The sequence below is a fragment of the Peromyscus leucopus genome, chromosome 17 (genome assembly GCF_004664715.2).
Source record: "Peromyscus leucopus breed LL Stock chromosome 17, UCI_PerLeu_2.1, whole genome shotgun sequence".
NCBI lineage: Eukaryota > Metazoa > Chordata > Mammalia > Rodentia > Cricetidae > Peromyscus > Peromyscus leucopus.
The window spans coordinates 40,082,042-40,226,220 of NC_051077.1; the positions used below are offsets into that span (position 1 = coordinate 40,082,042).

The 144,179-nt window shown below is 38.8% G+C and overlaps 2 protein-coding genes and 1 long non-coding RNA gene across 9 annotated transcripts; 2 read left to right on the top strand and 1 right to left on the bottom strand.

Moving 5' to 3' along the window:
* Positions 1–8,290: 8,290 nt before the first annotated feature.
* Positions 8,291–10,147, top strand: LOC119089198. Its single transcript, XR_005093061.1, has 2 exons — positions 8,291–8,444; positions 8,981–10,147. It is a non-coding gene; the product is annotated as an uncharacterized LOC119089198 (long non-coding RNA).
* Positions 10,148–44,599: 34,452 nt separating this feature from the next.
* Positions 44,600–60,166, bottom strand: Cep44 (centrosomal protein 44). Of its 3 annotated transcripts, none has more exons than XM_028860911.1 (11): positions 59,811–60,166; positions 56,690–56,830; positions 55,040–55,187; positions 53,376–53,522; positions 52,051–52,173; positions 49,821–49,988; positions 48,652–48,858; positions 47,480–47,552; positions 45,959–46,083; positions 45,667–45,704; positions 44,600–44,808 (listed from the first exon to the last, which is right to left on the bottom strand). In XM_028860911.1, the coding sequence occupies exons 2-11, from the start codon at positions 56,776–56,778 to the stop codon at positions 44,766–44,768; spliced, it is 1,161 nt and encodes a 386-aa protein (XP_028716744.1). In that variant the 5' UTR covers positions 56,779–56,830; positions 59,811–60,166; the 3' UTR covers positions 44,600–44,765. The 3 variants fall into 3 exon arrangements, with proteins under 3 accessions (XP_028716744.1, XP_028716745.1, XP_028716748.1); XM_028860912.2 differs by having other exon boundaries at positions 59,876–59,964; XM_028860915.1 differs by lacking the exon at positions 45,667–45,704.
* A 297-nt stretch (positions 60,167–60,463) lies between these two features.
* Fbxo8 (F-box protein 8) lies at positions 60,464–103,794 on the top strand. Of its 5 annotated transcripts, XM_028860918.2 has the most exons (7): positions 60,464–60,691; positions 64,624–64,677; positions 76,739–77,075; positions 80,466–80,592; positions 98,824–98,942; positions 101,089–101,285; positions 102,785–103,791. In XM_028860918.2, exons 3-7 carry the CDS (start codon positions 76,747–76,749, stop codon positions 102,970–102,972), a joined length of 960 nt encoding a protein of 319 aa, XP_028716751.1. In that variant the 5' UTR covers positions 60,464–60,691; positions 64,624–64,677; positions 76,739–76,746; the 3' UTR covers positions 102,973–103,791. The 5 variants fall into 5 exon arrangements, with proteins under 5 accessions (XP_028716751.1, XP_028716750.1, XP_028716749.1 ...); XM_028860917.2 differs by lacking the exon at positions 64,624–64,677 and having other exon boundaries at positions 60,465–60,691; XM_028860916.2 differs by lacking the exons at positions 60,464–60,691; positions 64,624–64,677 and adding an exon at positions 61,001–61,024 and having other exon boundaries at positions 102,785–103,794.
* The last annotated feature ends 40,385 nt before the right edge of the window (positions 103,795–144,179 follow it).

A 144,179-nucleotide genomic window follows, 5' to 3' on the forward strand; every position in this document is an offset into this window, starting at 1 on the left:
ACGTGCATTACCTTCCATGTCTTCTCTTTAGGATTTGTCTGTCTTCTGGCCATTCCTTTTTATAACTGTTTCCTTTTGAGAGCTCTTTAGATATTCTAGATGCAATTCCTTCCTCCAGCGTGGAGATTTAAAACGCCCTACTGGCGTGCAGCTTAACAGGACATTTCACAGAGCAAAGACTCTCATTTTGCTCTAATTCATCAAAAACTTACGTATGATACTTTTTCGTGTCTTTGTTTGAAGGTTGTGTCGTGTTTTGTTTTTTAGGTGTGATCACAAAAATTCCCAACTGGCCTTGGACTCCTGATCCTCTTGCCTTCACCTTCAAAATGAGGCTCTGGACACCACGCCCAGTTTGTCCAGCTCTGGGAATCCCATTCAGGACTTCACGGCACTCCATCCTCAGCCCTGGCTGGCGTCATCCTTAATCACCCTCGGCCAGGCCCAAAGTCCTTCCGGTCTTCTCTCTTGCTATTTTTCTTACCTTTAAGTCCATCTGAGGCTCATTCTTTCAGGCTGTTCAGTTGCCCCCGTGCTCTTTGTGGAAAAAGTGTCCCCTTCATCCAGTCCTTCCTGAGTCTCTCTTAAAGCCCCCTGAGCATCTTGAATAAATATCTGGCAGGGTTTATTTCATCTTTTAGTCAAGCATGTTACAAGTTAAATCCTCACGAAAAACTTTTGACAAAATAAATATAAATATATCGATGAGCTAAATTTTAGAAGATAAATGAAGTTCGGCAATGTTAAATAACTTCAACTAGAAAAAAATTCACGGGGGGGTGAGATGGGTGGGTGAGTGGGGGACAACTTGCCATGCTGGGCCAAACCTTTGTCTTAAGTGAGGATTTGAGCAGCTAATCAGTAGAAGCAGAGAAAGTCCTTTTGGAGAGGCTTCCGTAGTTAAATCTTGGCTGGGCCTTTGATGAGCTGTCTATTGGATCTTAGGCATTGCTATGAAGCCTTTGATACAATGCTCCACCTTTGCACTGTTGGGAAGGTAAGCTAACAAATGTGGAACACTTGGAAAAAACTCTTGACATATTAGGAAGCAAATCAATGTAATTTTATACCATTAAAAAGATCTGATCTAAAAGTCTGATAATTCTGATGATGACTCAAATTAAATTTAGCTTTTGGGATAAACATTTTTATCCTGAATCTTGAACGAATTTCCTATTCTAAGTCCATTTCTGCGAAACAGTATTGTAAGGAGTGCATGAGCTGAGGTATCTGGGGAATTGAGTACAGCAAACACTCTTTATTAAACATTTCCCTTCTAAAAAAAGTCTAAAGGAGTGTGCCATTGTCCATAATTTTATGATTTGGAGTGGGAGAAGGGGAGAGAAGGAGGAGGTAGAGGAAGAGGAGGAGGGGGAAGAAAAGAAGAGAGAAAGGAGGGAGGGGAAGAGACAGTTTTAGCCACTAACGTTCAAAAGCAATTACATTTAGAAGCAAAATTGGGACAGGCGAATCTGAAAGGGAGGAAAGCTATGCCCTCTGGGGCACAGGAGACTAAGTAACTTTAGTGTCCACAGCACTTAGCAGTGGCTGAGCAATCTGACTCTCCATCCATACACTCACAGCGGCCTGAGCAACTCCAATCTCTACAACACTCTCAGTGGCCCAAGTGTTGGAAAAGCTTATCACCAACCACTCTACTGACCCAGTTTTAAAAGGCGGAGAAACATATTTAGTAAGTGCAGAAAAACTAAGTTTCTCTGATACTCTAAGAGAAAGCAACAGACATTAAGCTGATCTTCTACCAAGGGAGAGCATTAGAATTTGATCAGCTTAGCATACATAAGAATCAATTATTAACAAAAACATGTCCATAGGGTCCATTAAAACATTGTTGCTATTTACATCTTATGCATTTAGTGCTAAAATTCACAGCACTGCAGTGTGTGTGGTTTGAAGAGTCGAGCTGCCTGCAAAACCAGCATCTGCTAGCAATCCTGCCGCGGGCTGAATCATTGGCTCCCCGCCACTGCCACCTGCTGACAGATCATCAACTTGCAGCTTAGACAGTCCCACCTCGAGTCAACGAACTGACCTCTTATCTAGCCAGACAAGCAATCCGACCCAGACAAGTCCATTGAACTCTGGACAAACTAAATAAATCGTCACTGGGCCAGACTCAGAGTGGCTTAGTAATTTGCATCATTCTTTTGAAAGTTGTTTCTGCAGTTCGTGAACAAAGCAAGCTTGAAACACAAAATCCGTGTGATATCACTTCCTAGTCTATTGACTATGAAAAACTGCTAATACTTCACTGCCTCATTTCTCCTGAATTACTTTGTCATATATTTAATATTTTTAAGACAACTCTTGGAGTTCCATAACACACACACATACATATTTCTTCTCAGATTTGTGTCCCTCTCTTTTTCCAAGTTCTGATAAGATAGCCAGAGCTTAAATGGCTCCCCAAAGCTAAATCATTTCTGGCAGGGGAGCAACGAAAATCCTAGAAAGAAAGAAAGAAAGAAAGAAAGAAAGAAAGAAAGAAAGAAAGAAAGAAAGAAAGAAAGAAGAAAGAAAGGAAGGAAGGAAGGAAGGAAGGAAGGAAGGAAGGAAGAAAGAAAGAAAGAAAGAAAGAAAGAAAGAAAGAAAGAAAGGAAGAAAGAAAGAAAGAAAGAAATAAATTCCCAAGGACTGACTGACTGAACCAACACTCCTCACCTCCCACCTCCAACCCCCCACTCCCTGCTTCTCTGTGCATCCTCTGCCAAGTCACAGGCATTTTTACCTTTTCCTTCATCCCTCCATAGTCTGAGACTATGATCATTATGACCAATTGCATGGGAGAAAGAATGCAGGTAACTCAAGCACCTGTGTTGCCTTATGCTAATGAAGTAGTAGTTTTATGTGGGGCATCTTGAAAACAGCTAATAAAGCAAAGCTGTCTGAACAACAACTTATAATGGAAGTGTACCTGCTATTTAACTGCCACAACATAATATGAGTAGCAAAACTACACATTTACTAGTGCAATAAAATTATAAGTCCACAATTAACGTGAGGTCCACATGAAGATCCTGTCCCAGTATATGTATATAAATATTCAGAGAGAGAGAGAGATTTTGAAGTTTGGGGGCTAATTCTGTAGGAAGTTCTGAAAAAAAAAAAAAGTTTGAACAAAATAGCCATTCTCTTAAGCTAAACAAAAGATGATTTTACAGGGTATAAACACCTCCGAAGTGTCAGGGAACACTAACTCTGCGTAGCATTTTTTTGTAATGACACCACATGACCATCCACAGTTAAAAGTTGGCTGTGTTGCCTAGACTAATACCATTTCAGTTGGCTCTGCCTGATTAGTTCTGACTGGGAGCCTCCCTCACCTCCAATTTCAACTTCAGACACTCTCTGAGAAGGAAATCAGAGACCTCAGATTGGTTACTTTCCTGTTGCTGGGATAAAATACAACGACCAAAAGCAGTTTGTGAAGCAGTTTATTCCAGCTGATGGCACCAGAGTCCGTCATGTCAGGAGGGAGGGGCAAGAGCAGAAGACTGAGAGGTCGAATCTTGAATTGTAAACGCAAAACAAAGAAAAACTGGGAAGAGCTACAGTCTCTGAAAGCCTGCCTCCCTGAGACATACTTCCTCCAGCAAAGTCTGCACCACTTCCCCAAATGTTCAAACACTTGGTCCTGCAGTATGTGGAGGGGCCATTTCTCATCCAAACCACTTCCGAGCTGCAGCGTGTCTCAGCAGAGATCTCCAGTAAGGAAGGGAAAAAAATGGCCAATGTCAAACACAAAGTAAGTAGATGCAGAAAGAAATTTTTTTTTCCCAAATAGAATTTTAAAAATTAAAACACAATCCTGTAGCTCGAGTTCCAAAGAACAGAACTCCAAAGTATACCTTCAAAGTTACATACATACAATAGTAACAAAATAAAAAAAAAAATTCAGTTTATAAAAAAGATTACTGCAAGGTGCTGTGCAGGCTTTGAAGGGAGAAAAGAAATCACTAATCCTACCCATCTGCGATGCACGCAAAACACAATGATGACTGACATAAGATATCCTCAAGGGTGCAAAGTAGCACTCACGTCTTGGGAGTAACCAACAGCTGTCTTATTGGACTTAAGACCCAATCACTGGGAGAGAGTTCATGACGGGTACTGTAAACCTGGCCGACTCCCTGAGGCTGGGACAACGATGGAATCGAGAGATACACCTATGACTGCCACTTTCAGTAAAATTCTTTTTTTTTATTTCAATTTTTTTAATTTAATTTTTTTATTTTATAATTTAATTTAATTTTACATATCAGCCACAGATTCCCCTGTCCTCCGCCCCCCCTTCCCCCCAGCCCACCCCCCATTCCCATCTCCTCCAGGGCAAAGACTCCCCTGGGGATTGAGTTCAACCTGGTAGATTCAGTCCAGGCAGTTTCAGTCCCCTCCTCCCAAGCTGAGCCAAGAGTCCCTGTATAAGTCCCAGGTTCCAAACAGCCAGCTCATGCACTGAGGACAGGATCCAGTCCCACTACAGTTCAAGCAAATCAATTGTCTCACTTATCCAGAAGGCCTGATCCCGTTGGGGGCTCCTCAGCTATACATGAACTATGAATCAGTAAAGTTCTTAACTGCTTCTAACCACTAATACTTACACTCAGCTGTCACCTCTCCTTAACAAAAGTTTCTTTTGGCAGCATATAGAGACCATGATAGCAAGGCACAGTTGGTCAGAAATGCAGAGGAAAACTGCATGCCGGGGGTGGGGGAGGGGGGCTATCTACAGCATATCTCCTACACATGAGGCTCCTGGAACATCTCTCATGAGGGGATGAGAAAATGCTAAGAACCAGAAGACCAGGATGCCTGCTATGAGGGTGTTACTTCTATATAGAACAGGGGAACTGCAATCATGAAATCTCAACAATGTGGCAGCCTAAACAAGATCTGGACAATGCCAGCACCAGTTGACATGTCAGCATGGGATCACAGGAAGCCCTCACCCCTAGATGAGAGCTATAGGTAATTAGTGACTTCTGAGAGAGGGAGAATCAGTCTCCACCAGGGATGAACTGCCTAATTGGTTATCCTATACCAAGGTGTCAACCCCAAACACATGTGTATATGAACAACACAAAGTGAATTCAACAAGGTGTGTGTGTGTGTTTAAACGTGCACGCGTTTAAAGAAGAAAAGAAAAAAGTAGAGATAATATATGAAAATAGAAGGAAGGCTCAAAGCTAGAGGAAAGAGAACAGTGGGTGGGAAGGGAGTGAAATATGATAATAGGGGGTTGAAGATGATCAAATATATTATACACATGCATGAGATGTCATAATAAGCCCACCAGACTGTATCATTGATAATACTAGTAAAAATGAAAAAAGATAAACCATAACAATAAAAAATTATTGTAGAGTGATAGTAATAAAATACCATACATCTATTGGAGAAACTGTTCAAATCGTTCAGAGAACAAGTCTCTTCAAAGGGACAATAAATGAGTCCCAAGTTTTCGTCAAGCCTTCGACCGTGAAGGAAAGAATGAATTCACATGGGTAGAGCCTCCAGCAGCCCAGGCCAGTTCTGAGTGAACACTCCCAGGGGTAAAGTCACAATGAGATGTATCTCAAAGGGCAATCTCAAAGCAGGTATAGTCCCCAAAGGTCTGTTATCCAAGCAACCCCAGTCCACACCCCAGATGTCAATTTTGGAGGTGGAAAATGTGGATAGCACATAAGTTCCTTGTTATTGCTAGCAAATCCTGCTACTTCATCCAACCTTCTTTCTCACAACTATTTATTCTTGATCACACCTAAGCACAAGAATACAAAGTTTTCTCTGGTCCTTGGTTGTGTCTTTGTGTCACAGAAAACTTTGGTTAAATAACTGTTTATTATTTTCTTTTTTTAATCTATCTTTTTAATTCCTGTTATTTTTTGTGGTTGTGTTGTGTTGTTGTCCTTCTGTGGTGTATGTTGGTGTAGGATTATCTATTGCTTGATTTTTCATGGATGTGTTTAGCTTCTTTGGGTTGAATTTTCCCTTCTAGTGCTTTCTGTAGGGCTGGGTTTGTGGACAGGTATTGATTAAATCTGGTTTTATCCTGGAATATTTTGTTTACTCTGCCTATGGTGATTGAGAGCTTTGCTGGGTATAATAGTCTGGGTTGGCATCCGTGGTCTCTTAGTGTCTGCATGAGATTTGTCCATGATCTTCTAGCTTTCATAGTCTCTATTGAGTAGTCTGGTGTTATTCTGATGGGTTTGCCTTTATATGTTACTTGGTCTTTTTCCTTTGCGGCTCTTAATATTTTTTCTTTGTTCTGTGTGTTTAGTGTTTTGATTATTATGTGGCGAGGGGACTTTTTTTTTTTTTTTTTGATCCAGCCTATTCGTGTTCTGTAAGCTTCTTGTATCTTCATAGGTATTTCTTTCTTTAGGTTAGGGAAGTTTTCTTCTATGATTTTGTTGAATATATTTTCTGTGCCTTTGAGTTGGTATTCTTCTCCTTCTTCTATCCCTATTATTCTTAGGTTTGGTCTTTTCATGGTGTCCCAAATTTCCTGGACGTTTTGTGTTACGACTTTTTTTGTCTTTAGTGTTTTCTTTGACTGACGAATCTATTTTCTCTATCATGTCTTCAGTGTCAGAGATTCTCTGTTCCATCTCTTGCAATCGGTTGGTTATGCTTGTTTCTGTAGTTCCTGTTCGTTTAGTCAGGATTTCTATTTCCAGCATTCCCTCAGCATGTGTTTTCTTTATTGTCTCAAATTCATTTTTCAGATCTTGGAATGTTTCTTTCATCTGTTTAATTGCTTTTTCTTGGCTTGATTTGATTTCTTCCCATTTTTTGTTCATTTTTTTTCTTCCATTTCTTTAAGGGAGTTTTTTATTTCCTCTTTAATGGAGTTTTTCATTTCCTCTTTAAGGGAAGTTTTTATTTCCTCTTTAAGGTAGTTTTTTCATTTCCTCTTTAAGGAAGTTTTTATTTCCTCTTTAAGGTAGTTTTTCATTTCCTCTTTAAGGAAAGTTTTTATTTCCTCTTTGAGGGAATGTTTTATTTTTTCTTTAAGGGCCTCTATCACATCTTCTTAAAGTCATTTTTAGGGTTGATTTCTTCTGTTTCTTCTGTCATGGTATGTTTAGGTCTTGCAGGTATAGAATCACTAGGTTCTGATGTTGCCATATAGGTCTTTATGTTGTTGCCTGTATTTTTGCACTGGCGTCTACTCATCTCTTCCTCTGTGCGGTGCAGGTGGTGTCTGTGTCTGAGAGTGCCTCTCTTGTTCTAATTTTTAGTCTTGGTTTAGTAGGGGTTCTTGGTTAAATTGGTGCTATTGGGCTATTTCTTCAGGGGCAGCTGATTTCAGTCGGTGAATTATATACTTATGATTCTGGTGATCTGGTTTGGTGCTGGGTAGCACTCTCTTCTGTGTTCCCAGGTCACGTTTTGTTCATTTGTCAACTCCTCAGCTCATCTTGTTTCTTCAGACTTCAAACTGTAGGCATCTGAATCCTCTCCCAGATAGGTTTCAGCTGAGCAGGGTAGTCTCACCAACACCTCCAAGTTGTTGGGTTTCACAGGATCAGCAGCTGGGCCCTGGGTTGTCCTCAGACGGAGTGTTCAGGCTCTCGTTCTGGTTTCCGACCCCATGGAGATAGCTTTCTTCCCCAGGTGTGTTGGCGCGTTAGGGGCGTCCCTGTTCCAAGCTGCATCTGCTTGTCTCCATCCCTGGGCCCGTCTACCTCCGTGGACCGCCGCCGCAGGCCTACCTGCGTCTGCTTGTCTCCTAATCTATCTTTTTAAATGGAGATGTCAGTTATGAACCTCATGGTGGGTGAAAAAAAATGTCCTTTATCTTCTGCACATCTATTAAAATGCTTCAGTTTAATTTCTTAAGCTTAATTTGGTTAACATCTTAGTTCTTCCTTGTGTGATCTGACTCAGACTTGACTTTCCCCAAATTACACACACACGCACTTATATAGTATTCTCCCTTGCACAGTCTTTAAAATAGAAAAGTTCTTTAGTAAAGAGCATGATGATACAACATCCTATAAGTAGATGTGTCATTTATAACATTTTGTTCCATCCTTTTCTGGCATTTATTTATGCCATGGCCCACACATTGGAGGGCAACTTCGTGGAGTCAGTGTTCTCCTAGCACTGGTTTTGTTTGGGAGGTCAAACTCAGGTTTTCAAGTGTGCACAGGAATGATTCTACGCATTGAGCAGCCTCACCGGTCTGGCCCGTGTAATGATTAATCTTGACGATCAACTTGAATAGGTTCAAAGGTGCCTGTGAGGTCAGTGAATCACACATGTCTGTGAGGACATTGGCAGAATTGAACCAGCATGTGGGCCAACAATGGGGGGATATGAAGGATTGAGGATCCACCCTGAGTGTGAGCAACACCAACCAGTAGGCTGAGTTACCACAGAGACCAAAAACTGGAAAGTGAAAAGCCAGCAGGGTAAGCAAGCTCCACTCTTTCTAAATAAGCGTGTCTGTTCTTGCCATCATTGACTGTGTAGGCTCCAGTTTCTTCTGCCTTTTGGTGTGGACATAACCATTCTCCATGGTGTTCCCAAATTTCCAGCTTCACAGTGGGCAGCATGATCAGCCTCTCTTGATCTTAGGCTTCTGGCTTCTTGGACTGAGCAGTTACTGAGCCCTGTAGGTCTCCAGTGTGCAGATAGCCATTGTGGGGCTATTCATTTCTTTTTTTTTTTTCTTTGATATTTATTTATTTTATTTCCCTCCTCTCCTCTCAACCACACTCTCTCTGCCATCTGTTAAGACGGAACCTCAATTGAGACAATTCCTTTATTAAGTTGGTCAATAGGAAAAGCTCTTAAGTATGAGTTAATGTGATTGTCAAATAAATCAGTTGGTTGTCAAAGGCTGGAACCCATAAAGGGATTTATGGTCTTGCTAAAACGATGAGCGTTCCCCTTAACTTTCTCTCTCTTTCATTCACATTCTTTCTCTTCTACCATGGAATAACAGCAAGAAAGGCCTGCCAGATGCTAGTGACATCCTCGCAGAAGCCATGCTGTCACCCCTGAGAACGGTGTATAAATGGAGCTCCTTAAGGCCAGGCCCTTTGCAGAATCCCATCTACCTGGAAGGACCTGTGGAAGCGATGCTGTAGACCCCTGCGCTGATCCTGCGGAGCTCATGGGCTTCAGGCCTCCTTAATGTTCACTGTGCTAATTCTTAGAGTAATTCTTAATTTCAGCTGTGATTGTGGCTGAGTTTACTTGCAACAAAAGCTGATAATTTTTCTAAGAGTCTCTACAAAGAAATTAAGCCTCTCCACAGTCATTCACAGAAACCAGTTTCTCTGCTCACCCCTGGCTGCCTTTGCAGTCATCTTGAGTAATCAGGAAGAACTCACTAAGGTTAATCTCACTAAGGTTAATGATTCTTGCTTACATAACTATCCTTAAAAAAAAAAAAAAAGACTTAAGAACTTGGGAGACTGTTTCTTAAAAAGATGACATTAAAAACTTATAGGAACTTATATGGAAAAGATAAAGGACATGAAAGGTCAGACATCTCTCTGGCGCCAGGGCATGAATGGTTAGATAGTTTTTCAGTTAAAACTCCCAGTTCCCTGGGAAGTAAAATTACACGTAGAAACTGCCAGAAGAATTGAAATTTGGTCCCAACAGTTAAAGAGTTAGGTAATCATTACCATTTTGAGAATTTATAAAGAATAGGACTACAACTGTTGTCAATGTAGTAGTGATACACAGATTATTTAGAAATTGATTTATACCTGAAAGTGATATCCTAGGTATGGCATCATACACTCAGCTGATTACAAAAATACAAAAGTATCACATTGTTAAGGATTAATCATAGGACTGGAATCTGTTTTGTTTTGTAACTACATGTTTGCTTGCTGCCATCTAGGACACAGTATGAATAAGATGTGCCTGACTAGATATAATCATTTGGCTTGCAATATAAAAATTAACGATCCAGGGTAAAGGTCAATGATGTCAAGGGAGTGGGGAATCAGAAAAAGGAACTAAAATGGGTGAATATTAATGATTCCTGGAAAATGCTTAGGAAGAAATGTATTGCACCTGCTCATGCTTGAATGCATTAGAACTTGAATAAATATAAATGGCTTGAGTTATTCGACACCATCTGTTTGAAAGACAACCAATGGTCAGACTCTTCAGTTTTCACCAACTTCACACCTCCATCCTGTGGCTCAGGACCCTGCTGGAGCTGGACTCTGCAACATCCCAACCAGAGCCCAAAGCTAAATGTATTATGTTGTTTCAAAGTTAGTCTCTTCTATGGTAGTCTGCAATAGCAACATAAAATTAACACAGTTAATTGGTCACTTATAATTTATTAAATAATTTATTAATAATTATCAATTTTAATATAATGAAATTTTTGTCAGGTAATCAAATAATTAGTTGAATAAACAAGGATGGCTTGATTTTAAACCATAGCCATTAGCATCTCACTTCAAATGTAGGGTTCTGACAATTTGTGTTCATGTTTCATTAAGTATTAGCAATTTATTTTTGTGTTCCATGAGCCCTCATTATTTAGTAATAACTCTCCTCTGATATTTTGATATATGTTTGACCCTATTGCCACAAAGCTAGTCTACTTGTGTTGATTAGATTCAAGTAATTTTAATTATATTTACTTGCATGTATGAGTGTGTATGTGTTTTTGTGTGTTTTCTGTACAGTCACTTATACACTCCTGAAATAAGAGGACAATTCTCCTGTCACCTTGTGGGATCTGAGGACTGTGCTCAAGTCATCAAGCCTACACACCAACAGCCGTACCTAGTGAGGCATCTTCAAGCCCAGATTCAAGCAACTCATTTTAAAATTGGTCCCTTAATATTTTATCCAAAAGTAAAATGGGCTACCTATATCATCACGTTGTGAGCATCAAAACTGCTCAAGTTTCCTTAAAAAATGATCTCCTGTGTTATCCTTAGTGTCTGGAATGAATTGGCTAGAGCCACAAGTGACTGAAGTTAGTAAACGCACTGATAACCATTCACTAAAGCCATCAGCTTATGAGCTGGAAATAGTGGCATGCTAGTTGAAATCCATCAGAATCAACTTCCAAATTTTTTACCAACTGACCAGGAAAGGGATTAATACTTTTTCAAACAACTTCCTTTCCTAAACTTAAACATATCACAGAAACTTGTCTATCAAGGTCTTATATTTCTAGTGGCTTTCATGAATTTTTAACATTTAATTGCATTCCAGTTCTTTAAAAAAATTTTTTTTGAGAGGGGAAGTGATAGGGCAGGGTTTTGAGGTAGGGTCTCAAGTAACCCAGGATTGGGCTCAAACTTACTGTGTAGCAGAGGGTGACCTTGAACTACTAGTCCTCCTGCCTGCACTTTCCAAGCATTCCAGATGTGTAGCATCACAACTGGTTTTCAGTTTCTGAGTTTTAACTCCATGCACATCCGTCACTGAATACTGCCCACTAAGTGTTCCTCATGGGGGAAGATTGTGCTGAGTCCCTTTTATAAAAGGACCTAAGCTTCCCTGCTTCACTCTACAAGGCGCACTCCAGCAGCTTGGCCATTCAAGTGCATCCAGACATGGCTGCATCGAGGGTTACAAGGATATTTCTTAATTTTTTTCCTTCTTTTCTAGTATAAATTAAAGGGATGTCAGGATGGCAACATAGAAAAACTAGAAATGGCTGAAAAGCAAGCCTAGAATAATGGCAATATCAATGAACAGGTTAACATGAAAGGGGGATGTTTCTTGGGGTCCCACATCCTACACAAAGAATTACAACTAATGACTGCTGGGTGAAGAATAATTACCCTTTACCAAGGATGGTAATTACTGGTTGTCTAATGTAGAGTGGTAGGTCTTGAAACCACATACACACAAATAAAAACAGAGGAGAGGAGCTGAGAGGAGCTAAAAGGAAGGGGAAGTGATTTAATTCTATCTCAATTAAAATTATATTTGAAAAGAGAGAAAGACCAGGGGGCAGGAGGTCAGCAAAAACCAAATGTATCTATACGAAAATGTCATTAGGAAACCTCTATTCAGTAAGCTGATTTTTTTTTAAGTTTATGAAGAAAAACCAAAGACTGTCAGTTATCATATTCAGATACACCTTCTCACAGAACACTGGGCAAAATGTGCCCCTTGATCTTCCTCACTGCATTGCTACACAGCTGCAGCCAAGCAGCCTTCTCCAGGGCACTGAGAGAAAACACAGTAGTAGGCAAGCAGGAAAAAGTAAGCCATAGTGGGGTTCTCCCGGGCGGGTTTACAAGTTTGTTTATTTTGTCATCGAGTTCGAATATCTGTCTTCCATGGTAGAAAGTCATCATTCAAAAATAAATTGTCTTCTCGGGCAAATGACTGCACCAGGTGCTTCCCACACAGACAATTTTATAGTCAGCCTAAGCCCTACCTCCACTTTGTAGGAGATGTGATGGGCTGCCTTGCACAATCTCAAGAGCTAGACCATCCCAAAAGCAGAATGAAGGCAAGCATTTAGATATGCGAGAGAAAAGAAAAGGTAAATTTAGGGTTACTAACAGCCTTTGAGCTACCGTCAAAAGCTAGAGCCTTCAAGTCCGGAGCTCTGCTACAAGATGGCACAGAAAGAAGTATTATTAGCCTGTAGGCAAAAGTGGCTCCTTACAGAGACTTAAGGTGTTTGGTCATCTCAGCTGCTCAAGTAGCTGGTTTCTGAATGGCATCACGCTTTTATAAGTGCCATGAGTTGAAGAACTCTAGTTTCATGGACTTGAAAAATACATTCACTGTTGGCTTTTGTCTTCACATCTCTGGAATTTGAAGTGCTGGAGCACTTCTGCTTCTTTGGTGGAAGAAACTGTTAGGGATTGATCCTTGGGAGTCCCAGAGGACATTTAACTGCAGAAGCTCTTTGCATATGAACTGGTGGCTCACATTAACTGTTACATGGCGTTGGAATTATTTCTGCTTGAAAATAAACTTCCCTGACAGCTTGGAGATAACACCGAGATTTATCAAAAGTTTGTTGCTTTCAATGATGATGAAAAAGGTTACTGTTTTTGTCCTTGCCAAAAGACATAAGAGAATATCATATTAATATTCTAATATCAAGGAAATCTGTGGAAGTAAACAAGGAATACTGAACACTGGTGCTGAAATTAGCAAAGCCATTTTAAAAATCCTTAGCTGAATTTGTTTTGTTAGGTATTAATCCAAATAACTTCAAGTCTGCTTATGGGTAATTAAAATCATTTGCTTTCCCTTAACTTCTTGATTTCATTTCTTGAATAAATGTAAAGTTAGCAGCTACATCATCATTGAGATTTTAAGCTAATGAATTAGATTGGATGCAAGTTTGTGCCATTTATTAAGCAGTTTCTCATCAAACTGTGGGAACAAAAGATGCATGCAACAAGTTTATAGCAACAGGAAAGCTGTCCCCAAATGATTTGCAAGTACCAATGTTCATTCTTCTAAAGCTATTTTCATAGCTGGAGTAAAGTTTTATCTTTTTCCATCATAATAAATTAAATACCTGAAGGGGAAAAGGCTAAATTTCAGTGTAAGAGACCATCAGAGTTCCAACCCAAGCTGGTGATTGTAAATAGATTCCCTGGCTCAGTTCCATCTCTGACCATACAGGATTCCCTCACTAAAGAATGGCAGAAAGACTTTAAAAAGAAAAAAAAAAGAAAGGAAAGGAAAGGAAGAAAAAAATGGCTGCTCTGGAAGCAATAAAACACAGGATTTTTGAATGGTAGGGGGAAATCACCTGGGAGGTATTATTTCCTTTGGTCAGAATCTTGGGTCCACATGGGGAGTTGTAAAACGAGTCTATTGGGACACATGGATAGAGAATCGAAAAAACATATGGTAAATGCATCAGAATCAGCCTGTCACTCAGATAATTACTGTCATTTTATGCATTCAGGTAGATGGAAGATCAATTAGAAACTGATTACTCTGGTAGGAAAATGGTTTTTGAAAGTTTGCAATAGTCTAGTTATGTAATAGTTTATATAAAGCATATAATAGCTTACAGATCAGTACTGTGGAGAGCGAGGGGGATCAACAAGCTAGCCAACTAGTGGTACCAAGGTCAGTGAGGCCAGTCTGTATCCTTGAGAGCTTTCAGAATTCTCACAGCATTGGAAATGAAGAAATAATACCTACTGACCAAGAAAAAAAGAAAGGAAGAAAAAAAAGAAAAAGGTAGATGTCATATACCAGTCAGGGAGAGAAGTTGAAAGCCTGGTGGTGTTGGTCCTTTGAGAGAAAAAGAGCACATAAATCATGTGACCAATACAGATTCAGGACAGGCTGAAAAAATCAGGGAGCATCCAGAACACAGTGTTGTGGCCAGCTGAGGAAATGGTACCCCAACCTTTAGTGTGAATCACATCACACAGATGATTTTTTTTTTTTCATGTCACAGATCAGTGGGTAGAAGCATTTGCATTAGTAGGCTTTGATGGGGCCTGAGGTTTGGCTTTAGTAACAAGTTATTTACAAACGTGGATTTTCCTTTTTGGGGGTTCACTCTGTGAGAATATTGAGTCAAGGAGTTAAAAGCAATAAAAGTACATCAGAGAGCTACACCGGAGAGCTCTGTGTGTCCTTGACTAGGGGGTCAGTGTGTGCGATGTAGTGTGGCTTGAATATGGTAGGCTACTAACAGAAAAAGCGGTTTGGGGTTGTTGAATTTTTTCCTATGTGATTCATTGGTTTGAACAGTGGTTTGGTTTAAATTTTTATTTGTTAATGTGTGTGTGTGTAAGAGAGATAGACAGAGACAGAGAGAGGGACACACACGCACAGTAAGGGTAGTGTACAGTGTGTAGGTGACACAGTGAGCATGTGGAGGTGTAAGGACAGCTTTAAGTCAATTCTCTCATTCCACCGATTTTTCCAGAGATCCAACCCAAGGTCATCAGGCTTGAGGGACACACTCTTGTACAAACGGAGCCATCTAACTGGCCCTGGCTTTATTGTCATCCTTTCAGACAGACTCTTTATGAACCCGAGTCTGGTCTCTGCTTTGCTGTAATAGACAGGCTTGGTCTTGAACTCCCAATCTGTTTGCCGCTGCTCTCAGTTGTTAGGATTACAGATTACAGACCTGTGCCATTGTGCCTGCCTCAAAACAGTGGATAGTCTAACAATAAGATGAGAGTTTCATACTGTAGTGGAAGTTGGGAGAAGAAGCGTGGCTAAGAAAATCTATTCAGATAGACACAGCGTTTGGCCTCTTCTTGGATTTGAGAGTTGAGAAGAAAAATAACAACAAAAATGGTACAGCAGATTTGAACCTGGAAGCCGCAGAACACAGAAACCAAGTGTTGTGTACGATGTAAAGCAGTGGCTGGTCAGCCTGATGTCTCGGCGGTAAAAGCCTTTGCTGCCCATGCCTGACAACTTGAGTTCAGATCCCTACAGCTCATGGAAAGGCCGATGCAGCGGTGATTGTCTGTAACCCCAGAACTCCTACAGAGAGATGAGACCTCACAGGTCAGGCTGCCTAAAGCATGAAGCACACTGGTATGTCAAAAGAGAACTCTTGACCTCAGACAAAGCTTAACGTGAGGGCCTGCCTCTGAGGTTGTCCTCTGACCTCCTCATGCTCACCCTGACACAGGAGCAAATTCATTATCCACACATAAATTAATAAAGTTAACTGTAGTGGGTAGCCATTCCAGCTTGGTTCTGGAAGTTCCAACCCCCATTGAGGGAAGAAAAGACTATAAAATTCTATAGAAATGGACAATGGTGTCAGAAGCCAGCTATGTCAGAAACATGGTCTTTCCATGATGTCAGCAATTACTGAAGAACAATAAACCCACAAGCTACATCATTGCTTGTATAAACAAGCCATTTGTCAGTCTAGACTTAACAATTTGTTCTGGATAGACAATGGTTACTTATGCAGATGTGGAGTCACTTTGCCTCCTCATTTCCACTCAAAATGGAACAAAATGCACTTTTTGTAACATGGAATCACTCAGACAAGGCCTTGTCTATAGGCTACAATTCTATACAATAAGCAGAATACTAGAGCCGTAACACCAGGTTTCAAAATTGGTAAAGTGCCATCAATTTCCAGCATCATCTCCTCATACAGCATTTGAAAAAATATCCTTGCACTAAGCTGAATTTAGAAACCAAAGCTTTTTTACCCAGCAGTAGCATCCAGTGTCCAATTCTACTCAGAGTTTAAATAGAGAAAGGATTTCTTTTAAAATGAATTTGACCTATAACAGAAGGTTGTCTTCGAAGGGGACACCCACACAGTAGAGGCTACCTGAAAAGTTTCTTCACCCCACAAGCATCTCCACTGACACAATCCAAATCAGACCAAATCAAAGCAAATTAGAAAAAGGCCCAGTTTAATGGGTAAAGCGCTCCTAGAAGATTTTCTGATCCCCCAGAGAGGAAACAGGGAACAGAGACTGAAAAACCACTTGTCTATGATGACAGTTAGGGTATTCAGCCATCTGATCACCAGAGTAGGTCAGCTCAGGTACCCTCTCAACCATTGCCAGTAGTCTACAGTGGTGTCATCTTTGTGGATTCCTGGGAACCTCCGTAGCACTCTGCTTCTCCCTATTCCCATGGTGCCTTCATTTATCATGATATCTTTTCTTGTTCTCCCATTCTGTTCCCATTCCAGCTTGAACCTCCTGCTCCCCTAAGCTCTCATTCCCCCATACCTTGCCCTCCATCACCCACTTCACCCCCAGTTTGCTCATGTAGATCTCATCCATTTCTCCATCACTAGGTGATCCATGCATCCTTCCTAGGGTCCTCCTTATTAGATAGCCTCCCTGGAGCTGTGGGTTGTAGTCTGGCTATCCTATGCCTTACATCTAGTATCCACTTATGAGTGAGTACATGCCAGGTTTGTCCTTCTGAGTCTGGGTTACCTCACTCAGGATGATAATTTCTAGTTCCATCCATTTGCCTGCAAACCTCATGATGTCATTGTTTTTCTCTGCTGAGTAGTACTCCATTGTGTATATGTACCACATTTTCTTGATCCATTCTTCAATTGAGGGGCATCTAGGTTGTTTCCAGGTTCTGGCTATTACAAATAGTGCTGCTATGAACAGAGTTGAGCAAGTGTCCTTGTGGTAAGAGTGAGCATTCCTTGGGTATATGCCCAAGAGTGGTGTAGCTGGGTCTTGAGGAAGTGGGGAAAAAAAGGTAAAGTGGCTGCTTACTGACTCGGGCAGATAAACAGCTGCAAATGACCTTGCAGGTGTCATGCTTAGAAAAAGAGAAGTCTGTGTTAGAATGGGCTAAGATGAGGTTGTAAAGGAGATGTGATGAGGGAGAAGGGGAAGGGGCAGGAATATTTGTCCCAGAAAACAAAGGACTGCCTCTGGATAGAGAGGAGACAGACATGGCACATAGGCAAATGGTGGTTTATAAGGCAAAGAGGGAATGTTAGGATGAGGTGTTTAATTTTAATTGGGCATGTTAATTAGGTGAGTGTGGTGATATTTTGTTCCCCAAAAATTGTGTACCTTAATAAACTTATCTGGGGGTCAGAGAACAGAAAAGCCACTAGTTAGGCAGTGATAGCACACGCCTTTAATCCTAGCATTCCAGAGATAGAAATCCCTCTGGATCTCTGTGAGTTCAAGGCCACATTGGAAAAAGCCACGCATGGTGACACACGCCTTTAATCCTAGAGAGTGGTGGTAGAAAGCAGAAAGATATATAAGGCATGGGGACCAGAAACTATCAGCATTTGGCTGGTTAAGCATGTGGCTGGTTAAGCTTCAGGCTTTCGAGCAGCACAGTTCAGCTGAGATTCATTCTGGATTGAGGGACACAGAAACTTCCAGTCTGAGGAGAAAAGACCAGCTGAGGATCCGGCAAGGTGAGATAGCTGTGGCTTGTTCTGTCTCTCTGATCTACCAGCATTGACCCCAATAACTGGCCTCGGGTTTGTTTTTATTAATAAGAACTTTTAAGATTCCTGCTACAGGTGAGCCAAAGGGGGCTTCTGATTGCTGGACCTTGGTAGTCAGCCTCAGAAGGAAGAAGTACCCAAATATGGGAATAGAAATTGATGGGTAGCTTTAGGAATGCAATCAAATGGTTTTTAGTGAGCCAGAGAGAGTGGGCTGTTCAAGTGGGCTAGTTTCCCTTCAGTCTTCATGGTACAAAAGCCTCCTTCAATCTCAAGAAAGCAAGTCAAAATATAAACAGCTGGAGAGGGCAGCAGGGGAGCCAAGGAATTGGACACAATACGTCTAACCTTAAGATTCTGATGGGAAAAGGACGTGGAGAAGAATTTGATAGAATGAGTGAAACAAGAGGAAGATGTAGGGATTTGAGTATAAGAGGTAATTAAAGCAGGCTTGGAGTCAAATGTCAGTATAAAGGAGTCCAAAGTCTTAAATTAGGTATAACTGATGAAGAAAGACCTGTAAGGGGACTTGGAGGAGAGGGGGGAGGGGAAACTGCAGTTGGTATGTAAAATAAATGAAAAAATGTTTTTTAAATAAAATAATTTTAAAAATAATGACATGAAGACTTCTTATTAATTATAAAAGCTTAACCTTAGCTTAGACTTGTTCCCAACTAGCTCTTAAAGCTTAAAATAACCTATTTATATTCATCTACATTCTGCCACATGGCTTGTTACCTCTCCTCAGTAAAGTCCCACCTCTTAGATTCTCCTCTGCCCCCAGTTCCTCTCTCTCCCTGGAAGTCCTGCTTGTTCTCTCCTGCCTAGCTATTGGCCATGCAGCTCTTTATTAAACCAATCAGAAGGTGCTTTGGCAAAGACACATCTTCGCAGTGTACAAAAAGATTATCCCACAACAAACCTTGTCTTCCTCGTGTCTAAGGCTGATTTCTTGAACTCTATTTTCAGGGAGAGACAGCCCATGTACATGAATAAAAAAAACTTGCTTTAATTAATTGCTTGCTTTAATGAAGTTGGTCATGATGATTTGGGTCAGTGATCTTTCTCCTCAAATCTTTGAGATTAATCTTCACATTCATGGGCTCACACGTGCCTACATCATATGTACACATACTCCCATACACAAATCCGTTAAAATAATCATTATACAAATTTCTGCCTAATGATGGCATTTCTGATGATATAATAATATAGGTCTTTACCCAGACTGAATGAGACAATAAGATGACTTAATAAGATGTTGTCTTTCACTTAAATGAAGACTTTAAAGACAAGAGATTAGCTTTGCTTTCTGGAGAAATAAATTTAAACGGAATTTTTTTTCTTTTCATGACAGTGTTTTACTACAAAATCCATTGAATTTACAATTATTCCCTTGCCCCTTCCTAAGTGCGAGGATTATAGGTCTGTCACATCATCATCAAAACAGGCGCAAAAATGAGCTTTGGTACAGATACACTATTGTTTGACTTTTGAAATCACCTCCTTAATTTTAGGCTTTTGGTGGTTAAATCTCTCTTAATACACTGCTTGAAAAATAACTAACAGTAAATATTAATTCATGTTTTCACTTATAAACAGAGTTGGGCAGCAGTGGCTTGGGTCCATGGGGAGCTCAGGACAGCAGATCCTGAGGGGTGGGGAACAAGCTGATGTAGGAGAAAAGGGTCCCTGAACACATACTGCCCAGTAGTGTGGAATTTACCTGCAGAAGCCAGCACACACTCCTCTTTGTCTCTAGTTCTGGGGTCTCCCTGAACTCGACTATTGATTGATAGTGTACTAGCATACAATCTGATACTTAACCCAGGGAAAGGCAGGAAAAGAGCAATTAGACAGAATATCGTCATGACCTTTGGGGAAAGAAGTTTAAAGTATGTTTTATTCTTTTCAGCCAATGGTTCCAGCTTGACATCCACATGCAAACAAAAGCAACAACAAGAAACTTACACAACAAACCTTACTAGTTTTACAAAAGTTAACTCAATGTGGATCATAGGCCTTGTGGTGGTTTGAATGAGATTGCCCCCCATAGGCTCATATATTTTCATACTTAGTCCTCAGTTGATGAACTGTTTAGGAAGAATTAGGAGATGCAGCCTTGTTGGAGGAAGTGTGTCACTGAGAGTGGGTTTTGAGGTCTGAAAAGTCCATACCAGACCCAGAGTCTCTCTCTCTCTCTCTCTCTCTCTCTCTCTCTCTCTCTCTCTCTCTCTCTCTCTCTCTCTCTCTCTCTCTCTGTCTACCTGTCTGTCTATCTCTCCTGCCTTTATGGATCAGGATGTAGCTCTCAGCTACTCCTCCAGAAGTATATCTGTCTGCTCCACACCATGTTGATAACGGAAACCTCTGAAAACTGTAAGCAAGTCCCCAGTTAAACAGTTGCCTTGGTCATGGTATCTCTTCTCATCAATAGAACATTAACTAAGACAGGCATAAATGCATAAATGTAGAACATGAAATTGTAGAACTCCTAGAAGACAATGTAAAAGAAGCAGTGCCAGCATTGGGATTAACAATGGTTTTAGGCATGAAAAGAATCCATATAAGAAGGAAGAGACAGGATGGACTCATTAAACTCAGGGGAGGAACTAGAGAGATAGCTCATCATTTAAGAGGGCAGCTACATTATATCATAATCTCAGAAAATTAAAAACAATGATAATAATTTTCAAAAAAGAACACTAACTACTCTTCCAGAGGACACAGGTTCTATTCCCAGCATCCACATGGTGGCTTACAACCATCTCTATCTCCAGTTCCAAGAGATATAACACCTTCTGGCTTCTATGGGCATAGCAGACTAAACACCAATACACATAAGAAAAAAATAAATACATATTTTTAAAAAATTAAGTTAATGGAGTTAGTTTTTAATCAATTAATTACCTTGTGAAGTATACCATGGCAAGTATGAAAAGACAAGTCACTGAGGAAAATGTTCACAAAAGACATGTCTAATGCATGCGTCTTACTCAAATGATCCAAAGAATTTGCAAAATTCAATCATATGAAAGCAAATAACCCAATTGAAAAAATGAGATAATAACTTTTGTAGATACCACACCAAGAAGACACGCAGAGATGAATGTGAATTTGTAAAAAAAAGAAAAACGCATATTATGTGTCAGCTTTTCCAAGAGAAATGCAATTAACACAATAGTGAGATATTCTTTTTAAAAATTTCTTTTCCGTATATTTATGTGTGTATGTATTAGCATGGGCACACCCTCAGTGGACTGCATGTTGGGTCAGGATATGACCTGGGAGAGTTGGTTCTTTCTTTACACCATTTTGGCTGTAGGAATTGAACTCAGTCATCAGGCTTGTTGGCAGCAAGTACCTTTACCCATTGTCTTAATCACTGTTCTCTTGCAGCGAAGAGACACCATGACCGAGGCAACTGTTATAAGAGAAAGCATTTAATTTGAGAGCTTAATTTCAGAGGTTTAATCCATTATCATCTGCTGACTTTCCCCAACCTATGCAGATCTGTCTTTGAGAACTGGGATTTGAGGACCTTAAAAAAATGGGCTGACTATAGTCTAATGCTGTAGATAACTTTATTTTTGCTTCAGTGTACTTTTAAATATGAATGAAACCAAGAAAGCAATGAATGATCCAAAGGAGGTTATTTGAGTTCAGAAGAACAAGTAAAAACAGTAGGCACACACTAAATATTAACAGAGCAGTCCTTCGCTATGGGATGTCTTTCTGTGTCTTGTAAGTATGTGTGGCTCCCTTTGGATGATAATTAAAGCTGTTTTGGCCTAGAAACAAGAAATCTTACAGCCAGGTGGGAAATCTAAGCAGTGATACAGAGAGGAAAGAGTCAAGAGAGACACCATCCTGCCGCCAAAGGAACAACAAGATGCCAGCAGACCGGTAACACCATGGCCATGTGGCAACATATAGATATAGGAATGGGTTAACTTAAAATTAACCCATTTAAATTTAATTTAAATCTTAAAGAGCTAGCTAGCAAGAAGCTTAAGTCATAGGCCATACAGTTTGCAATTAATATAAGCCTCAGTGTAATTATTTTATAAGCGGCTATGGGACCGCGGGTGGGAGAGATTCGTTTCCACCACAGGGCCAGGCAGGACACAGAGAAACTTCCCACTATGGCCCTTTTTCAGAATTTTCTCAGGACAGACCAATTTAAACACAACTGTCTGACTCCTGCTGTAGATTACATGTGAGAAAGTACAAACACAAGGCAGAAGACTGCCCGCCTGCAGGGCTACAACGGGTACTCAACCACCCTAAGGAGGGAATGCAGGGACAGCAGACACAAAGGAAAACACACCAAGTCTGGATTCTGATCAAGGTGCCACTTTATTTCTCTTCCACAAAGGTTTATATAGTTCCGCAGGGTGGGGGGAGCAAGAAGCTGTCATCTGCATAAGGTGGGGCAAGCTAACAGGATGTTTGTATAGGATGTTTACAGGGTGAGAGGGTCAAGGGCTCTGACTCAATGTCCTGTTGCTAGGCAACCTGACTGTAAGATGATCTAGTTCCCTGTCTTATGGGGGGGGGGGGGGTCCTGTATTTTTCCACTAACTAGAGATTCTGTCCTTGTCCCTGACAGAAGACCATACCCAGATTCAGGGTACACTGAGGACAGCACTCTGCAAACCCTTTCACCAGACTGGGTTCTGTAACTATGTTATGACATCCAACAAGAATAAATATATCTTATAAATTGAATGCAAGTGTTTGTTACAGGAGGCACAAAAATCACATTCAAGAACAATCCAGGAAACAAAATGCACCTGAGATAAAAAGGCCCTCTGCCTTTTCCCCTGGAGCCTCTCACAATTACCTAAGGCCTTGTTCACCATTGGTCATTCTTTTGACCGTGTCCCAACCATCACCATGGTGGAGAACATGGCAACACGCAAGGCAGGTGCAGAGCAGACGCTGAGAGCTGCATGCTGATCCATAGACAGAGAGTGAGAGAAAGAGACTGGGCTTGGCCTGGGCTTTTGAAACCTCCAAGCCTACCCCCAGTGACAAACTTGCTTCAATAAGGCCACACTTCTAAATCCTTCTAAACCTTTCAAATAGTGCCACCCCTTGGTGACTAAGTATTCAAATTTATGAGCCTGAAGGACCGTTCTTATCCAAACCACCACATTCCACTTCCTGGTTCTCATAGCTTTGTAGCCACATCATAATGCAAAAACGCATTCAGTTCAACTTCAAAAGTCTCAGTACTGTTTAATAAGTTCAAAGTCTCTTCTGAGACTCAAGACAATCTTTTAACTGTAACCCTCTGTAAATTCAAAACCAATAAGCAGATCACATACTTCCAACATACATTGGCACACAATATGAGCCATTTTTATGGCTCAGAGCACTGAGATATGTCTAAACACACACTAGAATGGCTAAAATAAGGAACAATGACAACAGAAAGTGCTGGATGAAATGTGGATCAACAGAAACTCTTACTCATTATTAGTGGGAATGCAGAATGATACAGCTGCTTTAGAAAACCGCTTGGCAGTAGCTCCCCAGACAAAATATTCTCCTTTGAAACAATCTAACGATCATGCTCTTTGGGCATTGATCTAATAGAGTTGAAAACTCCTATCTACACAACAATATTCATGGGGCTATTTTTAAAATTTTTATTCAAATCATCGCAATATGAAAGCCATCAATATGTTCTTTAGTGGGTTAGTGGTTAAATAGATCACAATATATCCAGATAATGAAATGCTATTCAGTGCTAAACAGAAATTAACACTAATACTGGTATCAAAAATGCAGTCAAGATGAGTGTGCGTGTGCATGTGCATGTGTGTGTGACCAGATATTTAAACTCAGATGTTGTAAGTAATTAAATCAATATCAGATATGTACAAAAACAATGTAGGAATTTTTTATGCCTTCTAGAATTTCTCTGTGGATAAAAGGCCAGTAATATATTTTGCTGTTAGCTGCTGTATGTATTTGTTTGATGCCTAACATGATATTGCTTTTCTTTTATAAAGAGAGTCTCACTGTCTGACCTAGGCTGGCCTTGAACTCATTCCTAGTCCTCCTCATGCTTCTCCTCTCCCAAACACTGATATTGTTCACACTTTCAAGAAATTTTTTCATACATTAAATGTAAGCATCTCAAGAGAAACTATCATTTTATAAGAACTGTACTATCTGTACTGAATTATAGCAATTCATTTATCATGTTGGTATGCAGACATATACAGAAATAGTGAATTTATAATTGGTCAAACTGACAAATGCATATCAGGTCTCAAAATCTTAATACTTAACACAAGTATGTCCCAAATCCTGCTTGCCCTGCAGTTCTGGGTCATTAAGTGACTTCAGATTCTCACATTTAAAAACAGAAAACTTTGGAAGATTTTGCAACCACGGAGCAGGATTTATTTTATTTATTTATTTTGGTTTTAGAGACAGTTTCTTTGTGTAACAACCCTACCTGTTCTGGAACTAGCTCTGTTGAACCAGGCTGGCTTCAAACACACAGAGATCCACCTGTCTCTGCCTCCTGAGTGCTGGGATTAAAAGGATGAGCCACCAACACCCAGCCTATATTTTTTTTATATTCTTATAGTAGTAAACCAATTCAACTTTGAATGGTTTGTAGTAGACCAAGGTGATAAATGAACAGAAAAGGGATTGGAAGTTGGTTAAGGAAATGCAGTGTCCCATCAGTTCAAAGAGGGAATGTTAGCCCTCTTTGCTTGCAGAATCACGGCTCTTTAAGGTCAAGCCACTGATTTCCAGCACAGGATCTGCAGTGCAACAGGGCTTGTTTTTATGATGGCTGGTTAGTTCCTTTGTTGCAAAGTAGCACAGATTTAGACTGGAACAGATGTTGAAATCAAGATAAAGAAATTTATCAATGATGTGTTGCAAAGACTGTCTTGAATAAGATACTGTATTATAAACTGTCTTGTTTAACAGGCTTACAGAGTAACCATGGTTTCCATAGTAACAAAACTAAATTCTTCCTTTAACACAATCCCAGAGGTCTCAGTAGACCTGTGAAATATGCCATGAACTGTCAAAATACTGCTTCTGCTGACATACAGAAGGCAGTGTTTGTTGCTCTATGAAGTTGTCCTAGTGTGCTACAATGCTCTGGAAATTTCCATTAAGATTCTGATTTTTACAGGGAAAATGTGGCTTCCTTGATTCTAATTCAGATCTTTACTGCAGGGTTCTGCAGATCATCAACCCAGAGTTAAAGCCATCTCTCTTATATGCACTCTGTGGACCACTTTTAATAGGGGAGGTTTTCACATGTATAGCTCACCTCCATGGTCTCTTCACACCTGACTTAACATTTCAGAGCAATGATATGACACCTCATGCTGTACCCAAGGTCATTTGATGCAGTTTTCTTATGCTGAAAAGAGGCAGAAAACTTCTTGGAATTTTAACTGTACCACTGCCAGAAAGTTCTTGGGTTCATCATTGTAAATCAAGATAAGGATAATGAATGACCCTTGTTACTGTGAAGATATATAAAAAAAAACACAGAGCAGAACTTTCAGCTCTAGACCCCATCTGGCTCAGAGCCATGTAGGGCCTTTGCATATGTGTCTCAGTCTGTTGATTTAGAGGGCCTTGTTTTCGGGGTTTCCTCCATTCCTTCTGTCTCTTCCACTCTTCCACCTCCTCTACTGAAGTTCCCTCAGCCCTGGGGTTAGGTATTTGACGTAGACATCCATTTTAGGGCAGAGTATCCCAAGGTCTCCCACTTTCTGCATAATGTCCAGAGAGAGGAGGGGGAGGTGAGGATCTGCAATTAGCCTACATGTTTCCCTTTCCACGGTAGCCTGTGGATTCCCAGGGAATGTCTGCTGGATTTGTAGGCTGGGATAAAGCTAGGAGTTTGGGGGATAGAAAGTTGGAGGGGAGGTCTTTGTGATCTAATGGAGATGGGGGGCAGGGAGGGAGTAGAGGCAGCAGCAGGTATTCTGCTCTGGAGCTGAGGATTTGGAGGGGATGGGGTGAAGATTTTCAGTTAACCCACCTCCTCCCTGGCTGGAGGCATGGAGAAAGATTTATGCTAGTGGTGTCCTAGAATGCATCTATGTACTGTGGAAGGAGTTTCCACAGCTCTACAATGGGTGCCAACTTCTTTGGAAGAACCGCCTAGGTAAGAGGGCTTTTCAGTCATCTGTCTTGGACCTTGTGAGACCACAATTATAACTTCATAGAGAATATTTGGGAGAAGTCAATACATTCTGGCAATGTGCTGCGGGCCTACGAGCTTGTTAGAGAAATTATGTAGTGACTGTGTAGGGTTGATGACAGTCCTGGATCTTCTTCTTTCAGGCCATCTGCTTTCATTTATGTTAAGTTGTTCAGCTGGTCTTCATTCAGGGAGGCTTATTGGAAGCCTACATATATCCAAGCAATTGAATTGGTAAATATTCATACAATTAACAATACATTTGATGGTCAGAAAGCAATAAACAGAATCCATTGTATGTACACATACATGCATGTATTTTTGTATACATGAAACTACTACAGCAATTCCTCTTTTCTCTTTAAATTGTGGCTTTCCCCATTTTGTTTGCACTGAACTCGTTTTTTGACTAAAAAATGCTGTGATTTCTGAAGCAACCAAACACATTTTTTTATGATCATCAACCTAGGGATTTTATGTTCTGAAGGTGTATAGACCTAGACTATGTAATAAAGATGATCTTTATCCTGGACTATGAGATAAATTCACTCACATGTAAATCATTATTGTTATTTTAAAGCAAACAACGTTACTGTATTAAGAAGAATGCAAAATTCACATGAGATTTTAAAACAAAGCATTTGGTCCACTTCTGGCTTCACCTTTAGACTTGTGGGGACATGTTTTAACTTTTTGCAAACATTTTCATCCATTGGTTCATTGTAAAGCACAACAATAAAGACAGAAGACAATAAAGGAAGCAATGGAAATTGAACTTCATTAAGATGAAACGCTTTTGATCTTTTTTTTTTTAATGCCATTAAAGATAATGAAAAGGGACCAGCGATGTAGCTCCATAGTAGAATACTTGACTTACCATATGCAAGGTTTGAATTTGATTCAAGGAAAGAGAGAGAGACAGAGACAGAGAAGGAGAGGAAGGAGGGAGAAGGGAAGGAAGGAAGAAAGGAAAGAAAGAAAGAAAGAAAGAAAGAAAGAAAGAAAGAAAGAAAGAAAGAAAAGAAGGAAGGGAAGAAAGAAAGAAAGAAAGAAAAGAAGGAAGGAAGGAAGGAAGGAAGGAAGGAAGGAAGGAAGGAAGGAAGGAAGGAAAGGAGAAAGAAAACCAGAAACCAGAGAAATATTCACAGTAAAAATGCCAGATGATAGATTTCTCTTAAGAACCCATGAGGACAGTGTGTAAAGCATTGGTTGTGAAGCACGAGGACCCGAGTTTAACCCTCATAGCCTAATTGGTGCGATCCAAGCCAGTCAGTCCTGAGAAACCACATTAATGACCTCTGGCATCCACATTAATGTGCACACATGGCCTCACATATATGCAAAAATGTAAGCATGCATACACACACAAATAGTATGGCAAATCAATTTTAAATTGTATTTTTATTTATTGTTTGGGTGGGGGAAGGCAAGCTTGTGCCTCAGTGTACCTACAGAGGTCAGAGGAGTCAGTTCCTTCCTTCTACTCTTCAGATTCCAAGGATTGAACTCAGGTCATCAGGCTTGGTAACAGACACCTTTACCCGCTGGCTTCTTTAGCCAACAAAAACAAGTCAGTTTTAAAATGAGCCAAAGATCTGGCACACACTTCAAAAAAGAAAATAAATACACTGATAACAAAGGAGAATGGATTTGCAGACAAGACCATGCTCATAACCAGGAGTCACCAGAGAAATATAAATTAGTGTCACATGAAATATCACTGTGATAGCAGTAATTAGCTAAAACTAAAGACATCCCTCATGTCAAATATTGGTGAATGTTATAGATTGAGGACATCTCCCCAATAGTCATTTGCTGGCTCTTTACACTTCATTACCAATGTAATAACACTGAAAGGGGGAGCCTTTAGGAACGGATTAGGTGAGTGGGATTAATGACCTCTCATTGCGTCATTAATAGGTGATGCTTAATGGAGCAGCCACATCCCTTTAGCCATTCTGCCAAGTGACAATACTGCAAGAAGGGCCGTCTGGAAAACAGAGAGGGAAACCTGACTAGACACTGAAACTGCTGGAGCCTCTAGAACTACAAGAAATGAACTATTATTGAATAGTTAGTGTGCTACCGTGTGATAGCATCCCAGACAGACTAAAGAGAATTCTTTACCCAGAAGAAGGATGATTAGATAGTAAAAAATCCCTAACTGTGGACCTGGCTTTAAAATTGGGTGATGTGTAGAGACTGAGTTTGGAGGTACATGTTTTGGAAAAGCTAGAGTGATGTCAACAGAACTTCAATGGTGATTCTGGTGAGGGCTCAAAAAAGAGCTAAAGAGAGTCCCGAATCTTCTTGGATATCATCTAGTGGAACTGTTTCTTGACCTTGAACTAAGATCAAATGGAGATTGTCTAAGTGGGTATGAACAGGATGTTATCATAATGAAGCAATTTCTTTTTAGTATTTTCTTTTATTTTTGTATGAAACTGGTCAGAGTTGAGACAAAGTCCCGTGTAGCCCAGGCTGCTGTCAAACTTACTGAGTATCTGAGATGACCTCAGGTTCTTGTACCTCTCACTTCCACTTCCCAAGTGCTAGGATTACAGGTATGAGCTACTATGCTCAGCATCCAACATTTAGCAGCTGTAATGAGCCATTACAGAAATGAACCGAAACAGGTACTGGAAACAGGAAAGAAAGCCATCCTTACTACAAAGCAGCAAAGAACTTGGCAGAGTGGAGACAAGCTGGCTTAGTAAAGGTAAAATACCTGCTGGACTGGAGCAGCCAAGTGCAGTCCTTGGACCTCAAAGTTGAGAAGTGACTCCTGAAGGTGGTTCTCTCATTGCCACTCAGTGCCATGGCAACCATTTGCCCCACACCTACCCCACTAACTAACTAAGTAAATAATGTGAACAGAAAAAGTACTTGGCAGACTTGAATCTTTGAGCCAATGTTGATGGCAGAGTTTAAGAGCGGTGCACTCAGTTGTTTGCTGGAGGAATCTTAAGGCAGTGTGGAACCTGTGGAATAACTTCTCCCATTATTTGCTGCAAAACTATAAAAAGAGAGACAGTAATTAAAAGACTTCACTTATAATCAAAAGAGAAGAGAAAGGTAAAGTTTTGAGTTAGGCCTGAACTGAATCTGTCAGTAAATGACCCAGGGAAAACAGTCATCTGGAATTCAAAATTAAATCGGTGATCACAAAGGAATTTTTGATGATTGAAGAGCCATAGGTACTAGTGAATCAAACTGCTCTTGTATCAAATTGACTCAAGCTTGCTCAAAATGGTAGATGTGGAATTGAAGGTAGGACATTTTATTTTGTATCTGGTCCTGCTTATTTGCTTTACAGTAAGTTGTCCAGGAGTATAGTCTCACATATCCAAAGCTTTTCTCACCCATCACACCTTTGGTGTCCTACTCAGAGACATTCCTGAAAAGGTAAAAAATCTTCTGTCAGTTACAGAACCATGAGCTCCCGCCTCAGATGTGACGCCCTTCCTTTGGGGTTCTTGTAAGACTCATGGAGTGTGTGCTGCATTCTGTTTCCACATCCAGTCAATTTTGCAGGGATTGTTTAACAGCTTCCAGTTTGCACATTGAAAGCTACTGTATCATTTTTTCAAAAGAAATTGCTAGGGGCCCTTTGCATTAAAGCCAGTATGAGTCTCCGAGTTAACCTTGACATTGAGAATACTATGCCGCACAGACTGTATGCACACTGTACACTTTACAGTGTAATGGCTTTGAATGTCTAGATTTAAATGGAATTCCTTTACCGCTTAACCGTGTGATAGTTAGCAAATCCTGACATCTCTTTTAGGCTTAGAACAATGCAGATGTATTCACAGTGAAGTACTTCCCAAGAAGCTGAGTATATTCCCTTATCCTCTGGACCTGAAATGCCTTCTTGGTTTTCCATCAGAAAGCTCTAAAGATTAACCTAGGCTAGTTTCAAATCTTTTCCCCAAACAGTCCTGAAGTTTTTATTCCAGAGAATTTGGAACTCAGAGACTACCACATGGTTGAGCCTGGTAGCTCATTTACTTACTGAAAGTATTAAAAAAAAAAAAAAAGTGAGGAGAGAGGGAGGGTGAATGAGCTAAAGGCCATCTCAGAGTGGGGGACATGAGAAGCAGACAGACAGACAGACAGACACAGAGCCAGAACTGGCAAGAAGAGAGGCAAAAGACAAGAGACAAGAAAGGCAAGAAACAGAACTGTGGTTGGTGGCCTCTTCGAAGGGGTGTGCATGGTGCTGACTTAACTGCTTTGGCGGCAGAGACAGGCTGCTGCCCTGGAGAGAACTCACACTTACCATTCTATTCCTGTGAAGAGACACTGGGACCGAGGCGACTCTTATGAACTAAAGCACTTAATCGGGGGCTTGTTCAAAGGTTTAGTTCATTATCATCATGGTGGGGAGCACAGTGGGGACATGGTAGGCACCAGAGCTAAAGAAGTAGTTGAATACAGCAGGCAGAGAGAGACAGAGAGAGAGAGAGAGAGAGAGAGAGAGAGAGAGAGAGAGAGAGAGAGAGAGACTGTGTCTGTCACAGGCTTTTGAAACCTCAAAGCCCACACCCAAGTACCACTTCCTTGTACAAGACTACACCTCCTAATTCTATCAGAGTTCTACTCCCCGATGACCAAGCTTTCAAGTATATGACCTTGGGGGGGGGTCACTCATATTCAAACCACCACACCTGGCTTGCTAGACTGAAGAATGAAAAGTTCTATGAAGACAAGAATACTGGTGTGAGGTCTTTATAGACCAGTCACCTCACTGAATAACCAGATGATCCCAAGTACATACAGGAAGCTCTCTGAAACCTGCTAGATCAAGAACTAAGGCAACTAAGTCCCTTCCAAATTCACATTTATGAATTAGATAGATTGATACTTTAAGCAACTAGTTTTGGAATTAGTATATTAATTGAAAGGATAATTGATACCTTTCAATTACCTCATACCTCCTCAGGAAATGAGGGAACAAAAGTATCTGACTGACAGGATTATAGGATTTACAAGCAGATAATGCCTGTATATCTTGATCCTGGCCAGAGTAATTGCCACATATGGTAATGGTGACTATTATCATCATGCATAAAAATTATCTTACACAAGGGCTTTTCAGAAGTGTGCAATGTCACATAGCCAATGGCGCATTTGGAAGATTTATCAAATTCCCGTTCTGAGAAATTGTCTGTGTTGTAATTACTCTGCTGCCTCCCACCTCACAGTCTGCAATCCACCAGAAGATTGCCAATAGATTGCTAGTGGACAGAGGAGCAGTCCATGGCTTCCCTACAAAACCACCAATTTACAGTGTTCTATCAGATTGAGAACTTTATCCCGTATGCCAACAATTTGTATCAAACAGCTCTAAGAGGGGAAGGGAAGAGATCATGTAAATGAAAGCATTAAGAAGACAGATATACCAAGAGGAACACATAAAGCAAGTGTGAAAAACTCTCATTGGTAAGTTTCTTTTGTCTTTCAATTTTTTTCATTTTTTTTAATTGAAAATAGATTTTTTTCATATATTATGTTCTGATTATGGTTTTCCCTTCCCCATCTACCCCCAGTTCTTCCCCACTTCTCTTCCCACACAAATCCACACCCTTCCTTTTTTCTTTCTCTCATTAAAATATAAGCAAACATTTTAAAATGTAATAATAATAATAAGATAAAATAAAAACAAACCAGAATAGGACAAAACGAACAGAAAAAACAGTCTAAGAAAAAGCACAGGAACACATAAACACATACAGACACTGAAACACATTTGCACACATAGAAAACCTCATAAAAACAAATTAAAAACCGCAATACATGAGCGAAAATTCTGTCAGGAAAACAAATGCCCAGACAAAGCAGTATGAGACAACAGAAAACAATAACAAACCCTCCAAAGCACCACTGAGATTGTTTTGTGTTGGCCATCTAATGCTGGGCCTGCCCTTCAGTGTGGTTTGTATATCTAAGTCAGACTCTGCTGGAGAAAATGATTTTTTCCCTGGAAGACAGTTATCAATTGGAGCCAGCTTCTGGGTTAGGGATGGAGCATGTGTCTACCTTTCCTATCAGAACCAGGACCCCAAATGGCTTAGACGTGTGCAGGCTCTGTACTTTCTTTTACAGTGTTTGTGAATTCATATGTGCGTCAGTCATGTCATGTCTAGAAGGTACATATTGGTGTCTTTGCTGTCTTTTATTCCCATTGGCTTTTAGAATCTTTTTGCATTCTCTTCCCTGAGCTCTGAGGGGAGGGTTATGAAGGAGACATCCCATTTAGGACTGAGTGTTCCAAGGTCTCTTACTTTCTATACATTGTCCAGTTGTGGGTCTCTGTATTTGTTCCCATCTACTGCAGAAGGAAGGTTCTCTGTTGGTGATTGAGTAAGATACTGATCTATGAGTATAGCAGAATGCTGTTAGGAGTCATTGTATCACTGTATTCCTTTAACAGAACATTAATACTTGGGTTTTCCCCAGGTCGATGGCCTATTTATTCTCTGGTTCTTGGCCACCAGCACAGTGTTGGACATGGGTTCCATCCCATAGAGTAGGCCTTAATTTCAATCAGATAGTAGTTGTTTATTTCTATAGCTTTTGTTAGTTTGGGCACTAACTAGAACCTTCAGCTATATTTTCTACCACACACTACTGCAAAAGCACGTGCAAGCCTGTAATCCCAACACTTGGGAAGCGGCAGCAGGAGGATGTGGACTTCAAAGTCATTCCCCACCATGTGAGGGGTTCAAAGCCATCCTGTGCTACATGAGAACCTGGCTCAAAACAGTGACGCTTATTTACATGTAAGATTTAAAATGGATTCCAGTGAACTTTTTGCTTTATGTTCCCAAACTTTAAAATATAAAGTATATTTCCAAAAATAAACTCTAAACGATATACTTCTAAACCTATAAATCCTGATGAGATGCTGACCCTTTTAATGCTCTTTTCATTTCTTTTGTGTAATTTTCAAAATTTTTACAAGTCTGTCTCAGTACTGCAGTTATCTGTTATTTTGACAAGTGTTAATGTAGTTTCCATCTTTCCCCAAAAGGACTATAAAAAGCAAGGCTGTTGGATTTAAGGCATAGATATAAATATTAAGCCCAGGTGTTTTTAAATTACCTCCACAATCCCCAATGATGCTGTCTGTATTGAACAGTTCTGGCCAAATGTCATAAACTGTAGTATATGCTTGTAGCAAGTTAAGTTACATCTAGAATAAATACATAAAATAAAACCAAGCTTGCTGACATATTTATTTCCAGGATAGTTCTGTCATGTGAACTTTATAATCATATTTGAAAATCCATCTGTGGAAAGGTATGCACACTAGATAAATAACTCCTGGGCATCTGCCAGACCACAAATCAGACTGTATACAGTAATGAAAAAAAAAATCTAAAATGGTGTTTGAGCAATTCATCCTTTTAAGTTAAAATTTCCAATTAACCATACACACCATTTGTCACCATCAATAAATACAACAATTCTTTTTATGCCTGAGAGAGTAAAAGATTATAACATTTTTCGGAAAATATTCCCTAAAAGTGATTTCTGGCTTCTATAAGTGTTCTCTTATCTAAAATGGTTCTGTAAATATAAATGTCCCTTCTGTCCCGTGTAGTCAGTTTTCTATTTTTAGTTAATTCTAAAGAAGAGCTCTGTCCTGTGCAAAAACTGTTGGCTCAACACCCTGGTGGATTGTTTCTGTCTTAGGGTTTCCATTGCTGTGAAGAGACACCATGACAATGGGATCTCTTATAAAGGCAAACATTTAACTGGACCTGGCTTACAGTTTCATAAGTTTAGTCCGTTATTATCATGGAGGGACTTGGCAGTGTGCAGGCAGACATGGTGCTGGAGAAGGAGCTGAGAGTTCTACATCTTAATCTGGAGGCAATAGGAGACTGTGTGCTACACTGGGAATAGCATGAGCATAGGAGACCTCAAAGCCTGCCCCTACACTGACACACTTCCTCCAACACAAGCCATGCAGATTCCAACAAGGACACACTTCCTAATTGCTGTGGGATGTCTTTCTCTATGCTGTGAATGTGTGTTTCTCTGATTGGTTAATAAATAAAATGCTGATTGGCCAGTAGCCAGGCAGGAAGTATAGGTGGGAGAAGCAGACTAGGAGAATTCTGGGAAGAGGAAGAGCAGAGTCAGTTTTAATAACCACACAATCCATACAAATACAGATAGACACACTAAAATATTAGCAAGCTCATTTCTGGATAAAATGTGCCAACTGTATAGTAAGAAGTATTCTTATCTAAAATATTCAGATTTGTAGAGGATTTAGTGATTCATCCAAACTCAGTGTTGAAAATTTAACAGGGCAGTTCAGGAGTCTATTTTTACCATAAATCTATTTTTAACAACACTGGTGGTAGCCTAAAGGTTGACATATGTTCATTAGCATTTTTTCACTAAAGAGTTTTTATCCTTTTTCTAAAGAAGAAAGGAGTCGGGGAGACATAGATGGCCTCTTGAACTTTCTCCTTTGGCTTGTGAAAAACACATCACTTGCAGTTCCCATGAGTCAAGTACAATGTATAAAGTGTGAAGAAGACATTACGCTGGAAGCAAATGTCATGGCTGAACCACCAAAGGCACTTCAACACAGACCTAGGATTGTTGCTGTGAAGACGTGCCAGCCCAGTTGAAAAGCATGTGTCTCCTATAGCTTTTTACAACCTACAGTCTGCAAAGCCACAGCAGAAGCAGAGGGACTAACACTTTCCTGGCAATTCTTAGGAGGAACTCTTGTTACATGTGCAATGCTCTTGTGCTTGAGCAAACTCTTACCTGGGATTTTTCTGTACTTACCCTCATTCACCATCATAATAAAATGGAAACTTATTACTGCCACAACTGTGTATTTCCTAAATATAAATACTAATGCATTGCCATGAAGCTTTCTATTTAATTGTATACTAAGCTATTTAAATTCATATTGTTAAAGAGTGTCAGGACCTTAAATATTAAGAACAATTGATATCTTTCTATTTTTTTTTAGATAGGTTTTCATTATATAACCTATATAAGCCCCTAAGTCAACATCTTCTCATCTTAGCTTCTAGGGCACTGGAATTACAGGTGTGAATCTCCATGGCCTGCTAGCAGTCGATAATTTTTATGTAAATGCAATTAGTTTGACTTGTATAATATCTCTTGTATGTGTCAAGTATTATGTTTAGAAAGTCATACTTACCCAATAGTATTTCCTTGCTATTGGAAAAAGAGAAATGTGTTTGAATGTTTCACAAAAAATCACACAGAATTTTCTATGTACATCACACCTATTGACAGTCCTCACAACAGCGGCAGTATATTTAGTTACACACTTTAAAAGTTCACAGTAATGCCTAGATTTGGTCAGGCTTCATCCAGCACTTCAAACACATGTTTTATCATTACTTCCATGTGGTAGATTTTCCCTCAGGTACAAATTATTATCAAATCCAGACTTGCATCCTTACATCCTTACATTACACTGTACAGAGAAAGAGTCTCTTCTGGCAGCTGCTATGGAAAGGAAAAAAAAAATACCTCCCTCTCTCCTAGAAGGCCAGCAATCATTTCTTCCCTACAGCTATTTTTTTCATCTGTCAATCAGTACTTCTGAATAAGAAGAAAGAGCTGTAATGAGAATAAGTATATACCTGAGTTAGTTCATTGCCCAAAAGGAAACTGAGCAAAATGTCCCAGAGAAAGGAGGTATGAGCTGGTTAGCAAACGATTTTCTACTTTTCCCATCACAGTTATATAAGTTAGTCTATATTAATATTAATTTTACTTCTTCACTTGTCCGAGAAAACAACCAAAAATTTAAAATCTATTTTTTACATCTTTAGTTCCATGGCCTGGATGAGCAGTGTGGGGGGAATGTTTGGATGTGGAAACCAGCCCCAGATTAGACAAAGGAGAAAATGGGACTGAGTCTATGAGAGACCCCAGATGGATAGCTCCTAGTGTTAAGAAGATAACTATATTTGATTCCTTTGGGGAAACTCCGAAACACTACCAGAAAACTATGACTTAATCTATGCAGAAATGAGGATGAAAATGTATTAAATTCCTATCGATCACATAAAAAGAAGCCTAGCCAAATAAACTTATTTAATTTCCTAGAGTTATACATTGGAAATGCCTTGTCTTGGTGGATCCACTAGAAGACTGGTCTCTTCAAAGATGGCTTTCCACCAGACACTATCAACATTGCTGGTGTCTGTCATTTAGGCAGGATGGCCAAAGCCTTCTCTTCTTTTCCTGATTAAGCCAGCCAATAGTCCTGTGATTCCAGCTCCTTAGGATTTCTCTTCTTACTCCCATCTCCACTACAATTGTTTTTCCTTTTTTCCCCCTTGTTTTCAGACAGGATCTTTGAAGTACAGGCTGGCCTTGAACTCAGTATTTGGTGGAAGATACTCTTGAATTCCTCATACTCATGTTCTATCACCTTCCAAGTGCTGTGATTTCAGGTGTGCATGACCATGTCCATTACACTGTAATTTATTTAACTTAAGTCTCCTGTGGAGCCAAGCTCAGCTTCTATCCTGTTCTCCTTTCTCTTCTAAAATGATGAATTCTTACTCAGCGACTCTCTGGACTTGAAGTCTTTCCTTGTCTCACAGGGTAAACTCCTTAAATGAACTTGCCAGAGTCAACCTGTCCAGTCTCATTTCTCCACAACAGTCAGTGTGTATTTTTGGCAGTTTCATGTAATGTTGCATGGATACAATAAATAGTACTTCATTTTTAAGGGTCAGTGGGAGAATTCACAGGATAAGCCACAGTGTGGCACTGTTGGTTATCAGTATATTTAGCTTCATCTTTGCTAGACTTTGCAATAGTTTGCAGAGTTCGCACTGGCTAAACTTGAGCCAGAAGAGAAAGTATATTATCAACAATAACCCTAACAATAATGCTTTGGATTTTATAAATCTAAAGAGCATGTCATCAGAGTGCGTTTTCATTTGTACTTGTCATTCAGCATTCTTTTTCTGCAGTTCTCTTGGCACTACTAAACTCCACTTTCCTATTTATAGACAGTCTTTGTATATTATGATGACCTTTTGTTGGCGAGTTACACTTTCCAAGGTCTTCATCTTTGCATAATTATCTCCATATTCCCTAAGGTTTTCTCAAACTGTGCTTCAGTGGTTGGAATGTCATGGGAAAAGTAAGATTTACATATATAAAATGAGTTATCAGTGGGGATTACTGAGGCCGAGTGACTCACTGCAGGTCCTGCCTCCACCTTCATAAGGCAAACCTGGGGAATATTCTGGAGCGGTAGGAGAGGATGAAGGCGACTTCAGCCTAATCCTCCCCTCTGACAAGGCCACTGCAGACGTCTTACTTCACAAATATCTCCTCCCAGTGTCATTTTGTGTCTTGGTGCCTAGATGCCAGGCAATCCCTGTGTCATTGACTACTACAGACATGTGACATGAAGCACTGGGATGATTTATCCATGTGTTTTATAGGAGTGGTGGAGTGGCAGAGCAGGCAGGTGTAGACATGACACTTTGGAAAGCAGGGATCAGGATGATTGGGCCATCCACCATGACGGGCAGTTTGATCTTTTCTCAATTGTAGCTGAAAAGGCTTCTTAAGGTGGAAAAGACCATCTCTTTTGATGGTCTTTTTTAAGGATGCCTGAACAGCTTCCTGGAAGCAGAGGCAGGGCCATAACTGCCAGCAATGACTCATGGCTCCTGAGGGAGCTGTGCTTTGTGCATATGCACATATAAATTACCTGAAACACACGGGGGTTAGATTTGGGAGCTGTTAAGTCCAACTTTGACAACATGTTTTCAGACAGGTCCAGGCAATTGTCCCTGAGCAAACACACTCAGACTTTGTGGACATTTGTTAAACAGTATGACAGGATGTCACCAGGGCCACATCTCCTTCACTAATATTGTGGCTGCCCATACAGGCCTGCAACCTATACCCAACTCTCACACCTGCTTAGGTTGAAACCCAAAATGGACACAACTTAATTGTCTTGTCGCCCTATAGAAATACTTGACATTGACATGTTATTTTCTCCCTAGCACATTTGCTCAATAAGCTACAAAAAAAAAAAAAAGTATACGAAATTCTAAGCAGTCTTATTAAATAAGAAACACAGAGCCAAATACAGAGTTAAAAGCCCAAGAGATCAGAGCACTAGCAAAGAGCCAAGACCACCTTATCCTACCACTCTCTGCCATCCTTCCCCTGAGAGACCTTCTTCCTGTGTGATTTGTCTTTTTAATTGCCTTTCTGTTCTGTCTTCTCATTGGCTGTAAATCCAATGACTTTGTCACTGCCTGTCTATACAGACCTCCAGGTCTCTATGGTTGGTACTAAGATTAAAGGTTCGGGTCACCACCATGCTTGGCTGTGTCCTTGACCACACAGAGACTCTGCCTGCCGAGTGATCGGATTAAGGGTGTGTGCTACCACTACCAGACTTCTACTTAATGGCTCACTTTTACCTCTGGTCTCCAGGCAACTTTATTTATTAACATACAAATAAAATCACATTTCAGCACAAATAAAATATCACCATAAAAATAATAATAATCCTTTTCACATTTAAGCCAGTTTAAGCTAAGTTTTTGAAACTTAGCTAAGCTTTTTGAAACTTATGAAACAGAGGCAAGATGTTGGGGGATGATCGCTAGATAACCATCAGCTTACATTTGCAGGGCCACCCTCTGTGTGAACAACCAATTCTCCTAGAAATCATGAGTCAGGAATTAGAGTAGCTTTTTAAAATATCAAATTCATTTTTCTTTTGCATTTTGTTTTAAAATGGTTCCTTACTATCATGAACAGGGCAAGGTTATCCTCTCTCCACTCCTGGTTGATCTAGTGCTCAAGGTGATAGCAAGAGCTATATGATAAGAGAAGATAAATGGACTACAAATCAGAGAGAAAGAAGCCCAAGTATCCCTACTTGTAGACAGTATGATTCTATACATAAAGGAGTACAAGGACTTCACCAGAAAACTCCTACACCTGGTAAAGATTCATAAAAATAGTAGGACACAAAATGAACATACAAAAATCAGTAGCCTTCCTATATAGCAATAACAAACATATCGAGTATCTTAGTTAGGGTTTGTATTGTTTTGATAAAACACCATGACCAAAAACAACTTTGGGAGAAAAGGGTTTATTTATTTTTATAACTTGTAGTCCATCTTCCAGAGAAGTCAGGGCAGGAACTCAAGGCAGGACCTAGAGGCAGGGACTTATTCAGAGGTCATGGAGGTGTACTTCTTATTGGCTTGCTTCCTTGGCTTCCTCAGCCTGTATTCTGATAGTACCTAGGGCTATCAGTCCAGGAGTGACATTGCCCAAAATGTGCAAGCCCTCCCATATGAATCACTCATTAGGAAAATGTACTATAGACTTCCCCATATGCTGATCTGGTGGAAGCATTTTCTCAGTTGAAGCTTCCTTTCCCAAAATTACTCTAGCCTGTGTCAAGTTGATATAAAAACTAGCTATCATATTGAGAAAAAAAAATCAGGAAAATAATCCCACTCATAATAGCCCTTTAAAAAGTATCTTGAAATAGATCTAACTAAAGAAGCAAAAGACTTAAAACTTTACAGCACTGAAGAAAGAAGTTGAAGAAGATAGTAGAATGTGGAAATACATCCCATGCTCATACACTGGTCAGATTAAATATTGTGAAGATGACCATCCTACCTAAAGCAATTAATAAATTCCCTACAATACCCATCAAACTTCAATGCACAGGGCCAGAGATAGCTCAGAAGTTAAGGGCAGTTGACGCTCTTGCAGAGGACCCAAATTTGATCTCAAGCAACTACATGGTGATCTGCAACTCCAGTTCTAGGAGATCCAGTGCCTTCTTCTGCCCCCACAGGCACCAGGCACACATGTACATATGCATGTGCATAATATATACATACAAGCAAAACAGACATATAAAACGGAATGTATAAATCTTAAAACTTTTTTCAGAAATTTCAACATGCCTCTTCACAAAAGTTTTTTTGAAATCTCATTCACATGGAAACACAGAAGATCAAGGATAGCCAGAATAGCCCTGAGTAATAAACACACTGTTGGAGACATTACCCTTCCTAATTTAAAGTTATACCATACAGTAATTTCAAGCTATAATAATCAAAACAGCACGTACTGGCATCAAAAAGACCACTGATTAGAATCTAATAGAATCGAAGGCCCTGATCGAAGCCCACCTTCCTACTGCCACTTGATTTTGTTAAAGAAACAAGAAACAAACATTGGAAAAAGAAAAGATAACATCTTCAACCAATAGTGCTGGCCAACCCAGAGAGCTACAGGTGGAAAGAATGAAACTTGATCCTCATCTGTCATCCTGCACAAAATTTAACTCCAAATAGATCAAGGACTTCAGCACAAGACCTGATACCCTGAATGTAAATGTGGAGAAAGTTGGGAATACGCTTCAACTTACAGCCACAAGAAAGGCATTTCCTCACAGGACATCAATAGCATGCACATTGAGAACAAAAACTGGTCAATGAGCCCTCATGAAACTAAAATGTTTCCGTAGGGTAAAGGACAATACCATTCAAGTGAGGAGACAACCTATATCTAGCATCTTTTGAACATTCAGACAACTTTCATTGTGAATTCATTAATATATAATAATGATTATATTATCCATTATAATTATTAATAATTAACAATGTATATAATAATTAATAATATATAATAATATATGGATGAGGAGCTTACCTTTGAATGACATTTCTAGAAGCTAGCAGAGCTGACTAGATACCAGCTTTACTGACTCCATAGTAGTTCAAACTGATAGTTTTAATAACTATCAATAATTATTCCAGTTTACTTTAAAAGAGTTTTTTTCATAAATATGCTAGCAGTGGTAACTCAAAACTTTGACAGATTGATAGGAGGTCAGTGGCACAGTGAACTCTCAGTATGTCAGGCCATAGGCTCTATTTACAGCAGAGAAAAAGTTTCAAAGCCAGTAAGGCAATAGCAGAAAACGTTGACTGGGGATGTAGAAAGCAGCACTCGGCTCTGATAAATTGTCCTGGTAGAGTTCAGAGTTGGGAGGTAAGGAGCTTCTGAGAAAGAGTGGGATAATTCAGGGGCCTCCGAGGGTCTCTCCAGGTTTCAACACTAAATTAACCAAAGAACTACAATCTAATGATTTAGTAAGTTGGCTGGACAGTAGCTGCATACAAACTGAACCCAACTACTGAGACTACAAAATGTTTAGCCTACTCATCACTGGTTCCTTCCGAAACATTTCCTTCTTTGCCTTTTCTTTTCTTACTTTCTTTCTTTTTTTTTTTTATGGTGTGTGTGTGTCCCCAAATGTATGTGTGTGTACCACGTCTGGCTGGTATCCTTGAAAGTCAAATCTCATGGAACTGGAGTTATGGACATTTGTGAGCAACCATGTGGGGGCTGGGAATTGAACCCCAGTTCTCTTCAAGAGTAGAAAGCATTCTTAACTGCTGAACCATCTCTCCAGCCTATCTTTTTTTAGTACTCTTTATAACATAAAATTCAAGTAGTTTGTGCGTTTGGGTTGTTTGTTGCATAAATCTTCATCCTAAAAGTCAAAATCAAATTAATTTTATTATTGAGCTGAGTTTGGTAGCACATGCTTGTAGACTCATAAAATTGGGAGTCTGAAGCAGACAGATCAGTGCTGCACAGTTGCAGAGTAAAATCTGCATACTGAGAAATCTCATCAGATATAAATAAGCAAACACATGTTGTGTGGAGCTTGGGGGGTCCTCTTCTACAATCCTAGCTACTAGGGATCTTAAAGCCGGAAAATAACAAGTTCAAGGCCAGCCTCACTATCTTACCAGGACTTTATTTCAACATGTAAATAAGAGAACTTGGATATTAGCTTATTGATAGACACTTATCTAAGGTGTGAGGAGCTGGCTTCAAACCCAAGTCCTGCCAACAAGAGGAAAGAGAAATTTCACTTTAGTGGTTTAGGGAAGAAAAAATGACATGCGTAGCCCTTATTCCTACAAGCATTCCTGAAAATCATGACAAGAGGTATCGATTTTCCATGTTCCCTAGAAAAATCAGTTCGAATGCTCTCAACATGGCTGCTGCTGTCACCCTGTGCTGTTTCTAGCCATTTGTTGCTAATGGGAACCTGTCATTTTCAGCAGAAACGCTCACGTGACATGACGATTAAGCTCTAGTTTTGCAGTTTAAAGTTTCACACTACCTCCTCCATCGTCCTCAGTCTGCATTATTAAGTCTCAGAGAAAACGAAAGACGACTGGGGATTATTAAAAGGCAGAAATCAAAGCTGTACATACTGGTTGAGCTAAAAGAAGTATTGCCGTGTGTAAAACTGACTATGTCCTTTTAGTCTTTAATGCCTCCCCAGGTGCTGATCAATTACAGAAAGCTATGGATAGAACGGCATAAAAGAGTCTAAGTTTTATACAGAATGTATTCCCTGTTGTAAGTTCCCATTAAAACACCAGGACAGAGCTGCCTTCTCCAGGGCAGCAGTCCTTGCCTTCGCCTAGAATGTTCTGTAATCGCAGTTACTCTTCAACCCTGACTAGTACTAACCTTCCACATTCTTTACAGTATTCCTACCGCTCTCATATAGACCCATACACTGCTGTTTCCTGGCTTCTCAGTTTAAGGGTAAATGCACAGCTGCTCACAGGGCAGAACAAGCTACCGAAAGTTTCACTGGCAACACAATAATTTGAAGGGATAAATTCTATGAGAATCAGTTAGCTGAGGGCACATGACGAAGATACACTTTCCTCAAGACCTTCAGTGTAACCAAAGGGGATGTTTAGTTATTGAGAACCACGATCAAATGCCCTGAGAGAAAGCATTTTCCTAATGATTCATTTATTTTTTTTAATTTATGTGCATTAGTGTTTTGCTTGCATGTATGTCTGTAAGAGAATGTCGGATCCCCTGGAACTGGAATTACAGACAGCTGTGAGCTGCCATGTGGGTGCTGGGAACTGAACTCAGGTCCTCTGGAAGAGAAGCCAGTGCTCTTAACTTCTGAGCCATCTCTCTAGACTGAGAAAGCATTTTCTAAATGAGAATAATTTGACAATATCTTCAATAATTTCAATGAGCCATACTTTAGTTTTCTAGAAGTTGTTTTCAAAATAAGTCTCTTGGTAAATACAAAAATACATCGCTACTGTAAGTTCATTTTTATTAAAGTTGTTAGAAAAAAAAGTCTAAAAAATTTATGAACCTAGATTTCTAGTTTCTAATATAAAATTTTAAATATCTGTTATTTGATACATTATACATAAATTAGATTAGAAATATAGCCCATAGCCAGGCTTGGTGGCACATGCCTTTAATCCCAGCAGTCAAGAGGCAGAGGCAGGCATATCTCTGTGAGTTCAAGGCCAATCTGTTCTACAGAGTGAGTTCCAGAACTCTATCTAAAAAAAAAAAAAAAAAAAATCAAAGAAAAGGAAAAATTAGGATTAAATTTTACAAAGGCAGAGTGGTGTGACAACCAGAAGGTGGTGCTGTGAGTCCATGCTGGTGCTCTCTTGGGGGGTGTAACAGCATTTACAAACTGTATTCTCTTGATTTTTCTAAGTGTACTTGCAATCAAAAGAAATAAAGTTAACAGGATTCATTAATTCTAGAAATTCTTCTGAAATACTACTAAACTCAGGGTTATATACTTCTATATACTAACATAAAAGATTATAGTTTTAAAGTGAAAACACTAAACATTTACAAGAATACTAAAAACTGCCTCCTGAAGTTATTTCTATTTATAAATTAAATTAATATTTTACTTAACAGTAAAGTCAAATTGTATAGTATAATGAGGTGACTAACAGAAAATATAAAAGAGAAAGACATCTTTCTATGATTTTGACTATCACCCAGAATTATTACCACTACATTTTCACTTACAAAGTTAGAAAGATATTTACATAGTAACTTTCTGAGTGATTTTAACTTTCTTTCAATTTAACTTTAAGACTTTTTCTCTCCTTAAAAGTTGCTAACTTCCATTATGAGATAATGAAAACCTCCTTCACTGTATATTACATGGAATGGCCGCCATTTATGTCTGTGCTGACGGTCTTAGGTACTCAGCACACTTCCCACAGGGAACGCACTAAAGAACCAATGCTCTCAGCATTGCGTGTTAATAAAGAAGATGCTGCTATTTGTTTAGTTCTCAGTGAGCAATTTAACTTCACATTACAATTTATTCACCAGCACAGACTGTGGGACTATACATATGAGAGTCTCCTGGGTACCATATGCAAGTCCTAGTTGGAATGTCTCCAGTAGGATATAGACGTTGGTCCTCCAGCCCATACTTTCAAAAGCATATTACTCAGCACAATGCAGTAAATGTCCACCCAAAATACAGAGCTTGCTGCAACCTCTTCACTCTATAACAGCATATACTGAAACTGAAAGTTTTACCAAGAAAACGGAAACAGAAAATCAGTACAATTACAACCTACAATATTAAAAATATTTATTTAGCAATGAAAAACACTCACACACAAAACAGAATTCAAATTCTTAATAATATATTACAGTATATTAAAAGTGTACAAGGAATTCTTAAATATAGCATTATAAGTAGCAAAGTCCTAGAGATGCTCACGCAGAAAAACTGTACAGTTAGTGACTCGAGCATTTCAGTAGCTCTGCAGTCTCTTCAAACCTGAAACAGAACAAATTGACACATCAGCTAATGCAGAGCTCACGGTGAAGCTCAGGACTGAAGCGTTGCACACATGCTCCTGACCCCAGACAAACCTGAGTGGTCTTCTTATTTAGGCAGAATTACTATTAATACATACAGACAGAAGAAAGCAAACATAAATAAGCCAATTCTTGTAGCATAAGTTATTTTAGAATTTTTCAAATGTCAAAGAGCTTTATACTTTCTTAAGGTACTAAGGTGTATATTATTCTGATACCATTTCCTTTAAATACCACTCTTTGCTAAAATACCATCATATATTTCCTTTAAACCACTCTTTGCTAAAACTACATGTAACGTTCATAGTCCCCAGTAAGACCATCATCGTTGGTGGTACTGCACCACACTGGAAACACAAGCAAGCCTAACATAATATTGAAAACTCATCTCCCAACTATCCATCTAAATGCACATAATGTTTTGGTAAATCAATTATCAGAAGTAGAGAAATCAGAATTAATTATAACCAAAGCATCTCTGCCCTTTGTAACCCATCATTAATTCTGTGAACAATGTTTCACACTATTTGCTGGAAACCAGAACAGTGTCTCATATCTCTCTCTCTCTCTCTCTCTCTCTCTCTCTCTCTCTCTCTCTCTCTCTCTCTCTCTCTCTCTCTCTCTCTCACACACACACACACACACACACACACACACAACTGGAAATAGAATTATTATCCACTGGAGTCTTGAAAGAAATTCCACACCTGATTGAGACTTTCAAGGTCTGAAACACGTATGTCCATCCTATATATACTACATTTCAGCACAATTCCCTACAGAGAAATGATTTCTGTTGCCCCTTTCTGTTACTTACATTTTTTTCATCCTTTCCATTTTCTGAAGTGTTGTTTCCTTTAATTTAAAAAGCAACAAATTTAGGCAATTTCTCAAAGTAAATAATCCGCAAAGATGGACCATGAATATATAAACCACACTCTGAAACACTGCATAAGGAGACTCTAGCCAACAAAAAGAACCCTGGAGAGATTAAATTTATCATTTAACATTATCCTTGCCAATAGTATATATTACATGGCATATACTAAAAATGATACTTGTTTCTTCTCTACCTTATAAGTCATTAAGCAGCTGACAGCTTCTCTTACCTCTGAAAAATCTTTCAAGCCACAATAGTTAACCGTGGAGGCTCTGGGCGTTGACTCTGGTGACAGTGTACTGTAGCCAGATGACCGATACGTTCTGGCTGGTGCCCCCACACTGTATTTTTTATCTGTGAAGAAATTACATTTTAGGTATCTTTCCATTACACAGTAGAGTCAAATATTTAAAATTTAATTTATAGATAATTAATCTAAAATGGTCATTGGCATAGGTAAAATGAGTTTTTAATACTTTTTATACATATGGAGACAAATGCTAAAAATTCTCTAATAAAAATTTCAAAATACATTTAGTATTTGTGGTGTATGCTTGTAATCAAATGTATATAGTAGCGAGAAAGATCTAATGATGTTAAATATCTATATTACTGAAACTTAATCTAATAATAAATTGTCAATTGTAGAAGTCATCTTTTTTTTTTTTTTTTTTTGGTTTTTCGAGACAGGGTTTCTCTGTGTAGCTTTGCACCTCTCCTGGAACTCACTTGGTAGCCAGCTGGCTCGAACTCACAAAGATCGCCTGCCTCTGCCTTCCGAGTGCTGGGATTAAAGGCGTGCGCCACCACCGCCCGGCAGAAGTCATCTTTTTTACAAACATAATTTAATCATAATATGAGATAAGATGTAGGCCTTTGCTTTTTCTAAATTATAAGACTCAAAAGAATAAAAGCTCTTGTTGAAACCAGAGATCTCTCATGCTCAGTAACATGGGAAATATCACTAGGAGGCTGTGACATGGAAAAGCCACTCCTGTTCTACAACCTTCTCATTTGATTACTGTCAGTAAGCAGTTCAGATAAAGCACTTTAGAGATTTCTGAGAAATGTACTTTTTCTGTCATGTATCTTATTTCTGCACAAGAACGTTACTACTTAGGCTTACAATTAGAAATTTTAGAGCTCCACTTTTCTTCTTTAACTGTATTGTATTATTCTAGAATGATTAAAGAGTGAAAAATCCCAAAAAAGAATGTAAGCTGTGTTCTGAACAATATATACTCTGGTTTTATAAGCAATTCTTGGCAGTCTGTGGGTCACTATTTTCTTTGTCCTAAGAGCTCTGTAATTTTATTTTATTTTAAGAAAAATGTTTAATAAAAAATGGGGACATGGCTCCAGTCAAGTGCTCACTAAATTTAATTTCCAGAACCATGTTTTAAAAAAAAATTAGATGTAGTGGTTTGTACCTACAATGCCACCAATAGAGTGCTAGAGACAGGTGGATCCTGGGAGTTTGCCAGGTAGCAAGAATAGCCAAGTTGGTGAGCTCCAGGTTCAGTGAGAGACTTTATCTCAAAAAATAATGTGGAGAGCGACTGAGAAAGAAGCCTGATATGGACCTTTGGCTTACACACACACACACACACACACACACACAAACACACACACACACACACACACACACACACACACACACACACACACACACACACGAGAATGCTAAAGAGGCCAAATGCCCATAAAACCTACTGTTCTGAAAATGTACTAATACAACTGAAGAGCTTACCAATGGACACAGCATCCACGACACTATCAGAGTCATTGTCTTCACTTGCTGCATTAAGCTCTACACATTCATTCTGGAACGTACAGGTAAATATTTAGAAGAAAATGATAGATAGTTCATTTTACGCTGCTTAACATAAAATATAAGCAAAGCAAGGGAATGTTTAGTTTTAATAAATTTACTTACTGATAATATATAATTATTCTTATGCATAAGAAACAACCATTTAAGTGTGGAAGCAGAGAGTAGGCTTCTTGAATCTACAACCGCAGTCTCTAAAAATGAAAGACAGACTAGAAACTGAAACCCTAAGAAACAAAACAGATTTCTCAGACTACATAAGGCAGTGGTAAATGTGGTGGTCTGAAGAAGAACGGCCCCCATAAACTCATGTATTTAAATGCTTAGTCACCAAGGAGCAGCACTATTTGGGAAGGATTAGGAGGTATGGTCCTGTTGAAGTAGGTGTGGCCATGCTGGAGGAAGCATGCCACTGGGGGTGAGCTCTGAGGTTTTCAAAGCCCATGTCAGGACCAGTCTCTCTCTCTCTCTCCCCATCTCTAGGCCTGTGGATCAGGAAGTAGCTCTCAGCTACTGCTCCTGCCTGCCATGCTTCCTGCAGCGATAATAATGAACTCTGAAACTGTAAGCAAGCCCATAATTAAATGTTTTCCTTTATAAGAGATGCCTTGGCCACTGTGCCTCTTCACAGCAATGGAACAGTGACTAAGACAGAAAATTTAATAACTGTTTCTATGAAATCCACTTTATGATTGAAGTTAATGCATAAAAAAGAAAGTTTCAATTTTAACTCTTCTACAACTTTTCCAGTAAACTGAAGAAACCTTTTTCCTACCAAAATACATAAAAAAAATTTAAAGTTTTTCAAAAAATTCTTACCTCAATCTAAGTATCTGACGTACTATTAATCAGAAAACTTCAACTTATGGGTTTTACAAATTATCTTATTTGATAAAAAAAAAAAAAAAAGAAAGAAAAACAGCCACAAGAAGTTTAAGGAACTTGTCAACTTAAGCAAACTTTATTCTAACCAAACATTTTCTAGTTTCTAAGGAGCCTCACGTGTAGTGCTTCCAAAAGAATAGACAACAGTCACTAAGATGGGCATTTTACTGAACTTGAGGCAAGTGGCGCTACATAGTGATTAATACCTTTTTAGACAAAAGCATCTCTGTTTCAAGAAGAGTGACTCGACTTAGGAGATTATTCCAGGCCTTCTCATCGACCATCACCTTCCCTTTTGTTGCAGCTTCCAAATACTGGAGTCTTTTCTCTACACAAGTCAGCCTCTTAAGCTTGTCCTGGCATTCAGCAAGAGCTATGTGAAGTGCAGTGAGCTCAGGGTTGTCACAAAGATCCTAAAATGATAACCAAGATCACAGGTGATAGGCGTGGCATCCTTTGAAAAGGAATCAGGGGCTCCCATTTCCTTGTGCTGTTCTGATAGCTAAGGAAGGAGCACAGTGTGGAACATGGGGCTTCCCGCACACAGCAGCCGGCCTTACCACGAGGCTGTCCTCTTCACAGCAGCTGCCTGTGGAGTAACCTGCATGATGCCTAGACCAGGCAGCACAATACAACTATCACTAGCTAGTTTCTTTCGACAGCACCTACTACAAATCCAAGAGGAAATAAGCAAATGACGATGTGCTGACTATCTAGAGTGTCATATAGAAAAAAGCAGGCCCACAAATAAAACTTCATAAATCCAACTATAACCCAAATGTATAAAAATCACAAGATATGAGCGTGTTAGCAGACACAGTAGAGATTATATACAAAATGGTATTTGTGCTAACGAGGAGTAATAGAAATGACAGGAGAGCAAGGAGTCAGGTGGGTAGCACACATCTATAATGCTACCACGCAAAAGGCTAGGCAGGTTTATTGTAAATTCAAAGCCACTTTGGACTACATAAAGTCAGCGGAGGCTACATAGTGAGATCATACCCCTTGGGGAAAACATAGCAAAGACTAACTAAAGAGAAAACGGGAATAAAATGCCAAGCTTTTCTATTTACCAACAGAGGAAACAGTGGTAGAAAACCCCACTGTGTAAAGTGGCACATCTCTTTTGCTAGATTATAATTTCCCTGGGACATACCATCTCTTGTTTCTCTTTGCTTTACTTCTAACTCAGGGGGAAAACTCCAAACAGATCCGACAACTGGAATCCACTGAAGCACATTTAGTAAGATTGACTGACTTCTAAGCAATAGTATAGATATCATAATTTAGGAGTTCAGAAATATTACAACTTTCAAACACTGAAATAATCACAGATAGCAGAGAAATCTGTCCAAGGGTCCTCAGTCCTTACTTTCAGCTGAGACTTGACTTCAGAGGCCTGCTCGTCATGAACCATGACTTGAGAAGTCGTCTCTTCTGACTCATCACACCCTTCACTCCCTTCTGTGGAACTCACTGTCCGTTCGGGAAGGTCAATGTTATCTTCTGTGTACAGATGACGGATCACCACAGCTTTCTTCTGCACGGAGACAAGCATGAAGAAATACTTCAAAGGTTTTCCTGCCAGTTACTTTATGTATATTCACAGTAATTCTCTAGACAGACTGTATAAATATTTAAAAACATTTAAATTACCACATATAATGTATCACAACATAATGTGCTAATATTAATATATTTTATATGTGTTGGTGAAATTGTGATTCAGTTTTTTAAAAGCATTCTTATGTCTTAGGTTAAACACTGAAATGTATTTTAAAGGTATCTAGGTTTGTTTCAATATGCTGGAAAAAGTGGCTACAGTAAAGATGAAAGAAGAGTAACAAAGATTTGATTACATGTTGAAACAGGATGACCTGTGCTTTGGTAAATGTTTGAAATGTTACATGCTAGAAAGTTAAAAACAAGAAAGGAAGGAAGGAAGGAAGGAAGGAAGGAAGGAAGGAAGGAAGGAAGGAAGGAACAAATAATTAATTTAAAAAACATATTAGGTGTGGTAGCACACAACCATAATCCCAGCACTCAGGAAGCCCAGGCAGGATTATAAGGTCCAGACCAGCCTGAGCTATTTAGTGAGTCTGCCAATGAATAAAGAAATAAACAAATGAAGCTTATGACACAATTTACAAGTTAAATAATCAACAACTAGCTGTGTGAGGACATATTATAATTTTTTCTATTGAACAAATCACAATATATATTTCATCTTTAGCTAAAAGCTCAAAATACCGAAAGGGAGGAATACTAACAAGGACCTCACAGTAAACCTGTATAAACACTAAAAAACCCTAAGACGTGATAAAGAAATCATAAACTACATCTATATGAGATGAGGCATCAGGAAGAAGACAATTTGCTTCAGTACTAACTCAACTTCTCTTTCAGCAAAGAAATATATTTATAAATTCGATCAGTTTTGTAGCAGTTATTCAATATTCTTATTGTAATGAATGTAATATTCTTGGTATCACAGCTCTTCTAGTCATGTATTTTGGATTAGAGAATAAACAATTCTATGTATTTTACTTTATCCAGAAAAAAGTTTACACATTGATTATTCTGTCCTCTCACCCAGAAGAAAAACAGCTGGAATCACATTTATTATTAAAATGGCATTTTGGCTTAGAGCTCCCCTTGGATATGGAAAATGCTATCTCTACATGTACTGGATTCATTTAGCCACAGGTGCTTAAAGCAGACAAAGGCAGAGACAATCTATACCTAGTAATAAAGAATCCTCAAAACCAGATTATTAGATAATCTATATTCTTGGTTATTAATGCATATAAATGAATCATCATAACCACTCTTGTTGGATATAATAATAATGGATTATTATTATATACACACCCCTTTTTAGGGATGATCAGGTGCATAACTAAAGGTATAGGTTGAGGGGCTGGAAAGATGGCTCAGGTTAAGAATCCTTAAGATATTCCAGCATTTGGGAGGCAGGGGCAGGTGGATCTCTGTGAGTTCAAGGCCAGCCTGGTCTACAGAGCAAGTTCCAGGAAAGGTGCAAAGCTATACAGAGAAATCCTGTCTCGAAAACAAACAAACAAACAAAAAACCCTTAAGACACAGGTTTGATTTCTAGCACCCACTTGGAGGCTCACAACCACCCATGACTCCAGTTCCAAGAGATATGACACTCTCTTCTGTTCCTTTCTGGTACACATACACATAAGATTAAAACAAACAAACACAAACACACACACACACACACACTCATATATTTTAAAGGGTAGAGTTCAATGCCTTGCACTATAACCTTACTAAATTTTATCTGGGAAATGAAAAAGAATTCAAAATTAGAAATATAGAGTCTGTGTGACTTTTCATCTTTGCACTCCTCTGCTGAGACTATTTGAGGGTAGGGAAGGGAAGGAGGTGATAAGCGAGGGCAGAGGGGGGTGGATATGATCAAAGTACTTCTAGAAAGAAATGAAATAAACTAACACGTTCTAATAAAAATGCCTTGTACACTGTGGTATCTGACTACAATGTTTCACCAAATGCCCGTCAGAGAAACGAATCTTTACTGCATTCAAATACGCTTCTGGTCCCTTCTATTCTCACACCTTTCCTGAAGTCATAAACCGGCCAGTGATGTCAATGCCCACAGCCTCTCCAGGCGCGTTCTCACTGCTTGAACAAGGTTCGGGCCTTTCCGGGATGCTTTTCTTTCTCTGGCATGACGAAGTCTAAGAAAGGAAAAGTATTAGACAAAATAATGCATTTTATAAAAACTATGATATACACTTCAATTCCATTATTTCAATACTTATTTTTGATGACAGCAAATAGTGAAAGTAATGAACCATGTGTTTATTTGTTTACTGTAAATTTAAGTGAAACTGATATGGTGGTGCTGGAATCCCACACTTAAAGTATGAGGAAGGAGGACTGAGGACAGCCAGGGCTGCATAGGTAAAAACAAACAAACAAATAAACAAACAAAGACTTTAAAAAATGACAAAAGCCGGGCAGTGGTGGCGCACACCTTTAATCCCAGCACTTGGGAGGCAGAGGCAGGTGGATCTCTGTGAGTTCAAGGCCAGCCTGGTCTATAGAGTGAGATCCAGGACACCAAAACTACACAGAGAAACCCTGTCTCAAAACACCAAAATAAAAAAAGTGACAAAAATACACTATCTTTGAACTGCTAATTTAGTTCCAAGTCACAGATGCTTAAGACATGTGACTCACATCAGAGAAATGATGATCCTTGAGAGGGCTATGCCCTGTATGTGGATAATGACCTGTATGTGGATAATTGCTATGGCGTTGAATATGTGGGCTGTACGAACAGTGGGATTTAGAACTAACTAGGTGCTTATGGCCTTATCTAGGTACATATGGTAAGACATCCTGGTATTGCAGCAATCTGTACTCTCCAGGAAGCTAGCTGTGAAATATGTATGTCCTGTAGAGGAAATTCTGAGACCTAGAAGTTTGGTGGGCAGACTCCTCAGCATCTCTGTAATTTTATACATTCACATCCCTTCCAATTCCATTTTGGTTCTAAACAACACGTTTGGTCCAAACTAACCATAGTTCCTAGAAATGCCCTTGGAATTCCTAGAAAATCCCACAATTATGCAAATAGCATTAACACAAGAATTCCCTTCAGTTCCTAAAATGCTCTGATGCCTGAGTCTGGCGTATTCACCTACCATGCTCAGCTGCCCACTCCTGTCCCTGAAGACACTATTGCTTTTGCTTGAGCAATCTGTTACTATGCTCAAGTCTCCTCTATGTCTGTCTTGGAATTCTTTCCCTAATCATCAGTCTAAGAATGAGACAAAGAACTTCTGGGTCCAGCAAGTCGGGTGACAACTTGATGTTTATTCAAATATTGGGGTAGTTAGCATAAGTTAGCACTGAAATTCATTCATAAATTCACCTTGTCAGAGCCAGTCAATTCCTTGTGCTTTTTCATCACACAATTCAATATATCACACACAATTTGGATTTTCCATTCAGCAAATCCAGACTGTATAAATTGCTTTTTTGTCAAAATTGGTTTATAATCAAATTGATCACGAAGAAGCTGTAAAGAAACAAAGGTAATATTGGTTTAATTCAAAATTATATGACCAGCTAGTCAGAAGGTAATAATTACCTTTGAGAGGAAGATCAAGCCATTAAGTAAAGGTGCTAAAATTATAGAGCTGGTGTTGAGTTATGCCCAGGTATGAGATACAGGTTGCTAGGGATATGCCAGAGGCGGGGGCAGGAGGGAAGAAGGGGAGAAAAATGGAGAGAGGGGAGAGGGAGGTGGGGGAGAGAAAAGAGAGCACATCAGGAAAGCCACAGCTAGTTAGTGAGACCCTGTCTCGAAAAAAGAAAACAAAACACACACACACACACACACACACAAATTCACAGTACTTGACCAAAAGTTAATGGTAAACGTTAAGGTTTAAAATCAACATCAACTGAGATCAAAGTCAGTCTCCACCCAGGTGTCTAAATGCTACTGCAGAGACGAGACCTGGTGTCAGACCTCAAGGAACACACCATGCAAGTTTCAGTTTGTATCTCACAAGTCAAGGAACACAGCAGCCTGGGACTCAGTTCTCTCTCGCTTCCTCCAGCACACAAACTTACTACAATTTCATAGGAAGCAGGCAAATTAAAGCCTGTGATAAACGTTTACCAGCTGCCATAATTAATAGGAAACATTGATAAAGCAAACATGAATTACAACTTAATTTCAATAGAGACCCCATTTTTTTATTAATTAAATTTTTTCATTTACTTTACATACCAACCACAGTTTTCCCTCCCTCTTCTTTTCCCACTCCCTTCCCCCACCTTCCATCTATCCCCCTCCCCATCCACTCCTCCTGTCTCCCGTTCAGGAAAGGGGCAGGTCTCTCATGGCCATCAATAAAGCATGGCACATCAAGGTGAGGCAGGACCAAGAACCCCCCCCCCCCATACACACTCCCCAAATCAAGGTTGGACGAGGCAACCCAGCATGGGGACTAGGTTCCCAGAAGGCAGCTCAAGTGCCAGGGACAGGTCCTGATCCCACTGCTGGGAGCCCCAATAACAGGCCGCACAACTGTCACCCACATGCAGAGGCCTAGGTCGGTACTGTGCAGGCTCCCTAGATGTTGGCCCAGAGTCCATGAGCTCCCACAAGTTCAGGTCAGCTGTAGACTCCATTTTAATGAGATGAACACCTATGAAAATACTCTGTCAACTAAACATACATGTGACATATGACAAGACATGATAGTGGCCCTAGATTATGATAAAGCTGACTTTTTTTCTTATTGACTAGTATTTTAACTATATTACTTGCATGTTTAGACACACAAATGTTAAACATGCTACAAGTTTGTAGCCAGGAGCAATAGGCTATGTATATGGACATCTAGGTCTGTGCAAGCACACTCTGATGTTTGCCCAATGGCAAAAGTGCCTATCAATACATTTCTCAGGATGTATACCATTGTTAAGTGAACATGCAACTGTGTTTTGATAATTATTACTAAAGTATCAATTTTAAAAATCAATAGTTCCTGAAGTAATTATTGTTTCATAAACTCAAAATACCTTATAGACGGTATCTGTGAAGCGCACATCATTCTTTGATATGAGGTCTATGTTGGACTCCATCAGAAGTTCTGATATATAAGGGGAGTATGAGGTAAGAGAATAGCTGATGATAGGCAAAGATGCTGCTGTGTCCCCCTTCATCAAACTGCCAGGAAAAAGGGAAAAGACTTCATTAGCACAGTTCCAGAAGCTGGGTGATTAAGGGTAATTCGCAATGCTGTCAATAACTTAGTTATTACAGACACAATAATGGAGCAATTTATGACTCTCCAGATTCTATATCCCACTCTAAACTACCCTGATCGACTATGAAACAGTACTGTTCATTTTCATGTGCTCAAAACCTCACTGCAGCTGTACAGTCTATCTCCTACAGTTTTTGTTGGTTTCCTGAAGCTTATTCTTACTTAATCCATTTATTTCTCCTATTAATAAAAAAGTACTACCCTACAGTTCTCAAGAATATTTGATGTATTTGTAACATTTGTTACAATAACTCATTTGTTCCTACTCAAGCCTGCAAAGATGAATTGTTTGAACTCTAAGCTACAAATGAGGAACACACTGGAAAGAGCTCATGCTGTGATTCGACAACCACCTTCTGCTTTCATGAGAACTGGACCTTCTTAGCTTGTGCTCATGTCTAGGCAGGTATCCTACACTTTGCCTATCTTTATTCATTATAACTCAGTAGTTAAATGCTGATTTCATGAAGCCATCCTGAAGATCCACACTGATCTTTCAGTATCTGCTCCTTCATGCTGTCTGTTTCTAATTGTCTACTTACTTACTGGTGTAAAAATGCCTTAGTGATTCTTGCACAAAACAGCAAATGAATTATTTCTTCAGTTAGCTAGCACTATTGGTTAACTAAAATGATACTGTACTTACATATAAACAGAATGCTTTCCACATAATTCAAAATATGTGTATAAACCTCCCCATCACCACCCCAAAGTTTTAAAAAGTTTTTTTTTTATATTTGTGTATGTATGCCACATGCTCATAGCACAGACAGATGTTAAGGCACCTGATAATGAGTGCTGAGAGTTAAACTGTATATACAGTCTAGATACTGTCTCCATATAATTTTAAACTCACTGGAGTATAATGGATTTCATTAATTATATAATCTGCCATTCTCTCATTCCACAGAATAGTATTATTTTTAGTATAGCCAATCTGATCACAGATGTTACCATTTCTTGAAAATTTATTTGTGTATTCAATGTGTAGAAGATAAATTTTATAAATTTACACCATGAGTTCTTTTAGTATGAAGATTCCAATTGGTGAGATTTCTCATAGCAGCCCCCATGCTTTAAAATTCTTATTCAAATATGACTGATGGCTCAGCAGTTAAGAGCACCTGCAGCTCCTCCAGAGGAACAGAGTTTAATTCTTAGCACATTAGCACATAGTCCTTGGTACACATGGAGGACAAAGGACAATTTGAAGGAGCTGGATCTCTAGTTTCAACATGAGTCCTGGGAATTCAAGTCACGGTCATCAGGCTTGGCAGTCAGCAACAGGGTCCATACAAAATCTTTACTTTCATTCAGGACCCAACATGTCATACTTGTTAAGCTTTTAGCAAAATAAAAAGCACACAAATAAGTTTCAAATATCAAATGTATTATAGCTTACCCAACATAATCCACCTCATTAGGGTAATTTAGCAAACGAAGCACTTGTTCTAGCTTCCGCAAGCTTCTTTTTAAGTCACCTGTTGCCATTATTGAATGTTAGATTCAGCGCCAACTCTCAAATAATCTTACAACTTTTCATCTAAAAATAAAATTATAAAGTGCTGTTTAAATACATGCACTGGGTTCCGCTCTACTCTGTATGTACCTCCCCCAGGCCCCAGCACACTGACATCACACTATCTCTACTGGCTTACTGCACTGCACCAACTCTAAACCCTACGTATAAACTTCTAATTTTCCCCTCACAAAAAATAAGTTTGCCTTATATTTACATTCATTCAATAGTATTTCATCTAGCCCTCTCCCAAATATTTTACCTTGAATGATAATGGACTATAATAGTTACTTTCATGCTGTGATCAAATACCTAACAGAGGACACTCAGTAGAAAAGTCTCTCCTTGGTTCAGTACTTGAAGGGGTGTGGACCCTCATAGTATGGAAACCATGGTAACGGGCAACTGCTCCATGGTGGCAGGAGTGTGTGGTGGCTGCCGGCTGCCATTATACCAGACTAGAGTATAGCACAGCACAGAAGTGAGGTCAGACTACCATGTCAAGGCATCTTCAGACCCCAGGCCACTCACTTCTCTAGCTAGGTTCCATTCAAAGATTCTACAACCTGTCAAATTAGCACCCTAAGCTGGAGAGCAAGTGATCAATCACATGAACCCATGGAGGCCACTTTACATGCAAGTCATAGCTGGCCCCACTTGGAAAAACATATCAAGCTGAAATAGTCTCCATCAGTGGTTATCCTGAATGTTTATAAAGGCTATCTAACCAATAAAAACTGGAGACAAACTTTGGTTTGTTATCACCAGATTTGGTTATTATCACCAGGACTTGGATTTCATGTAGTTGCCAAACAGATGCTTGTCTTAAAAACAAAGCAAACTCATAGTTTACCAATATCTTACTCAAGAAAATTATAAAAGTACTTTGAGAAATAAATTCTCTGAGAATGAAGCACCTTTAAAATGAAATCTGGTATTAAAAACAACAACAACAACAACAAAAAAGAATTCAAGTATTAGATGAAATATACTTGATGTGATTTTTCCCATAGTCTATATTTCAACAAATATCCAACATATAAACGGCCCCTTCAGACACCTCCTCTGTATGCACATATATAAAAAGGGGTAAATAAATCTGGCAATTTGCCAAATTCTAAGCCTGGGCCACAACCCATTTCTATAGCCATTTCTCTAGAGTTGGGTCCCTGTTCTCCGTCTGTAGGAATGCTATTCCCATTCCAGTCAGCTCTGTATACATGTGAAGAGCAAACTACTGGAGAGACTCTTAAGTACTCTTGCATTGGCATTTTGCTCACCATTTTTGAAACACTAAATACATTGATTTAAACATTAACATATTTAGGCAATGAGGATTTTAGGGAGAAAAAAAGGAATCGATCTTAAAATCAAATTATACAAAAAATTGGTCAAAACTGTAAGCCTTATTTCATATCTTTCCAGAGGCCAGGGCTAGAAAGACATAAGGAAATGGTAAGACAGACTTCCTGGACCAACCTTTATTGCCTAGAAAAGGTGAAGTGGTAACTACTCTCACTGTAACTAAAATCCTTGTTCCTGGGGCTTAAGATTTCAGGTCTGATCTTGTTTTAGGTTCCAGTTCCATCTGACTTGACACAATTCTTTCCTTTCATTCATACCTCATCTTCCCAGGACATGCGATTTTACCTAATCCTCTATAGTATCTTTTCTTTTTCTCATATCCTAGAACACATTTATCTTTACATTATTTCTACCTCTGGAAATGAGATTTCTGACAATAAAGAATGCCCCAGGAACACATCCTCCCTCTTCATTACCAGCAGAATAAATGTTTTGAAGAAGAGTAAGATTCAGTAACAGCTTGAATCTGTAGGTGAAGGAGAAAAATGATATGACAGGAAAGAAAAACAAAGACATTTTAAAAAAGATCATAGAAAAATGTTTTCAAGAAAGGATCTCCTAGTTTTTTAATTGGCAAACACTAAAATTAAGATTTAACTAATGCCAATCAAGTACTGATACATACTTTACACTTGATCTTAGTCAAAAGGTCAAGAAGAAATCTTTCTTCTACATGTTTCTGAGATGAAAAAAACTTGTTACTTAAAAATAAAATTGATTTGCATTTTCACTTTATATTATTTATCAAAGGATATTAAATAAAGTATACAGATTCAATCATTAAGGTCTCAATCGTCTACCTAGCTTTCTGAAAAGTTAGGAACAAATCAAATTTGCCAATTGAATTTCTGGAAAAGGTTGTGTGAATGGCACAATATGGGTTTGGGGGGGTAAAGAGAATTGAACCCAGGGCCTTGGCATACCATCCAATGGCCCTACCACTGAGGTAGATCCCCAGCCCAGTAGTTTAAGATTTTTTGTTTTAAATCCAGCTCATTCTCATGGTTGTTACAGGTCTTTAAAAATATAAGCTGTCACTAGATTCAAAAATCATTTTGTTCAGGATGACGTAACTAGATTTTAATAATCACGGTGGATAGCTAGGATTTTGAGAACCAGATCGATATACCTAAAAAACAAACTTTTAGATAGAGGAATACAGATCTGTAGAAATTAAATGTAATATATCTCTCCATTAATGGATTCTAGGAAAAAGAGAAAAGTTTTGATGAAGGATTTTTAAAAAGGAAGCTAGCTAGGGCGAATGGGAGCAAAAGCTCAGTGGTACCGCTGCGTCTACACACAAAACTGCTTAAAAATGCTTGCAAGTAATTCTGTAAAACAGTATGATGCAGCCGTACATCTAGAATAAATATGTTAAGATTAGTTTCCTTTATATAGAGAGAAAAGTCTGCAGTCCTCAAAATAGATGGAGAAGTCTTCAAAAAGCACCATGGAAATGTCAGGAAAGAGAACCCGAAGAAGTACTTTCACCCTTCTAGTCAGTCTAGCTGTATCACTCACTGAAAAGACCCAAGAGATAGACATCTACGTGTCTTTAACTTCGCCCAAGTCACAAACCAATTCTTAAGAGGCGGGCTACGATTCTTCCCACTTGGTTGCCTCCCAAAGCACGTACCAGCTGGGTCCATAGACAAGTCCCACCTAGGATTCCCCTAGATTTAAAAGGACGAAACAGCAGACCTGGTGATCATTCGCCTACACTCAGGCACCTCGGTGAGTACCGCATTCAGGCGCCCTCTGCCCGAGCCAGGGCACAGCCAGCCGCCGCCAAGCAAAGTGAAGGGTTCCCGAGGCGACCGGGCCAACACAGAAGGGCGAGGGGAGCATATGTAACTCGAGAAAGTGGCGGGAACCAGGTGTTCAGCCCCAGAGCCCCAGCGCCCGCGCCCCGGGGGCGCCTCTCGCGCCGACCGTTTGTATTCGGAACCGTGGGTTCCAGCGCGCCGCGAACCGTGGCCAAACGTTCCGAGCCACGGGCTGCCCCACACTCTGGGGTTCCACGGTGCAGATTCCATACTCCGTTCGCGCGGCCTCCTCGGAAGACTTAACTCTCATAAAAAAAACCTTATCAACGACACGCCTTACAGCACATGTCCTATCTCAAATGAGCATAATTTTGACGACCGGAGTCGTTCAGAAGGAGCAGCGAGACAGAGAGACGTTCTGGCGAATCTGCAAGCGCGAGAGTAAAACCCTGATTCTTTAAGGGCCCGCTCCCCGGCGTCACTTCCGGCAACAATAGGAAACGTCAAAAAAACTTGCCCTGGCTGGCCCCTCGGGCTCCTGCGGGCTGAGGTGCTGGGAGTTCGCCGGAGTTTGCGGCTGTCTCCGGTCCTCTCGGAGCCATCGTGTTCTCCAGCGTGAGCGCGTGCGGTCCGGAAAGGCCTCTCCATGGCGTGGGCCTCTGTTCCCGGCTGAGCCCTGTCCTTCGCGGCTGACAGCCCCCGCCCAGAGCCCGAGTCGTCGCGGCGGCGGTGGAGATCGCAGGTCGCTCAGGTACGAGCGTCGGCCCTGACACTTCCAGGGCCTTGCCTCTTGCGCCTGTACACTTTCACGTTTCTGCTCGGGGCAAAAAAAAAAAAGACTGCGGGGGGCGGGGGGGGGCTTGCCGCTTGGCAGCACCGGCCCGGTAAGCAATAGTTTAGGACCAATGGCACGGTAGGACATTTTGAGTGACAGCGGCGGTGGCCTATTAAAACGCTGTGTCGGTGTCAAGAGGCGGGCATAGAGCTCTTCCTTCTGTTTCTCGGCCATTGGTGTAAAGGTCGACTTGGGACTTGTCTTACTTAGCGCCTCGGTGTCGTCGTCCTCATGGAAAGATGACAAACGGTGAAGGTTACTTTCTTCAGGTTAATGAGTTGCTTTTATGGTGGTTATTGTGTTATCAGGTGCCCAGGCACGCTTTGATTTTTTTTTTTTTTTTTTTTTTTAGGACATCCCATTAATACGAATCCAAATATATAGTTTAGGGTCACTGCCGATTGCTAGTTACTACAGCCGCCAGTGTGACTATAAAATTGGTTAAATTCTTGTTTTTCTGTGACTAGTCACACTTCCCACGTGGTATATTCTTAATATATATTGCTTACCAGACAAAACCCTATCAACTTGCAATTCCTGTTTGATATATTTTAAGTTTGCGTTCTATATTAACTAATTAATAATTGTGGCTACTTGGTTTTGTACAAATCAGACATTTGTTTTTTTTTTTAAGGACCCCCCTGTGTTCTCTTCAAAGCATTGAATACAATTTGTTTTTCCTATCAGCGTTTCCTCTCCCTTTTTTCTTTTATTTTGAGACAGGGTCTCCAGTATACTCCAGGTTGGCCTAGAATTCACTGTGTAGCCCTGACCGTCCCTAGCTAGCAAGCCTTTGGACTTGACCTCCCGCGGCTGAGAATATGGATTTGCAAAGCCCGCTAAGCCCTCTTTCCTTTCGTTGAATGTCTGGAGTTTGGTACTCACACTCCTAAAAGAGAAGCTTCCTATTACCTTTGTGAAAGTGGCTTACAAAATAGTCTCAGAATGAGGAATAAATAATTTTTTTCAGGTTAGTTCAGAAACGTCCATGTTTGTAAAATTTGTCTAAATGGACAGTTATCTGAGTTACTTCATTAGTTATGTGCTGTTGGTTAACAGTTATCACCAAATTTAATACAGCTTAAAACAACAAACATGTATTATCTTGATTTCTTTGAGTCAAGAATTAGGGCAACATTCAACAGAGTAAGTAGTTTGGGTTGTTTCTTTTGTTTGTTTTGTTGTTGTTGTTTGTTTGTTTGTTTGTTTTGAGATAGGCTCCAAAGCTACACAGAGAAACCCTGTCTCAAAAAAGCAAAAAAAAAAAAAAAAAAGACAGGGTTTCTCTGTGTAGTTTTGGTACCTGTCCTGGATCTCACTCTGTAGTCCAGGCTGGCCTTGAACTCACAGAAATCCACCTGGCTCTGCCTCCCAATTGTTGGGATTAAAGGTGTTGGCCACCACCACCCAGCTCAGGTTGTTTCTTGAGGTATCAGTTAAGCTGTAGTTGGGAGTTGTGGCATTATTGAAAGGCTCCACTGAGATGGAGTAAGGATCTACTTCTAAGTGCTTGCACCTGGTTGCTGGTTGGCCTAGATTCTCTGCCAAATGAGTTTCTTTACAGAATGGCAGTTGATTTCCCCTACCACAGGCAATCCAGGAAAGAGCATCCAAACTGAAGGAAGGTACTTGTATTTTATAGCCTAACATTAGAAGTGATACCCCATCAACCACTGCCATATTGTATTTGTTAGGAGGCTTAAATCCAACCCACATTAGAGAGGCAGAGTATAACACAGTCCTCCACGTGCGGAAGGCAAGGCCTCTGGAAGCCATTTTAGAGGCACCTGATACACATACTGTGGCTGATAACTTAGCAATTAAAGTAATTAATAAATAAGAATAATTGAGTAAAAATATGTCCAAAAGGAATTAAGTCCGACAAGGGGGAAAAGCCTGATTTTGAAGTAAACCTGTAGTAGCATCAGCCCTTCCTGAAAACTAGTTTTTAAATCTATTTTATATTAATTATACTAAATAATATTATTTAATGTTGCCTGAAGAATAGAGTGTCTGAAAGGAATGTTTGCGTATCACAACTGGAGATTGTGTATTTCTTACCTATTGCTGTTTTATATAGTTGAAATTGGGTCAAAGTGGACATGTGAAAGATAGCTTTTTGAAAAGGAAAGCAGGTAGGAAAAGGCTAGAGGTGGGAGGGATAAAATGCAGGTCAGTGGCAAATTTGTGTTAGCCCTATGTGATCAAATAGGGGTGGAAGAAGTGTGCTTTGGAAATGTCATTGACTTTTGAAAAAGCATTAAATGAGCCGGGCGGTGGTGGCGCACGCCTTTAATCCCAGCACTCAGGAGGCAGAGCAGGCGATCTCTGTGAGTTCAGGCAGCTGTCTCAAGCGAGTTCCAGGAAAGGCGCAAAGCTACACAGAGAAACCCTGTCTCGAAAAACCAAAAAAAAAAAAAAAAAAAAGACAGAAAAAGTATTAAATGTCATTTGTGAGTGGCAGTGGGTAGCAGAATAAGCTATACCCCATGTTGCTACTTATATCAGCCCAAGGAGTGCTTTTTAGAGAACTCTACTCAAGTGAAGCCAAAATATTTTTAACTATACTGAAAAAAAAAAAAGTCCAAAACAACAACAAAAATAACCTCAGGATGAGACCGTATGAAGCAAGGTTTATTAAGAAAAAATTAATAAAGATTTAGTAGTAGCATTGAAAGAGGGAGAGGAATTTAAGAAAAAGAGGATACCCAGCCAAGTATGGCCTTGGGCTTTTGAAGATAGAATTGTATTCAAGTGTCTTAACAATAGCAATACATAAAATTTTGATGGCCTTTAAAGTTATATTATATGAGGGTTTTACAAAAGTAAATAAAACTGTTTGGGGTATACTTATTTTTATCTAGGTATCATTTCCTTTAATACATAAGATTTGTTGGTCTATGGTGTTATTGTATAGCTTTGAATGTGACCAGATAAAAACATAGATTGAAAAAAAGTCAAAGTAACTCCACTATCCATGGGTCACAAGAAAGTCAAAAAATGGTTTGATTGTAAACATGATTCCTAATCGTGTCAGATTCTCCTTGGTTCTCAGCAAGTACAATTTGGCGGCTCCCTTCCCTTCCTGTGCTCACTTAGTTGTCCTGCATAGCAGCCCTGCCTTCTGTCCACACACTTCTCCGCACTTCCCCACTACAGCTTTCCTGGAAAACCATAAAAGCTTATGGGGAGCAAAAGGTTCTGGCTTCAGGGTTTGTTAGGACACTGTTTGGGCTATGACCCAATATAAAATCGCCTATGCTTCTTCCCAGGTTTGAAAGATACTATAAATCCTTATTTATTTGTAAACTATTATCCAAATTCATAGACATAAAACAAATATATGCAGTTCAGGTTTGGGCAACAAATTTAAGAAGCTTAATTCTAGAATTAGCCATTCACATATTCTTCAAGAATAAAGTGCATAGGATTGTTTAAACATTTGAATGAAGTAACAAGATTTAACAAGTAAAACAAACTTAGCCTTTATCTTCCTCTACTACTTGCTTTTTATAGATGCAATGGGGGTGGAGAAACAAGAGGTGGGAAGCATGGATGATAAATATACACCACCAACTCCATCTTGTCATGTTACTCAGTTTTAGGTATTGTTCCTCTTTCCTTTGTTTTTATGCAATCGTAGAATTGTTTTTCTAGTTTTCAATTGCAGTAAAACAATGTACACAAGATAAAATTCATCATCTTATCCAGTTTAAAATATACAGACCAGTGGTATTAAATATATTCATAGTGGCATGTGACCACTTCCACTAGCTCCATAATTCTTTATGTTTCATAAAGCTAAAAGTCTATGCCACCAACGACATTATCTCTTTGCCTTTCACTAGTTCCTGGTAATCCCTTCTACATCCTATGATTTTGGCTACTCTGAGTACTTCATGGTAAGCAAAACCATGTAAATTGTTTTTTGTAATATTGAAATCTTAACAGCATTAAGTTTTCAAATTTATGAGTATGAATGTATTTCTATTTATTTGCCTTTAACTTCTATCAGCAATGTTTGTACCTTCCTTTCATTGTAGATGTCTGGTTAAATTAATCCCTAAATATCATATTCTTGTAAGTGAAAGTGTTTTCTTAATTTTTTTTTCAGATTGTTCATTAGTATATAGAAATACAATTAATTTTTTTCTGTTGACTTAGCATCCTGCCTCTTTGCTGAATTCATTTGTCAATTCTAAGGGTTTTGTTTTGTTTTTGACACAAAAACACAGCTCTCACTTCAAGGAGAATAAAAGATAGTTTATTTTGGAGCCAAACATGGCTTCATAGTCTGAGTACATGGATTCAGGTTATCCCAAATAGAATAAAAGATAGTTTATTTTGGAGCCAAACATGGCTTCATAGTCTGAGACCATGGATTCAGGTTATCCCAAATACCATGTTTCAGCATGTATCGGTTCTGTGACATTTTTATAGCTACAGAACAAGAGAAAGTCTCGATTAGGGCACTTTTCAAATACAGGGTAAAAGGTGAGGAAGGTGGGTTATAATAAATCAAGGAAATCTCTGCCACAGGTTTCAGATGTTGTCTAATACATGCTTAGTTTTTTGGTTGGTGAAAGCTGTTGCTCTGTTAAGTTAATCCATATCAAAAGGTTTCGTGTGACTGTCACAAGGATGTCAGGTCAGACACAAGTGGGCAATGGATGGCTATTAGTGGGTTAAAAGTAGTCCAAGATAATTTGATTCTGGATATGCTACATTCCAACTCTCCATAACCACAAAATTCCAGTCGATCAGTATTGTAAAAGAAACCTTAACATGGATGTGACTCTTTTGTGAATTTCAGTTCACAGTTTTACTACTGGTTTTGTAGACTCTTTAGTGTTTTCTGCTGTAAGATCATATCTGCAAACATAATTTTACTTCTGATTTCCTACTTGGATGTCGTATATTTCTTTACTAATTGCAGGAATCCCTGGAAGCAAAGAAATGTATAGCTTAAAGAGATTTGAGGTATCAAGCTCAGAACCCTTCTTTTCCACATGAAGAAACTGAGGCTTTAAAATTTAAGAGACTTGCTCAGTTCTCACAACTTGCTAAGAAAGGAGCCTAGCACAAATCAACTTGTTTCTGACTCTCCTCCCTCGTTCAGGCTACTCTCAGTATTTTGCTTTAATACTTACAGTGATGTGCGTTGAGGAGGTAGGCTAGAATGTGCCACTGTGGCACATTTAGTCATGCTGACTAAATAGTAATTCTGTAATTGGAGAACTAATGTAATCAAAATTAGTATATGTGAGCAATATGATATATTAATTATATTTACAGGTTAAAACATAATAGCATGTTTATGTCAAAGCAAACTGAAGAAATTAAATAAGTCTACTCAGATTTGTGGCTATGTTTGAATAGCAGGTCTTCATTTTTTTACATTTGGTTAAATGTTATTTGGCTAGCACTTAGAGGAAGGAATTAAGGAGGTGGGGGTGGGGCGAACCTTAGAAAACAGGGCAATATTGTAAATCTTTTTGAATTAAAACAACCCACAAATGGTATGCCTTTTAGTAAGGAAAACTGCTCTTGCAGGGCCAGATCTCTACATTTAATGAGTGGGGCTTTTATGTGTTTAATGTGCCTTGTGACCTCTTAGTGCTTAACTGTTTCCCTTTTCTCTTTAGAAAGCCCACCTTGTGGACTTACCTGCTTTCATTTCTCTAAAATTGTGGATTCAAAATTTTAGGAGTGCGATTGGTTATCAGGTGTTTTAAATTTTTTTTTCACCAGTCTATTCTAAACAACTTTGGTGGTCTGTTCCTTTGGATGTCCAGACATAAATTATAGCCTGCCAATCTGATTCCAAATGTCTTGCAGAAAGTATTTTCTCATAGACTCACCCACATTGTTACACCATTAATACCACTTCATGGCACCTGAAGATTTTAAAACCTAAAATAACCAACCGTCAAGTTGTTACAGTCTGTTTGAGAAAAGCTTTTTTTTTTTTAATGTATGTGAACTTCCTTTCTTTAAAATTTAATCAAATTTGTATTTTAAACATAACTGTCTGTAAATATGTTAGCACTTTATTTAAGATGTTTATTTATAAATTTCATTAGCACTATTTAGATATAAAAATAGTGAAAAAAATCTAGCAGCTTACAGTATTTAAATGAAACTATTCATGTTTTGTCAATCTTCACATGTATATGACTTAACACAGCTCAGAAAGAACTTTATGGAATCAGATTGGCCGTGGAAAAAATAAATAATTAGAATTTGAGTTTGAGAGACTCTTCTATTCCTTTGGGCCACTGTGTAGTTTTTAACTGAAAGTTGTATTATTCTTCACTGCTAGGTGTACTGACTAGTTTTATATCAAGCTAGAGTCATCTGAAAGGAAGGGACCTCAACTGAGAAAATGCCTCCATAAGATCTACCTGTAGGGCATTTTCTTAATTAGTGATCAATGGGGATGGCCCAGCCACTATGGATGGTGCTGTCCCTAAGCTGGTGGTCCTGGGTTCTAGGAGAAACTAGGCTGAGCAAGCTATGATAAGCAAGCCACGATAAGCAAGCCAGTAAGCACCACCACTCCATGGCTTCTGTATCAGCTTCTGCCTCCAGCTTCCTGCCCTGTGTGAGTTCCTGTCCTGATTTCCTTCAATGCTGGACAGTGATGTGGAAGTAAAAGCTAAATAAATCCTTTCCTTCCCAAGTTGCTTTTGGTTATGGTGTTTCATCACATCAATAGTAACCCTAACTAGGACTTTAGGGTTTCCTCCACAGCCTGTACCACCTGAATGCTCAGCTCAGTGAAATTGCATAAAAGGGTTAGTGCAGTCACCTTTCTTATGCTTATACTTTGATATTCATTCATATAGGAGTTTTGTTGTTTCAGTTTGGTTTGGTTTGGTTGTTTGTTTGTTTGTTTTCTGAGACAGGGTTTCTCTGTGTAGCCCTGCCTGTGCTGGAACTCACTGTGTAACCAAGTTGGCCTCAAACTCACAGGTCCACCTGCCTCTGCTTCCTGAGTGCTGGAATTAAAGGCATGTGCCACCACCACCCAGCTTATATAGGAATGTTTTGATTAAAACTCTTCAGTGTTTAACAGGCAAGCTTTATATTGGATATATAAGAACTACTAATAAAATGATTTTTAGTTTGTTTTTCATAGAAGTAGTCTATTATTTTGAAAACAACAGAAATATATTTCTCTACATACACACACACATATATACATATATAGTGAGTGATAGTTAAAAATACCATCTTTTAAAGAAATGCAGCCATCCACTTGAAGTAAACTGTATAGAAAACTATTATTGTAAATTAATATTGTTGCTAATTGCTCTGTAATGTTTAGATCTGAAAATTTGTTTATAAAAGAGATTTTTTATGAAAACTATGCTTTTTTATTTTTTTATTTTCTGAGATTTATGTGTATGGCATCTTACCTGCATGTATGTCTATGCACTGTGTGTATGCACTGCCCATAAAGTCCAGAAGAGGGCATCAGTGCCCCTGGAAATGGAGTTTCACACAGTTGTTAGTTGCCGTATGGGTGCTGGGAATATGACCTGGGTCCCCTTGAAGGGCAGTCTGTGTTCTTAACTGCCAAGCCATTTCCCAGCCCAGGGCTGCTTTTCTTCTATAAGAAAAATACATCCAAAAGTCCTGTCTGACTGTGGGGTTGGCTTTCAAGTTTTCACATTCAACTTTTGTGAAAAATGGAGACGGTGGTTATACAGTGCTTTTCCATTTAAAAGATACTTCTGTACACATTGTCTTGGTTGAGATCATGGCAGATATGTAGTTTCTCCCACTTGGCTTAGAAGATAGCAAACTATGAAATAATTGAAGCTATGAACTCCCTCTTCATCAGTGCCAAAAACACTCCATTCATTTTCCTAAAGCAGGCATTATATACTCCACAGTTTTTAGTTTTAACACAATAAAACCCAAGACTTTAGTACTTAATGTCTAGATATTTGGTGCAATCAAACTGTTGTGACTAATATTTATCTTACTATTTTAGTAGAAACAAGTATATATAAAAATTATGTGATTTACATTAAAATTATTCTGGTTTTAAGATATTATTGAGTAAAACCATTTCTACATGTTTTAGAAGTATTTGAAATAGTCCTGATGATATTAGTTTATGTACAGCAATACTAATTTCACCATTTTGTCTTTTAAGTATTCATTGTCTTTTTGGTTTTTTTTTCCCTACTGTCGACTGAATACCTTAGGCATGCTAGGCAAGTACCCTGTGAGCTATATTCCCCAGTCCTACATTAAGAAGCATATAAATGGTACTTTTTCCATTTATATCTTAATCCAGTTATTAATGCATTCTGTACAAACAGTTAAGGCATCATTTTAGGATTTGTATCCTTAAGGATTATTATCTTTGTGTCTTATTTCAGTCTAGATATAGTGAGTTAACTGATGTCAGAGTCGGTTTATAAGGTTTTTAACAATGAGTTGAATGTGCTAAAATCTAAGATAATTACTATTCGACAAATCACACCAGCCTTCTTGCACACTTGGTCACTATTTTGAAAGCTTTCATTAAAGTTTTTCTCTAAGTCTCTCTCTATGTCTCTGTCTGTCTGTGGTGCCGGGGATTGAACCCCTGGGGCCTTGTATACACTCACTCTGCAAGTGAGCTACATACATAACCACTTTGAAGTTTTTCAATCAAGTTTATATATGGTTGACGCTAGATTTATCCATTTAGTCCTTTGTGTGGCATCAACTCATCTTAGTACATAGAAGAGAGGCCATCCTCTTTTTACATGTTGGAAATGTGACCCCATTTTGTGCATTTCCATGTCATTTTTAGCAGGTAGTTACCACAGAACTATAAGCATGTGTGTATATATGTGTGTGTGTATACATACATATATATACTTATATATACATATATTTAAATACATATGTGTATGCATTTTATATATTGAAGTTTCTGTTTCTTCTAATAAGCTTTATGATAAAAATGAATTTAAATGGATAAAAAAATTATATGGTCCGGCCGGGCGGTGGTGGCGCACGCCTTTAATCCAGCACTCGGAGCAGAGCAGAGGATTCTGTGAGTTCGAGCCAGCCTGGTCTACAAGTGAGTTCAGGAAAGCGCAAAGCTACACAGAGAAACCCTGTCTCGAAAAACAAAAAAAAAAAAAAAAAAATTATATGGTCCATGCACTCTGAACTTACTATTTTAACTCTGAACTTACTATTTTAATAGACTTATATCTAAAAAACATATCTTAATATAGAAATATAATTCAGAGGTGGTATTGCACACATATAATCCCAGCACCTGTGGGAGGCAGTGACAGGAGGATCTGAAGTCTGAGGCCAACCTGGACTAAACAGCAATACCTTGTCTTGAAAAGAGCCTGAAAATACTGATCTTAGTGTGGTCACACATACCTGTCATATAGGAGGCTGAGACTCAAAGATCATGGCAAGTTTTAAGTCAGATTGGGCTGTGCAATGAGATACTGATGTAAAAAAAATACTGTTTTTAACAATTGATACATACTTTATAATTCAAATTATTTGTGATGTGAGTGTGTTAGTACTACATAGAAATTTTCTATTAAATGACAAATATATCTTCATGGTACTTCCAAAAGGACACTTTTGACTAACAGAGTCTTCATATCTATTCTTGGAGTTCTTTCTAGAAAACACACCAGTAGTAATAGAAAATTTTCTGAAACTCCAGTGCCAGATATCTAAGGCCCACTTCATTCTTCTCTAGTCACCCATGAACATGTGGCAGATGTGCATGTGCACGCGAGCTCACACACACACACACACACACACACACACACACACACACACAAGAGAAATAAAAGCAGTAAAATTATTTTAAAAGATGTTTGTAGATTATCAAAAGCTCTTTGTTGCACTGAATTATTACAAAATAATTTTCTCTACTTGCCACTTAGTTTCTAGGTATGGTGTATCAGCCTAGGCATTTAGCTTCATCTTATATTTTCTAATTGCCTTTTCTTAGCAAAAGTTAATAGAATTGCTCTAAATCTCATAGACCCTAAATTAATATAATTTAGAAGTAGTATTATGATTACTTAGGTAATTAAACCCAAAATAATCAGATAGATGTACTCTAGGGTGAAAGAACAAATAGAAATTATCCTTTAAAAGGATAGAAGGGATAACAACTTGTCAATTTAGCATAGTCAACAAATCTTATGTCCTGTCAGTCCCGTGGGTAAGAATTTTCAACCATTATTTTACCAGGGAGAAAAATGAGAATCCAAGATTATAAATTAATCAAAGTATTTTTAGGTATTTTTCCCTTTTTTATTTAAAAGTTTTTTTCTGCTCTTAAAAAAAACTATTCTTGTGGTCAAAGACAGAAGTTAAAGAGCACTTTCCCCTCTTCTAAAGGGCCACAGTTCAGGTTCCAGCACCTGTGTCTGGACAGGGGATCCGATGTTCTCATCTGGACTCTTAGACACCTGCACACACATTGCATTTACATACATATTAATTCTTCTCAAAATATCAAAAATGTTCAGTTTTTCTTATCAAGTCCCTCTGCTACTTCTTTATCAAATTTCATTCAAGAATCACTGATAATTGTTCAATTAATTGTTCAAAAAGATTGAATTATTTTTCTCTGAAGATTATGAGATGACATTTATCTCTATTTTTCTTTGTCTTTATTAGTGATGATATTGTTGAAAAGTAGCATTCTCTTTTATTTATGTTTTCATTGGTCACTTATGTAGATTTATAGGATTTTTTAAAGAATATAGAATATAATCCATTATTGTCCTTCTTACTTAATATCCAAATTGTCCAAATTTTGTCCATTAGGCATACCATCAAATTAATTCCAAGGTTCCCTTTTCAAACACTATCATAAGTGCTTTTGCTTTAATTTGCCTTTAGCTAACTCAGTCCATGTTTAGAATTGCTGCCTTAAGGATTCTTGCTAGGCCAAGCATGTTAGCACATGCTTTTAATTTTAATCCCAGGACCCAGGAGGCAGAGGCAGATGGACTCTGAGTTTGAGGACAGTCTGGTCTACTCAGTGAGTTCCAGTACAGCCAGGGCTACATAGAGAAACCAAGTCTTGAAAACAAAACAAAACAAAGTTTATTGCTGGCATTGAGGGGGATATCCAGTGGCCTGGAAAGGTGAAAGTTGAGAGAAAGATGAACCTTTTTCACTGTAACTCCATATTGAAAGTGCTGTAGGCAGCTCCCCAGAACATGCAATATGTACAGTAGAAATGTATAATGTCCGTTAAAATTAGAGTGTAATTGTTAACTTGGGCCTGGGGAAGTGGCTCAGCTATACAAGCATGGAAGCCGAGTTTGGATCCTTAACACTCAGGTGCAACCTGGCCAGGGGTCCCTGAAGCTGCTTGACCAGTCGGCATTGCCCCAAATCCATGAGCTTCTGTTTCTGTATCAATAACTAAAGGTGGAGAGCAGTCGAGGACTTCAGGCCTCTGTGTGCACATGTGCACACACCATAAAACCAAACACATAAATACACACATAGAAAATTGCTAACTTTGGCTGAAGAGTCACTGAATAAAAAATCTTTTTTAGAATGTTGTGTATGTGTTTTAGTAATACTTTGACTGCACATTAGCTTGTTGAGGAAATAAAACATTGACTTAAGATGTATGGACCTTGGTAGGACTGGTGGTCCTTACTTTAGGGTGGTTTATTTGATAGGCATTATACATAAAAGGACATAGTTTTTAATTCTGTGTATGTGTTGTATGTCTGTGTGGGATTTTTGCATATGTTCAAGTGCTTGCAAAGACCAGAATATCAGATCCCACCAATCTGGAGTTAGTGGTAGTTGTAGGCTGCTCACTGTGGCCACCAACTTCACTTAGGTCTCCTGCAAGACCAGTATGTGCTCATAACTGCTGGATCATCTCTCCAGGCCCCAGAGAAGAATCTTCTTATCTGTATTGTACAAGTAAATAGAGACTCAGAGAAGTTAAGCCTTTATTTTCATTACACATTCCCCCCCCCCCAAATTGTCCCCTTCTTACTCCTATGTTGAGTCCCTCACTGTTGGTTGCTTCTTTAGAACATACAGTTTCTGATACCCTCTCTGCAATATTCTAAGCTAATCTTCACTTTTTAAATCATATCTTAAATAATTCTTTGTGTTTTCATATATCCATACAGTGTATTTTTGTCAAAGCCATCCACCCTGACCTCACTTCAGCTCCCCCTAGTTCCTGTCACCCCCATACATACAACTTCATGTCCTCCTTGATATTAAAAAAAGGGAAAAAAAAAACCTCTTGAGTCCAGTTAGTGGTGCCCATATGCACATGAGTGTGGAGCCACCTTCTGGAGCTTGAGGGACCTGTCAGTGGCCCTGTCTCTAAAGGAGTGTGACTCTTTCTCTATTACAAAAATGTGTTGAAATACTCTGTGTATTCTTTTTTACTTTGTGTGTGTGTGTGTGTGTGTGTGTGTGTGTGTGTGCGTGCGTGCGTGCGTGCCTTTGCTACTACACATATCCGGAGATGAGAGATGAGAGGACTACTTATGGGAGTCGTTTCTTTTCTACCTTGTGGGTCCTGGGAATCCAACACAGGTCATTAGTCTTTACAGCGAATGCCTTTACGGGCTAAGCCATTTCATGCGCTGTTCCTTTTTAAAGGGAGCTTTAGCTAATTAAGTTTATGGATTATAAGTAAATAGTTTTCAAAAGTTTTCTTTGTTTTCAGATCTGTCTTAAGTCTATTTATATCAGCTGAGCTACTCTACTATAACAGCATAGAAATTTAGAAGCAGAAAATTAAACTTGAAATGTAAGAAATATTAATAAAGAAACCAAAATGTAAAAATCTTAGGATTAAGTTAATAAAAACAACTATTGTTCAGTCCCTGTGACATGTTCCCAGTGAATGTTCAAGGTAACTTAGCAGCCATGAATATAAAACTTCAGAATTTCCTATTCACTACTGTAATATATACATGTGTTCTTAATTGAATATGATTTTTCTCTTAAACCAAAAATGTATACATATCTCTGAGACACATGTACCATTAGTGATAGTGTAAGTACTTGATACATCAGGAGTTGTGTTTGCATAATTTTTTTGTTGTTGTTGTTTTAGACAGGGTTTCTCTGTATAACAGTCCTGGGCTGGCTGCCCTGGAACTCACTTTGTAGACCAGGCTGGCCTCAAACTCACTGAGATCCGCCTGCCTCTGCTTCCCAAGTGCTGGGATTAAAGGCAGGCCCTACCACCGCCTGGCATGTTTGCATAATTTTAGGAAAACAAATTCTATGATCATATTCATTTACTCATTTGGCTTTGCAGAAATCTAACCTACTTTTTCACAGGGCAGTCATTCCATATTCACTATTTCAGTGTTTATAACAACTTTATAGAAGTCACTGCTATGCATAATGAGAAAGAACTTCTATTTACATGTGAACTAGAGTATACTCTTACAAGACTATTATAAAGATATCACTGCCTATTTTCCTTATTACAAATAAATAACCAGCAGTAATTTCAACACAAAAATTCATATTTTATACCAAAATTAATTTTTGCAAATATGAAAAATGTGTTTTTGAATTTGAAATTCTTGGCATATTAGGTGATCTCACTGTTCATCTGAATTGTTCTGACCAGGTCACTTTGCCAAGTGACAAGAGTTTCCTTTCTGTTATAGCATTGGGTTTCAGTGTTGAGACTATGTATGCCAAGTAATGTTCCAGCACATGGATGTGTCATTGTTTATGCACTCCCCTGCTGAAGCATGTCTTAGTTTCTTTTAAATTTGAGCAATTTGAATAAAACTGTTGCAAACATTCATGAACAGCTTTTGTGTGGACAGATGTTTCCAACTTATGTAAGTAAATAAAGAGAAATGTGAATGCTGGGTTATATGATACAAAGTATATTTAATTTTGCAAGAAACTACCAAAGTATCTTTCAAATGTGCCCTCTTCCTCACTTCCTCACAAGCATTGGTCCCTCTGTAGGACTATGTGGGTGCTCATGGAGGCCAGAGACATCAGATCTCCTGGAGGTGAACTGCAAGCAGTTGTAAATTTGCATGACATGAGTGCTGGAAACCACATTCAGGGCCTGTGCAAGAGATGAAGTGCTCTTAGCAGCTGAACCATTGCCAGTCTCTTTTAAAGTCCTTTGTTTTCTTTTGTTTTGAATATCAGACCCTTGTTATAAATGCATTTTACAAAGATTTCCTAGATTGTGGTTTATCTTAATATTTTGATTTCGTGTGTCTGAGGGTTTCTTTGAATGTGTGTGTGTGCACACTGTGTGGTGCCTGCAGAGACTAAAAGAGAGCATTGGAGATTTTTGGGACTGGAGTTACAGATTGTTGTGAACTGACATGTGGGTGCTGGGAATTGAACCCGGATCCTAGGAGAGCAGCCAGTGCTATTAACCTCTGAACCATCTCTCCAGCCCCATGAATTTAATTTGTAAAGCTTGAGACTAGCTAAACTGATAATATTATTTAGTTTTGTGTTCTAGGATGGGAAAGGTTATCCTTTGTGCCTTTTGTGCAAAAAACAAAATTTCCCACATTTGAAAATCATTAGTATATTCCTTCTCTTCGTAACCTCCATCATACACACACATACACATGCATACCACCCTTTATAGGTGCACTCCCAAGGAGATCAAGGCAAGGCATAAGAATTAACTTGCCCTGAACCCTTTTTCCTATTTTGATCCATAAATAACCTCATATAGTTTTGTCCCAATAATAAACAGAGATTTAGTAAATAAACATGTGACTTCTTTTAATTAAGAAAATAATACTCTCAACATTTTTGAAGTTCTTCTGGATGCTGAAGTTATTTCTAGGACATTTCCATTTTGGTAACCAGTGATTTGTTTTGTGTGTTTAACGGGTTGTTTTGTCTTTTTGTGTTCCATCTAAGGTTCAGATTATACCATGAAAATTATTTTACTGACTTTATGTGAAGATAAATATTTTTTTCAAAAATTTTTGAATGAATAATAAAGCAAGAATATTTTGTTTGAAAAGCAGTTCATGAAACTAATTATTTGTATTAAATACTCTTCCTGATTTAGTTTTTCTCAGCAAGTTTATTTGCTCAGGAAAAACTGCTTGTTTTGAAAGCCATATCAAATAAGTTTAGGCCAGTCATTTTCTAAATATTTGTGTATGGGGAGTCCAGGATATTTAACAGCAGCTCTGGCAGGTGACATGTAGGTGGGGGAGACAGAACATACCTTCTTACATCTTTTCCCAAGTGCCTTGAATAAATCCACAGGGCTATTTGGAGAACAGTTGAAAGTTACTCTAAATTACAATTTTATTTGTAAGCACCAATGAAACCAAATAGTTGGTTATTGCTGAGAAATTTATCCCGGAGTTCTAGGTGTCTAATTTATAAGGTTTGTGAATTAGACTTCAGGGCCTATGTTACATTTTATTACAGTCTACAGCCTAAGTGTAGACTGGCAGGAATTAACGGAAAGCCTGCATCACAGCTGTTACGCATCTGGCAGTGTGGTTAAAAGGGACTAGCTTAGCTGAGTCTGAGTTGTGATAAAAAGCGGTGTCTGGAGGCCGTTTAACTGAAGTCCTGTGCTCTGATCAGATCTGGATTTAATACTGGCCCATAAGTTCACATAATTATAATTTGTAAGTGTCTTCAGGACATCAGCAACTTAACTCCCACCACATGAAAAATGATTCTGTTGCCTGTGGATCTTAAAAATATATAGCAAGCAAGCTGGGATGGAGGCAATGAGCAGACCAGGTAGTTAAACTTCTCTCCCAAGTGCTGCACCCCAAACACCCCAACTCTTCTTTATAATGTACTACAGCTTTCCCAGGCTTTAGTGAGAAATTAGAATTCTGATAAACAAATGCCTGTCAGATCTTGTTAGTGGGAAAGACGGTTTACATTTTCATGTCATCCTTATTACCTTATTACCTTCTGTCCTTCTCTCAGGCTTGCAGATGGGTCAAGGACTCTGGAGAGTGGCCAGAAACCAGCATCTCCAACAGGAAGCCTACAGTGAGCCAGGCTACCTCAGCAGAGAGCAGAGCAGGAGAGTGACTTCAAGCAACATTTCTCACTCTAGCCACCGGAAACAAGCCCAAGGAGGCATCGACATATATCATCTTCTGAAGGCAAGGAAGTCTAAAGAGCAGGAAGGGTTCATTAACTTGGAAATGCTGCCTCCTGAACTAAGCTTCACCATCTTGTCCTACCTAAATGCAACTGACCTCTGCTTAGCTTCATGTGTTTGGCAAGACCTTGCTAATGATGAACTTCTCTGGCAAGGGTAAGTTCAACCCACCAACATTAACTCCGATCCCTGTCTTGTTGAATGTTCTTCACATAGCATGCATGTATTATGAAATCATTTCTTTTATATGAGCTTATATATTTTACTAAACCCTAGAAAAATAACTAATAGTTATCTTCCCAATCAATTTTGACATTGTCAAGAAAACAGTGGGATGATAACTGTACAGAAGAAAGGGAGTTACAGTCAAAACGTATCTGTTTATTACACACCAGAAATTGCAGTCATTTGAGCAGCATACCCATTCTGAGTAAGAACCTATAATCCAAAGTGTGTAGTTCTTTGTCTCTTGGTGAAGCTCGTAGTTTCCAGAGGAATACCATCTGAAGTATAGGCTCACTTAAAGATCAGTAAGAACAGTGTTTTCTTTGATTTCACAGTGAACATGTGTGTTTTCATATTTCTGTTTCTGCTGTCATCAACTTTTAAACTGGGACAACGCCACCTATATGTTTTTCTAAACCCATTTTTATCACTGAAGCAGGTGAACATTCAAAAGTACAACAGACAGTTTGTTACATTTTAATAGCTGTTGCACCCATTTCAATTTAAACTGCAAATCTACGAGCTTTTGTAGAATAGAATCTATTTTTTAAAAATTGCATTTATTCCTAAATAGCCTCCTACTCTAATGAAAGATCATAGGAATGAGGTTTCTTATTTTGAGTCTTGAAAATGCTACTGATCAGAAGAATCACTGAATTTCAGATTTCCTAGCATTTTTCCCCAAAGTTAAGCCTCATTATTTTAAAGTAGCTTTTATAATGGTAAAGAACTTATCAATAATGATACCATACCTAGACTGGAAAGTTAATTGAGAGACTTGATAAATTAATTGAAATTATCAAATTCCAGTAGTAGTATATTTCCAGTAGCAACATTTCTGACTTAAGCTTCCTAAGGTCTCAGAATTGTAGTGCAAAAGTATTTCTTTATCAGTTAATAAATGCATAAAAACAATTTGTTTCTCTCTTGGTGCTTTGTCATACTGTATGAGTACCAATTCTTATAGCATTATTCAAAACAAATGAGTTTTTAATGTTTTAATCATAGAAGGAGATTAGAATGATACTTTAAACCTGGTTTGTTCTTCATCATCTTTTTTTCCTACATCTTAGCAGTTTCCACAAACTTAATTTGTGTTTCTTTATTTGAAATTTATTTTGCTTTATTGTTCATTTTTTGTGGCCCAAACTGGCCTCAACTCCTGATGCTCCTGCCTCAACCTCCCATTGCTAGGATTGAAGGTGTACACTACCACACCCAGCTGATTCTGTATTTGAACTTCAAACAATATTAATTTCTAAACTTAGTGGAATTAGGTCTGAATATGTTTTTCATCACAGTTTTAAAGACATTTAAAGTATATTGAAATATAGTTTCAGTATTTTCTTTATCTTGATAGTAATACACTTAGACTTAGTGCTCTGATATATTTCCAGAACTCTGAGTCATTACACTAAACATTTTAGCTTTCAAATACTAACTAGTGCCTCTCTATAGATTGGAAAGCATGATCCTAATCTACAGAAAATGGTGCATTATAAAATTCAGTTCTTATTCAAAGTTGAAAAGATATTTTAACAACTGCATGTCTTTGTAATAGTGAAGAACCATGGATTTGAAACAATATCTTAAGTGTGCTCAGCATCACAGTCCTTGATGTGTATAGTTGTGGAATTATGCTGTGTTTAATTTATTGTTAATGTATACTTTTTTGAAAAAGCCAGTGAAGTTTCCTTGCCCAACCTCTAGTGTTATATCACAGTTGGCATGGGTTATTTAATAGATCCCAACCAGCTTCTTAGCATTGTGAGCTCTGAGGAAGACTTTTATCTAACTGTTGCCACATGCATGTTAGCTGGATGTCTTTTTGGGACCTTTGTGTTTCTGTTTCTTGTATGTTGCACCAACTGTTACAGAATATTTGTTTACACTGTGTGAAGATGTGTCTCTGCCTGAGGCACCTTCTGATTGGTTTAATAAAGAGCAGAATGGCCAATAGCTAGGCAGGAGAGAATAGGCAGGATGAGAGGCAGAGAGATGCCAGTGAGGCATGGAACAAGTCAAATGTACAGAATGGGAGAGAGGTAAAAGCCACATGACAGAATGTAGATTAATAGAAACAGGTTAATTTGAGTTATAAGAGCTAGTTGTGAACAAGCATAAACTAAAGGCCAAGCTTTCATAATTGATAAAAAGTCTTGGTGTCATTATTTGTGGGCTGGTGGTCCCACAAAGGAAATTCCGATTACAACCAACATCAGAGAATTGTTGACAGGATTGAGCAAGCCAATACAATTAAAACTCTGAAAATAGTGACTGTCATTTCAGTAATCTGAGTGATTGTCATCTATCATTGATCTTATTTTTGATTGCTTGTGTAACTTCAGATAATATTCATGAACATGCTTAATCGTTGTAACTGAAATTCTTAGGTGCAACCAAAATTGCTAATTATATGGCACTGTCATATTCTAGTAAACTAGAAATATGAAATTTAAATAAAAGTGTATAGCCACATGCAGTGATAGATTGTATACCCTAATAAAATTTGCCTGAAAGTCAGAGAGACAAGGGAACAAGCCACTGCCACATCTCACCTGCCAACTCCTCAGCTGAAAAGACTCCAACCGAAGAAGCCTAAATGAAAGGGATGCTTCTGATGAAAAGCCTTTAGTTCCTGTCTTCTCACGCCTTATATACCTTTCTCCACCCAGCCATCACTTCCTGGATTCAAGACATGTGTACTTCCCAGTACTGGGAATAAAAGTGTGTGCCACCACTGCCTGGCCTCTATGTTTAATCAAGTGGTTTGTTCTGTTCTCTGATCTTCAGGCAAATTTTATTAGGTTATACAATATATCACCACAGCCACATATTTACTGCTCTAAAGGCAGTGGGACCTGGGAGAAAGGAACCTAAAAATGATGCAGTCTAACTCTCTCGCACAGCCAACTTTATTCAGAGCATTAGACAATTTAGGGTTAAGGAGAATCACATGAATAAGGTGTACAATCACAAGGACAGGGCTTATGTGGCAAAAACATGTTTTTCCATAGAGGCATGTAACAAATAGCAATAGCCAGTTATAGTGAATATCTGAAGTAAACTCTCTCCTATCCACTGCCCCTAGGAAGGGCATGAAAGCTCATTTCAAGAACAATTCCACGTTTTTGAAGAAATTGAGGTCACAAGACTTACATTTTCTCAGAAGCACTCAGAATTCCCTTTGCATGACTCCATTCTTAGATTGTTCTGACAGCTGCAGAATCTAATTCTGTGTTATCTAATTTGAGAATTTTATCATGTGAATGTGTGCTTATCTTAGGAAATATAATAACTTTGTTCTTTCTATTTTTATAGGTTGTGTAAATCCACTTGGGGTCACTGTTCTATATACAATAAGAACCCACCTTTAGGATTTTCTTTTAGAAAATTGTATATGCAGCTAGATGAAGGAAGCCTCACCTTTAATGCCAACCCAGAGGAGGTAAGTAGAGAGCAGAATTATTTGCTTCAGGTGCACTTTTATGATTTTGCTGCAACCATCTAATATAAACTTGCAGCTTAAATTAAAAGTAATTGAATATGCTTTCCAATCTCTGAAAAGCCAAGCTTTTGGTTACTGCCATATGGCATAATCAGTTTTATTTGCCTTCCTGATCATATTCTAATCTGTCCACCTGCTAATGTTGTATGGCAGCATTCTTGATATGTATACAGTAATCTTCTGGTCTGAGAGACATATTACCAGGAAGTATAAAGCTTTGATAATGAGAACATACATGTAATATGTTCATCAAATTATACCTACAGCTTTATCTTTCCATGTACTCTATCTAGTAGTGATGTACTTTTATTATTAGAGATTATCACAGAAAACATTATTCACATGTACTGTATCAAGATGTTGAATGTTGATGACTTTAGCTGGCAAGATGGCTCAGTAGGTGAAGGAGCTGGCCATGCAAGTCTGGAGCCTGAATTCAGTCCCTGGGACCCATAGAAAGGTGATAGGAGAAAAAACGGTCCATGTAGTTGCCTTCTGACTTACATACCTGTATTGTGGAACAAACACATGTGCACAAATATAATAACAATTTTTTATTAAAAAACATAATTTTATGTTATCTAAAAACCTCTTGATTCTGTTTCAAAATTGATGTTTACCTCTTTCATAATATGTAACAATGATCAAAATGTGAAAAGAAATTTTTTCTTCACCTTTTCCTGTTCTTATTTTAATGTATGTTGGAAAAATGAAGAGTTTCAGAAATGTTTACACATCTGCTAGACCTATGCCTCCAGATACAAATAGAAATGAAATGACCTTGGAAGCTACTGCTTCTGGGTGCATTGTTTTCTATGGATTATATTACTAGAATCATTTTAATTTAATAGTTATTATAGGATGATTTTCATGTGTTATAAAATTACTAAGAATTGTTTAAGTTGGAGACTGGAGAGATGGCTCAGCAGTTAAGAAGAGCACTGGCTGCACTTTCAGAGGTCCTGAGTTCAAGTCCCAGCAACCACATGGTGGCTCACAACCATCTATAATGGGATCTGATGCCCTCTTCTGCCATGCAGACATACATGCTAGTAGAGCACTCATATACATAAAATACATAAATAAATAAATCTTTTTTAAAGTGGGAGGTGGGGGAGAATTGTTTAAGTCATGCAGCCAAGTAGTTCCTAAAATTATCTTAATTTTGTTTTAAGTAGGAAAATATTTTTCCAGTTTTTAACTTTAAGCTTAAATCTAAATATTGCTCTTATAACTATAAAATAACCCAGTTACAGTACATTTTTAAATAAATTTACTTTCACTTACTATGTATAGTTTCTTTGTTAAATTTTTCTTGTACACTTATAAAACCAAATGTTGTTGTTATACATACACTGTCATTTAGTCTTATTCTAACAAATATAACAAATTATGTGTTACAAAACCTGCTATAATATTGACATTCAAATACCTATCTCTTTCTTTTTTCTTACCAATGTTTTAAAGAAGTAGGTGAAATTCTAATGCTTTTTGTTGTTGCTGCTGTTGGTTTGGGCTTTTTGAGACAGTGTCTTCTATAGCCCAGGCTTGTCTTGAATTTACTATGTAGCTCAGGCTTGCCTTGAACTTCTGATCCTCCTGCTTCAGTTTCTTGAGTGCTGGGACTATAAACAGTGTGCCACCATGCTCCCAAAACCATGATACTCTTAATGAAAATGGAATAATTTATTAAAAGCTAACATTCAAACTGGATATTTAAAGCCATTCTAATGTAAAAAGCCACTATTTAAACTCTAATAAACAAGAAGGAGTTATCATAAATTAGAGTTTGTCACTCATCCCTTTATTGTAATTTTCCAATGTTTTTTATTATAGAATATAGTTGCTTTTCACAACATCATCTGTGTAAACAGATAATGATATGGGCATGTCCCCTTCAGGTCTTGTACTATGGCAAATGTGCATTGTACAGAGATCTCACTATAGTTATTAAGAGACAGGAGTAGTGTTAGAGCCTTTCATGTTTTCATTACAATTAGACTTTTACTGGTTGCTGATTAAACAGTTCATCTGGTGAGCTTTCTGATGGTTTGCTTTGGTCTGCTGGGCAATTGAGTGGTGAATGCTGGGGAAGAATTGAGGGCAACTGGGGTAGTTGTGTGTTTCGCTCCAGAGTTTGTAAGAAGCAGGAGGGACAGCTTTTACACTCAGTTTTGGAAGTCTCCCTGGCTTCTGTCATAAACTATACTGATGTTGAATCACAGTATTATCTTTAGTTCACATGACTTGCAAATGCTCCATTGTAAGCAAAGTATAACTTGGAAAGTTCCAAGTTGTACAAAGTCAGAAGTGAGATATCATTGCTGGTACTGACTATGGTAAGTAGTTGTTTCTTGCTAAATGTCTTACAATTTTAAAAACAGATTATAAAGTCATGCTTTCTGTGAGAAGAAAGAAAAATATTATGACCTCACATGTCAGGATATGGACTAGATAGTTTTAAATGTCTAAATTAGAAAAAATTAGACACAAAAGTATGTTTTTGTTTGTAGCTGTGTACATTATTCCATAGAGTTCTTGTTATTAACTCCTAGAATGTTTTGAGAGAAGGAAGAAAAAAGGTAGTATTCAAGTCCTTTTTTAATGTGATGAGGATTTCAAATTTTTAATTCAATATTTGCTAAGCAAGGGAATTGAAATTATCAAAATTTTTAGTTTTAGATTGTCAGTTTACTTTTTCATCCTACCTTCTTCCATTGTTATTGAGAGTTGGCTGTATTTCTTTTTCTCACTCACAGGCTGGGTTTAGAATAGCCTAGAGTGTTCTTGAATAAATTAACTCATTATCTGAAAGGGCCGCATAATGCTGCCAAAAGGCACAGAGCTGAGCCACTCCCAAGTGGTTCCAGACTCTGACTTGATGCTTTTGGGAAGATCAGTACTTTAGTAGGTATTGCCTACAGAAAAGTAAAATGCTGTCTTACCAGAATGTACTTATAGTTCAAATAGGCCACTCCCAAAAAGGCATTTAAATACTGAAATCCATTTAATGTGTTCAGAAAAACAAGGGAAAACATTTTAATGACTATATTTAATTTACTATATATAAATACAAAATCAATTTGTTTATCGTTTACAAAGTAAAATCTGTAGAATCAAAGTCACATAAAAGAAAATTATCGCTGGGCAGTGGTGGCTCACACCTTTAATCCCAGCACTCGGGAGGCAGAGGCAGGCAGCTCTTTGTGAGTTCGAGGCCAGCCTGTTCTACAGAGCGAGATCCAGGAAAGGCGCAGAGCTACACAGAGAAACCCTGTCTCGAAAAACCAAAAAAGAAAAGAAAATTATCAGGAAGATCTTCTCATGTAGAACTTGGCAATATGAGTGTAACTAGCCAGATCCTGGGATGGTTCTTGTACAAATTTCTGAATGCTAGAATGAGAGTAGTTTTGGAGATGTATTTTTCCCCCACTCACTGGAGCACTGTCATCAGACATACTCTTCTGGGTTCATCTAAGTGAACAATAAATTATTGTCAATGATATGTTCAAATATCAGTGGTATTTATCATAGCTGCTTGAGATAAGGTGCATATAATTGTTGAATATTATAAAAAAGTATACTTTTCCATAATTTTTAGTTTTTTACTTAAGATTTTTCATAGCAAACATCATTAAAATATAAAAATAAGAATACTTACAGCCACAGGGAACAAGATTCTCCAAAGGACACCGTTCATGTCACGGATATGGGTAACCAAACTCCATAGCAACTGCTGGCAGTGGCTCATGGGGTGGGGGAGAACACCTGCACAATTTTGGTACGATTATCTAGCACGCTGTTGTGATCTGCATGACGTTGTGATCTCAGCTGTGTGTAATGTCTTGACCTTGTGCATGAGCTTGTGTACTTGGTGGTGATGACCACATTCTAGTGAAGGAATGTGCTGAGTACTATCTGTTACATTAAGTTGTACTTCCCCTGCATGGACAAGTTCAGTGTGTCAGTTCTGTTCTTCTAGGAGTGCCGTGATAAGTAATTCTAGCTCCCATCCAGTATTCTTAGAATTTAAATTTAGAGTCTTAAAACTGGTAGCCAACATAGTAATATAGACTTGTCTTCATCTCTGTATGTTTTAAATAGTCTTTCTAATGTCATGCAGTTAGATTTTTAAAAGTATGCTTCAGCTATGTAAGCATATTTCTCCTATATTTATACAGAAATACTTAATTACATGCACTTTTATGTGTTTTACTAAATGAATCTTGAATAAAATGTATTATAAAAATATTTTGTTTGATGTGCTTTAAATGGAAATGAATATATATATGTGTACTTTATTGTTAAAACAATATATTCTTTTTTGCTGTTGAACCAGGAAATGTGTAAGTTCTTCCATTATAGGAAAGTTTTTAAGAGGGAGCTCACTTTACTGTTAGAGATTTGACTGAGCTTTTTATGTGTAGTATAAAAATGGTTATTATCGCCAGGCGGTGGGCAGCTTTAATCAGCATCGGAGCAGAGCAGGCGATCTCTGTGAGTTGAGCAGCTGGTTACCAATGAGCTCCAGAAAGCGCAAACTAGAGAAAACTTCGAAAAAAAAAAAAAAAAAAAAAAAAAAAAAAAATGGTTATTATCTACTTCATAGCATAGGAACAATGGTGAAAATAACTTATACTTTCACTCCTAACGATAGATAATCCCAACATGTCATCAGAACATACAGATGAATATTCTAAATTACATAGGAAGGAAGATGTTCTCAAGTCTGACAAATTTGAATAGGATAGATTTCTGGTTAGTTGGCTTATGATATGGCTTTCTGAAGTATGATGCACATTGTGAATATAAATGTAATGCATAGCATTATCTAAGTTTACTTAATACAGTAATATTTGGTTTTATGAAAGGAGCATTCCAAAGAACACTTAGAAATAGATTTATAAATGCAAGAATGGTAGAGATGTCATACTATTCACTTACAGTTATCTAATGTGGCCTCTCTGATAAAACTGTTGATTTATAATTGCTCATTTTTAAATTTTACCTGCAGCCTATATAATGGAATCTGTATACCTGTAATTATTTATTTTCTTTTCCATTGTCTGATATTACTTCCTATTTAAAAACAACAGTTTTGTTGTGTTTTGACAGACTGAGGTAATTTTCATGTTTTGTAATTTGGTTTTTATCTAATTTGTTAAGGAAAATGTTACTTTAGACAATAAACCTCTAAAGTAATATTCAACATTGCTGTAGACTGATACAGCAATGTGTCCCTGTAAAGTAATTTGATACTTATCAAGTATTTGTAATTAAATCTTTGATATCTCCTTTTCTGTATGAGCTGTATAAAATCTAAGTATCTCCTGCATTTCCAGTGAAGATTTACACGTCATAGAGTATCATTGCCTGATGGGCCAGCCCCCAGCAGCTCAGGGCTCAAGAATCCACGGAGTCAGCATACTGAGACTTTTTATCTGAGGGGGTATGGGAAAAGATACTCACACTCTCTTGGTGGTCTTCTCCTGACTTTTTCTTTATTCTTTATTTCTTTATTCCCCAAGCCCATTCACACCATGCCAGAAGCCAGAGAAAGATGGCAGTGGCAAACATGTGAAGGCACAGCAGAAGCAAAAGACATTCTCTTGTCTGGGGCCTTGCCTGTCTGAGATTTATCCATTAGCATTTTGTTTCCTGGTGGCCTTCCCCTGAAGTCAGTTGCCATCTGCTGCTCCTCTGACATGGCCACAGGCAATATAGGCATTTTTCCATTCTGGAAAAATCCACTACCTTTTGAGATTTTTAACTGCAGATCCACAAAGCTATAAAATTTTACTTATCTTTCTACAGAAAATAGTCTCAGTAATAACTATATGTTGTAGAAAGTTTAAAATAAGGAAAAAGGTATATATACCTTAAACGATCTTTTACAGCTAGAGATAAAGAAACTTGAATTTCTTTTTTTATTGAATTTTTTTTATTTATTTTACATACCAACCACAGTTTCCCCTCCCTTCTCTCTTCCTGTTCCCTCCCCCCATCTCCCATCTATCTCACACATCCACTTTTTCGTTCAGAAAGGGGCAGGTCTCCCACGGGAGTCAACAAAACATGTCTTATCACATGTTGAGGCAGGACCAAGCTCCTTCCCCTGCATCAAGACTGTTCTTGGCTAGGATATAAACTGAAGTTTATCTTGGTATGATTGAGTTGTTGCTGCCTGGCAGTATGCTTCTCTGTCAGTGCCTCATTTTATGAAGCGCTACCTGCAGTATGTATCCAATAGAATGCTTTGGCTTCAAGGAACAGAGAACCTAAGCTGATAGTGACTTAAATTGTGTGTGTGTGTGTGTGTGTGTGTGTGTGTGTGTGTGTGTGTGTGTGTGTGTGTGTGTGTACACTTTAAAGCATCTTGTGGGGGACGTCTCATAATGATTTATTTATTTAAAATATCTTCTTTTGTACATCCCAACCACAGTCCCCTTCCCCCCGCCCCTGCTTTCCCTCCTCTATCTCCTCCCCACTTCCCCTCTCCCTCAGACCTATTTCCTCTGTTTTCTATTTAGAAAAGAGCAGACCTCCAGGAGGCAAAAGCCAAACAGGACAAAACAAGATACAATAAGACAAGACAAAAGCCCTCATATCAAGGCTGGACAAGGCCACCCAATAGGAGGAAAAGAATCCCAAGAGCAGGCAAAAGACTCAGAGACACACCTCCTGTTAGGAGTCCCACAAAAACACCAAGCAAACAGCCATAACATATACACAGAGGACCTGGTGCAGACCAATGCAGGCTCTGTGCTTGTCACTTCAGTCTCCATGAGCCTGTGTGAGCTTTGCTTAGTTGATGTCTGTGGGCCGTGTTCTCCTGATGTTCTCCATCCCCTCTGATTCCTACAATCTTTCCTCCCCCACTTCTTCTGGGTTCCCCAAACTCTGAAAGGAGGGACCCAATGGAGACATCCAATTTAGACACTCTCTCTCTCTCTCTCTCTCTCTCTCTCTCTCTCTCTCTCTCTCTCTCTCTCTCTCTCTCTCTCTCTCTCTCTCTCTCTCTGCATAATGTCTGACTGTGGGTCTCTGTACCTGCTTCCATCTGCTTCTGGAGAAAGCCTCTCTGGTAACAACTGGACAAGACACTAGTGTTTGAGTATAGCAGAGTATCATTAGGAATCATTTCACGGATTTCTTTTCTTTTTCTTTTTTGAGACCAGTCATGTTTGATTCTACCCTAGGTCTCTGGCCTATCCAGACAGTGTAGAGCATGTGTCTCAAGTTGAACCAAGCATTGACTGGCCACTCCAAGTTCTGCACCACCATTGCCCCAGCACATCTTGCATGACTTGATATGTTATAACCCACTAGCAGATTAAAAGTATTAACTTGCCCAGAAAAAGCTGGTTTAGCTGTATTTGGTTACAGGATTTCTCTAATTGCCAACTAGTTCCTTTTACTCCAGTTAAATTCTCACAAGCAAATGTGAAGATAAATCAATTGCCTTGATAATTAACAATGTTTTAAAATACTTTCCATTCAGGATTACCTATCAGACTCCTGTAGGTTTGGGTAGTAATGAAGATAACAATACATGATGACTCCTTGGGCTACCAACAGTAGGGAACTTGACTGCAATCAGGTGAAGGGATACATTTGATTTACAGATGCTATCTCAGACTCAATTCTTTCTTCCCAGCATTCTATTCTCAAGCTCTCACTAAGATGTTTTCTCATACACAATCTGGAAGATGATACTGGATGTGTGGTTCTGCTGACGTCATATCTCACAGTGCTGCCAGTCGCATATCACAGTGATTCACGAATGTATTTCATTCATTTAGCAACTGCTCCACTCGCCATCCACTCGTGTTTGTATTTTTGACTCGCCAATGCCAAGAAATCCAAGGAGGATAGAATCAATATGATCATCTTAGAATAATCTATTTTCAAGTCTAAAGGCCATGAATGTAGCCTGTCATTTAGCTGGCAGATGTGGTTTCTCTAGCGAGGAGTCAAAGCCTTAAGATTATATAATAGACATATATAATTTACCTTTTTTTACTGTCATGTTAGGAGCTACAGTCCACCTCAGTTCTACCTCTACCCTCTTTGACTCTACTGTGCAACAATAGCCTTCTATTCACTCAGTGGTAGGAGGACTAAAAATGACAAGGTAGTGTTTTGCCTGTTCAAATTGTGCTTCTGGTGCTAATATTCCTCCTTTGGGTATAAGGCCTCTGACCCAGCAGGCACCAGAATTAAAAGAGAGAGAGTCAAACATTTGCAAATGGTTGCTCATTACAGGGCTGTTAGGGGTGTTTACCCAGAGTCTGAGTCCCTCTTTTTCCTGCTTCTGCATCCTACCTGAGTCTCTGAATTACAGGCCTAAACCCACCATGCAGTCCTTTCTGCTGTATCAGAAATATAAATGACGTTTTTCTCTCAGCTCTTGGATGTCTTCAACTATAAGCTTTCACAAGTATGGGACTAGCATAAGTATAACATTCACTTTATTTTAACAAACAGACCACATTGTGATGATGATGATGATGATGATGATGATGATTACTCATTAGATTATTTAATGTGTTCTTTCATCATAAACCTTTTAGGGATGCCTTCTTTAGAATCAGGATCCTAATGAACCATAGTCACTTATGTACAGTGATCTGCTGCTGAATTGGAGCAGTACTCTATCCTCTAAGAAGTAAATGTGAGGCATTTCCCTGCATCCTGGGGGAGGGTCTTACTAAGCATCTTCCTAAGTCTTGTCGCTTTGATTTGGAGTAAATAACCTCTGCGTTGTTTTCTCCTCCGTAGACTAGGTAGTTAGAACACTAGTGGCATTGTGATTACATGAAATAAAGCAAGTTAAATGATCAGTGCTTCCAGCTGCTCACCAGGTATGTCTAGATATCTGTTCCTCAGGTGCAGCTTCAGTAACTTAGAGCTTGAAGAACCAGATGCTGTCTTAGGCCTTGAAGTTCCTCTCGAACCTTTAGATACTAGTCAATAACTCTTTGCAGCCTGTGAAGTGATACTTCAGAAAGTGTGCAGTAGTCAGGTCAAGATCCTCAAACTTGGGTGAGATTTTTTTTTTTTTTTTGCCTTTAGTAGTGTATTAGCTGACATGTATACACATTAACATGTTTTGATGAAGGTGTTCCTCTACTTCTCTACTCTTGAGACTTTAAAAAAAAAATCTTGATTATTTCAAAAAATGCTTTAGAGCTCCTAATATACTTCAGATGTCCAAATGTCTAGGGAACATTCAAATGTAGGGATCATGATAAAAGTATAATTTTGTTTTCAGAGTTAGATGTAGGTGTACACATTGCAAATGCAATATTTGTATATGACTTTTATAAAGTGAGAATTCTCAATGAGCTAATAGTAGTGTGTAAGCATCACGTTCTCCTTAGTTTGGATTATCCTAATGAGACCTTAGCTAATGCCGCTTCCTCTTCATGCTTTCTTTCCCCAGCCTAGAGTCAGGGGAAGATAGAATGGGCTTTTCCTAGAGTTTCCCTCAGCTAAGAGCAGCTGTCTCAGAACACCCACAGTGATGATTGTACAGTTCATTGTTAGCAGTGATTGTGACCTGAGAAGAACCATCCTGTCAGTCAGTCAGTTTAATGATGCACCTTAGTCACAGGTGTGGCTCTTTTAGTAACTCACAGATGTGGCTCATTTCCTTTTCAAACTATTTAAATTAATTAATAGGACTTTTAAAACCTAAATAATGAGGCTCATGCTACTTGTCTAATGCCCTTGTTTTATCTTTTTTGAAAAATAGGCAGAAAAATCTGTCCCATATCTACCCTCCATTTTCCTCCATTTCTATTTGAATTTTCATCTACTTATCTATCTTTTATATGAGACTTTCTATTGACACATTCTAGCCACAAGGAATTTCAGATACATATGGTCAATATCAGCCATTTCTCAGCATCCTGTACTTTTATATACCACAAAGTCCTTGGAAACCAAGATCCTGCCAGTTTAAGCAGTATCCATAAATAAAGTGGTTTCTTCCTGAATTCCACACTCAAGCCAGAATAATCTGATTTTTCATACTGTCTGGATGAAATGTGATGCTAGGATAGTGAGATTTGCTTCAGTTGCCATATTAGAGGGAGTTAATCATAGGGCATTGCCACTGTCCACAACTGTCACTTCTCCACAGTGCGGACAATATGTGGCCTCTGCTCTTAGGAAGAGATGACATGTACAGTTCTTGGGGCATCCTTTCTTCTTAGAACCTTCCAGTACATAACTTCATTGTGGGTAATATCAGTAATAGGAAAGCTTACTACTCTTAAGGGAAAAAAGTCTTTCTTCAAAGGGTTCTTGTCCCTAGTCACTCTTTGTGAGGAAAAGATTTTTGGTAACAGACAGGTGTAAGTTTGTTTGGACAAAAGGTCAGCTTTTTAGAATCATTCCCTGTGTCTGTAACGCCTCTGAAAAGGCATTGGGAACTATGCTAACGCAATACACTTTGCGATGGCCCATTTTGGTTGCTCTTAAAAACATACATCACTTCTGAATTACTGAAGGTCTCTAAGTGTGTGAGAGGGCTATACACACTTAGACAAGAGAGAAAATATTGCAAAACTCAGTGTAGATAGATAGATAGATAGATAGATGATAGATCAATTAACAAGATAAAAACAGCCTAAATTTCTCATTAACATATCTTACGCATTTGTTTCACTGCAAGTAAAAATGAGTGACTTTCATTAGCAAACAAAATACCCTTAGATAAATCATTCTTAATTATCTGAGCTTTGTTGTTTTCTTTTCCTTTTTATCATGATTAGATAAGGAGGATAAGAAGTGCTAGACTGAAAAGGTCAGTGGATTTCATGCTTACCTTCGCATTCTGCAATGGTCTCGGAAGGAAGCCATCAGATAGCAGAGCATCTCCTAAGCATCGTGCTTGTTCTCAGACAGTGAACACTTGAGTGTGGCCTGTGCAGGGCTGTCTGCAGGTGCCCTTGTCTGTTACTGTCTGGAAAGTGGAACTTTTAAAGTAAATTGTACTTCTCAGGCTTTATATTACTCTTACTATAAATGTTCTAGCTCATTCAAATTTTCTGTTTCACTGTGATTAAAATAGGTGAAAACAAATGTGTCAGTTCTCTGAAAAAAAATTAGAAATCTAGATTGAACTATTTTGTGTTATAAACTTTTTTTGCTAAAGTAATATACTTGTTAAAGCCTTCAAAATATCCATAAAAGCAAAAATCAACCAGTATGGGCTTTGTTTTTTGCATTTTAACACCCTGCCCTGTCCAACAGGCTTGCAAAGCCTGAGCGTTCTGTCTGTGGATTCGGTCTTCCCTGCTCTCCTCAATGGCTTTGCTCCAGCCTTCCTTTCTCTGTCAACTTTCTTCCACCTTCTGACATGCATAGGTCAAAATGACCTTTAAAGATACTCTTCTTATCTCTCAATAATTCATTTTCCATCTTCTCCACTATGAGGTGACCTTTTCAGGTAAGTGTGCCATACTCAGTCTCCCCACAGGAGCTCACTGCTTGTGTAGTAGTTTTGAACTTGACTCAGTCTATGGAGAGACTTCTTGAAGGTCACTGCTTCCTTTTTCCCCCCAATCTGTAATTCTGGTCCCCTCTTTCCCCATTAATCTCCTGGAACTGTCTAAAAGGAAACTTGCTCTTTCTGTCACTTACTGTCACATTGCCCTAAAATCTCTTGTGATTTTACTATTTAGGAAACAGCTCAGGAGGTTGAAGTCATCAACTCATTATTTTCACATCATCAGGTGGCAGCACTGTGGTCAGGGCCATGGTTTGGTGCCACTTCTGAAAACTATGCTCTTGTAACTCCACTGAGTAATTGCTTCTTTTGGTCATTCAAGGATTTGTTTTGAATTTGTTTTTGTTTTGTCTTATATTTTTGTTTGATATATTGTGTATAAATGTACGTGTGCGGTTTTCAATTTTTTTAAAACTGGGTCTTACATTATAGTCTTAGCCAGCCTAGAACTCACTGCGTAGCCTAGGTTAGCCCTGACTCTCCTGCCTCAGCTTCCTTGGTATTAGGATTATCAAATAAACCACTACACTGGATTGACACTGCTCTGTGTGCATCCTATATTAAATCACAGTCTATTAGATTCTGAGACATTCTTCTGTCATCTTCTTTACCTCTGATATTTCTTGTTCAATGTCTTTAATCTTTATCCATTTATTTTGTTTTTAACTCCTACTGGGGACAACCATGCATATAGGTTTTATTTTAATATATTATTTTGTAATTCTTTGAGGATTTTATGTATGCATACCATGTAGTTTTATCACATTCCCCTTACTCCTCTAACTTCCCCACATCCACCTGCATTCCCTCCCAACTTTGTGTCCTTTTTAATTTTTATTTATTTTGTTTGTTTGTTTATATGTATTGGTGTTTTGCCTGTATTTATGTTTTTGTGTCACATGTGCCAGGAGGCCAGAAGAAGCCGCCAAATCCCCTGTTCCTGAAATAGAGAGTTGTAATCCACCATGTGGATGTTGGGAGTCCAACCCTGGTCCTCTGGAAGAGCAGCTAGACTTCTTAAAGGCTGTGCTATCTCTCCAGCTCTGTCCTTTTATTTTTATGGGTTTTTTTTTTAATTTTTATTTTTATTTTACAATACCATTCAGTTCTACATAACAGCCACAGATTCCCCTGTTCTCCCCCTTCCTGCCTCCTCCCCTTCCCCCAGCCCACCTCCCATTCCCACCTCCTGCAGGGCAAAGCCTCCCCCGAGGACTGAGATTGACCTGGTAGACTCAGTCCAGGCAGATCCAGTCCCCTCCTCCCAGATTGAGCCAAGTGTCCCTGCATAAGTCTCAGGTTTCTAACAGCTAACTCATGCAATGAGCCCAGGACCTGGTACCACTGCCTAGATGCCTCCCAAACAGATCAAGCCAATCATCTGTCTCACCTATTCAGAGGTCCTGATCCAGTTGGGGGCCCCCAGCCTTTGGTTCATAGTTCATGTGTTTCCATTCGTTTGGCTATTTGTCCCTGTGCTTTATCCAACCTTGGTTTCAACAATTCTAGATCATATAAACCCTCCTTTTTCTCGCTAATTAGACTCCCGGCGATCCACCCGGGGCCTAGTCGTGGATGTCTGCATCCAGATTCCTCAGTCCTTGGATGGGGTTTCTGGCATAACTATTAGGGTGTTTGGCCATCCCATCACCAGAGTAGGTCAGTCCCAGCTGTCTCTCGACCATTGCCAGCAGTCTTTTTATTTTTATGGTTTTTATTTAATTAAAATATAATTTCATCATCATCCCCATACCCTTCCCATGCCTCCCACTCCCTCTCAAATTCTAGGTGCTTTTTCTTTCATTATTATTGTTACAAATATAGTGATTGCCTCATTTTTCCACTCTATCTTGTTAGTAGTTAATTGCTTCTGAAATCTTTCTAGTTCATCATTACTTCAACCCCTTCCCCCGTGTCCCTCGCCTACCCTCATTCTTTCCCTGGTTCCCTTTCTCATCTTGGAATCAAGCCTAGGGTCCTGCATACAGTGAACAAGTACTATAGCACTGAGCTCTCCCCCGGCTTTACCACCCTCATGTGTGTGTTTGGAAGCAGGGTCTCTCATACCCCATATTAGTCTCAAACTCCTTGAACTCCTAATCCTTCTGTCTTCACCTCCTGAATTCTGAGATTACAAACATGTACTGCACTCCTAATTTTTGCTTATCTGTTTGTTTTTTTGTGGTACTGGAGATAAAAACCTCCTATATGCTAGACAAGAGTTCTTGAGACCAACTGAGTTGCAGCTCCAATCCATCTCTTGTTCTGCTGTTACTGTTTTGTAATCATTTCTCTCTTTATCAAGCCAGAAAAACTGGTTATCTTTCACTTTTCTTTACCTTGTGGACCGATGTCCTGTGTATTTATCAAGTATGTTCATCTCTTAACTTCATTCATGTGACATGTAGCGTTTTAAAATATGGTTTTAGAATTTGTTCCTTCCTCCTTCTGCTGTTTCTCTACATGCTCAATTTTTGATATCTGTGGTAGCCAGCTATTTAATTTATGTTCCATTAGTTTTTGTATGATAGAGTCCTCTCCACAGGTTATACATTCCAAGATTCCCTGAAACTTCCTGTGTATAGATAAGTCATGAAACTATCTATGTATAGCTTATATTTTCTATTAATATGTGAATGTGATAAACCTTAACTCATCAATGAGGAATAGTAAAATGCAATATTGATAGAAAACTCACAACAACATAATATATTGTAATAAAAAGCATGTGAGTGTGTTCTCCAATATGACTTATGGGACTTCTACCTTTTCTTGTAAAGGAATCACCTTATGGGTTCCCTTTGCTAGCAAAAGGGGGCATTTTTAAGTAAATCCAGGTCAGTTGAACACCAGTACTGTAACACCAGAACAATAGATCTCATAGCCAGCATGGCACTTGAATCCTATACAACAGGGACACATAGCAGAGGAGGTGGGGCTGGGAAGCTTGTGACCTCACACTATTCAATATGATGATTAATTTAAAACTTAGGAAGTTTTAGGAAATATCTCTGGAATTTCACCTGATTTTTTTTTAAACCAAGGTTGACTAAATAACAGGTCATAAAGCAGAACCACAATAAGAAAGGATTATTACATTGCAAAATTCACAATTGTAGACCATTGCTTCCCTTTCTTATATAGCCCTCAGAGGTTTTCACTGATATGTAGATAGAACATACAAATCTTGCCATAAAATTAATGTTATAATCTAGTTCGTGGCTTACTCTCAAATGCTGAAGACTTCCCTCTTTCCTGAAAACAGCCCAACTTTGTATATGATGTTGCTTTTGCTCTCATGATACAATATAAACTAAGATGGTCTTCTTCGGTGTTTTCCTCATTCAAAGCTATTGAGACCTTTTCACTTCCTCAAATCTCATCCAAGTGTCCTAGCTCCTAAGAATTATTTCTGGCATTGAACTGTTTATTCCCCATGCTCATTTAAGTTTTAGTCAACCATCCTGTGTCATTCGTCTTATGGATGTATTGTAGTTATTTATCTACCTGTCTCCTCCTTGGGTAAAATACTTGTCCTACACTGCTTGGCGTCTATTACTTTACATACCATGCTTATGTAAAGCTTTTAAGATCGGTGCATACAGAGAGATACAAAATATGCACATGGATCTGTTTTATAAACTAGTCTCTGGGTATTCATTGTATCTAACCATAAAGTTTAAATGGGTATTTTCTTAAGGGTCTCTAATTCTTTGGGGCTGATTAGGTGGCTCATTTAGTGAATCAAGGTGCCTGTGCCCATTAGTGGCTCCTAGGGCCTCCTTTAGGGGTGAATCCTTTTGAGAATTTTTTTATGGACCAAATATTAATGGTTTTTCAGCCAAGTGGTGGTGGTGTGCACCTTTATTTAATCTCAGCACCTAGGAGGCAGAGTCAGGTGGATCTCTGAGATCAAAGCCAGCCTGTTCTACAGAGGGAGTTCTAGGACAGCCAGGGATACACAGAGAAATCCTGTCTCAAAAAAACAAAAGATAAAAAGGAAAAAGAAAAGAAAAGGAAAAAGAAATAGGTTTTTAGTATGAACATTATCAGTTTGTCTTTCTCTGAAGAAATATTAAGCATAATGTCTGTTTTCCTATACAAATTTTATTTACCCCTATGGTAACTTTTCTGCAGGAATACTTTTAAGGAACATCTGCTTTGCCTAATAATTTCCACTTCTGAGCTTATCTTCATGCCTCGGGGCAGCTCACTACAAGATCGAACACCATTGTGTCTATTACATTTACCTAACAAATACATTTTAGAATTCTCCACAAGTGAAAACTAGCAACTACATCCTGATCACAACAACTTAAATAATTCTAAAAGTTAAACAGACTAGAATTTGCATTAGGAATTAAAATTTAAATAAACAATGGGATTAAATAAATAAATGTAGAATTAAAGGAGTAAATTTGAAACTTAGTACATTTTGAAAAAGGAAAAAGGAAGAATCCAGCCGATGGCAGACTGAGCAGCCGAGCTGTAGTAGCAAGCCTGTTCTTCTTACCTGCTGCTGATTTGAACTGATCCTCCTGCTTGCTGCCTGTACCACCTGTGCTTACCTGGGCTAACCGGCCTGTTCCAGAGAAAGCTCAACCTCGAAACCGGCACCTGCCCCTTTCCTCATAAAAACAATAAAGTTGGCTTATTTCAGGTCATTTTCCCAGTTTTCAGGATTGTTTAAAACTGCAATCTATGCCTACTTTTTTACATTCAGTTATTTTAGAGAACTTAAGTTAGATTAGATTTTAAGTTTTCAAAATATATGTTCCATAATAAGGAAATGACCAACAGTGTATTATTATTACTAAATATATTTTATGATACTTAATGAGCCAAATATCAAGGTTACTGTGTAACTAACTAGCATCAAATGATGTTGAAATGGCACCATCCTGTATCTAGAGAAGGGTACATTTATTTTTGTGTAATTTTTAGCAGGGAGACTAGAATTAATTTTATATCTTTTAAATAGTGATTTTGCTATGAATTATTATAATGCATAATAAACACTAACACTGGAGTAATTCTAAGATAGTTTTATCATTTCACATAGAGCCATCTGGCAAACAAAAATGACTACTCACCTTTTGCTAAGGTAAATCAAGTAAACATACAGTCAACTCTCAATCATTCAGACTGTGGAGGAAAGGATGGAACCAGCATTAAAATTGGTCTAGTCCCCGCCCCCTCAAGCACTGCCAAGATAGCCTTATGCCAAGAAAAGGTTTTCTTTCTTGATCCTAGTGCATCATGTAGCTTTTGTTCCCAAGGAGTTAGTAGAAAAGCTCCATGCTGTCATAGTCTGCTCTCTTTGTGTGCATTTATTTTATAGTCGCTGCCTTAGCATTGCTTTTATAGTACACATTTCACATGAAGTTGATAAGGTTGCTGTTAAGATTCTGATGGCTCATAAAATCAGCCTTATATAAAAGCCTTATCTTCAAATTGCAATTTTAGATAATTATAACCTTTCAAAAGCATTACCTCATGGTACCAAATTGCTTTTTAAAAATTTTAATAAAAAATTTTAATGAGAAAGTTTTTATCTTTGAGAGTCTTTCATAAAAATTCTTCCAACTTTTAAAATTCTAATGTGTGCAATATTTCTGAGTAAAGAAATGCTGAAGGAATTTATGTGTGAAAACAGTATGTTGCATGTACATTATATGTCATTTTCTCTGCCAATTAGCTGCATACACTATACTAGTATCCAGACACATAGATTCATGGGAATGCATGTGTCTGGAGAACTACAAGTTGAAATAAGCACACCTGCCTTTTATTTCAATAACTGCACATTCAAATGAACCTGACATTTATTTGAATGAGACCTTCCTATATGTGAGAGAACATTGCTTTCAGCATTGGGTTTTTTTTTGTTGTTGTTGTTATGTTTTTGTTGTTGTTGATTTTTAAGTGAAAGGTAGATAGAAATGTGAGGCTTCTCTGGACAACGCTGCATGCAGAGAAAAGGAAATTCAAAGATAAACCCCATCAAGCACAACTGAACTTTGTTGTCTTATATGCTTTCCCTCGGTGGTACTTTAGCTCGATGCTTGTAAAATGTAGTGATGCTGAAAGCCAAAGTAGTAAACCCATGAGTCGACCTGGAGTTGGGCTTTCTTCCCTTTAACTTAATAATGTAATCATCTTTCTTTCCAGAATGGAGTAGTTAGTGTTTTATTTGGAGAATCTAATGGTTATTTTTTTCTCAAAAGCTATTTCCTTAAAATGTGTGCCACAGTATATATCTGAGCTTTAAAAAAAATCATGCTTTTTCTTAGGAGAGGGAAGTATCTGCTGCAAAGCTCATTTTATAGTATTTTATAGTCTATATCGTGGCTTGTCCACATCCCCTCCTAAATTAGTCCATATTTCTGTATACTTACTTTTACCTGTCATGAGCCAGAAAGTAGGATCTCTTCATGAATCTTAACTTTGAATTTCCTACTTTTCATTGCATGCAAATTATCAACTACACATACTAGTTTTAGCTCAGACTCCAGTTTGTATTTTGCATGTTAAAGTTCTAAACATTGTAGTAATGCTGAAAAGAACTATAGCTCTGGTTCTGCAGTTGCCTAATTACTAAAATTTATGAATCAAGGCTGAATTTGCTTATGTAGATTTTCTTTCTGCCTTAGGGAGTGAGCTACTTTATGTCCAAGGGTATCCTAGATGATTCGCCAAAGGAAATAGCAAAATTTATCTTCTGTACAAGAACACTAAATTGGAAAAAACTGAGAATCTACCTTGATGAAAGGTAAAGCAAAAATTAAATTTTTATCAGAAATGAGTTGATGTTTTTGTTAACTTGTACTTTAAAAGCTATAGTACATAGTATAATCTAGTTGCAAAATTGAGTAAAAACATAAAAATATTATATCTTACAATTGATTTGACTTTTTGTTTCACATGCTAATAAAAACTTGCCACTATAAAGATAACAAATGGCCAGGTGTGGCCTGACATAATGCTTGTAAATAGCTGTAATAACAGCACTCAGAAGCCGAGCCAGAAGGATCTGAAATTTGGCCAGTCAGAACCATAGAGTGAGACACTATCTCAGAATCATGAATAGATACAAAATGATAGCCCAGTATTCCTGAGATCACAAACTAAAATCAAATATCTTTGTCGAAGTTGCAGCCCTGACTTTTTTTTTTTGAGCTGAGGACCGAACCCAGGGCCTTGCGCTTGCTAGGCAAGCGCTCTACCACTAAGCTAAATCCCCAACCCCTGACTTTTCTTAATAGTTAGCCTTGAGCTAAATGTTTAGGTAACCAGAAGTTCTAAATTCTAAAATTGTCCATTTAAAAATCTATTGTAAAGACAAATTATAAACTTCAAAACCTAGGGACTCCAAGGGTATGCATATAGTTACATAATATTGCACAGATGGTTATGCACATGTTTAAAAATTCTGAAATGGTAAAGCTGGAGAGTTGCCTCACTATTAAAAGCACTTGTTGCTTCTGCAGAGGATCCAGGTAAGGTTCCCAGTACCCACATGGTGGCTCACAACCATCTGTAACTCCAGTTCCAGATCAGTTGTCCTCTCCTGGCCTTAGTGGGCACCGTATTATACACATGGTGCACAGACAGGCATGCAGACAAAACACCCATACGTATAAAAGCAGGTCTAAAAAGGTGACATTAAGTATTTCAGTCATGCAGGTAGAGGTAATGGGTCATATGGCATTCTCATCTGGTAGTTATTCACTTGTGCCCTTATAGTCTAGTTAATTGCAGGCATAAAAATTTTGAGAGAGCATCTACATCAACATACTAGTCATTGAGAGAAGTCTCCTATGAAAGGTGTTGTCCTTAACTACTTTGTCTTTAAATGCTGGGGACCTAGAGATTGGTGCTTCTTCTGTAGACCTTTCTGTAAATATTTAGCTTTGCTGACCTTATGCTCTCTGTTGCATTTGCTTATAACTCTGCCATTTGTGTTGTATAAGTAGACACAGGCCAACTATAAACAAAGCGGTATGGCCCTATTCCATTACATCTATTTACAAATACAAGCAGTGGGCCAGAGTTTGCCTACTGGCTGTATTTGCCTAAGCAATTGGTCAAAATGAAGGCTATGATCATATAATCAAGTTTGAGTTCAGTAACAGTTTAAGAATGTTGTTACAAAGAGTCACTATATATTTAATGCTATAGGTTGAAATAGATAGCATACACATGTTTATATATTATACAATTTTACATAATTATAAACACTTAAATATATATCCATAGAATTATTATACCCATATGTTGGGGTAGTGAGCAGTCACTAAAAAGAATGAAGTGAATCTATTTCTAAATATAAAACTGTTAATGATAAACTGTATCAGGAAGGAAGAGCAGATTATAAAACTGTGTAGTCTATGTGGGTGTTTTTTGAAGCCTACATACATAGCTTTTACCTCTGAAACTGTGTCTTGGTACAATACAGGAAGATCCCTTCTCATTTAAAGGGCATGAGTTCTAGTGTTTGGACTTCAATCAGCAAGCACTTAGAAAGGAGCAGGTGTTCTGTGTCTCTGCGGGGAGGTTGTTTGTCTGTGTAGCCCTACTGGCCTTGAACTCCTGATCCTCCTGCCTCAGCTTTGCGAGTGCCACCACACCAGCTGAGCAGCGCTTTCAATACTTCAAATTTTATTTTAAAAGTAGAATTCTGTATTTCACTTCATCTTGTTTTAGCCTATTCGTGAAGGAGTTCCAAATATTTTAACTTTGGAAATAATCATATTTAATGGTTTTAAAGGGTAAGGATAATATATATTTTATAGGACCAATTTTATAGGATATAGTAATCAATAATGAAGTACTTTTATACAAAAATATCAAATTATGATTTTTCATTTTTCAGAAATATTAACTACAACTGCACCCTTTTGTTTCTCTTTCCATAGGAGAGATGTCTTGGATGACCTTGTAACCTTGCATAATTTTAGGAATCAATTCTTGCCAAATGCATTGAGAGAATTTTTCCGTCATATTCATGCTCCTGAAGAACGTGGGGAGTACCTTGAAACTCTTATAACAAAGTTCTCACATAGGTTCTGTGCTTGTAATCCTGACCTAATGCGAGAACTTGGCCTTAGTCCTGGTAAGGATAACTGTGTGTGTGTGGGGGGGGGGGGGGGGGTGTATGGTGTGTCTGTACTCACGTGTGCATGCATGAGTTTTACATTATTTTTCTAATTCCTGCCACCTGCAGGAAAAATAACCATAATAGGAGGCATTTTTTCCCTGGGGGGAAACATTGTAAATATCTGCTTCACTGTTGCAGCAGTGATGGCATGGATGGAACACTCGGGAGTACACATACCTCTTTGCACATAACAAATGCACAGCATTGTGAGGAAAGTTAGACTAACTACATAAATGCTCTAAAGTTATTCCTAGTTGTTATTTTACCAGCTGATGTAAAGATTTTTTGAAGCTTTCAATAAGCTGTACGATAGATAACAATAGTCTCCACTAAAATTTATCTTAATACAACTAGTTTTCACTATGTGTGTACCTATAGAGATGTGTTAGCTTTCAAGTCTCATATGTGCATCCTCATTTTATAGATTTACTTGTATCTTTGTGTTTAAAATTGTACTTATCACTTAAAATGTTTACAAAACAAAACATGCCTGTCATATAAAATTTGCTGAACCTATTTCATAAGATACAATGTTTAACATAGCTTTCTTAAGACTTCAAGATTGTAATATATAAGTAGTGTAGTACTGAGAACATCATGACAGTTGCTACTTTTGTGATATTAAGCATCAAGTAATTTTTTTTGCGGGGAGAGAGTGGTTGAGACAGGGTTTCTCTGTGTAGTTTTGGTGCCTGTCCTGGATCTTGCTCTGTAGACCAGGCTGGCCTCAAACTCACAGAGATCCGCCTAGCTCTGCCTCCTGAGTGCTGAGATTAAAGGTGTGCGCCACCACCGCCCGGCAAGTATTGCCCTCTGATTATATGAAAAAAGAAAATTACTTTGTTGCATGTGTTCAGGTATGGCAGTGTTTTCCCTAAAGATTTATTTTTGAAGTTCATGTGCACATTCCACCCACCTTTAAAGTACATCTCTCAAATGAGACTAGTAATTCTTTACATTCTATTTTTAGTGCCAAGATAATACATATCATGTCATTAAAAATATTTTGACATTAAATTAGGTTTTTAAAAAGCATTCTTCGTAAATAAATACCTTGATTTCCTTTTTTAATGAAGAAGGTGATAAGCTGGTGGTAGAATGTAATTCAATTATAGTTGGATATAAATGTCCCATTTGAAAATGAAAATAAAGCAGATTCTGAAATGTTAAGTCTGGAATGCATTTTCACTATAAATTCCCAAAGCAGACTGAAGTTCCTTTGAACTGGAGAGAGTGCTTGTGTTGGTAATTAGACTGGATGAGTTGACCTCAGTTTGCCTGGTCCCAGGTAATTTCCCAGAGCTTTGAAGACTGACCTGGAAGAAAAGCCTAGACTAACAGGGTGGTTTCGCCACCCGCCCTGTGTGATCTTTTGTGATATGAATTTTTGTCTCCTTAACATCAGTGGCTATTTCAGGCAAGCTAATAATTAGTGTGTTTCCTTTACCTTCCAGATGCTGTCTATGTACTGTGCTACTCTTTGATTCTACTTTCCATTGACCTCACTAGTCCTCACGTGAAGAACAAAATGTCAAAAAGAGAATTTATTCGAAATACCCGCCGTGCTGCTCAGAACATTAGTGAAGATTTTGTAGGACACCTTTACGACAACATCTACCTTATCGGCCATGTGGCTGCATAAAAAAAAGCACAATTGTTGGGACTTCACCTTTTTACTGCAGACTAAAGCGACCCAGGAACGGACTCAGCAGCAGTGGGGTTGCGTCAGTGCTGGCCTCTCCAGCCGCTGTGCACAGTCAAGCCTGAGTGCACAGCCTCTTTTTCTTCCCTGTTTTCTAGGTTAGCAATTTCAGAACTAACTAATTTTGATGAACTTTTCTTAATTTCACTCATCATGTTTGCACAGAACAGCCATTGTATAACAGAGCTGTTAGAGAATGTTAAACCAACACATACTCTATAAGATGGGGTGTTTGTGCGCTAGATTTGTCTGAAGACTATCCATGTCCATCCTTTAAAGAATACCATGTAATGTATGCATATTTAACTAAAGAGATTTTTAACCATAATTATTTTATTGTAAAGATTTTAACTAAAGGGTTTCCTTTTCTCTGGAACTGAGTTTGGAAATTTGTTTGACTCTAAGTATATTGTTGGCTTTGTCAAAGTTGGGTCTGACCCTGGAAACCAATACCAGCTTCCCATTTCTTTGAACTTTGAAAAGAATATTGATTTGTTACTATATTAATATACTATGCAAAACTGGCCTTATTTGTATAACACATATCATTTGATTCATTTTTAAAACTTCTGGGTTAATAAAGTTTCAATACATCCTTTCAACATTTAGAATATTAAAAAGTGTCAGAATTTAAAAGTCACACTTCATTAGAACTTGGGAAGTCTTTACTTCCTTGTTTCTGAACTACTTGGTCTCGACTATTTTCCTAATCTTGGTCTATCTTCAGAGTTAATTAATAAAAGGATACTATGTTATGAATCACACTATATACTCTTTACTCTTCAGATGTGTGTCACAAGCTATCCATGTGCTGTGTACCATGCTAGGTTACAGTAGTGACGCCTAGACATGAGGTCTGTATCCAAAGATGGCACATGCTTGTGCAATACAAGGGAAACTCTAGATTTTTTTCTCTAGTTAGTTATTATTTGGTGAATGATGCATTGATCTCTCCCTCTGTCTACCTTCCCTCTGCTTATAGATAGATGTCTCTGATATCTCCCTTCTCCATCTCCTCCTCCATTTCACTTTCTTTTAAGCCTTCATTTCTCTACTGTTTCCTTTTTGATTTTCATACTCTGCCTCCTTTTTTTCAATATAATTTTCTTATGGAAATATTGAAACAGAAAATTGAAGCATCTTACAAAGAAAGTCTGTACGTCCCACCCATATTCTACAATTCCACTCTGTTCACTTCATCATATATTTATCCATCCCTCCATCCATCAGCTGATCTTAATGATTTTAAATATATCAGGATTAGCTTCAAATATATATATTATTTGTTACTGAACACTCAAATTTATATGTCATTGACTAGAGGGCTACATTTCTAGCCTTTTTTTACTTTGAGGTAAAATTTACATTCAAGGAAATGTAAAAGTATTATGTGACTCTTTACAAATGCTGATCCTGTGCAAATTAAATTGATAGGTCAGTTATATGAAGTTTCTTAACTATAGTTAATATTATACCACTTCTTGTGACATATTCTCTACCACAATCTTAGAGTTATATGTTATAAAATTCAAAGTCTTTTATTTTTAACAAGCATCTTTACTTTAAACAAAGTAAGAAAAAATAATCTTTTATGTTTACTGATAATATAGTTTTAAACACTTTGGTTCTTTTGTGAAGCTCCAAACCCTTTTTACAATATTTTTCTTCTCAAAATGAGAGCATCTGTTGTAGTTGGTGTCAATTAATTAGCACAGTTTTATTTGATTATTTGTTGTTACTTTATTGAAAATAGATTCTTCTCTCATACAATGCATCCTAACAGTTTCCCTTCCCTCCATCCTTTCAGCTCTCCCCCACCTCCTCTCTCCCCTAAATCCACTCCCCCTCTATTTCCTCTTCAGAAAAGAGCAGGCCTCTAAGAGACGACTGCCAAACAGGACAAAACAATACAGTAAGACAAGACAAAAGCCCTCCTATCATGACTGGACAAGGGAACCCAAGAAAAGGAAAAGAGTCTCAAGAGCAGGCAAAAGAGTCAGAGGCAGCCCATGTCCTATACTTCCTGGATGGCCAGGAACTGGAGACTGGATAGCCCAGAGACCTAGAGTAAAACTGAACACAACTGGTTAAAAAAAAAAAAAAAATGACTCCTAATGACATACAGATCAGTGCATTGTCCAGTCATCTTCAGAGGGGCTTCCTCCAGCAGCAGATGGGAGTGAGTGCAGACACCCACGACCAGACATTATGCAGAGAGAGACTCTAAATTGGAGGCCTCCCTCAGGTCGGTCCCTCCCTTTAGAGCCGGAGGGGTTGAGGCCACGAGGAGAACATGGCCCACCAAATCAACTTAGCAGGCCTTACTTCGCATGGGTTCACAGAGACTGATGTGGCAAGTAGGGGCCCTGTAAGGGTCTGCACCAGGTCCTCCGCATATATGTATGGCTGCTAGCTTGGTGTTTTTGTGGGACTCATACTTTTATTTGAAAATATCTTTCTTTTTGAGGAAATTTTTGCTGAATATGCAATTCTCCTTTAACATCTTTCCCCTTTATGCACCCACCCCAGCCCCTTTAGAGAATGGTTTATTTTTTGGCTTATGGTTTAGGGATGATAGTTCAGCAAGGAAGGCATGACAACTGGGTCCAGCTTGGTCCAAGGTGGTGAGAATTTTCAGAGGAAGTGGGAGCATATGACATACTCGCTTTACATCTGTGCAGATCAGAAAGCAGATCTTTGCCGAAGCAAGGCCAGGCTATAACATAAAATCTCCTAATAATTCATTTCTGTCAGTCAAACTTGTTACTTAAAGGTTCCATGGCCTTCCAAAACAGCACCATTATCTGGGGACCAAGTATTCCAACATATGAGCCTCTTGGAGACATTCCCCATTCAACTATAACATCCCCTTTGACCCCATAAAATTATGGCCATCTCAATGCAAAACGCTTCAAAAATCCAAACCTCAGGCTCTTCTAGGCTTAAAGCAACCTACTTAATGAGCTGTAAAAGATTTCAAATATGTGGTGCCATATAGAATCCCATTCCAAAAGAGAGGGGTGTGGACAAAACAAGGAAAGATTTGAGCGAAGAGGATCAAAAGCTAGCAGGAAGAACCACAAACTCCACCTGTCTGGGATCTGGACTGGAGCTCCTGATGGCATCCTTTAGGCTCCAGCAGGCTGGTATAATCTTACTAGCCCAGCTCTGCTGCCTACAGCATACACGACCTCCTTAGACCAGCTGCACCCAGTCCCTGCAGCTGTCCCTGGAAGACATCCATTTTTCTGACGTCTCCAGTCTCCTGAGGGCTCTGTTGTAAGTTACTGACAGATTTCAGCTTCAGCGTCATGCTTCATTCAGAATGTCCATCAGGGAAACTCCCTGCTACACCCTGCCTAGCAACAGCAACTTTCTAGTACCTTAGCGTAAGCCTCAGTGTTCCGGTAACCCCTGCCAACATTAATGTCAATAATGACCCCAAGTTCAACTGCCAGCTCAAGATGGACCCTGGACCACGTGGACCACAGGTGATGTAGTTTCTGTGTGCCATGCTGACTGAACCTGGGAAATCACTTCCCCAGGCAGGCCAGCTCTGTACCCTGGAGGTTCTCACCTACCTAGATGCTCTCAAATGGGTTTCTGTTTTTTACACCCTGGGGTTTCGGCAGGTGGTGTGCAGAGTCTTCCTCTCAAGGCACCATTCAGATTGTCACAGTGTAGCGTAAGTGCATTCTAGGCCACCAATCACCACCACAGTTTCCAAAGTTTCTCTTTAATGGCCCTAGTTTCTTTTGTTACTGCACCTTTTCCTCAGCCACTTTTCTTGCCCAAATGTACATTTCCCACATTTTTCTGCTGTCTTTCACTCTAAGTCTAGTTAAGAGCAGACTCTAGAACTATACTGAAACCTAAATGTCATGCTATCTTCAAATTTCCTCTGCCTAAAAAAGTTGGCCTATTTTTTTTTTTTTTTTTTTTTTTTTTTTTTTCGAGACAGGATTTCTCTGTGTATCTTTGCGCCTTTCCTGGAACTCACTCTCTAGCCCAGGCTGGCCTCGAACTCACAGAAATCCACCTGCCTCTGCCTCCTAAGTACTGGGATTAAAGGCATGTGCCACCACCGCTCAGCTTAGCCTATTGTAAAATCCATCCTCACTTATTTTAAAGACACAGACAGAATGCACCAGCTGCTTTTCCAGACTGCCCCGTGGCTGGCTTATGTTTCTGTCTCTGCTCCCCTCTGAAGCCCCGCACCCCAGTATTGGCTGTATATACTTATGTCGTCATTCTGACCTTATTTCCTGTAGAATGGCCCATAAGCTCTGACTATAGCGCTTCAGGGCTTCTCTAGTCTGCCATTCCTAACTTTTCCACATTCCTTTCAAAACACACTTCCAGGCTGATGATCCATGTGGTTACATTTGCCCAGCATCAGCTGCCATTATTGTCATCTATAAATATTTATTACTTTTCTTGTTGCTGGACAAAAATAACTGTGTGTGTGTGTGTGTGTGTGTGTGTGTGTGTGTGTGTGTGTGTGTGTGTTCATGTGCACGCCTTATCATGGCGTAGAGATCAGAGGGCCTATGACCTCCCCACACACAAATAAATAAGATATTTAACAAAAATAATGGTGGGGGTCTGGAAAGATGGCTCAGCAGTGAAGAGTACTGGCTGCTCTTCTGAGGATCCAGGTTCGATTCCCAGCACCCACGTGACATTCACACAGTCTGTAACCAAGTTCTCCAAGAGGGTGTCTCCAACACCCTCTTGCCTCTACAGACAGGCAGCACTCAAGTGGTACATGGACATACATGCAGCTAAACATCCATACACATAAGATAGAAAATTAAAATTGAGAAACAATTTTAAATTTTGGATTAAAAGGAGGGTAGAAAAAGAAAATCAAAACTTTAGAAAAACTAGAGGAAAATGATATCCCAAGTGCTAGGGAAAAGAGTGTCCAAAAGGGTACTGAGGGCTGCTGTGGATATTGCTCTATATAAATAAAACACTGATGGCCAGTGACCAGGCAGGAAGTATAGGCGGGACAAGGAGAGAGGAGAATTGGGGAAACAGGAAGAAGGAGGGAGAGACACTGCAGCCACTGCCAGGATAAGCACATGTAAAGACGCTGGTAAGCCACCAGCCATGTGGCAAGGTATAGATTTATAGAAATGGGTTAATTTAAGATATAAGAACAGTTAACAAGAAGCCTGCCATGGCCATACAGTTTATAAGTAATATAAGCGTATGAGTGATTATTTTATACGTGGATTGTGGGACTGCGAGGCTTGGTGGAACCTGGAGAGAAACCCTCCAGCAACAGAGGGCTGAGGGTATACCTCACTAGAGGAGGACTTGCCTAATGTGCGAGTCCATGGATTCAATTCCCACTCCTCCTCTTCTCCAAAGGGATGTTGAGCTTTTGACACTTACTGTACAATCTACACTTCAATGATTCCATTCTCTTTTCAGGCTCTTTCCACCTGGGGCTGAATTCTATGAGGCTAGAAAGTCATAGTACTGCTAATGGCTTTTATATTGTCGCTAAATAATTATTCCCTCACCCAAATATGTAATCGGACCTCTGCTGAAACCCACAAGAGTGCTTCTCTGCCTGTCTACAATTTCCTTCCCCTGTAAGGGCTGGGTTGTCTCAAGCCTACAATGTCCAAGTGGGCAGATTCTTATATGTCGCAAGTCATGTTTTCTATGATACAAGTTGTATTTGGAAAGAAAAGGAAAAGAATGACAAAGGAAAGGAGAGAAGGAGGAAAGGTGGGAAGTGAAAAACAGGATAGAGAAGGAAAAGATGAAAAATAAGAAGAAAGAACTAGGCAAATGAAGAGAGAAATGAAGAGAGAGAAAGAGGCAGAAGAAAGTGCTTAAAATAGTTTCAGTCTCCTCCAACTGGGTCACCAAAAGCTCTTTCCTGAGTATGTTCTGTTCAATTAACACTCTAGTAGTTGTTTTTGTTAGCTACCAAGTAATGAGTTTCATTGTGACATTTTTATACATATCTATCATTATACTTCGTTTCTATTTGTCTATAGTGAACTCCCTAAATTACTTCATGTTGACCCTCTCAAGTAGTTCAAAACATTTGCTTTCATTTACTCTCCCCTTTCCCACTTCCTTTATACCCCTCCCACCCCTCTCGTAGCCCCTTTTCTACTTTTGTATCCTACAAACCCACACACACACACACACAGCACAGCACACAACATGCATGCACACACTTTTTACTTCCTGTTGGTATGCTAAAAATACTCTTAAAGAAAAAAAAAGAAGCTCCAGAAAGAAAGGGTTTATTTGGCTCACAGTTCAAAGGTACGAGGCACCATGATGGAGAGATGGAAGCAGGAACTTGAAGAAAATCACATTGTGTGTCCACAGCCAGGAAGAAGAAAGTGATGGAAGCTTGGGATTGGCTTCCTTTCTCCTTTCTATTTATTCTAGGATCCCACCCACGGAATGATGCCACCCACCATGGGTGGGTCTTCCCACCCTAATTAACCCAACCCAGAGGCAGTTTCCCTGGTAATTAAAGAGAATATGGAGTTGGCAATCAAGATTAAGTATACCAATGGTCAACCTCCGAGCCCCCTAAGCTCTGGTGACTGGATGAATCACTGCTGCTTTAACTTTTAAAATAAAAACATTTTCTGCTTGTATTTATTTTATTTTTTACAGGTATGGTGTTTTGATTGTGTGCATGTCTGTGTACCATGTGCATTCAGTGCCCTATGAGAGCATAAGAGGGTGACCGATCTGGGGCTGGAGCCACAGACAATTGTAAGCCACCATGTGGGCACTAGGAATTGAACCCAGGTCTTCTGTAAGAGGACTCTTAACAGTTGAGCCATTTATCTCCCTAGGCTCCTCCTTTTACTACTTTACCTTTGGAAATTGAAGTCATTGATCACACTCTTTACTCCTCTTGTTCTTTTAAATGTGTGGTATTATGATTACCACTGACTACGATGTAGACAAGAGCAAACTTACTCACAATTCCAATATTTAAAATAGTGATCTGTTCTAACTGAAATCTGCTTTCCAACTTCTAAATATCACCACCATTAATTCCACAGCACAGAGTTTATGTCAAACATCCACAAAAGAATCTGTTCTCTTCCAGGAAGCCATCCTCAGGAAATAATGTCAAACACAGAAAAGCAAGTACACCCTTAACTCATCCATTGTTTTTAAAGAAAGGAGGAAAAACTGGAAGCATCTGGAATGTTCTAATCTTGGGTCAGTTCTAACAGATATTTACATAGGCATCTGAGACTCTGCAAGGTACTAATTGGGTGGATCCAAATACATTCTCATGATATTCATTAATAATATGTGAAACTACTTATGATAGATATTTAAAAATAAATATACACATATGTATATAAATATATACACATACAAATATATATATATAAATACATACACATATTACAACTACCATTTGAAACAAAGCAAAAGTTACAAAAGAAAAAATAGATGGGAAAAGAACATATCAACATACATTATAAGGATTCTTTTTTCCTTAACTTCTTTTTAAAATGCTTAAGGAGAACATAAGAAAATAAAGTTAAACACTATTTCTAATTGACTGGAACAGTTCACCCTCAGAATGTTTTCAGGTATTTTTACTCCAAGTTTGTGATATTTTTTAGGACGCATGGCTGGTCAGCTAAATCGTGTTTCAGACAAATGTTTTCAAGCGTAGAAAAGCAGAGCATTTTCTTCTATTTTTTGTCTGATTGAATTAAAGACCAACAAGAGAAATACACCAACTCTATCCTGAGAAAAGTTTCATTTGTGAAAGCTGGGGGAGGGTCTTCCTTCGAAGTGGGGTAGGACAGCATGCTTGGCTTTAATTTAAAATGATTAATGAGATTTTGTCAAGCTCCTTGGCTGCCCCCGCCCCCTGCCTGCAGCGTGTCAGGGTCAACAACCTGGGAAACCGGGACGCCACTCTGTCGCCCCAAACCACTCTCCAGGAAAGAACTAGAGGGACTAGTGCCAGGTACAAGTCATGGGCACTGTCTCTTTAGTACTGACACTTTAAAAGTCTCCATCAGAAACGTGCATGTTTGGGGACACAAACCTAAGATATTGTTTCCAGTCTCTTCTCAAGCAGTAAATCACTTATTAGAATGTTAAGGTTTTTGACAGTGTGCAAAGGGAAGTTATTTGAAGACAAAATCCTTACTAATGTCCTCCTGCCCCTCTAATGCATTTTAAAAATTAAAATAAACAAAGAATTTAGGATCTCAGGTTACCTTCTGTTTCCTTTTCTTTCTGTTTTTCTTTTTTTTTTTTCAGTCAAAGCACTTGAACAGAAAAGTCGTTTTTCACTTTTTAAAGTACAGTTTTACAGATAAGAATGTTCTGATATCTTGTTGAGATTTTAAGTTAATCTGTGTGATTAAAATTCGACTTAATATACTATTTTTATTCATGAATTTACATCCAAAATGAATTGCACAATCAGCTAACACAAAGGTACTGAATATGACTACTTATTTAGTAAAAGCTAAGTGAAATTTTTCTTTGTATTGATATTATAAACATGTTTTCATAAAAAATATTATATTTACTTAATTTAGACATATGTATCAGTATCAATAATAATAAACACCACTTATCAATACTCAGCCTAATATCAATACTAAATCACAATAACATCATACAAATTGTTACTTGCAGCAATTATCAATATCAATAAAACATCGATGTTTATAATTTTGTTTTTAAATCTGTCCAAAAGGTTTCACTCAAGATTTTGTAAGAAATTTCTTACAAAAAAAAAAGGCATCATACAAAAGCTGTTGAGGATGTGATAAATGCCTAAAGATTATTTCTACAGAAATTTAACATGGTGCACATTCACCAACTTTTATAATAACAAACAAAATGAATGAGTGCCTTGATGCTGAACAATTTTAGTCTATCTGGTCACTGAGTAGAAGACTTCTGCCACAGCCAGATTTGCAGTGACTATCCAGTGGTGTGGCCCAGACAAGCTTGCCAAGGCTGCTGGTTTTACTCAGACAACAAGGAAGTAAAATGATGTGTTTGTGTGATGTGTTAACAGTTTGTCAGGCTCCTGTCACATTGCCCTGCAGTGAGTTTCTTCCAAAGCCATTGGAAGGCTCTCAGATAGTTGATTGTATTTCCAAGATACTCAAAACTCATATACACAATTTAGTTTATAGAATTCAGAACTATCCGTTATTCATGAAAATAAACCACAAAATCCAATTGTGCTTACAAAGAGATCACAATTGCTCATTTTACTTCTCTGTAGAGAATTTTCTTCTTCGCCAAAAAATTGAAACACTGTGTATTTCTCTTTTTCACTTCATTATGTTAGAACAAGGTAAATGCCCACCATTTTCTAGGGTGTCCATCAACAGAGTATTCAGTAGCAAGCTAGAGGCATTTCTAGAATTTTGAGTGGAACCAAGCTCTCACTGGATTAGGTAAAATCCAATGTCTTGTAACTGCTGTCCCCCGGAGAGAATTTGTGACCATGATGGAGCTGTGCTGACTCTGGGTCTGGTTCTCCACTTCAGAAATCTCATTTTGTTAACACATCTCAAGCAAATGTATTTTTCATAACACTGACTCTAAATCCAGAAAAAAAAAAAAGAAAGAAAGAAAAGAAAATGTTCCAGTGGTCACCTACTGTCAGCAAAGTCTGTTTCTTTACCAATCAGCAAATAAAGTAGACTGGTCTTCATGGAATCATCATAAGGGGACCTACCCAAATGGAATGCTTTACATCCTCTGTCAGACACAGTAGCCAAATGCATTTTTAAATAGAGATAATTGGTAGCTAAAATCACTTTCTTCTGGTTATTATCAGCATTGGCTTCCGTGGTGTTTCCCCCAAAAAATGTACTTTGGTTTCATAGTAAGTAAAAACTCTAACATGAACATATTTGACAGTAGATTTCCTGAAAGCAGCAGGTTAAAGAGAAGAAATGTGTATTGCTGCTTGTGTAAAAAAGTTCACCGACAAGGAAGAGCACTGAGATGGAATAAAAGTGAAGCAGCTGAAAACTGAGTAAAGACAGGGCTACAGAGTTGGAGACTAAGGGGAAAAGAAATTCAAGTGAGTTAAAATTTTGTTAAATTTTGTATTTCCAATTTTATTGGTATCACTTATGTATTTCCTATTTTTAGTGTCTTGCCATTTCCTTACTCATTTTACCGTACTGCGACTCCAAATTTATCTAGTACTTCCACTAATGACCTCAATGTACTTTAGCATTAATCTAGCCAGTCATATTATATATAAGGCTTAAGTCTTTCTGATGCAGTCTATGGCTTGCAAAGTCTCATGTCTCACATATTCATATTCTACTATATCTAGTCAAGGGAAGCACAGCTGCTAGTACCTATAGCAAGTCAATCTATTTCAGACACTAGAACATTAAATTCACATTGTCGAGCAGATGAAGACAGCCAAGGTAGCTGGACAGACAACTCAGAGGTTATGAGCACATACAGTCTTGCAGCGGACCTGAGTGTGGTTCCCAGTACCCACATCTGGTGGCCCATAGCCACTTACAACTCCAATTCCAGGGGATTCTGTGCCTCTAGCCTCAGCTGGCAGCTGTACCCTTATGCACACAACCCTCCTGAACTCATACATACACAGAACTTAAAATTTTTAATGTAACACAAACCAAAAGAAATCCTATTTTATGCCATGAAGGACTTTGTGGGCTTCAGTGAAAACATAGAGGAAGAAAACTATCCCTTTTTTGTCAAAGGTTCGGGAGTGTTGGTGTAGGAAAGCAAGCACAGCCATGCTTAGTTCTATTCTAGTTCACACAGGTACACATAATGTAGCAGGCGACAAGGTGCTGTGGCTTTTGGAGGATCACATGACCGTTCTACTGTCCACAAGTTACACTGCTTGGTACCTGGTGGTACTTGTCTTAGCTAGGGTTTCTATTGCTGTGAAGAGACACCGTGACCAAGGCAACTCTTATATAAAGGAAAACATTTAATTGGGGAGGCTCACTTAACAGTTTCAGAGGTTCAGTCCATTGTCATCGTGGCGGAGAGCATGGCAGTGTACAGCTAGATGTGGTTCTGGAGAAGTAGCTGAGAGTCCTACATCTTGCAGGCAACAGGAAGTCAATGAAACCCCAGATGATATCCTGAGCATAGGAAACCTCAAAGTTGGGCCCACAGTGACACACTTCCTCCAACAAGGCCACACCCACTCCAATAAAGCCACACTTCCCAATAGTGCCACTCCAGTGAACTTATGGAGGCCAATTACATTTAAACTACCACAGTACTGTTGAGGTACTCAAGGACTTTGTATATGTTAGTAACCATAAAAATAATAGGCGGGGCTGGAGAGATGGCTCAGAGGTTAAGAGCCCTAGCTGCTCTTCCAGAGGTCCTGAGTTCAATTCCCAGCAACCACATGGTGGCTCACAACCATCTAGAATGAGATCTGGTGCCCTCTTCTGGCGTGCAGACGCACATACAGGCAGAACGTTATATACATAATAAATAATAAATCTTTAGCCGGGCGGTGGTGGCGCACACCTTTAATCCCAGCACTCGGGAGGCAGAGCCAGGCGGATCTCTGTGAGTTCGAGGCCAGCCTGGGCTACCAAGTGAGCTCCAGGAAAGGCGCAAAGCTACGCAGAGAAACCCTGTCTCGAAAAACCAAAAAAAAAATAAAATAATAATAATAATAATAGGCGCAAGTGCATTATTTTAGTATTTCCTTATTGGCAGAAATGTGATTTTGACAAGTCGCAGAAACAAAAGTGTATTGGAATCTTGAATAATCCTTTGCAGTTAGAGAGTAAGGTATAAGCAGCAGCTTAGTTCAGAAAGGACTGAACAATATGGGGGAGCACTGACAAAGAGATTCAGCGTTTTGTTTTTGGAGCTTTGTACAACAAAATGTGTCCTTCCTGGTCTGTCTTCAATCCTTCCTAATGCCAATACAAAACATAAAGCCGAAAGGCAATAAAGTAAATTCTACGGAACTCAATGCAGATTTATAATTATGTGCTTATGATTATGCAAGTGAAATAGAATTGAAACATGAACTTGAGCAACGTCAATGGAGAAGAAGAGATAGAAAAGGATTCGAGAGACACTTTTCAAGCACACCATCTTGGGGTCTCCCTGGCTGTTGGACACAAAGATGAGAGGGAAAATGTTCATTCGATGTAGGCTGAAAGTGTTGCCATCAGAAGGGGAACAGTGAAGAGAAGCCACCTTTCCTTGGGCTGAGAAGAAGGTGACAGTAATGTGGTGGTGGTGGGGGGGGACATTAGCACAAAAGATGACACGGTCAGTTTCACTTGGTTAACGCACAGAGATGACAATTCCGTAACGGTGATGACCGCTATTGCATTAGTTACTTCTCTGTGGTTGTGACAAAACACCGTAACTAAGACAACTTAGAGAAGGGAGGGTCTATTTGGCTTACGGTTCCAGAGGCGTACGTTTCCACAGGAGTGGACTGGAGCAAGCGTTGCAGCCAGCATCAAGTAGGGTGGCAGGAGTGGGAAGCTGGGAGTTCGCATACTCAACCACCAGCCGGAAGCAGAGGGGGCGAAAACTGAAGGGCCGGAGACCTTTACATCTCTAAGCTTTCCTCCAGTGATGGACTTCCCCCAGCAAGGCTACAGCAGCTAAGCCTCCACAGTAGGGCCACTAACTGGGAGCCAGGTGTTTGTTAAAACGACCAGGACTGTGGGAGACATTTCTCATTCAAATTTCCATGGCCAAGCCCCAGGTGGAGCTCCAGGAGTCCAATGGGCAGCGAGAGAGAGGAGGGATTCTATGAGCAAGAGATATCGAGACCATAACTGGAAAAAGCACAGGGACAAATAGCCAAATTAGTGGAAATGCATAAACCATGAACCAATAGCTGAGGAGCCCCCATGGAACTGGATCAGGCCCTCTGGATAATTCAGACAGTTGATTAGCTTGAACTGTTTGGGAGGCCCCTAGGCAGTGGGACCGGGACCTGTCCTTAGTGTATGAGCTGGCTTTTTGGAACCTAGGGCCTATGCTGAGACACTTTGCTCAGCTTTGATGCAGGGAGGAGGGAACTGGACCTGCCTCAATTGAATTTACCAGGCTGAGCTGAATTCCCAGGGGAGACCTGGCCTTGGAGGAGGTGGGAATGGGGGGGTGGATTAGGGAGAAGGCAGGGATGGGTGGGAGGAGGGAGGACAGGGGAATCCGTGGCTGATATGTAAAATTAATTTTTTTATAAAATAAAATAAAGAAAGAAAAGAAAAAATTTCCACAATAATCTAGTATTCAGGCGGGAGATAAAGATAAAGACACACATTTGAGGGAATACTTGCCATAGGCCAGTAGAGAAACCACGGAATTTGAAGTGTAGTCTGATATCATCATACATATTTAGCACAGCACAGGGCACGTATTCAGGTGTAAATAAGGACCCATTAAAAGAGCAAAACTGATGTTGAGAAGCGTCCTGAAACATCAAAGTACTTTATTTACATGTCTTGAGCATCCTGTATTAATTTAAAGTATCTTGGGGGTGGGCAGCTGGCTCAGGTGAAGAGATAGCCGCAGAAGCCTGATGACTCATTTTCAGGTACCACAACCCACATGAAAAGCCAGATTTCAGTGTGTGGTGCAAATCTGTATCCTCAGTCTTGCTGCAGCAAGGTGGGAGGCAGGAATGGAAGACTCAGCTGGAAGCGTTCAGGCCAGCTGGCCAGGAGTACCCAGAGCGGGGAGAATAACAAAGAAACCTCTTCTCAACAAGGTAGAAGGCAAGAAAGTCTCTGGACGTTTGCCCTCTGATTTCCACACTGATGTGCCCACATGCATGGGTACATACTCACACATATTGTCAAGTAAGTGAATTTTAAAAAAAAAAAATCTTTCACAAAATACATTTAAAACTCAATTCCAAGTCACTGTGTTCAGGAATGCTTCCTTTTGCCAGTCTGTGTCCTCACCAGTACATGAGGAGTTCTGATACCATTTTTTTTTTTTTAAATCAGTTCATTGGTCCAAGTATTGGTAATTTATCACATATTTCAGAAAGCTAGAAAAAAACATTTTGAACATTTTTACCTAAACAAACGATGAATGATTAGGGCAAGTCATACGCATAGAAACCCCATGTGTGACTATTTTATTATGTACAGCTTTTATGACTGCATCTCACTACCTGGAGGCAGATCGGGAACATCAGAAATTCAAGATTATCTGCAGCTGCACAGTGAGTTCTAGGCCAGGCTGGACTCCATGAGGCTGTGCTCTGAGCAAACAAACAAACCAACAAAAACAAACAAACCAACAAAAATACCAAACAGCCACCTCAGAAAACAAGATGGGACACAGTTAGGTGAAATATGAAAGATTATGTGCTTATCATGTGCAAGTCTACACACCCAAGCCCCAAATAAATTCGAAACTTTAATTTAAAAATATAGGCAAGTAGGACATGATAGCACATGCCTGTAGTCCATCACTTGTTAGAAGGCCAGAGAGTCAAAACTTCAGGTCATCAGCAATCATATATTGAGTTCAAGGCTAGCCTGGGCTGTGTGGGATCCTGTCTCAAAAGATAGGTAAGAATATTTGTTTTTAGTTAATATACTGTAACTGATTTTGTACTCAAAATAATCAAAACCAATCATACTAGCCCGAATTGAATTTTACTCTGATGACTACGACATGCACAATTCCACTCCAAGTTCAACCTCAGCCCCGAACATCTCAGAGCCCGTGGAAATGCTTCAGAGTTGCATGTCTTCTTCTAGAGTGTTTTGTTGCTCTTGATTGCTTCACCAAGGTGCGGTTGCCTAACACTTAGAGTCAAACCATAAAGAAGCCACACTGGAGCCCCAGCACTCTGGAGACTGGGACAAGTGAGATAGGGAGCTTGAGGCCATCTGGGCTACAAGACCAGGCTTTAAAATAACAGGTACTGGGGCTGGAGAGATGGCTCAGCTGTTAAGAGCATTGGCTGTTCTTCCAGAGGACCTGGGTTCCATTCCCATTATCCACATGGCGGCTCATAACTGTCTGTAACTCCAGTTCCAGGGGATCCAACACCTTCACACAGACATACATGAAGGCAAGGCACTAATGCCATAAAATAATAATAATAATAATAATAATAATAATAATAATAATAATAATAATAACAGATGCTGTTATCTCTAGTACTTACGATCTTGAATGTGTTCTGTTTTTAGAAATGGGATGGTGAACCTTCTCAGTATGGCTTAGCCACAGTCCTTGACAACCTTAGGGATACCTCCACTGACTCTGCCTCCGACCCTTGGCCTACATTTCTCCCAAGTCTTTCTCTGTATACAAACCAGCTAGACATCTCCAGGCACCATCAGTAATCTGTCACACAGACCCACAATCAGCTTCAGACCACCACAGTGCCTCTCCACCAGGCACCTGCCTTGTATCTAGGGAACTATGGGGTTTATTGTCCAAACCAGGACACTTTTGAGAGTGTAAAAATGCTAACCAGATGGAACTTCAGCAGAACAGGCATAAACTAAGGATGTATGGTCATGATACTCTTGACTGTAATACAATGTGATAAATGCAATAATAAAAGTTTAAACACTTTGAGGTGGAGGCATGTTGGATGCAATGCACACAGGGTTCAAAATTTGTTTTCAATCAAAAACATCCTTAAGTTGTTTTTCAGTTGGAATCCATGATTTAAATTTAAAAAAAAAAAAAAAAAAAAAAACCATCCTGTGATGCTGGGACCATTTGTGTCACGCCTCATAGCTCAGCCCTGGCTTGAGACAGAAACTTTCATTTTGGAAATGTGTTTTGTCAGTAGTTTCCTGTAGGAAAAAAAATGTCATTATTATAGGGGTTTCAGAAATCTCATACTTAATTGACAATGATATTGAAATAAAAATTGTAGATAACATGCAACCTACTCTTTCATTGTTCTTATTTGGCTAATAGCTTTCATTTCATAACTCACTTAGCATTTACTAGATATTCTGAAGAGAGCTGTATTTTTTTTTTCTGCAAAGGACAAAGCCTTTCTGAAGATGGAGACTTATTTTCTCATAAGTAAATGTACGTCTCAGGGTTAGGGTTAGGATTGGAAGTTGGGATTTATTGTAATGTCAGTTACAGTGGCAATCTTGAGAGTAAGAAGAGAATAAATGCAAAGAAATGAAAGAGATTTTATGTTTAATATGTGGTACAGTATCAATATTTTTTGTCCAGAAAACTATTTATTTGAATTATATTTCAGTGGTTACTACATTTCATAAGATGATTGTGTGGATGGAGGTGCTGCAAAAAGATAATTCAAATAGTTAGTAAGACAACTATACCTGGGTATGATGAAGGGCACCTGTAATTCTAACACTTAAAGAGGGTAAGTTGAGGCAGGAGGACAGCAAGTTTGAAGCTGACTTGGTTTATGTAGCGATATTCTAGAAAGGAAGGAAGGGGGAGGAAGAGGAAGAGGAGGAGGAAGAGGAGGAGGAGGAGGAGGAATGTAGCCCAATACAGTAAGCTTGCCTAGAAAGTGTAAGATGTGTGAGACCCTGAGTTTTGTCTCCAACACTAATGCCAGAAGATAAAACCCATTTACATCCTTAGAAAAGGACCATAGTCACCTGGATATGACGTATTCAAACACAGCAGTATTAATCATCTCTAACATCTCCCTTTTAAAATTAAAGAACACTTGACCTAAAAACAAGAATGTGGATCTCATATGGTCAATGCACAGGGAACCTCATCAGACTCTGCATTTAAATGATTGCAAATTATTTCTGTATTTTGTACAAACTATTTATCAGAGAAGACAAAGCGGCTTTCTTTCTTTCCTTTTTTAAATCTCTATGATAGATGTAAGAATAAATAAAAGTCCAATTTCATTTGGGAAAAATATCTCAGTTCTGTTCCATAGGAGTCTGATTAAAGAAGCAATTTAATTGTGCACTGTAAGGGCTTAAGACCTAGCTGAATATGTACATTATGCGTGTGTTTCTCTTGGTGCCTGTGTTTAGTACTTGTCCCCAAGGATACTATTCTAAAATGTACATTTGGACACTAGCCTCCCAAATTAACAGACCAAAGTGGTATAGCTAAATATATTTATGTAAATTGGAATAAAATTGAGCAAAAGCTTGGTTGGCTCTGTGTAAATTCAAATGTTCAGACCCTTTCTGTAATTTGTCCATCTGGAGTACAAAGAAATGTGAGGAAGAAAAAAGATGAATTACTTATTTTAAGCTTGCAGGCAAGCCTTTGAATGGAGGCAGCTAGCTCTCTTCCTTCTGAACAGACCAGTGCCTAGCTGGGGATACTTTGTAAAACAGAGAACTTGATCTACTGTGGTTGTTAGTTATTAACTGTATTGCTAAAGGAGAAGCAGTTGCAAGAAAATATGCTAAACATTTTTACAGAAAGCGACTGCACCAAATTTTGTTCTACAGAGTGCTATCGGTATCGCCACACTCTGCCACCTAGTGGCTATTTCAAGAACTACAGATTTTCTTCCCCCAGGGATTCATTTCCTGGATGTTGAAAAGGTTGCCCAACTCTACCTCCAGCAGGTCTTTTGCTTGTTTTGTTCACTGTTGCGGTCTATGCATAAAACCCCAGGATTCAGGAAACTGGTGCTGAGGCAGGAGGAGGCCAGACTGAACTACATAGTGAGTTCCAGAAAAGCCTGGATGCATAGTGAAACTCTCTCAAAGCAAAGATAAAAAAAAATCGAAATCATCATTGTACTTTTAAATAGTTATTCTAACATATTTTTATTTTTGAGACTTTATTTTGAGTATGATCCTTTAAAAAGAAAACATAAGATTAAGTTTTAAAGCCTAATATATTTAGGCTGAAAAAAAAATACTGAGTGATCTGTCTCAAAGTTCTATTGAGGAAAAATTTCCACTCTGGAGTCTGCAAAGCATACATCCACATGGGATATGGCGGCAGGATGCCAATCATACCCTCAAAGACATTACTCATCTTGCTGCCAGCTCAACTTACAAATAGATTGATGATGCCATGCCATAGCAATGTATTGTTAAGATGCAAACCTCATTTTCATTAGCTAAAAAAAAAATGTACGTGTTCTTTTTAATTTTTTTTTAGGTTATGTTTGCATGGGTGCAATACCTGTAGAGGCCAGAAGAGGGCTGCATTAGATTCCTTTGGAGCTGGAGTTTTACCCACAGTTGTGAGGCCTGTGACAAGGGTGCTGAGGACTGAACTGGGTGGGATCCTCTAAGAGACCGGAAGCCCCTTAGCGCTTCACCATCTCTCCAGCGCTTTATAGTATCTCTATAAAACTGGTTTGTGCTTCAAATAATTGATCGCCTCCACAGAGCTCGTTGTTTTGAACAAATGCAAATACAATTGCAAATAAATATTAAAATCCTCAGTGAGGGACAGACTTTATTTTGGTGGCGTCAATAGAAGATGTAGCCATTTGTGTATAGCCAAATTGTAAATGCCAGCAGTGTCAGCTGTGAAGAAGTAAAAAACAGTGTAAACTTGGAAGAAAAAAAAAAAGATTATGACCTTGGGAGGGCTGGGGGGGGGATGGGGGTGCCACCTTGTGAAAGTATACTTGTCTAGTGTCTGCAAGACCCTGAGTTCAATTTGAGAGACAGAGGGAGGGAGAGAGGAGAGACAGAGGAAGAAGGAAGAGGGAGGAAGGGAGGGAGGGAGGGAGGGAGGGAGGGAGGGAAGGAGAGGGAGGAGGGAGGGAGGGAGGGGGAGGGAGGGAGGGAGGGAGGGAGGGAGGGAGGGAGGGAGGAAGGGAAGGAGAGACTGCACAAGAGCATGAGTTTGCCATGTGAATCTAAGGCTGATAATAAGTTTTCAATTCTCCTGCCTCAGCCTTCCAGGAGTTAGGATTAAAAGCATTCACTAAAACTCTGGGCCTAAAATGTGTTGTTAAGAAAAATATGCCATTTTGGAAGGTATTTGAAGATGGAAGTTACAGGCGATTGCATTCAAAGTCAATGTTTGCTACTCTTAAAAAAAAAAGTCCATGTGATATTTCCATAAGTACTGTGTGTGATTCCATACATGTATCTTGGTGATTGAATATAGAATTAATATGCACATACAAAATAGTATACACACAAAAACCAGTTTAGAATAACATTTTAATTGTTTTAGCATATGCGAGGTAATTTGTTTTCTCAACTGGATTCCCAGGTCAAGGCCTACAGCGTTTATTTGAACCAGCTACATATCTCATTTTCATAAGGATCCCTGGAGGCTATAGTCATACATGGTTATTTCATCCTTCACAAACGCAAGGCGGTACAGAAGCCAGGACTGTAATAGACAACACAGAAGAGTGACAGTCTCAGTTCCTCTCACAGTGACAAGAGACTTCCAGGTAAGAGATTAAAACATTGCTTTCTTTTCATAAGATTAGTGACTATTTTAATGTGAGTGTTGCTCCTGTTGCAGCAGGGATGCGAAGTGTGTGTGTGGGGGGGGAGATTTTGAACACTGTCGTTCAAAAATTCTTGGGTAAGAACAATGTTAGCACTAACTCTATGATCCCACCATTAATATTTACTATAAAGGAGCACACTTTATACGGGTAGTCTGATCAAAATTTTCCATGAACATTTTTCGAAACATCATTGCTCAGAAAGTCTTGCTTTTCTACTGCTATGGTTTATCGGTCCTTATATTTGTTTCACCACAGGGACAAAATGCTGTTTCACTCACTCATGTCACGGAGGCAATGTATGTCAAGTTAAAACTAGATAAGAACGTCAAAGTTAACTTCTCCTGCTTAATAAGCAAGACTTATGAGGGAAAATGTTAAGAATCCTCCAAATATTCACACATGAAAATTACAGAAGTTAGCAAATGTCAATCCAACAAGTCAAATAAATCTCTAACGCTTCAGGAAGATTTTCAAATAGCTAGTTCCTTTAGATTGTAAATCTCAATATTTGCTGTTTAGGCACACAAAAAAGCCTCTTAATGGTGGCTTTTACAAGAAAAATAAATAAATCAAGACCAGTGATACTATTTGCTCCCATTTTGCTATAAAATGGAAATTTTGCAAATGAATTATGTTTCATAAGATGCATCAATTTACAATCTAAAGGAATTAGCTGTTTGAAAATCATCCTGAAGCATTAGAGATTTGACTTGTTGGATTGTCGTTTGCAAACTTCTACAATTTTCCTGTGTGAATCCTTGGAGGATTCTTAACATTTTCCCACATAAGTCATGCATAGTAAGCAAGGGGAGTTAATTTTGACCTTCTCCTCTAGTTTTAACTTGACATACATTGCCTCTGTGACCTGAGTGAGCAGGACAGCATATAGCATGTAAGTGGCAGTTTCCTATGGCAAAATGTGAAATGCATTTATAGTTTACCAGGAAGATTACGGCCACTTGTTTTCTTCCAGTGTTCAATAATTTCTGCAAATGTGATTTTTTTTTTTTTAAACTAATCCACTCATGCTTGAGAATGACAACGAAAACATTGCTTAGCACAGAGTTATCTAGTCCTTCCTGGTTAGACTGGAGTCAGTCTTTATATTAGAAAATGAATTCTGTTCGTTTCTGAAGTATAATTTTATTTGTACTGTGTTGTGTGGACATCAGGTGGTTCAAAGCATTTTTGTTTCAAAATTAGAGCATGTTTAAAAGTCAGATACTCTTTTTCATTTGAAGTCATTTTTTTTCAATAAAATAATCTGAATAGCCAAGTGTCATTGGCATAGGAAAAAAGGATGTAAAGTGAAGAAGAAAACTAATTATTAGATGTAATTTCTTAATTGTAACCAACACTAAATTTAAGCCTTTGGATATGGTTATTTAAAGTGGCATTCATGTTTGCTTTCCTTGTTTTCCCTTTTACATTAACAGTGTTCTGGCACGAGGCGTAATCCATATCTGACGCCAATATTTCAAGCATAGTGCCAGAAATTCTGGACAATAAGAATGACTCAGGTACATTTGCATGATTATTTATGAGTTAAGCAGGGTGTCCCCCTAACTTTTTTCGCTCCGGCCTTTGATGTATTTCCTCCTTAACATCTTTGCTGCTAAGCCTGGGGGGTGGGGCTGCGAAGTGTCTTTTCCACCTCCCTCTTGGGACCATTCCGTCTTCCAGGTGAGATCTGAGGCGATATTAAAATAAGGCTGCCTGCTGAAGCATTGAAGCCAGGCTAAATTCCTCCAAGATTCCAGGGCCTTATCTCTGCCCTAAATGCCCCCCTACTAAACATCTTTATCTCAGATCTACAGGACCTTGGTACTCAGGGTCTACTGCTAGCCCCCACCCCCACCCCCACCCCTCCCTGCATCGCAGTCTGCATTAGGTCTCAAGGCCTGCATTTCAGGGCAGCAATTCCGACCTGCTTGCGTTTTTGTTTGAAAATAGTTTTTAAAAAGAAAAAGGATAATTTTTTTTTTTTAATGATGCATTGAGAAACAGACCCGAAATTATCTGAAAGCATCAAGTTAGTTCCCACCCACTCTCCTAGAGGCTGGGTGACTGCGTAATTTGGCTTCTGGCTTTTTACAGGTACTGCGGATGGCCACAGCCACTGCCTGGGTTCTCCGGGAGAGTGCATCTTCAATGATTAGGAATAATTCTCCCCCAAGGCAAAGAGCCCTTTCCTTTCCCATTGCCTAGGCTATTCTCGTTCAACTTCGGAGCGGGTTGTTCCTACTGCAAGCGGCTGTGATTTTTGCCTTAGCTGCACTGGAGCTCTGTCCCGCCTGCAACGCAGTGTTGGGCACTAGACTCTTGCAAACGCCTCTCGGAGCCTGCGGGCCTGGCGGAAGTGGGCGTGGTTACAGTTGACCTGGGGGGCTGGGGGGGGGAGCAGTGAAAGTGGGTCCAACAGAGCAGATCCCTGAGGCCTGGGACTGGAGAGCGCGGCGGCAGGGGTGGGGTGGGGGTGTAGACTGGTCCACTGGTCTGAGAGTGAAGTCCCGCGCTGTTCGCAAGAGTCTGACAAACCAGGTGTGCAGTCCACGTGTGTCACACACGCAAGAGTCATTGTCAGCGCTGATAGGGGATTCAGAGCCACCCCACCATAGGGCAGTTAACTGCGGGGGGCGGGAGCGGGGGAAGAGGGGTGTCTCGGCTAGAAACTTCCCAGCACGGAATCTTTACTACGAATACTTCCACAGGCAGACAGACCCACATACACACTTTCACCAGACAAGCCAAGGGCGAGGCTCAAGTAACCTGCGATATCTCTTAATGATGACTTCATCATTGTCCTACATCAAAGAATGCAGGAGCTTATTAGCAGACACAGTTAGGTGCCTCGGGAAAGCTGAGCTCTTCCAGGTTAAAACGACATGCTCAAGGTTATACAAAGTTCTATCTAATCCCAAATATCTTTCGGCCATCTCTCACTCCCTGGTCCTTCCCTCCCGTCCCCCGCCCCCCCCTCCCACCTCGGAAATGCATTATGTTTTGGAGACATCAAGGACATCAAGATCTGAACAGGCCATGAAGGAGTCACTATTTATTGTCAGTGCCCTTTTCCAATCCAAATTTCAATATGACAGTTTCCAGTGTGGGCTCCAGGAATGTCTGCCTGCCAAATTCAAGATAAGAGGGATCGCAGAGGCTAACAGATACTGCGCGGTGGGTTACTTGCACCCAACTGAGTCGATGATTACAAGCATTCCGCCTTTAGCGGATTAGCTGGGCTAAGGGATCCTGGAGCTTTTAAGCAATGGTCAGGCCATCGACATTCACCTTCCCTGAAGCTACTGGCAAGGTAACCCGCCTTTGTCCAACAATCTTCCCCTTGAGGAAGCCGGAGTTTGATGTTACTATATTATTTTTTTTAGTTGTTTTGTGATAACAAACAAAAGCCCACTCCTCTCCATATTTTGAACCAATGCAAATTCCAGTCATTTCATATTATTTTAGTGTCTGTACTTGTATCTGTGTGCCTAGGTGCGTATGTGTGTGTTGGAATCTAGAGTAGAAAGTTGGTATCCTTCAGATAATTTATTTTTGCAAGGTTGTACCTTGTAACTCCCCCCCCATCCCATTCTAACCTTTTTCTTTCTCTCTCTTTCCCTCCCTTTCTCCCTTCCCTCCTCTTCTCCCCCCTCCCTTCTTCCCTTCCTGTTCTGAGCAGAAAAAAAGAGAGAAACCTCAACCTTCAACTGTCAACTCTTTCCAAACACCAGCAAATGTTCCCCAGGACTGGCAGCACGTGACCTCTCTGTTTTCAGATGTGTTTTTCAACATGTAATGGTTTGTTTGTTATGTCTCTCAGTGTGGAATAAGGAAAGGTGGGGGCTGGGTTACGAATGTAGAGGCCACTTTTTGTTCTCTCTTCGGGATACCCAAAGCAGTTTTGTTTTTATTTTCAAGAAGATTTTGGTACCCAAAAGGAATTCAGGAACTGGAGTAATTATTTCAATATCAACATCTCCCCAAGTATGATTATTATTAGCAGATTAAAAATATTTTTTTAATATGTTGTATGAGGAGGACTTTCTGGGTGTGCTGGCAACCCTTCATCCTGATTTCTGAGTTGTTCTATGTCTATTATTATGTTTTATAATTGATCGTCTATGAAGCATGTCCCTTATGGCATGTTCTGCTTAATGAGTTTTTTAAATGTGAGAACTAGGAAACCTCTGTTATGTAACACCATTTTATAAAACTGTCATTCCTAAACATTTAAAATAATACACTGCTGAAATTGCACAAATAAAGTTACCAATGATTTCTAAGAGGTTCTGAATTCGATTGAAAGTATACTCAGCAGTTGCTTAGAAACCAATAGAAATAAAGTCTTCACTGTTTCTGACAGAGTAAGTAAAATGTTAAATAGGCAAGGAGAGTTTAAATCCTGTTTCAAGAAACAGCTGAGGAAACAAAAAAAGCCATTTGTTAATATATGCATATATTTTATATATGTACATATATATTCCTTTTATACTTTAAAAAGTATTTAATTGTTTGAGATTAACTCCTCTTAAAAACTTTCTATTCTGAACGAAAACTTTAAAAAGCCAGCCCTCCACAGCACGTCTGCCATCAGAGAGATGTTGGTTTTAAACTTCTTTTCCTCCATAAAATCTTATTGGGCTGCTTTCATGGTTTCTGAGGATTTCGCCAAGAACCTGAAGACTAAATTGCTCTCCTCATTTAATTCGTAGCTTTTATTGCATGAGCCTTGCTAATGGCCCCACCGCGGCCTTCCAATCTTTTGTCCATTCTCTCATCATCTCCTACCAACTCACCCCAACATTGTGTCCACCCCCATGCAGCTTAGAGAAATCGTGACTCCCAGCCTAGGAAATCATTTCCCCTTCCCGGCCTCTCCCTCTCTAATGGACCCTTTATCACACGGGAACAATCGCCAAATCCGTGCTGCCCACATGGAGGCTTCCTCGCTCCTTCCCTTTACAGGCCCTTCCGCGGTTTTATGATCCGTTGCTGTGGTTGGAATGTTTATAGATAATAAACAACTAATCCATTTCTTGCCTAATGAATTGCCCCACCCGCGTACCCGTTTAACGCCCTAACTAGCTCCAGGATCAAGCTGAGCCAAAGGCAGGGGGTGGAGTGTCAAGCAACCCAGGTTCACTGCCGCTTAAAATCAAAGCCTGGAGCCCTAAGTCAGCAGACTCCTCTTTCCCGTTCCCAGGGGCTTCTCCGCTGGCCGGCCCCCTCCCATCCTCATTGGCTCTGCCTCATCCCCCTCTTAGGATACATTCTCAAAATGTTGCTGGAGGAGGCAACGCGTAGGGGCGGTTCCTTGAACTTGGTTATGCTGCCCAGCGATAGATACTGGCACTCCAAGACCCAGCACTCTCCAGGTGACCTGCTGGAGCTAGGCGCGGCAGCATTTTCTCGTTTGGTCTAACCACCTTCCACAGAACACTTGCCTGGGCGGTTAAAATAACCCGTCTCCTTGCTGGGGCGAATTTTGCAGGCTTCCCAGGCTGCCCATGAGGCGCATGGGGGCCAAGAAGTAGGGTGGTGGGAATTGCACCATCTAGTTCACACTTAGAATCCTGTCTGAAGTAAAGAGGAAAACGTACTTCGAATTCCGAAGACACCGGGAAAACGCCAGGAAAAGCATTCCAAGAACAGAAGGAACCAACGCCTTGGAGGGATGCTTTTATATACATTTACGGCAGTTGCACACATGGCCTCAGTCAGTAGCCGAGCCAGAGGGTGTGAAGACAGTGACTCCGTCCCCACAAAGGGCTTTGGGACCCGACACCAGAGTCTCACACTGTGCTGCGCCGCAAGTCTAGGAGCCTCCGGAGAACTTTCATGTTCGACCCTGGGGCTTCCATTTCCTCAGCACCAGGGGTGCTGAGCGGAGTTAGTGTGGTCCTTTTGCATCCACTCCCAAACCCACCTCACAGTTGGGTTTTGAGTCTCAGGAGGGCTCTCTACTTGGACTGGAGTTTGAAAGTTCCGCAGATTTTCCTTTATAAATTTGATACTGGGGAAGTAATGTTTGTTCCACCTCCCAACTGAACCCCGTGTCTCAGGATCTCTCTTTTCTCCAGAACCTAAAAAAAAAGACTCCTTAAAAGCACTCTGCAATCTTGAACCCCCATCCACATAGGACTCCGCTTCTCTTTATTATGAGGAGTATTTGCAAACGTTGGGTACTGTTTATTTTCATCATCAGTGGACAGTTTGCCCCCAAACTGTGGGGTAAAGAGCATTTTAAATTTGTTCCTTTCTTTCTTTAGCTAGTAAACGCCCTTTTCCATTATGTAGTGAGATTCTGACATCCCATCATTCCCTTTACTAATCCTTATTTAGTGCTTCCGGTTTGAGGCATTGGAGGCACAGTTGTTGAAACACACGCACACACAGGCGTGCGCGCACCTACAAATGCTGGTTTAAGTAAGTGGATCAGGCTTATATTAGGACTCTTTTGAGGCTGGCACTGAGAGGATGTGATTTTTAGGAGAAGCGTTTGTTGGACACAACACTGGCCACCTCGCTGAAGCTTTTCTCTCCTCATCCATGAGCTTCATGGGTGCAGTTTTGATTACTCCAGCCCACCCCCGACACACAAACATACCAGCTTTTCCATAAGACCACTAACGTGCTTAATAACAGACGACAACAATATCCTCACTCCTTTTGTTTCTCAGAGCCGATTTTCATCTGCAGGATCTGGAGGTCCAAAGGAGGGTGCTTCATGCCTCCTTCAAAGGGTGCTGCTGGTCAACCAAGGGCTCTCCCATTCAGCGTTTTTAATGTCAATGTCCTCTAAAGGATTTTTAGTCTTCTGAGTTTTCACTGTTACCAAGTAAACCTCAAGATGTCCTTTCCCGAGGGAGGGAGCAGGTTTTCCTTCTACCAGCCTGGAATCTGGACCCTCCCTACCTGGGATCCTTCCTCTCACTCTGATCTAGGGAAGTTGGATGAGCCTGGGTGAGAATCAGAATGAACTGAATGGTGGTCAGGGCTGTCGGGGTTCCCCAGGACTTAGCTGATTTTTGCTGGAAGGGTTTCACTATCTCAACTGCAAGTCTCTTCACAGAGGAAGTTATGGCTTGAGCCCAGGGGTGAGGAAGTCTGCCGAGTGTGAGACTTTTGTTGGGACTTTCTTTCAGCTGCCTTTCTCCTGCTGAGCACAAAGATTCCAACTTATGGTCTATCCCCTGATAAAGAAAATAATTAAAAATGACTCACAAAGGATAATCACATAAACGCAAAAAAAAAAAAAATCACCCACTTCTAGCTGCTTGATTATTTTTCTGACTTCACTCATTGTATTGAACCTGTTTCATCAGAAATAGAAATAAATAAGCACACCAAGGTGGATTGGTTCTTCGCATATTGAATGTGTTCTTGGCTCATACAGAAAGAAAAGAAAAGAAATCCTAGTTGCTTAATAAAAGGAAGAAGAAAGTAATTTGTATAAATAAAGCTTTAGAAAATGGATCCCAAAAGACACCAACAAGCTGCCTGGACCTTCCCTACCTGTAGACCAGCAGGAACTGGTAGCTCAGAGTGAGTGAGTCCTCAGAAGTTTCCTAGGGCTTCCTCTGGCCTCCCACGGGAGAAACTGGATAGAGCAGAGCTTCAAGCAGCAGGGAGCTGGGATCCTTTTATTTGATCATCAAAGGAACCCAGAGCTCAGCAAGGCATCCATCCTTGCCAGCCTCCTCCAAAGTGCTGAGCGGTGTGAAAGGTATTTGCACTTCAGACTTTTTTTTTTCATAGTGTGGTGGACAAATCAGAAGCCTCTTCCTTGCAGAAGGTGAAGTGTGTCCCCTTTCTTGACCTTGCCTCATGGAGTAGAACACATGTCCTGATCCAGGGCCACGCAGATCTGTGGGTGCATCCTAGTCACCTCCCATGGAGTTGCCTACTGAAAAAAAAAAAAAAAAAAAGGAGCTGGAGTTGTGTTCTCAGTCACAGTGGCATCTTGGATATCAGTCACCCTGGTCTGAAGGCAGGCAGAGATCGCAGACTGCAGAAACCGGAAATTGCACATCAAAGCATTTTGCCAACTGTTAAGGATCCCATGGCAATATTATGTACCGTTGAAAATTTTATGTACAAGAGCAAGGACAGTTGCTAAGAAAATGCGAGGCAGAATTCTAGTTTATCACCATGTTAGTTCTCATTCTTATCTCAAGCTGAAAAAGTCTTGCTGTTTTCTTTTTCCTGTTTGTAAGCTAAGCTGCCAGCAAATTGATCATTAGGAATAACTCTTCAAGCAGAAACACAAAATCACTGTGTGAGAGCAGAGGCATACTTCAAGCCCATTCATTCCCTCCAGAACAGGCTCAAGGGTGAAACAATTTGAACATAAGGAGTCATTAATAACTCAGTCTTGATTCTCACTTTAATAGAATGCAAAAGGTGACTCCACAGACTTTTTTTTTCATTTAAAAATTATGGAAGTGAAATAAATACTCTGTGGGGGAGAATATACATATAGAGTATGATATTATATTTTGAGTAACTCTCCATGTGAAAATAGAGACAATGAAAGTCAAGATATATGACATATTTCATGCATACTTGAGAAGCTTCCCGGCTGAACCTAGAGAGTAATGAAAGAGGCAACTCCAGATGAATAAAATTATTTCAAAGTTATTATGGGTAAGGGTGGTGATATAAAAGTGAAAACATACCTTTATTGTTGCCAAGATCAGAAGGACAGAGGATTCATATAGAAAAAGAAAGGCTTGGACTGCTTTAGAAGTAGGAATAGTGTTGAAGAACTATTCAACAGTAGGGGTAAATGAAGAGAATGCCTCCCAGCGTGGTGTCCCAACCTGTCCCCTCCCCTTGCTAAGTATCTTTTCTTCACTCTCTCCTTCAGCCTGATTTTCCTATCATTGTCCTTTCTGCCTCATCTTTAAATTCCCCTCCACACCTAGCCCAGTGGCCCCAGAATGCATTACAGTTTCCTGAAATGATAACCTAGGAAACATGTTTCTTCTCTATTACTGTCATCCCCTGTCACATCTTCCCAGGCTTTCTCAAGACCCTACCAGGACCCAAGAGCAAGCAGATGTATTTATTCCCAGAGAGGAGCTCGTAAGGTGATTTAATGTGCTCCCTGGGTCAACCTTTGACAGCTGCCCTAAAATGGATGTTTTGTGTGTGTTTTTTAACTAGAAGACTAGAAGCTGAAACTGTAGGAAGCTTTGCTACAAAGAGATCTATTTGGAGGGGAAAGAATAAAAATGCTTTTAATGATGGCACTAGCTTATCATCTATGTGTTGAATTGACTTGATTCTGCCTTTTGCAGTAAGTGAATTCAGTCATTCTCTAAAATAGTACTGAAATGCCTTCACCCTCCTTATGTCCTGATGTGGCTTTGCTGCATAACTCAAACTGGCCTCAACTCAAGACCCTTCTATCTCAGCACTTGAAACTGAGGCCAGCAGGTCACTGTCCATTGCTCTCATCTCCTCTTTCCTTCTTCTGGGCTCCTAGGAGCACAACTTGAAAAATTATTATTTTATATGACATCATTATGCCAAATATTAACCTTACTAGAGACACAAGAAACAACTTATTGGAGGTATAAAGAAATTGTATAGTTACCAGCACCTTTAAGGACCAAGGATGAAAACAACGATATGTATAAGATGCAGAGACTTAATACATCTCATCCATAATTCATAAGTCTAGTTATAAACAATGATTCCCGAGAAAAGCTCACTTTTATGTGTTTCTTACACTAAGGTCTGGCTGTGTCACCATCTGCATTGAGGAATGTACACTAGGAAAATCACAAGGAGCGGTCTGGGAAGAGAGCCACAGGAATGGAATGCTGTGCAAGTTGTGGGGCTATTTCCCCCCTCCCCTGTTATCCCCATTTGGAGCAGGTCAGGCTGCACTGATAACAGCTGCAGAAACAATTGGAGACCTTATTCATAAAATCAAAGGCAGCATGCCAGATGGCCACCAACCAAAGGAACTGAGGCTGCAGAGGATTAGCAAAAACTGGTGCCAGGGGAGCAAACCCCCTGAGAATAAACATCTTTGTACTTCTGCTACACTGTCAAAATCAGAATGCAAACAAGGTAAGGGTTTGTTCAGGAGGAAGTTCATCAGCAGAGAGGAGTAATGCCCTTTTTTGTTTCTTGCTGATGGAACACCAAGGCTCAATTTTCCTAGTCGAAAATGTGAGTTGCTCTGTTGTTCTTCTTGTCTCTTTATGATCCCCATGCAATCCAGAACTAGTAGTGGGAGAAAAAGAGAATCTCTGCTGCTTTCCTTACTTCCTGTGTTTTTGATGACTACTGTCTCGGTCTCAGTGGCTGATAAACTTCAACAGGAACTGCAAAAAAACAAAAACAAACAAACCCAGCATCATCATTTGGAGATATTCACTTCCTAGCTATGTATCATGCCAACTGAGACAAAGTATTGCTAACCCATGTTACCAAAGTCTGGGCATGTTACTGGAGTAACGTGTTTACCTGTTAGATGATATTTCATGTTTTCTTGGTAAATATTTTAACCATTATGGTAATATATACCTAACCTATAAAAACTAAAAATGAAAGTTTCATTCATCAAATCAAAGTTATTAATTCACATGTTATTCACTTACACATAAATGTTTTGGCTGAAAAGTATTTGTTTATTTCGTACGTGTGAATGTTGTGCCTTCATGCATGTACACATGTGTATTTCATGAGTGCCTAGTGTCCTTGGAGGCCAGAAGAGGGCATTAGATCCCCTAAAATTGAGTTACAGATGATTGTGAGCTACCATGTGACTGCTGAGAATTGAACCTTGGCCCCCTGCAAGATCACTAAGTGCTCTAACTGCTGAGCTATCTTTCCAGCCCCACATGAGAATATTTTATATTTATGAGACTTTCTGGGTGATAAGCCCACAGACTAGAGAGTAAACTTCTGAAAATGAGTTTTGTGCATGTTTATTCAGAAGAAAATGGTCATCAAGCAAAACTACATAAACTAGAACTTCAACATGAACTGCAATTCTACTGGTTCAATGAGCTACTAAAATTCTAAACCTAAAAAGACCAATATTTTCCAGAATTCTGAGAAAATAAATTTTTACATTTTTAAAAGTCATCCAAAGCAATGTTTTTAAAAGCAGTTTCCTCCAAATATGTTTAATTTCTAAGAAAAGCTACGCCTTTGTAATTACTATTTGAATCTTGGGCGTTAGTTTAAACATAAAGTCAACAGCTTAAAAAAAAAGTTCCGATTCTAGGGACTTATATGCAGGATGCATTCCGGTTCTTGTTTGCACAGTGTGAAGAAAAAGGAAAACCTGGTACTTTTCAGGTTAGTTTTCTGAATTTGAGGCAGTCAGTTTGATAGTCAAAGTCTCTTTAATAGATTCTGAGGGACTCTGACTTACCTAGTTGGATTCCTATTAGCCAGATAAACAGCTTGACACTGAACATTGACAGTACTATGTACCATATAATATGTTGAAATAGAATGACTAAGCTAATTGTTCACTCATGAATGAAATGCATTTCCTCCCAAGGGTTAACTGTTTGATATTATTTTTATATGAAAAATTGTCCTGGGGTCTTATCATTTTCATAGTTTCATACACACATTTATGTAGGACTGTAAGACATTTAGCAAGCACTGACAAGGTGGGTGGGCTGCCATGTCATTTCTAATATGTCCAACATGAAATGGAGATGGACGCAATTATGAGAAAAATTTCAATGCAAACATACTTTCAGTGAACTTGGAATGCTTCAGGAGGGGGTGATTTCTAAAATGAAACAGAATCGTCCATTACAAACCAGTGACTCTGTTAATCTTTGTATCAGCATATGTATCAGAACCAAAGGAAACAGTAACGTGCTCTTGGATCTGGAACATATTAAAGTATCAGGAAGGAACAATGTACATCTGCATGTGTGGTTTGTCATGCCTTAATTCCCCTTTAATGGTTACATGGAGGAAGTGTTTGGAAAACCTGCTGTTTATTCTTTTTATCCTTCTCACTTGAGGATGAAGTAGCAGAGAGTCTATCTCAGCACTGAGCGGTTTATTCCAAACTTGAAAGAATCGGACATTCCATCAACAAATGTTTGTGTGACATTCTATAAAGGACACAAGCCATATGGCCTTTGTAAATGGGAAATGGTGAGTAAATAAAATATTAAATAGCTATGGAGGAGAGAGACGTTTGATACAAAATCCTGAGCAAACTAGAGAACACTACCTCTTATTGCCTACTAATGGAATGTCTCCACAAAGATACATAAAAAAATTATGATATTTGGTAGTTTCTGGGAGTCACCTGGTTGGTTAACAGGATTGGGAAAAAGACCAGTGTTTTACTTTTTTACTCCTTGAGTTTTAACATGAGAATGTCTTATAAAGCTATCTAAAACTAATAAAATGAAATAAGGTAATTAAGTACACGGTCATATTTCAAAATAATGGTTCAAATAGATCCCATTATACCTTAGAATTCTTTGTGGGCCTTAATGAATACATAAATAAGTGGAAATCTAGGTCGACTATTAAATTATGGACACTACTTAGACTGAGTTAGGGAGCGTTGTAGGCAGGACAACTAACATTAAAGCTAAAGTCTGAGGAAGGAAAACAAGAGATGCTGTGGTATTAGTAAGGAAAAAGCATGGCTCCAGGGAATAGGAGGGATGCCTAGAGACACCAGGATGCAGTTTATGGCATGCCTTGAATGCCAAGGTAAGGACTTTAGACTTTAGACAATGCAAACAGTATACCCTGCTCAAGATTTTTTTTGAATGGCTGAGACTGGTTTTCTAAGAGTGCCCAGTCAGAACTGGGATCCTAGAGTTTTAGAATCTGATACAATATTCTGGACAAAAAGGCTGTAGTGAAGGCAGTAGGTTAGTTTGTAAGCTTTGGAGGAGCAAGACTTTGGCAGAGAGATTAAAAGGTGAGAATAATGAGTGTGCTGGAGGGTCTCCAAGAGAGGGATCAGCAGCAGCAGCGCTGGGTTCTTCAGTTTGTTGTAACACTGCGATCTTTCTGTGTAGCCCATGTTAGCTATAACTTAGCACCTTGATGCCTCCATCACCATGCTAGACTATAACTGGAAACACTTGAATGTCTGGGAGAATGTAATTGGTTTTAAAAAGCACCATTAATATCAGATAATCCAGTTTGGTCCATAATTTTTGAGTGCCCAACAAATGTTAGAAGGTGTATTAGCATTGGGATATAGCCTGGAATAAGCCAGACTTTATTCTTCCCTTTTATTTAGTTGGTTTCTTATAAAGATAGATAAAATGAGGTAAGTGGTAATGAATGGATTATGTACATAGAAGGAGAAGTATGGATACTTGGGAAATGTATAGAAATGGGAGGGGGAAAAGCCCCACATCCATCTGGAGAAGAGTGGTAATAACACATGACTTTTCCCCAAAGTACACTGGTGTGTCTTCTCATGAAGGAGGCCATGGCAAGGACAGGATCTGGTAACTGATGATGCAAACTGCCCCCGAAAGTAAGAAAGGATGGTATTAATTGCAGGTATGAAGACTTACTTGTGAAGAAAGAAACACTGAATTTTCGAGGCTAGCATGGAAAAACAAAAGAACAATACAAGGTAACAGTTTTGATAGCATGGAAGGAGGAACCAGAGAACATCTGAATCTAGATCCTCTGCCCTCAAAGTGATGCTGAGCTTTGAGGAGGATGCTGATACTGACTTCCTTCTGTTCCAAGGTCACAGACTGCGTTATTCAGCTCTCATGCTCTCCGGCTGTGATGTGGCAAGTACAGTATTGGTCCAACAGCACCTATCCTAGTGGACTGAAGTTGCAGAATGCCAAGAAAAGTGATGACTGCCAGCGTGAAGATGCTCACACACATGTCATGAACAGAGAGAAACATGACCTTTCAAATCATTAGGGTTGCAGAAAGGGTATTTTATTCCTTTTGTGTCATAAGAAAATAGGATACATTATTTGGTAATGTATGTTAGCTTCCCTCATAACTACTTCCCTTTCTGTGCTAAAAATAGCTGTTACCTCAAAAGAGATCAATTAAAAGCAAAAACGTATTTTTCACCTGGTTTGGGAAATAGTCAACAAATTTCAGTGGTCCCAGACTTCCTGAGAAAAGGACATGGTTAGGAAAGGACACCTACTAGAGAGAATTCGTCCTATGGCTGCTGCCCTACATGTTTTAGAAGGGTAAGAGCTCAAGACAGAGTCAGTTGGGAACTGAGGGGAGGATCAAATCCACAGAGGTGCGTTTCCACTACTACTTCCAAATTAAAAACTTGGTGGTAGACAAAAGTGATGCATCTGCTCATGTCTGCTCGGGGAAGGCATAAAATGAAAGGTCAGGAGGAGTGGGCAGGGCTATCTGGATTCTGATTCACAAAGCCACACTCTTCCTGAACAGAGGGAGCCAAAGGAGAAAGTTCGTCTTTCAACAGGCTTGGGGGATGAAGGGTACAAATCCCAAGTTACTCAGATGATCATCAAGATTTATATTAGGGCATTTAACACATCCAGCAGTTTTGAAACGTACAAATCAGACTCCAGGGTCCAGAAAAGGAACAACCTCTACCCAGATACTTGACAGTGTAAATCAAACTGCTCACGGGAGACCTGGTGCTGATGGCGTTGGTCTGTTATAATTGGTGATGGGTGGTTTAACCTAAAAGGTTAGAAATTATGTTGTTTCATACCTCACAGAAACATCTCTTTACCAGTTAGTTGTGAATACATCTCTGTTTTATTGAATACTATTGCCTATAGTTTTATACATGTGATAAATGGCAGTTAAGTATAAAGAGTGATTGCAACTTAAAAATCTATCTAATTCTGTTATTGCTACAGTTTACACAGCACCAGAAATCAGTCTGTCTTCATTATTATTATTTTTAATTAAATTGGTCTATTAGATAACCTAAGCCTTTAAAGCCATATTTCCTATTTTAATTAAAAAAATTCTGGTTGTGATCACTGAATAGAATTAAACTCCCATGTAAAATATGGGAAGAAAGGAGGTAAGACAAGGTCATATAGTGTTACCTGATAAAAGGAGACAGTAATATTTAAAATGAGGTAAGTGTTGCACCGATTTATGATGTATTTTATCTGCAGGAGAAACCATAGTTTATCGTAGTGTCATTCAGCTTGAATCATCAGCTGTATATCTTTGACTTTTGAATGTAACTGTTGAAAGCAAAAGGCTTTGAGAGATGTGAGCTAGGGGACAGATCAAAAGCTTAAAGCAATTTTGCTTTGCTAGTTCGAATATATTTTTATTGAAACATATTTTGTTGTCATGCGTGCATAAATATTATATAGTATCAGTCAAGAGCGGATGAGGGTCCCAGATTAGCTGGGTATTGTTAACAAAAAGGCAAGAAATCAAATTTTCTTGCAAATTCTATTGTCTCAAGGTTTGCTTTGCAGTTTTTTTAAACACCTAATTTTTGCAGTAGCAATTCTTTGCCATAGGTCATATTCACTGTAGACAATTCAAAATTAAGCAATAAACCTAAGTACCATAAACTTTATAATAGGAAGAACTAATTAGGATCTTAGGGAGCTCATGATAGTTTCCATATTCTATATAAACAGATATACTCAGTCTATACTATGAATTTTTGTTTTTAAATTTACTGCCTTTAGATTTACATTTTTGGTGCATTCAACTGGGTGCCCTGCAAACAGTCACGAAACAGGGTTATGAACATTTAGCAACATCTCTCAGGGTTCTTTGGTTAAAGTTTCTTATCCTTTAACAATAATTTGTTAATTTGTGTTAGAATTATTTTCTCCAGCTTCGTATTTTCTCACCATGTTAGTATCTCCTCTTAAATCGTTTTAGAATATTGGAATAGATTAAAATCAGAGATTCCAAGTCATTTGAGCAGGGTTTACAATTTAAGTATTTTTCTTTTACAAAAGTTGATTTTTGAATAGAATTGAAAAATAAAGCAACAGGCTGTTACCGCAATCAAAGTTGCTAGGGAGGAGGGTAAAAACTAACTGTACTTCCTTCCGAAGACAGGCTGAAAATTGATCCCTAAAGATTTAAATTGTTTAATCAAGAAAAGACAGGTGAGATTAAAAAAAGAGAGAGAGATAGTCTACACTTTGTGGTTTCTTTGTTACAGTTTTTAAGAGCTACAGGTAATAAGGTAATCAGAGTTCATTGGATTTTCTGTGTCTATTAACCAATCACAGTCTTAAGAATAAAAGTCTAAGATGTCTTCCTGCTCTTATTCTGTTTGGTATCCTGAGTACGGAGAATGAGTTGAAGTTTTAGGCGCAAAAGGAATCAGGGCTCACACATTGTGTACCCAGATTCTTTTCTTCAAAAAGCATGGTGACCTCATGAAGTACAGATTCTTCATTGCTAGTTTTCACCATTCTGTAAAGAGGAAGGACACTGGTAATTCACAGGATTTCTATACTTGACAAAGCGTTCTAGGGTTTTGAGTTGCTGTAGCAATTTACACACGGAACTTCAAACCTCATCCAGTCTCGCTATTACTTACAGAACAACAGCTTGAAGGAGTCCGGTCCCTTGTACATCTTATCCAGCTTTATTAGAACGATTACAAAAGGACTCACTTCATAACTCACATCCTTTCGTAAAACAGCAACTGTAACCTAGCAAACATATCACAGATGTGCGTCTGGGTGTCTCTCTGCCTTGTGGAAGCCTTAGATAAACTTTTAAAGGTTTGTTTTAAGAAAATCATTAGTTAAGGACCATTTCACATTAACATACATTCTTTCTTTTGTGTTTCCTTTTTAAAGCTCGCTTAAACACTGTATTTTCATTAGGTCCATCAGGAAAAAAAAATATTATGTCCCTTTCTGCATTTAATTTAGCCACTTCCCACTAAAGTCACATTTACTGCAGCCTATGGTAATAAAATGACTCTAGCCATTTTTACCATATTTTATACTTTGGATATTTCAAAATATTTCCTCAAAAAAAAATATTCTTTCCTCCCTTCAGAAGGTGAATGTCTTATTGGACAGAGGTTTAAAGACTAAAAGACATTTTTTTTGGGTAAAGAATCAAGTCTCAGTATTTTTTATATCTGAGCAGAGAATTCTTATAATTCACAGAAGTATCTAATTTATGCATTTATTATTAATATATTATTATATATAATAAAAGCAATGATAAAGACAGTGTAGGTGGAAAAACAAATACTAATAGTAGGCTTTGTAAACCAAAGTCTATTTATAAAGAGCAAATTTACTTATTCATAGTATTCTTAAACTATCTCTTAGGCGACAGATGGTGCATTAAGTACTTTGTATTTTAAACCAAAACAGCATTAACAACTGTTTTGATTTCCTGCTTTTTGAAGAAATTGAATGTAGCACATGTGTTAACACTGCTGTAATTCATGTTCTGTTAATTTTTGCAATGTTGAATTAAAAGGTGACTAGTTTCAACTGATTAATACTACTTATGAAATTAGTAACAATTTAGAACAAAACAAATTTGTTAGAATGATTCAAAGACTTCTAAGAGAAACCTGTTTTGTGAACATGCTTGAGTCTCTATTGCAAAGAAAAAACACAGAAATAAAAAAAATCAGAAATGTCTAGACTGTGTTTTCAGCATCGGGAAACAGCAACATGTTTCTGTGTAAAAGCTTTTCTGTTAATTATAGTGTCTATATGCTAAGTTCTGTCATAAACTATATCATAGTATAAACAATAATATAGCATTATATTTTATTAGGTATGTCAATATTTTAATGAGACTAGATTATGTAATCTTAGCATGGTAATATTTTATAGATCTTGTATTTTGGACTCATAATTATTTCCTAAAACACAATACAATTTCAACTTGAGACAATCCAACTTTACTGTGCCTCCCGTGTTCCTCTTTTTGATCTCATTTCTGTCCATTTTCTTGAAAAATAATCTTCTTGCATTTCTTGTTACTCTGTTTACAGGCTTTTGGTTTTCATACCCTTTAAAGGTTTCCTCAGTATTTTTTTTCGTAGAGATCACACAGTGATTCATTTAGAGTCTGTATTGGGAGATGCTGTATGGGTGAAGAAGGAATCATGCTGAGATTTTCCTAGTTAGTTCATTAAGTTAGTTCATTTGGTTAAGCTCTCTAGACTTTTTATAAATCAATTCAAGAAGATAACATTTCCTTTTAAATTGTAAATTGAAAATGAGGAGGTAGGTGTAATGACTTTAGTCAGCATATTTATATCTCATGAATAGTTCATAATCTTTTGAAATATTTTTTAGAAATTTCATTTGCACTTATTTAAGAGACATATCAATCAAATTATATGCAGCAACAGATTTATTACTAAAGATTAATTAAAAACTTAAAATTACATTAAAAAAGTGACATCTCAGATTCGGCTTTCAGATGCCCTCTGGGGAAACCAAGAATTAAAAAGAATGTAACAATATTATGAAATTTAACCAAAATGATAAATCTTCAAAGGCTACTGAAAGCATTGTTTGTATTGAAGTAACCAAGGGAAAGATACTACATTACTATTCATATTACAGTGAAATACCTTCCAAATACTTCTTTTATCTTATTAACATTATTTGTGGAATTAGCAATAATTTAGAACAAAATGAGTTTGTGAGAATGATTCAAGCAGTTCTTTAAAAAAAAATACTTTCTGAAATTTTTTGAGTTTCAGTTACAAGGAACACAGAAATATATATTTTCAGCTGTCATATTTAAAAAAATTAAAAGCAGCCAAATGCTTCCATCTTCAGCTGCCTTTGTATCTCCATATACCCATCCATCTACCTACCTTACCACGGATCAAATTCTATCACTTCATGACTTACAACCATCCTGTGGAACTGATTCTATTGCTTGCATTTTATTATAATAGCCTGCAGTTAAGAAAATATTAAAAGAAAATTATATTATTTGACTTTTCAGTAATGCTATAAAATACTTATGATAACTAAATGTGGTTCCAATGGACTTATTAAGTTACTAGTAGGTATATGCTATTAAAATTAAACTTCCAGTTTAAATGCCACAAAAGGAACAGTTACCTGAAGTTATCCAGTTGATTCACTATTGTGGGACTTATTTTCTTTTCCTAGATGCCAAAAAAAAAAAAAATCATCATATTTATTGTGCTATTTTATTTTTATGTGTATTTTTTTTCCTAATCTCTAGACATAGTTAATTTATGAAAGGGAGGATTTTTAAACGCTGAAATAAACCATGACTAAAACGCACTGTCAACTTTCAGTTTGTTGCACAGGGAGGTCACTGCAAAGATGCATTATCATCTTTATTCCGATACGCGATCTTTCCCATCACTGAACACTAGCCATTCTGCCTGTTACATTGCTGCAGCTCCGTCAGAAGATAGGACTGTGAAAATCTGCAATAGCTTTCCCTGTGACTTGATGAATAGCAAGCGAGCTCAGTGGAAACGCTCAACTCCTCCATGATTAAAAAGCAAACCTTTAATGTAGTTTTTGTTTACCGTGTCATAAGTGCAGTAACTTGGAAGTTACTGCCAAGGAGTCATTGGAACAGGCATCGGTTCGACAATGTCAGCCCGCCAGTGCTTTGAAAAGTATTCAGTTCCTCTAGCCTTATGACTAAAATAATATCCAGTGGCTCCAGCCCCAAGCCTGGTTAATGCATCTGTCCAGAACACATAATTACTTGGTCATAACATTCCCCCGGCCACCAGCCAACAAACCAATCAGCATTTCTTTCTAACTCACCAGAATTTTTGCTGTGTCAAACTGTTTGATCTCTAGGTAGTAAAATGAAAAAAAAAAAAAAAAAAAAAATGGAAGGACGCTGCACTGGAAGGTTTTAATTTAGAAGAGTTTCTCATGGAAATTAAATCTGAAGAGAAACATGTTGTTGTTGTCATGACAGAAGTTGAAATTTTAATTTGGTATCCATTGCATATTGTTTAGTTAGTTTGTTTTAACGCCACAAGCTCACATGTAAGTCATTTTAGTGAGGAAATATTCTAAGAACAAAATAATGGCAATACATATCCAGTTGTGACTTGTTTACAAAATATTAGCAAATATAGCAACAGAAACTTTATCCTTTTAGTTAACACAAATATGCTTTGCATGCGTGTATTCATGTGCATGTGTGGATATGATATTTCTTCTGTCACTGTCTGAGGGCAATTAAGAGAATCTACACATAACATGAGTGTATACAGAGTTGGCTTTTATGCAAGTCTATTACATTTGAATAATTGGTAGTTGGATCTTTGAGAGTATTCTAGATTAAATTACTTTATTTTGTCTTCTGTCTACCTACTCTTCTAAAATATTTTTAAACGGATTTTTGAATCAATTTTATGAAGTCAAGTTTCACAGAGTATGTAAAGGTTGAGATTGTTATAAAGAACAAGTACATGTCACCAGAGAAAATGAAGAAGAACATTCCAGACAGAAGAAAAGGCATGGAAGAAATATTAGGGCGAAATAAGATGATATACTAGGGAAAGCTGCTCCTTGTGGACTGTAAAGGGCTCTTGGAGAATAATGTGAAATGAAGTTGACATGATAATGTTTAAACTATCGTGACATATATGTCATGACATTTCATATGTCATTTCATGACATAGTTTCAAATATAATATGCAAAATACAAACGTGGATATTAGACCTGAATATTTGTGAATACATGTTGTTAATTTATCGTCACTTGGAAATGTTTTTTTGTTTCTGTATATTTCTTCAACTTCATTTTGTCATCTGTGAGGTTTAGACTACAATATACTTATTGGATCATATCTCTGATAGGAACAGAAAAATGTATAGAATTAATATGTTCCCATAAACAGTTGGCGAAGTTCCTGTAGCATTTCTATCTCAGGCATACACAGACTTGCAAACAAATGCGGCCTGGGATGGAGATCCAAAGATGACATGACAGAACCAATCTTATCTAGTCACTGGACATCCGTGAAGAGAGGTGTCATCTATATCTTATGCATCTACATGCCATTATGGTTTGAATCTCAAGTGTTCCATGGGCTCATGTGTTTGAATACTCTGTCCCCACATGATGGCATTGTTTGGAGGGATAGTGGAATCTTTGGGGTATGAAGCATGGCTTGCACAAGTAGGTCACTGGGCATGGGCCTTTAAGGGTTATAGGCCAGCCCTACTCCCTCTCTAAGCTCTGCTTTTTATCTGTCACCATGATGTGACTACTGCCCTTATGCTTCCACCTCATCCTCCATGGATAACTCTACATTTAGAATCCATTTTTTAGATCAAATAAATTCCAAGAATATTTCCTAATCTGCGATTTAAGTATAATTAATTTCTGATTTAGGGACACTTGTTCAATATTATATCCTTTTATTTTTAAAATTTATCATTTATTATTTTATGAATGTACATGTGCTGTCCTTGCACGTGTGTCTGGCCACCACATATGTACAGTGCTTGTGGAGGCCAGAAGAGGATGTTGGATTCCCTTGAACTGGAGTTACAGATGGTTGTGAGCGGCCATGTAGGTGCTGAGAATAACACCAGTGTCCTCTGGAAGAGCAGCCAGTGCTCTTAACCACTGAGCAATTTCTCCACTCGCTACATAATATCCTTTTAAATTATGCTTGGAAATAAAACAAAGCATAAAGCAAAGCCAGCATGACTCCATTGTTGAGACAAATTAATTTAAAAAACTACGTGTATGTGTATGTATATGTGTATGTGTGTGGGTT

What these genes read in the sequence shown, in the direction of transcription:
- Fbxo8 (XM_028860916.2), top strand. An exon ending in AGAATCTACCTTGATGAAAG is followed by an intron (nt 98,943 to 101,088) that starts GTAAAGCAAAAA and finishes CTCTTTCCATAG; the next exon opens with GAGAGATGTCTTGGATGACC. An exon ending in AGAACTTGGCCTTAGTCCTG is followed by an intron (nt 101,286 to 102,784) that starts GTAAGGATAACT and finishes TTTACCTTCCAG; the next exon opens with ATGCTGTCTATGTACTGTGC.
- Cep44 (XM_028860911.1), bottom strand. Translation starts at nt 56,778, where the DNA reads ATGGCAACAGGTGACTTAAAAAGAAGCTTGCGGAAGCTAGAACAAGTG. An exon ending in AATTGACTGGCTCTGACAAG is followed by an intron (nt 52,174 to 53,375) that starts GTGAATTTATGA and finishes TTCCTTTCTTAG; the next exon opens with ACTTCGTCATGCCAGAGAAA. An exon ending in GGTTTATGACTTCAGGAAAG is followed by an intron (nt 49,989 to 52,050) that starts GTGTGAGAATAG and finishes GTCTCCGTGCAG; the next exon opens with AAGAAAGCTGTGGTGATCCG.